Source organism: Pocillopora verrucosa, chromosome 8, assembly GCF_036669915.1.
Source record: "Pocillopora verrucosa isolate sample1 chromosome 8, ASM3666991v2, whole genome shotgun sequence".
Taxonomy (NCBI): Eukaryota; Metazoa; Cnidaria; class Anthozoa; order Scleractinia; family Pocilloporidae; genus Pocillopora; species Pocillopora verrucosa.
In genome coordinates this window covers 17,973,575-18,094,610 of record NC_089319.1, presented here as the reverse complement: position 1 = coordinate 18,094,610, position 121,036 = coordinate 17,973,575, and the positions used below count along the sequence as shown (strand labels likewise).

General features: G+C 38.4%; 9 protein-coding genes, 1 long non-coding RNA gene, 1 other non-coding gene and 1 pseudogene across 18 annotated transcripts; 7 read left to right on the top strand and 5 right to left on the bottom strand.

Moving 5' to 3' along the window:
* Positions 1-319: 319 nt before the first annotated feature.
* LOC131795448 (uncharacterized) lies at positions 320-12,692 on the top strand. 4 transcript variants are annotated; one of them, XM_066170591.1, is made up of 13 exons: positions 320-427; positions 1,853-2,189; positions 3,023-3,760; positions 4,483-4,701; positions 5,706-5,821; positions 5,917-6,077; positions 6,224-6,561; positions 7,065-7,306; positions 7,776-7,925; positions 8,295-8,462; positions 9,237-9,375; positions 10,023-10,359; positions 11,470-12,692. In XM_066170591.1, exons 1-13 carry the CDS (start codon positions 371-373, stop codon positions 11,480-11,482), a joined length of 3,015 nt encoding a protein of 1,004 aa, XP_066026688.1. In that variant the 5' UTR covers positions 320-370; the 3' UTR covers positions 11,483-12,692. The 4 variants fall into 4 exon arrangements, with proteins under 4 accessions (XP_066026688.1, XP_066026686.1, XP_066026687.1 ...); XM_066170589.1 differs by having other exon boundaries at positions 322-427; positions 1,829-2,189; positions 10,026-10,359; XM_066170590.1 differs by having other exon boundaries at positions 322-427; positions 1,829-2,189; positions 11,476-12,692.
* Positions 12,693-15,443: 2,751 nt separating this feature from the next.
* On the top strand, positions 15,444-17,979 carry LOC131795423 (neuroglobin-like). Its single transcript, XM_059112990.2, has 3 exons — positions 15,444-15,688; positions 16,961-17,165; positions 17,700-17,979. The coding sequence occupies exons 1-3, from the start codon at positions 15,444-15,446 to the stop codon at positions 17,844-17,846; spliced, it is 597 nt and encodes a 198-aa protein (XP_058968973.2). The 3' UTR covers positions 17,847-17,979.
* On the bottom strand, positions 17,898-29,952 carry LOC131795468 (uncharacterized). Its single transcript, XM_059113044.2, has 19 exons — positions 29,643-29,952; positions 29,146-29,239; positions 27,890-27,997; positions 27,531-27,624; positions 26,885-27,010; positions 26,327-26,452; positions 26,086-26,132; positions 25,493-25,569; positions 25,007-25,076; positions 24,402-24,516; positions 23,878-23,928; positions 23,563-23,629; positions 22,428-22,537; positions 21,632-21,727; positions 21,342-21,533; positions 20,848-21,035; positions 20,042-20,076; positions 19,215-19,278; positions 17,898-18,780 (listed from the first exon to the last, which is right to left on the bottom strand). The coding sequence occupies exons 1-19, from the start codon at positions 29,756-29,758 to the stop codon at positions 18,643-18,645; spliced, it is 1,914 nt and encodes a 637-aa protein (XP_058969027.2). The 5' UTR covers positions 29,759-29,952; the 3' UTR covers positions 17,898-18,642.
* A 2,018-nt stretch (positions 29,953-31,970) lies between these two features.
* Positions 31,971-40,116, bottom strand: LOC131795451 (ATP-dependent DNA helicase Q1-like). Its single transcript, XM_059113024.2, is given in 9 exon segments — positions 31,971-32,789; positions 33,407-33,762; positions 34,292-34,444; positions 35,020-35,227; positions 36,443-36,591; positions 37,987-38,068; positions 39,076-39,317; positions 39,415-39,787; positions 39,789-40,116. Coding segments are annotated over 9 exon segments (2,052 nt in total). The 5' UTR covers positions 40,029-40,116; the 3' UTR covers positions 31,971-32,540.
* Positions 40,117-42,570: 2,454 nt separating this feature from the next.
* On the top strand, positions 42,571-43,855 carry LOC131795515 (uncharacterized). Its single transcript, XR_010718575.1, has 3 exons — positions 42,571-42,738; positions 42,894-43,057; positions 43,596-43,855. It is a non-coding gene; the product is annotated as an uncharacterized lncRNA (long non-coding RNA).
* A 3,878-nt stretch (positions 43,856-47,733) lies between these two features.
* LOC131795489 (cysteine-rich motor neuron 1 protein) lies at positions 47,734-60,753 on the top strand. Of its 3 annotated transcripts, none has more exons than XM_059113072.2 (10): positions 47,734-48,006; positions 50,964-51,076; positions 54,535-54,921; positions 55,713-55,928; positions 56,723-56,792; positions 57,434-57,501; positions 57,708-57,911; positions 58,263-58,332; positions 59,330-59,394; positions 60,040-60,753. In XM_059113072.2, the coding sequence occupies exons 3-10, from the start codon at positions 54,561-54,563 to the stop codon at positions 60,063-60,065; spliced, it is 1,080 nt and encodes a 359-aa protein (XP_058969055.2). In that variant the 5' UTR covers positions 47,734-48,006; positions 50,964-51,076; positions 54,535-54,560; the 3' UTR covers positions 60,066-60,753. The 3 variants fall into 3 exon arrangements, with proteins under 3 accessions (XP_058969055.2, XP_058969054.2, XP_058969056.2); XM_059113071.2 differs by having other exon boundaries at positions 47,736-48,006; positions 54,549-54,921; XM_059113073.2 differs by lacking the exons at positions 47,734-48,006; positions 50,964-51,076 and adding an exon at positions 52,080-52,365 and having other exon boundaries at positions 54,549-54,921.
* A 4,278-nt stretch (positions 60,754-65,031) lies between these two features.
* Positions 65,032-72,846, top strand: LOC131795498 (uncharacterized). Its single transcript, XM_059113085.2, has 5 exons — positions 65,032-65,476; positions 67,802-68,596; positions 68,939-69,217; positions 69,918-70,205; positions 71,144-72,846. The coding sequence occupies exons 1-4, from the start codon at positions 65,134-65,136 to the stop codon at positions 70,202-70,204; spliced, it is 1,704 nt and encodes a 567-aa protein (XP_058969068.1). The 5' UTR covers positions 65,032-65,133; the 3' UTR covers position 70,205; positions 71,144-72,846.
* Positions 72,847-75,055: 2,209 nt separating this feature from the next.
* LOC131795458 (hatching enzyme 1.2-like) lies at positions 75,056-84,606 on the bottom strand. Of its 3 annotated transcripts, none has more exons than XM_066171583.1 (12): positions 84,501-84,606; positions 82,899-82,985; positions 82,117-82,203; positions 81,533-81,619; positions 80,610-80,696; positions 79,636-79,770; positions 78,351-78,477; positions 78,083-78,258; positions 77,549-77,770; positions 77,216-77,369; positions 76,306-76,456; positions 75,056-75,402 (listed from the first exon to the last, which is right to left on the bottom strand). In XM_066171583.1, the coding sequence occupies exons 1-12, from the start codon at positions 84,574-84,576 to the stop codon at positions 75,325-75,327; spliced, it is 1,467 nt and encodes a 488-aa protein (XP_066027680.1). In that variant the 5' UTR covers positions 84,577-84,606; the 3' UTR covers positions 75,056-75,324. The 3 variants fall into 3 exon arrangements, with proteins under 3 accessions (XP_066027680.1, XP_066027681.1, XP_066027682.1); XM_066171584.1 differs by having other exon boundaries at positions 82,899-82,982; positions 84,501-84,604; XM_066171585.1 differs by lacking the exon at positions 82,899-82,985 and having other exon boundaries at positions 84,501-84,599.
* Positions 84,607-86,718: 2,112 nt separating this feature from the next.
* LOC131795508 (uncharacterized) lies at positions 86,719-89,810 on the top strand. Its single transcript, XM_059113095.2, has 5 exons — positions 86,719-86,842; positions 86,963-87,129; positions 87,212-87,255; positions 88,103-88,184; positions 88,998-89,810. The coding sequence occupies exons 1-5, from the start codon at positions 86,728-86,730 to the stop codon at positions 89,157-89,159; spliced, it is 570 nt and encodes a 189-aa protein (XP_058969078.2). The 5' UTR covers positions 86,719-86,727; the 3' UTR covers positions 89,160-89,810.
* Positions 89,811-89,958: 148 nt separating this feature from the next.
* LOC131795507 (ras-related and estrogen-regulated growth inhibitor-like) lies at positions 89,959-95,519 on the bottom strand. Its single transcript, XM_059113094.2, has 4 exons — positions 95,281-95,519; positions 91,739-91,795; positions 90,958-91,031; positions 89,959-90,526 (listed from the first exon to the last, which is right to left on the bottom strand). The coding sequence occupies exons 1-4, from the start codon at positions 95,372-95,374 to the stop codon at positions 90,092-90,094; spliced, it is 660 nt and encodes a 219-aa protein (XP_058969077.1). The 5' UTR covers positions 95,375-95,519; the 3' UTR covers positions 89,959-90,091.
* Positions 95,520-96,395: 876 nt separating this feature from the next.
* Trnal-aag (transfer RNA leucine (anticodon AAG)) lies at positions 96,396-96,477 on the bottom strand. Its single transcript has one exon. It is a non-coding gene; the product is annotated as a tRNA-Leu (tRNA).
* Positions 96,478-99,293: 2,816 nt separating this feature from the next.
* Positions 99,294-115,996, top strand: LOC131795483 (retinal homeobox protein Rx1-like; annotated as a pseudogene).
* Positions 115,997-121,036: the final 5,040 nt, after the last annotated feature.

Here is a 121,036-nt window from a genome sequence, read left to right as displayed (position 1 = left end):
TTCTACAGGTCAACCCCTTCCTTTCCCCTTCCCCCCTTGAAAATGAATGGTGAACCGTCTTTCCTACCCCGAAATCATCTGTTAGAATTTTACTCATCCTCATCTCATCGTTGATTATTGGTTGCTCATCCTCGATCAAAATAGATCAAGCTTTCCTCCTCTTCCATTTAACTTCCCCTTACCCCACCCCTTGAATAAATTCGTCACATTTAGGGGAAAAACCTCGAATATACTGGCATTAAATTTGAGAAGAGTTTGTTTAACTAAAAAAAGGTACTAAAGTTACGCAACACCTGAATTTTTTTAAAAGATAAAGGGGGTCAAATTTCCTGATTTGTAAAGACACATTACTCGTCGTACAGTCTGTACAATGGAGTACGAGGTTCTTTTTTTCGCTTTCATATTTATAGGAATCAACACAGGCAGTGTAAGTACCCCTAACATTTCTGTATTGTAAATGTTGTTTGATGTCTATATTAGGACCGTTTGTGACACTAGTCTTGTCATGACTTGCATGATTTATTTTTCTAACGGGCGCTTTCAACGGCAGAATCGCTATAACTATTCTCGATATGTGATCCGTTATTGTAAACTTAATTGTCCACAAGCTCCAATTATTTCGTTTGGATTAGGAAACTGATTCGACCACCAACAAACTCAATTTTTCAGTCAGTATGAAAATCAAAGGAAGTAATTTACATGCTTTGTATGTACAATCGATTGGTTCCGACAAGCTTAATGTTGAAATGGAGTCCTCGCTGTCACGTCAACAGGATTTATATTTTGCCTGTTTAGTACGTGTGAAAATGACCACAGTGGTTAACGAAATTGACAAGAAATGAGCTGTTTCATGGAGACTTGCGATTGAGAAAAACTACAGCGGTGTGCCGCCAGGTCACGCGATGTGTAGATATTTCGTGTCAGTGCAAACTGTTTACGCTGGATCAGTATAACTGATTGCTGTTGCTGTGTCCAAAACTTAAACAGTTGCTTCCTAAATTGACTCATTTTCAATGGCGTTTTGGAGTTTTGCATTTGCCCGCAAGAATAAAATTTTCATTCAGAGAGATGAATAGGCACTTTGTTCTCTTTAAAAATAGAAACCGAAAGTGGAAGGGTCGTTGTTACATAAAAGCTTCCTGTGTTTGTAATCAGCATCACGAGTTAGTGACGATTACCACCAAATATGATCTTCGCCATCTTTAAGCAAACGTGTATTCCATGAAGTCGAAAGCATGAATACTGTAGTAATCGCAAGATAAAAACAGTTATCAACCAAACATACCATCAAAGCTAGAAACCAAATTGAAAGCGAAATCTTCGATACCAGAGGAAAACGGAAGGGCAAATATCACGATATTGTTGCCGATTACGTGTAATGTTGTTTTGACTAGACGTTCAATACTTGATACCTCTGGTAAAAAATGTCATTTACTTAAGCTAAAAAATAAAATTAATTCAAAATTAAACTATTTTTATTTTACCAAAAAGCTGTTATTACTTAGTGTAACAATTTGCTCAGGATCGTACCTCCTGAGTGCTATTGTTCGAAGTTTTAGAAATAACTTTTTAATGAATAAGAATCGATAAAAAAATCCAAATAACCAACTGAATTCAAAACAGAAGTTTTCTTTCATGATCTTTGAAGCCAGCTAATTAGGCGTAAACAAGAAGCTCTCCACCTTCCCCCCTCCATTCCCTCTTCATCTCCCTCTCCCCTCTCCCTTCCCCATTTAGGGCTTTTCGTTCCTGTTTTTTTCGGGAAAAGACAGTTTAATCTTAAAAAAACTGATTTCTTTGTTGTTGTTCCCCTTCTGTCTTCTTACAGTCGCTCAGCGGTAGTTATCTCAAGTTGTCCGGTCCATCCTGCAAGAAATGCCCTGCAGGATCTTTTACATTCTGCTCTCTAAATGAAGAGTCACGATGTGTAAAGTGCGCGGAAGGAACATACAACGATAAGCCTTCTCGCCGAGGAACATGCAAGCGCTGCACCAGATGTGGTCACAATGAATACGAGTTCCATCCCTGTAATTCAACGTCGAATACTGTTTGTGTGAAATGCAGCCAATGTCCTCCAGGCTTCGGTGTGTTCAGGCCTTGTGAAAAGACGAGAGACACTGATTGTGTCAAGTGTCCAATTTCTGAGAGCTTCCTCAGCAGTTATGGTAAAGTTGAATGCGGAATTAAAGGTAATAGTTGAGTTCTTTCCAAAATAAAAACGACTTTTCCTTTTTCTGCAATCAAGTGTTCCATTAACGGTGCACAAAAGACCTAGAATAAGTGCCCTCTTCAGCCTGTTGTGTGATGTAACGAGCGGGGTTGACCACAGGGCCGTTATGTTGTGTATGCCTACGGGAGGTGCCCCCAGGGGTATTGATTATTGGGAATCGTCGTTATTTAAACCTTTAACTGCCAGATCAAATTTGTAATTCTCCTTAGTGTCAACAATGCAATTTTCGTAATTTACGTTGAGAGAATTTAGTATTGGATCAACTAATTATCCCCAAATTGATAGTTTTCATTATTCTCTTCACTTATCTGGTTGTTATTGTATTGATATTGTAAGGAGAAATTCTGTCTTGATCACTCATGGAGTTCAAGGGTTAAAACTACCTGTGACAAATTCCAGTTTACTCCAACTATAATTTCAGTGGTTTCGGGGAGGGAGAACTCTTTTGGGGGGATCACATGGTTTTTAGGGGAAATGGAGGGGGTATTGGTCGACGCACAGCAGAGCAAAAAGGAGGGGGGGGGGACTATGGAAAGTTGACGGAAGAATCACAATATACTACGGAGCCTCAAGAAGGGAAAATGATTCCATGATTCTTCAGACACTCGTGAACATTTGGAAGACTGAAATGTTTTTTTTCGGTTGCAAAGCGCTCTGATACTTCTTAGGTATTTGAATTTCAGACAATGAGAAGTTTGAGTGACGCAAAGTGAGACATGTTACCCCACGCTAATTGTGTTGTTACACCACACCAATTGTGTTTCATCGTGCTTTTCATTTTTCATTTTGCAGTCGATTCTGTTCGCGACAATATCAAGGAGAAAAAAAAGCCTGAGGACCGATTCTTTGTTCTAAGAGAGGAGGTTAATCCTTGGGAAAATGGCAGAAAGAACCCAAAGTCTCAGCACCAACTTGCATTTGTTGAGAAACATGTCAACGCTAACATCTTTGTATCTGTAATGCCTTCTGTTGATCCAACGCCTTCAAATGTTTTCTTCTCTACGAAGCCCAGTAGTGCAGTAGACCAAGGAACAGTTTTGGTTAGTTCTGCTTTTTATGGCTCACCATCGTCATCACGGAGCGTCGAGAAATCAATCACTTCTCCCTCTCTCTCTACGAAGCCCAGTAGTGCAGTAGACCAAGGAACAGTTTTGGTTAGTTCTGCTTTTTATGGCTCACCATCGTCATCACGGAGCGTCGAGAAATCAATCACTTCTCCCGCGGGAGAAATCATCAGCCCTACACCCCGACCGGATATTCCTTCCAAACGTCCACCTCCATCCCGCCCGACAGAAAAATCCGTTTCCTCCTTTAAAACACCGACAAATTTTGAAATGCAGGGAGATGATCAGAACTATCCAAGTCGTACACTACAAAAAATTCGTCCAAAAAGAACAGATGCAACGACAACGCGTGTAGCATCGCCTTTTTCACCTTCTGAGAGCGTCAAGGCCATGTTCATCAATCATGGAATGGATGACGAAAACAGCACAGAATCCTATCAGAATCATACCACCAGGTGGAGGCGATGTAAGGCTTAACTGACTCTCTCTTCCTCAATTTTGCGTGTCAGTAGCCAGCTAATGTGACCACCCTTGGCAACACAACCTTAGCTCCCTTTACTCCCCTGACATATCCAGGGGGAGGGTCCAGGGATCACGATCTCCTCTCTATCAGATCTGTTTGAGTATTTTTACTACTTGTACGACAACAAAATTCTTGCAACGGCAGGATTGCATGTTACTATTCAGCATAAAGAATAATTAAAAAATGACCTAAAAGATCAAATCAAATGATCCAAAAGAGTTTTCTCTCCCTATTTTGTCTGTTGGACCCTATTGCGAGTAAGAAAAATTATATTGTGTTTCCTGAATCAAAGTTTGGATTCCCCCTGACAATAGTTTCTGGATCCGCCCCAGGGTGGTAGGGTGGTCTTGGGTCCGCGAGGGAGGCACTGAGATGGAGGGGTGGGGAGGGGGGTTGTTGATTTTCAGAATCTCACGTTTCTTTGGATGTTCATGGGAGAAGTGAAAAGCTGGTGGAAAATAATTCATAAATTTTTTAGGAAACCAGATACACTGAGATAAGAAAAAACGGCAAGTGTTAAGAACCTCTGCGCACTTTTCTTTGCATACAGTGACGCTTAACGTTCAGTTCGCTACCTCGACCATGTGTCACTGTAATTTTTAACGGGATATTTAAAACATCTCTGATATATTAGCCATTTTTTACGGGAACTGATACTTTCACAGGGAAATCGTTGGGATCGAACATCCAACCTCTAACGAAAGAAAATAAAGCCAAAGAAACATATCATGAACCTAGCCAGGATGTGTCCCAACATGAACCTAGCCAGGATGTGTCCCATCATTCTCGACACTGGCTGTGGATAGTAGTGGCCTTGATTTCTGTTGCTGTTTTGGCGACGGGTTTGGTAATCAACCGATGGAGGCATCCAAAGAAAAACAAAGGTGAAGAGTTTCGATGTCTTGCAGCTGAAGAATTTATTTATATTAGGTTATTTGGTAAGCATGGTATGGGGTACGTCACTTTTGACGTGCGCATGAGCACTTGAGAGCAATAGATAAAAGTACATCCGAATTTAAAGTGTAAATTTATAATTTCTAATGATAATGAAAGCAAAGACCTGGCATTCCTCCCAATGTTTCTAAGAAACCAATGCAGGACCCCCTTACTCCCGAGATTTCTACTCGCGCCCTTTCTAGTGCTCCGGGATATGTTAAAGACGTAGAGCATATTCAGTAGAAGTACGAATGTGTTCAATTATGGAAAGGTATATCCAGTAGAAGTACGAATGTGATCAAGTACGGAAAGGTATATCCAGTAGAACATGATATCCAGTAGAAGTACGAATGTGATCAAGTATGGAAAGGTATATCCAGTAGAGCATAATATTCAGTAGAAGTACGAATGTATTCAAGTATGGAAAGGTATATGCAGTAGAGCATAATATTCAGTAGAAGTACGAATGTATTCAAGTATGGAAAGGTATATGCAGTAGAACATGATATCCAGTAGAAGTGCGAATGTGTTCAAGTATGGAAAGGTATATCCAGTAGAGCATAATATTCAGTAGAAGTACGAATATGTTCAAGTATGGAAAGGTATATCCAGTAGAGCATAATATTCAGTAGAAGTACGAATATGTTCAAGTATGGAAAGGTAAATCCGGTAGAGCTTGATATCCAGCAGAGGTACGAATGTGTTCAAGTACAGAAAGGTCATCCCTTACTTAACAACATCGTAAACATATTGTTAAACCTTTTGTTGGAAAGCAGAATGAAAGCACCTGAGCAACTATACGTAAGCAGTTATTTGCCTCAAGCTTAGAAAAAATTGTTGAGTAATGCCCTCGATTTCGTCTCGAAGATTATTCAACAATATTCCGCCAAAAATGCAGCCATTAAGCCATTAAGGTATTCAAATAATTTCCGCAATGTCTTGTTACTTACAGGGTGTAGCCTCGCTTGTCCTCGTCCAAACTGCATACGCCCTCCACGCTGTGTGGCATCGTCGGACTGTTGTAATAGGACTTCTATATCAAGCGCTACAGGAGCTTACACAGAACAGGTATAGTAATGGTGGGTTCGTCCACAATATTGACCTTCCTTGAACACTTTGTTGCTATTTCAGAGAGTGATTTTTACTGCATATTTAACTGATAGACTGAAAGCCCCACAAGATCAAAGCATACTCAGGAGGATGAAACAGGAGATTCTCTACCAAATCTCAACAACCCAGCTCAGCACACTTTGCCTCCCTTTAAAAGTAGTCTTGTGGTCGCAGGTGTTCATCATATCTCTCAATCTGATGGATCTGACACAAGGTGGGTGGGAAAACGAGTTGTGTAAGTTCAGATTATTTAAAATTTTTCTCTTTATCGAAGTTGTCTTTTCACTGAGGTCGATTTAGGGACGTCCAAATCATAGTTTCCATCATATTTTCTATGATAATCGACCCTGTTTTCTATAGGTCCCCTGGATACATAACGGAAGCGGAGGCCACGTTCGACAGCTCTGGTGGACAGCTTTTCGCACCGGACTCTGATGTCTTTATCACTGTAGGGAGTGGAGCAGTTCAAGAGGGCACCAAACAGCGTTTTTTCTTCCGCGTGCCCAAGGATGACTCCACTTTGTTGCAGGACATTCCGGATATGCCCGAAGGAACACTTATTTCCCCCGTTGTCGAATGTGGACCTCACAACGTTACCTTGCTCAAGCCGGTGGAAATCACTGTTCCGCATGATCTGTGCTTGGACGAGGTCAGGAAGGATTCGATAAGGGTTTACAGATGTGAGCCATCTTGTAAAGGTAACTGTAAATCGCTATGCAAAGCACTTTTAAAAAAAATCGCTTTTACGCACAGATGGGAGTGGTACAGGTGAGTTATATAGCCCGGAACCAATTAGAGTGCTGAATTTGAGCTGAACTGACCAAACAATATGGACATTGTGGCCGACTTGATTTGTCGCACAATCTTATCACCCCAAGAATGTAAACAGTTTATTCGAGCTTGGGGTAGGAAGGCTTTTTTCCGGGTTTTAAGTATACCCACAGGTATATATTCTCGTATTTATGGTGGCTACATCAGTTACTTAGAGACGAGTCCTTATTTATCATCTAGGTAGGTAGAGAGGGGGGGTAGGCTAGTGGAATTTTGGTTGTGTCAAGATACAAATTACCTAATCCTCCCATAGGCCCCTGTAATATTCGTATGACTCCCCCCCCCTTTCACTGGCAGTTAATCCCCCCTCCCCCCCCCTCATAGATAATGTCTGGCACCTGAGGACGCTGTCAAATTAATTATGTTAAAGGGCCGCTACGATGGGAGAAAATTCCCTCAGCGTCAGAAAAAAACTGCCAATCCAAAGCATGGTTTACAGTGAAAAAGAACTCTATCCACATCAAGACTAGAAAATTTTCCATTTGGAGCGTGTTCGCCTGTGGCGGAACAAAGAGGAAGAGAGCGACTGTTTACTTCAGCAGACATAACCCGAAAAGTGATCACATTTACCTACGCTTCTACATTTACAGTGATAATGAGGATTCAAAGAAGGTATGTCGCAAAACGAGTAGTCAGCTAAAATGGTCAAGTATAGCATAATGAGCTCAAATAAGCTTAGAGGAAAGATTTAGGGAAGAGGTGCAGGAGTGCGGATCACCTCCCTCCCCCTCCCCCTCCCCCTTCCCTTTTAAATTCAATAGCTGGGGCCTACATCTGCCATATTTTTTGAGCCTGGGTGTTTTCAGACGATTCTTTGTTGCCAGCCTGTTCCAGGCGTTCAGCTAGTAAACTTGAGAGAAATGCTAAATGGTAGCTGTAAACGGTGCGATACAAGCGGAGGAGTAAAAAAACGAGGGAGGCTTGAGTCGAGTCGCATAAAGGAGGGAGGTCTGGGTCGGGTCGACTTTGTACTGCTTATTGCACTGTTATTATATTTGGATTGAAGATTTGAGTTTTGATTTGTTTTACAATATCGTAAGTGGCGCTCTTTATGCTTCGATTTATATTCTTATTTAACAAGCGAGTGAAAGCACAGGAAAAAGAGTCTTTTCCCGACTCGAGATCATCAAAGGAGAAACCGTTTAAGATGTGCGACGACGAAAAGGATGTGATCGTGAAGCTCACTGATCTTGAAGACGGTTGGGAACTGGATAAGACTCCCAGTGTACAGGTATTGAGCAGATTTAACATGCAGTTCTAACAGATCTTATGGTATAACCGCTGGACACTGCAGATATTACATGACGTCATCTTAGATTTTCTTTAAACTCATTTTCCCTTCCCCTCCCCCCACCCCCAACAAATGCCTTATGCTACGTTAACGTGTCTTGTTTCGTATCATGTCAACTCATTCTCACCAAAAATTGCTTCGGAATGTTTCCCCATGATCTCAGTTATAAAGTTATGCGCGGAGTTGACCAAGGTCTTGGAGAATGAGAAAGAATTTATGATAACAAAGAAACACTTGGATGGTTCACTTCTCTTTCCATAAGTTAAGTAGTTTCCTCGCAAGGTAATACGTTTTAACCTTTCTTTGTAGATATACACCGCATATCGCAATGGATTCCGTGCCAAAGACGCCTGTGATTTTGCAGTTAGACCAGCACGTCCAGGAGTGAAAGAATTTTCCTGCAACCTTAAATTTAATCAAGAAGACAGCCCAACAGAGTATTCAATTTATCTTTACCCGGGGTATTCACCGCGACAGGTGAAGTACACTATTGTACAGAAGTCGTAAAACACTCGCGTGGCAGTAATTCAGCATTCCTGTTCCTGTTATAACGTTAATTTGCGCTCAAGTCATGCAAAATTAGTTACCTAGTCTTAAACCATTTTACCTCTCCCGTGTTTGTATATCATTGCTACTACAAACCAACAAAATTCGTTCTCCATTCGTTTCCCACTCGTTTGACTATCAGTCGAGGCTTACATCTGATGAATCGCAAAACAGTCGCACCCTTATGGTATGTCAGCATAATTGCTAAGGAGTGCGTTGTATCTCGCTATAGTCACCCCGCACCAGAAGGTTATCGAAGTATTGCTAAACATTTCGGATTTAACTGGTCGTAATTGGCTAATTGTTAAACATATAAAGCCTGTTTAACGCTTTCTAGCAAACGAACGTTGACACGACCATTACAAATAAATATGTCGTTTCATTCAGTTCTGTCAAGTGCACTTTACAGATTAACCAAGTGATTTAAGCACCAAACACCATGCCTTCGTTTTTAAATGAGTGACAAATTGGAGGTGAAAAAATAGAATAAAATTTACGTTTTGCCTCTGATAGTGACCTGAACAATTATACTAAACTAAACATCTCCCGTAGGATAAGTGAATATTGTTAAACATTCGTGAAGTAAACCTACAGTAATCGAACGGGAGTCGCGTACGTAGCAATTGTAGGATGGTTTAGGACTTAATTATGAGTCAATATGTCATTGAGGCTATTCTTATTTATTTTGTGTTATTCAATCAATAGACAAGTCGAAAGATTTTTGTTCAAAATTCTGAAAGTGGCACATCTTCCAACGGTTGTGAGTTTGCGGGTGCAGTTTCTATCACAATGCCATCAGAGGAGAACGAAATCAATGAAAGCCAAGAAACGATAACCTCAATGGGTTAGTGACATCAGTTGGTTATCATAAGGGCTAAAGCTCGAAACGTCAGCTTTAGAAACTCTTTAGGGCAGCCAATTTACAATAACAACTCAGTTGATAGAACCATCTATCTATCTTCCTATATCCCCCCCATACCTCCCCCCCCCCCCACCACGTAGTACCACGGTTTACCATTTTAAACTGTAAAAAACCTGAAAGTTTTTCTGTCTCAGGCCCACATATACATTTTAAGCCAAAATGGTCTCTATGGAAGGATAAAACATGCTTCTCTCGCGTTTCTATATGTTTTGAGAATCATTTTTTGACAAAATTCACGACGCAGGATTGGACATTCTGAATATTCCTGGGATCTACCAAAACGGGAACTCGAGTAACTTAAGAAAAATTTGATAGCGATTATCCTTGCCGAGATTAAAGTTGGTTGAGCGAAAGGCGCGAATTTTCCAGAACAATCACAGAGCCAGCGGATTACCTTCGATGCTCAACTGAAAATTACTTTAAAGTATTGGAGTTAAATTGAGAGAAATACAATCCCGTGGTAGGATTGACGCGACTTGGGTGAATAAATGGAGAAAACTTGTCTGCGTATCTACGAAAGAGATTAACATAAAAGCAGTGTTGTTGTCTGACGAATGTTTTTTTTTAAGCAGATTCCTTGGTCAATCAAACAGAATCTTTCAGCTGCGATATATCCTCGCTGGGCAGTGACAGACAACCAGCAACAGAAGACCATTTCCACTGCATACGCGAGGAAATCGGTGCTAAATGGAAGGACGTTCTGCGAAAACTGGGTCTCAAGGAGTCGGAAATCGAAAATATTTGCGTGAATCATATGCGTGAACCATATGGGGTGGAAGAGAGTTTTTACCAAGGTCTACTGAGGTGGAAAAGACGTTTCGGCGAGGAAGCTACTACCAAAAAACTGTGTGACGTTCTTCTTGAGGCACGCTGCACGGAAGCTTTGAAAAAGTTAAGAGAACTAAGGTATGGTCGTTGAAATATCATTGTATTAATATTATCATATTTATTCCAGACTCGGTTACATCTGAAATAAAATCAAGAATTTTTAAGTTCACTGTCGTGAGTACTCTGGAATTGTATTGGTATTTCAGTACCGTACATTAAGTCGTTCCGTGGTTGGTTTAGCGACCCTGCACCATCTATTATTCCAACTATTTATATGTTCAAAACTATTGGTGGCGACTTTATTACTCGTGTTTTCCTGCGTTTGAAGCCAGTCGCCTCACTTGAATTGAAGGGAATACTACATTTATCCTCGTATTTTTAGCTTCCTTTAGTCAGCTAATTTCTGCCATTACTTACCTCCAACCACGGCAGTAAGATGTAGAAGAACTCGCGTGTAACACCACGAACTTTTCTCCCTCGTCTCGCGTATTTCTAGTTTAGGTTGTCATTGGTGCCTTTCAATATTTTTCATAGTTGACTGACAGTGGAGACTGCTTTGCTTTGGCTTTACGACAATTAACAAGGAGTTTAAGAAAACCACGACGGCAACGGCAACGGCAACGGCAACGGGAACGTCACTAAACAAAAAGTTTAATGGGAAGAACAACGACTACGCACGTTGTAAATTTTGTAAATTTCTTTGCGTCCTCTGCAAAACAACGTCTAGAGAACGTGAATGACAATGGCTACTTTTTTAAAATTTATATTTCTAATTTAACACTGTGTTCCATATTAAGTTTCGAGATAGCTTTGACAGCGAGAAACAAACTAAATGATTTCAGAGTATCACGAGATTCGTAGGTAAAATATAAGTCATTTTTTAACCGACGTTGTCCACGGCGTCGCCGTCGTCGTTTCTTAAACCCTGTAATTACAACAGTAGTCTACAAGCGGTTTCTCGTTTTCGGCGAAGTCCGTCGCGTGAGTTAAAAGCCGAAATCAGTGGAAAAAAATGATTTTGCAAGAGTAAGGTGTAAGGACTAAGGGAGAGTGGCATGAAAAATAAAATTGCCTCTTTCTCTAGTCCTGTGGTTTAAAGTAATACCACCATGGTCATATGAACTTTGTAAAGCAACGGAGTGCATGTTTTGCTGTGTAAATTTTAAACCAACTTTCTGTCCTCTTAAGTTGCAGAGTGTGACGCTGCTAATCCAGATCAAGAAAGGGCGGCAATTATTTGAACCAGATTACCACAATTACATGTTGGCTTGTTAGAATTAATTATTGAATTATTGAATTATTGAATCGAATTAATCTGAACTTAAAACAGTGTTTTAAGTTCAGATTAATTCGAATCTTATCCCATCGGATCATAAAATTGTTTTCGCTATGCCCGTGTTTTGTGCTTGGATTTTTTAGAAATATTTTCGTTTTCAGTTAGTTCTGCTAGATTTCTTACATATGGAATTCACATTTCTCCCTTTACACCCTAACATCAGTATGCACATTCTCCTTAATGTTCTCTATACATTTCCAAATGTGCTGGCAAAGAGAATTTGTTCAACAATCAAGAGGTTCTTTAGTTGGTGATCATTTCCTTTATTCTCATGACCTTAATGTTTGATTCATGAGTGATATTGAAAGGAGAAATTAGATGCTAGTCACTCTCAGGGATTATAGGGTTAACTGACATCTCAACTGACACCCCTTAGGAACTTGTATTCAGCTACTCGGCTAGAAAGTGGTATTTTGATGTAGCTAGACTGTTCTTTACAATTTTTATATTACTTGTATTGTTTTCGTTATTCTGGATCTGAAGTATGACGGTAAGAATTTTAAGGAAGAATGTTTCTGTAAATGGTAAATAAATTGAAGGAAGTTACTTAGTAGGCAAGAAAATGTCCCTTTTAGTTGAACAGGAACTTTTAAGAATTCACTTTGTCGCTCATTGAATGAACTACCTCCTAACATAAGGGACTCTAACACCTTGTCAGTCTTTCGCGAGAAATTGTTCACTTATTTTTAAGTTCAGTGCTAATTTTTTATCGTACTTATCTAATTTTATTATGAGTTTAGAGCAATTGGTCTTCGACACTCATTTTCTTAACTTGGTAAATAATTAACTGTAACTTTCATTATGGCGGCTTATATTAAGGAATCTTGTGTTCTGTTTTAAGCTGTCCTTAAATTGAAAGGATTGGTTTGTTCATTGTAATAATTTGGAATCTGTGTTAGAGATTAGAGATTAAAGAAAAGTTACACGCAGCCCAACACGATTGGCTGCCATAGGTTGATGGACGTTTACTAAAATCCTCTAACACCTAGTAATACTTTCACCTATAAATACTGTTGTGTTCTCACGCAATTGATTGTGACTTAGCTAGTTCTCCTAGAAGTCTTTATAAAAATAAAGGGAGTGTTATGGAGATGAGTTTTTTCCCTCAACAATAAATTGCCCTCGTCGCGCAATTTCTGCAACTTCTGAAAACACGCATGATATCAACTCTTAATTTTATTTGGTTTTATGCGATTACCAATACACTCACTAAAAAAACTATATATTTTGATAGAAACAGAATCAAAACTCACGCCATATGTAAATAACATATTTTGATCATTAGCACAGTGTAGGACACGTTTTTCTATCAAAAAAAAAATAGTGAAAACGTGGTTATAAAAAAATGGTAATAGAAATATATCAACGGGAGCCCACGTCACAAATATTTTTTTCCTGTGGGGCCCTGCGTAAAATAAATTACAGAAATGATAAAAATGACGCCTACATAGTGATAATTGAAAATTTTAATTTTAATTGAAGTTGAAAATTGAAGCCATAGGCGTGGTCAAGTATTGTGGGCTCACTGCGACCACTATTTAATAAGCATAGATAACATTTAATGAGTACTTCTAAAATGTCTACTTAAAGTCGAAATGTCAGCAGTGCAGATGAGATGTTCCAATCATTGGCACCTAAATAAATAAACCGGTTTTGTCCCCAGGAGTGACATATCAGGTGCCTACAGATGTTATTTCTACCTAAAGAGTTGCACAGTAATTAAGAATGTTTTTAAAACTATGAAATTGAAAACACCACAAAAAATAAAAACCGTTTAAAGCAATAAATATAAAACAATATCAGTCTAAGAAATCTCCTTTTCATCAAGTTATCTGGCCCAGTCAAGCTGATCGAGCGCCTCGTTAGCAGATGAATCTTTTGGCATATTGAGTACGATTTTGGAAGCTTAATTTTGTATCATCTGGAATTTCTTCAGAGGAGTCAAATAGTTTTAATCTCCCCATGTGACAACCGCATAGTCTAACAAAGGTGTTGTAGTGTGTTAGTGCGTTAGTGTGTTAGTGTGTCAGTGTGATAGTCTGACCACCTACATTTAGATTTTGAAACATTTAATGTCTGTTTTTGCTCATACAGCCACTGTGATAGTCTGACTTGGTCTTCAGTTAGCACAGTGTGCCATCCAAAAGCTGAGGGACAGTGTAGGGCTGTATCATCAGCAAACAAGGTAACAGTGCCATTCTCATTGACGTTGCGCAGATCATTCGTGTAGATGGTTGACGGTGAAGTCCATAAAAATTTTGAGGTACAACTTATGACCCTTTTCTAGAAGAAGACGAAGATTGTCAAAAGAGTGTTTTTCGATACCGAGAAGAAAGGTAAGATTCGAACCAGGGGCCCTTTCCTCGAAAATCCCGGTAACTAAACATAGCCGAAGCCATATTTAAAAGTCAAACTTGAAAGAACAGAGAAGCAGCTTTTGGCAGCCTAACCAGGTTCACAGATTTCACGTTTAAATTTGTCTTCGCATAAGTTTCATAACTGCGGTTGTTTCATAATTTCCTTTGTAATTTTGCACGGGAAATTAGCGGCCTGATAAAATTGATCTTCTTGCGCATGCCTGGCCGTTGACCACCGCTGTGTCGCTGAGGATTAAGGTATGAATCGGACCCAGTTCTGATGTTGTGCTTTACCCTTTGTCAGTTCTATCTTGGATTGGGTGGGAAATACTTGGAGATATATTGAAAATATCAGCCGATAAAGCCAACCTAAAAATCCAAAGAAGAGAGTAGACAGAGACAATATGAAGTATTCCCTTCCCTTCACGTCAGTGCCACAGAGTCAAGAAAACAAATCAAAAGAGAAGAAAAGAAAAGAGGAAAATTGCTCCAACTGCTGTAGCTGTTGGTCTAGAAATGCTACCGTATTTATGAAAAAAAAATTTTGGTTATTCTGTATCTACCATGATCTCCCAATGAAGATTTTAAGGCTATTGTTTCACAGACTCATAAAATATCTTTCTCTAGCATTTCAGTGTAACTCCCTTAATGATCGTGAAGATGCATATCTTTTAATAAAAGGAACCGACTATAATTCATGGATGACCGCAAATCTCATTGGTTATTACCAAGACAATTGGAGTTAATGTTTTTTTTTACTCGCAACTTTCAGCTTTTAGCGCATCTATGGAAAGAAAAGAATTGTACAATAGCGTACCATTAGAATGGTGCACAGCTCGTCTTTATAAAAATTCACCGCTAAAAACAATGGATATGTTTAAAACAATTCATTTTAAAACACCTAGGGTTTATAATTCTCGACTATCATAAAGTAACCAGTTATCAGAACTTTGAAACGCTATATTGAGGAATTTATTTGATATAATTTAATGGGAAGGTAAGTTTACATGGAGAGGCAAAAAATACGCAAAATGTGTGCTTGCGAGCAAACGCTACACTTACTGAAAACTAATTAAGTCTCTATCTTTCCAAATGCAAATCAAACTAATCACTGAATTAACGACAATTTCCTTTAAACAGGAAAAACTATCGGAGAAAATCGACATTCAATGTTTGTGGGAGTTGAGAAAATGGAGTTAGCTCTTCATGATTTTTCTCGTCTTTTAGGTTCTACGAATTATTTCGTCTCCGTTTCAATCGAGAGAGAACACGATAAGAGAGTTAATTCCAGCCTTTCGTAAATGTGATCAAAAGTTTCATTCCTCTTTTAATGAGGACTCGCTATGATTAATATTATGACAGCCATAATTCTTATCCATTTCGCATAATTTTTTTTCTTTTTTTGACACAATTTTTCTAAGATTTAAAATATTGTTCGTGCTAAGAGCTTTGATAGCAAAGTCATCTAAATGAACTCGACCCCAGACCTCTATCAAACAATTGCCAGACTCCATCTAGGAAAGGCGCGTAAACAATCAGTCTCTTTTACCCTTAGAGAGCAGAAGATAACTCAAGAAGCTATGGAGAGCGCAACCGGCAGCAATCTGACTCCCTCGTCAAAAGCACTCAGTGAAGATGATAAAGTTCTTGTCAGGGACACGTGGAGGGAAGCGACAAAGCCAGAAAGAGAGGCCGGACAAAAATTGTTCAAAAGGCGAGTATTGTGCGCCGACCGGCTTTGATGCAGATATAGGACACGGTCAGTCGGTTGAGGCATTTTGAAAAATCAGAGCCACATGTTTCAAGCTTATTATCTCCAATCCACGTCAATCTTTTTTTTATCTTTTAACGGTGCGTCCTACTCTCTGCTTCTCTCTTTCCAATTCAATGCTGTTCCATCTAAACAAACTGATATTTCTTATTATCCTTCAAGTGAAAAGTAATTTTTGAATGATCACCAAAGAATCAGATTGTTGTGACGGATCGAATTTTCAGTGTCACGTTATATGTAAATTACGAATGGATTCAATACCTGTAAGCAATTTAACGCCTGACTGACTGGCTTTGAATCGCCACTTACAATGCTTATTGCCCTGTGCGAGAAGCTAGGAAGATGCTTTCACGTGAAATTCATAGAAAACTTTCGCACTGATCGACATTCTTCTCCACAAACAAAGTTCATTCTCAGGCTTCCGACTGCTCCCTTAAGAACTTAAGCAATCAGGCGTTATTAATTGATAACGTTTATGTGACGCCTTATCCCGAGGAGAACTTCCCATTTTGGCCTAAATGCCTGTGTACCGTCAATATAAGGTATGGTTTCCGGGGTCTTGAATTTTAAACAAGGTGTACAGTTTCACGCCTTCAACAAGTTGTTAATTGATTCTCGCAGTGTACTGTCCACATGTGCGGTACTTGCACTCGTGTAAAGTGAATTTCATCAACTAACTTATAAACCAGACAAACGCTGTTCAGATTTCCACGTTTGAAAATGAAAATAATGGAAAACAGAAAGAAACAGTTTTTATAGTAAACAAATAAGATATAGCCTCTCGAAAACACTTGACCTTCGACAGATGAACGTTTACAGATTGCGCAGATAATGCTCTATAGTTCTGTTTTCCAGACGTTTCTTTATCGGTTTTAAAACAAGTTGATGATTTTCGGAGGTCAAAAAAAGGAGCTGCAACATGTTAACAGCAAGTAATGACTTAGCACTCCGGAGTGTTTACAAAACCGCTCAAACCTCTTCTGTTCGCCCGTGTTTATCAATGCTGAGCTTTACTTTCCCCTTTGTTTCCATCGCCGTGAATGTTCCTCACTCCTCCGGTTTTGCTAAGCCTTCGATTTTCTTGACAGCTTAGGGAGACGTTGTGCCCTTAGATTTAAATTTTTTAAAAACACTACATTATACTTTAGACATCTGGCTACGCTTCTCACAGCCAGTGCTTAGGTTGCTTTTGTTAACTTCTTTTGCAATTTTTAGGATATTTCAAATCGCTCCCGAAGCCCAGGACTATTTCTCCAGCTCCGACTTAGAGAGCGACGAATTCCAAGGTCATATCACGTCAGTTATCAGTACCTTAGATAAAGCTTTACAAAATCTAGACGACCTAACCCCTTTACTACCTACTCTGGAGAGACTAGGAACAATTCATGCCAACATGGGAATAAAAAGACAGCAGCTTAACGTAAGTATCGCAGGCTCCTATATCGTGATGAGCTGCCAGTGAAAACCTGTCTTCAATATAAATTAATTACAAATGGACAGGAAACGCATTTTTTAGCTTTATGTACAAAACATGAAAGAAAGGTAAAGAAAACAAGTCTAAGCGCATGCAAAACGTGTAGTGAGGTTAGTGAGGTCTCGTGGATAAAAAGTTTTATTTTAGGTATACTAATGGCAGTTTTAAAGCGGAGAATATTACTAAGGCAAGGGAGCGTATTTTTAAGGAATTGGAACATATCTTAACTGCGCTATACGAAAATTATTCATAAGCAACACGGACTTTTCCTTTTTAAATATAAAGAGGAAATGTGTTCTACGGTATGTAAAAAAAATACAATGAAAGAATACTGAGCTTATCTTTAAGAGTCGGGACCGAAGGGAAAAGTATTTGTGACGAAAAAGATACGAGTTGGAACTGACGCTTTCGGGAACCTATCTTTAGATTGTTGCTTATGTATTTTGGTTCATAATGTTAAATTTTACTTGTTATTGACAGGTAGTGAAACAAGCATTGCTGTTCACACTTTCCCAAGAATTACGAGAGCTCTTCACTGATGAATGCCGCAAAGCCTGGGAGATGACATTCGACATTTTGGCGGATGCCATGGCGACAGGAATGGTTGCTAATAGTAACGATGACTAGTCAGAATTTGCGAGAACTTTCTCGCAACTGAAGTCAACGAACTGTAAAAAGCGAAAAAGTTTGGAAACCACACTTATTGAGGAAAGTTAGTGAGGTAACATGTCAGGTTAAAGCAGCTCTGAAACTCATTCTAGCAACGACCCATTGAAAGCAATACATAAAAATTTCTTTCATGTAAATAAAAGGTTTTTCAGTTATAAACCATTCAATTATAATTATGTTATCACGACCAGAGGATCATTTTTGAGTGTCATAAAGCCAAGCCCAAAGTTATCACAGCCAGCCGATTAGAACAAAGGAAGTGGTAGGCTCTTCAGAGAAGACCAGAACTCGAAGTAAAAAAAAAGAAGCGCGGGAAGAACGCAAGTGATTGAGTCGCGGCAAGTTTTAGTTTGATTCTGTTCGGTTGGGGATTTAGCGAGCGTACGTTTTCTAAACCACAAACAAATCAAAACCAATGAATTCCGGATCACCTTCGAGACTCAGTTGAAAATGGTTTGAAAATGACCCAACGTTTTCAATTTTGTCAAGACTTCTTAGCGAGTAAAAACAGCTTGCGACCTCCTCTGAAATTTTTAAAGCTATGTCACACGCAGGAAGTCCACATTTCTCCTCAGGGGACAACAAAGATCGACAGAATAAGGCTTACAATGCACTGTAGCTGCTCTTAAATGTACGTAGTTTATTATGCGCGCCAAACAATCACATGTTGTACTCATCGTCAACAAACTTGTGAGGATCCACTTCAATCTTGACTTCTCTAGAGTAAATCCATGTAACACTAAGCCAATAATCCCTACGTAAAGTCAAGTCTCTTCTCCTTACATTCAAATGACGTCATTTCCAAATCCGGTGACATCAAGAGGTCAGGTGACGTCATGGTCTTTGGAGATGATTCAAAAGTTGACGGGGAATGTTGAAAAAGGGGTTTAACCTGCAAAATTAAATGGAAATATTTTTCTCAAGTTTGATCGCAGTATTCCCGAAGCTCAACTGAATTGTCCTGAAACTCGATCCGACCTGATCCTTAAGTTTTCGATAGAGAAGGAGAAATGATCGAGTCAATTTGGGGGAATTTGAAGAAACTGTTAACTTTCAGATAAATGGTGACAAACGAAGATGTCTGCCAGTCCTCTGCAGGCCATCAGTTTATCACATCTCCCTGATGACTGTATAATTTGCACTCTTGAGTATAGAGAGAGGACCACAACAAAGTCACTTCGACCAGGACTCGAGCCCAGATCGTTCGGTTCGAAATCCAGCGCGTAAACTAATGAACCACTACGTTCCCCACGCATTTGACTTTTTCTTTACGTGTATCAATGAAAATACAGCTGAAGGACGAAAAAGATGCAAATGTACTCATACCTGAGAGCGTCTGAGAGGGGTAGGAGTATTGAATTGCTTGAAGGCGTGTTGATTTGTGGCAGAGCTAAAGATCGTTGAATACAACAAAATGCAAAGTTATTAATGGTTTATTGCATCCATTTTGAAATCACTGGTGATTCTTGTAATCCGATTAGCTCTCATTGGTGCGATTTATTCACGAATCGCACCATTTTTTGCTCTAAATCGCACCTTTTTCCCAGCCAATGAGGAAAATTTACTAAAATGCAACCAGTTGCTTGTTTAAAGAAACCAAACAAGGTGAAAGTACGTCGTACAAATCTAGTGGCTCTTTGATTGAGTGTCGTTAACCAAACACAAAGTAATCACGAAGATCAGTCACAACAAAGGAGAGCATTACAGTGCTCTCTCTAAGTAGCCAGTTCGAACTCAAAGTCAAAACAAGCAAGCTGCCTGAAGCGCAGTGTTTCACGTGACCAGCCCATGGTTGGTTTTAGTTTTGCCTCTGATTGGTTGAGAGGGCGGCGTAAGTTTTCTGGCCCAATCACAGATCGAAGTAAAGCACAACCAGTACAATCTTGGATTACTTTCGACACTTGCTTGAAAATTGCTCTGTAGCATGAAGCGACAAGGGGTATTGCTACTCCCTAGTATGGGATATCAGAAAATAGGATGTTAACCCCCTCCCAGCATTTCATCAGGTTTTCCTGATAATATGTTCCTACCCCTATACGCTCCTGGGTAGAGAGAGAGGCACCATGAAAAAAAAAAATGCCTTCACGTGGGTGCACGCCCTTTGAAAAGAGGTTGCACCATATGATATCATTACTTTAAATTGTTTCACTTACCTTCGCACCAGACTGTTGGGAGACTGGACCTTTGCCTTCAAAATAAAGAATACAGACAAAAGATGAAGACGTTTCCAATATGGAACCTAAACTTACCAAGGTAATGGTAATCTACTTCATGAATAGAATAGAATATAATAGCTTTATTTGGATGGTTACATCGCAGTCGCAGACTAAATTGCGTCAAAATACAATTCAAATGAAGGTAAAAAGTTTGATAATAATGATTTTCAATAATGCTAGGATCTATGATTTACGTATAATATAAAATACTATAGGCTTAAATGTTGTAAATACATTTACAAGTTGCTTGCCATATCGAAAATGAAGGTATTTTCCAAACTGTCTGTGCGAGTCGCAATACGTTTGAAACGCGTGGCCTCCTTAAAATGCATTTCGAGATGTTCCTATCCGGCAATAACTGATGTAGTTTGTGGTGAATAAAAACTGATCACAAGATAGGAATACCGGCAAAGCTAAAAAAAGTGCTGTTAAAAAACGAAAAAGTAGAACAAACAGTATATAGCTAAAGCGGTACACGTCTTTTAAAATTACGCGTGCTGGATGTGCCGGCAGTTTTTTTGCTTCCATTGACAGTAGTTATATTTCAAGTTTTTTTGTAAGAATATGTTTCCTGGATAATTTGTGAATGTTTTAGGAAGCGTTAATCATTAATCATATCTTGGAATTTTAAAAAGTAATAACAATGCACCCTTCCAATTAATTTCATCCAACTGACTATTCACATCAAGGATATCTTTTCGCTGCGTTCCATAATTCCTTCAGTTTTACCGCTGTTTACTCACCACAGTCCCCACAGGGGTTCGCTGTCCCGCGAAGCGCGGACTTCTCCTTACAGGACTCCCCAGACTGCCTTGGAAAACCACGTGACGTCTTCTAAGCACATCTTTTCCATTATTAGATCTTCTGCGGGATACCTTATTGTAACGATTATGACGTTTGTGCTGACCCACGGGCTTCCTAACACCGCTCACTAGGGGAACAAGATGGGGATATTGTAAGTTATTTAAAGAAAAGTTGATTGTAATGCGGAATTCCTGGTTGGAGAGGCTACATCAATGTGACGTTTCTCTTCTGCCTGGACAGAGCTGAAAAACGTATGCAACCTTCAGCGTTGGTTGTCTACTTGAGGTTAAAAAAAAACCCTTGTTGTGGGTTTAATGTCACCACTTTTATATTTTTCAAAAGCACTGCTAAGTATAGCTTTGCAACAGATTTGCCATGAATTTACAAGCTATTTCGTGACATGCGCAGTTTCTCGAGTGCCAATAACACAAACCTTTTCCATGCTGTGTCTTCAAGGCTCCTGCTGCTGAACAGCATAACGAGGGCGTGAGCACACTTGGACTTTGCCCGCTGACAACTGAAAATGTGGTCATCTCGATGTCGTTAGTAGTAAATTTGGCCTCTGATTCATCGTTCGAAGAAAAAAATCCAACAAAGCGCTGGAAAAGGGACGGTTCAGCCGGTGCTACACGAATAGTGAAAACAGCAACAAACATGAAAATATGCTACATGTATATTTAGAAACAACCGTTCTCCCTATCTTTAAAAGCCTTTTTATTCTACCTTGAGGGGATTGATTGCTGAAGGTTCGTTGTCTTTTCCTGTTGTCGTCCTCATTCTGATTGTTCAAACTTCTCTTGTTACCTCTTGTTGTATTTGCTACCAAGACAAGGAATAAGAGCGAATAAATACCCCCGCGCAAGTAACAACACGCATTTGCTCGTTACACGCGCGTAATGTTGCAAATGATTCCTTGGTCTGGTACTAAACAACCAGAGGCATAGAATAGAAGACTTGCATCTAAATCGATCTTCCAGTCCAAATTTTACAACACAAACATGTATGTAGTAATGGCGTGCTACTCCTTAAACTGAGAGGAGTGGTAAAAGAAGAAAAATTAGCAGGAAAACAAGTCGTTGACATTTTGCAAAACACGAACTGTACTTGATTACAGTAGTTACAGTTGGAAGATTGCGTGTAATCTTAACGCATTCGTATGCGAGAGATTTGCGTGTCTCGCGCGTGGAATTTGCTTTAGTGAGCGTGAGCTGTATTATTTGTCGTAAACCCTGGAGAATGGTAGGATGGCAACTAGATTAAGCCATGATACAAGAACAGTTCTGCTTTGGTACGCAAAGATGCTTGTTGGTGTTCTTAAAACGACAGTTTCAGCCGAGGCTCTTAGGGTCCTTTCAGGAAAAACTCTTAAACCAGGTATAAAAATCGAAATCCTTCATGAGGAAGGACGCATTCTTCTTGGTGCTAGGTACAAGTTATAACGGGGCCATTAGCGAATAAGATCACTTGAAACTCTTAAATCAGCTCCAAAAGTATACAACGAGTACAATTAACACAGTACCTTTGCAACCAGCCTCTTCCTCATCAAGTATAGCTTGAATTGAGTCAATTTCCCATCTCTGAATTGGCTTCACTTTCCAAATTGCGGCAACCAGCTTTTCACGAGTGATCCTGTTGAGGTGGTAAAACTGGATTCAGATTAATGTACCCTAAACACCTCATACGTAGCTAATTAATCCTTTAACTCCCATGGGTGACCAAGACAGAATTTCTCCTTACAATATCAATACAATGTCAACCAGTTAAATGACAAAAATAAATAAAAATGTCCATTTGGGGACAATTAGTCGATCCGATACTAAATTCTCTGAACTAACATCATAAGAAATGTATGGCTGACAGTAAGGAGAATTACAAATTTGATCTGGGAGTTAAAGGGTTAACTAATTACAGCCTTACATCAACATGCATATTCTCCATACTATTAGCTCAACAAATTCTACAGTACCCACAGGGAGAATTTGTTTGACAATCAGGAGCTTCTTTAGTGGGTATTCCCATACCTTACATGTTTGATTCAGGAGTGGTACTGTATGGATTAAAGGGTAAACAATAAATGAAGATCTAGTCAGCAAAATGTGAGACAGCTCATTCAAGCAAACAATTATTACTGGTAACAGCTCTTTTTCATGCAAGAGAAAATAAATGTTTACAAACTTGACTAAAGACTGTTCTCTTTTGTTAACACTCCTCATCTTAGCATTCAACTCTGGTGTCTTTTTATTGGTCTGGGAGACACAGTTGCCTAATAGTAAGTGAGCTGGCGTCTGGGTTGAGAGGTCTGGGTTTGAGACCTGGCTGGGTCATTGCGTCGTTTTCTTGTTCTCAGTGCCTCTCCACTCAGGAGTATAAATGGGTAATGGCAAATTGTTGGGGAAGTCTAATGAATTGCTGAGAAGTAACCGTGTGATGAACTGGCTTCCTACCCAGGAGGGAGCAGAAAACCAGGATAAGTGTCAGCTGGATGGGCCATGTGGCTTGAATACAGACTTTACTATACTATCCCCTATGACAGCCTCCTCTTTATCATGGCTTCTCTCCTTCGTTTTTAAGGTGGCTTTTGTAATAAGATTCAGCTGCATTATGTCCAATAAGAGAGAATTTGTTCACTGTTTCATAGATTTTAATTGACTTACAAACTTGCTGAAGGACGCAGTAATATCGGCAGAACTTGTGCTATTTCCGTCAATGGAAGAATCTCAACTGCAATTTCAAATAATGAAGACGTACATGTAAGTCTCACATTCTGCATTCTCCAGAGTGGTCCATAAAATTGGTGAATAAGACATACATATATGGATTCTCTGTGACATATTGCACACTACCAATGATAGATCACAAAGAAAAGAAAAAGAAAAGGAGCTACTTCAATGTACAACTAAAAGATGTAATCCGTAAATAAACTGCCGCACCAATAACAACATTATCAAAAATAAAACAAAATAGCAAACCTGACAAGACGTCCAGAAGTGCAAGGGCAACTTGGAAGATAATGGACATGCCTGAAATAAAATATGACTACTAGTAATCAATTCAGCTGAGCTAAATGCATCCAAAGAAACTGCCAAATGGGCAAGCTGTTAATTTTTACAACTTTTGTTATGTACATATTGTGGTTTGATTCTGTTTCTGGTTTAATTTTTTTTTCTTTACTTGGAAAATTGGAACACTAGATAAAATCAACCCATATGCAATGATTGTATTCAATGGAGGCACAGTGTTAACAATCCTCTCTTTTTAAGAATGACTAGAATTTGCTTTCTCACTACAATATCACCTCGCAGTCACAAATTAAGGTCATGAGAATAAAGAAAATGATCATCAACTAAAGAAGCTCTGGATTGTGGAACAAATTCTCCTAATCAGCACATTAGGAAATGTTCAGAGAACAGTATGGAGAATATGCATACTGATGTTAGGAAGTAAAGGGTTACTCAGAAAGTAAACCTCGTTTATCACAACCACAGCATCATACCTTCCAAGAGAAGCAAATCCCAAATGGTGAGCACAGCATCCCAGCATGGGAGAGATGTAAACAACGCCATGAACCATGGTGTCAGGTACATGAGAGGCGACACACCATGCATCTCCTAGAATTCAGATTTGAGCATCACTATTTGCCACTAGAAAAGGTCTTAATTGTGTACTAAACTGTTTTCCCAAAGAAGGCTTTGAATTTCAAAACCTGTATATTTTCATAATTATACTAAATCTCACAAAAGATGGTCTTGTATCAATAACTTAATGTATTAGGCCATTGTAGCTACATATAATAAGTATCTTACAAATGACATTGATGATTAATTTTTGACATGCCCCTCCATTCTTAAAATTTCAATTGACATGTAATCACTTTCATTGTCAGCCCTGGGGGTTGCTGATCTGTCTGCCTTAGAAATCCTTAAGATGTACTCAAATGGAGGGGCCTATTGCTAAGCTGTTAGGAATCAATTGTGAACCTTCTATTCAAAACTTCTGTAAGAGAACACCATCAGGTCAGTTTTATCACCCTAACCCTAAGAAGGTGTAAATGGAAGTGTACAACTAGACAACTGGAAAAAAATTGTAAAAAGACTCTACCAGGTGTTTGTATAGCTTGGTTCGTCTCTGTTGCATTAGTCTCTCAAAAACTGATGCATGTCTTTGTATCCTAAAGATATGACATAGAAGCAATAAATTTCAGACTGCTACATTGTATGACATCTAGTTAATATGCAGTGTGTATCTACAGGGAAGCTAGTTATGCCACACAATCAACTTTTTTGCATTGTTTTGTTACGTGTTTTATTGGTGTTACTCTTCAGGTGAAAAGAGTGAGGCTTAATAGTGTTACAGGTAAATAAAATCAGTCATTGGGAATGCAAGTCGAATAAAAGAAAGTAACTTGTAAGGAAACTTGTTTGCAAAAAAGGAAAAGAAGGTTTTATCATCATCTGATGAATCTGATGAGTTGGTTGAATCACAGAGTGGAGGAAAGCAAAGTTCATCAAAAAAAGGACACAGTCAGGACAAAACAGTCAATTGCAAAACTAAGCGTTCTCTTGGTGTTACTGTCAAGGAACTTACTTTCCAAGTGAATCATTAAAATAGCCGGCTAAGTACTTTGGTCTCTCAAACATAGAAACCAAACACCAAAAGGAATCCTGAAAGATATTGTATAAAGATACTTTTAAAAAAATCAAGTATATCACTGTATTGCAAAAAACAGTTGAGTGTTTCAGTAAATTAATGATAGTTCAAAATCATATACAAAAATGCTGTTTATTCAATTCCAAAAAAATTTAAATTCTGAAAAATAATTAAATTTTTTCTTAATCATAAAATTAAAAAAATGAATTTCTGTCATTTTTCTTTCAAATTGCCTTCATTTTAAGGAAAAGTTGTTCAGTGACAAATGCATTGAAGAGTACATGTTCCATCCAGATGTTGGTTGTGGAGTGGATTATTCTATTTTACATACTAGATTACTGGAGTCCTGTAGTGTGAGGGTTTTAATTGGTTTATGGGAAATTTATTTAGAAAATATGATTCAAAATGACTTTTATTCCACCCCTTATTGGCTTAATCTAGCAATCCTTAATATCCTGTTTGTACTTGTTAAATAATTATTTTAAAGAGACTAGTTATTGAGAGAAGAGTCAAACATCAAATAAACCTACCTCCTCATCCATGTTCATAAGAAACATTCCTGCAATGTAGGACATGCCTGTGAAAATTATCAATAGGAAAAAAAAAAAGAAAATGTTTCTTAGAAACTAAGATTAGAAGGTAAAACAAGCACCAGCTAGCTAATGGCATTTTCTAAAAGGGGAAAATAGGCTGAGGTTTACCTCGGCAATATGACAAGTACCAGTAGTAGATAGCATTTGCCCAAAAAGCGGAAAACAGGCTGAGGTTTACCTTGGCAATATGACACTTGAGGATTATACATTGCATACACTGCCAGAACTCTAAAGAGAGTTGCTCTTCCCTCTTTTCCTTCACTTGTCCCTTCTATGAACATCTTATGACTTGGGAAAGATCTGTCTAAATAATGAATATTACAGTCACTGTTAGGCACGTTGGATCCATTTAAGAATAAATTGTAGCACATCAATATAATTCAGACTGGTAAGAAATTAAAGCCTATAGGCACTTACTATTGGAATCAAACTTTTCAGCAATCATCAGTTTATTTTCACTTTCCTTGTAATTACAACTACAGTTACATGAACCTTGATTTATTTGTTTGAGAAGGGAAAAGTGGAAGTGATAAAGCACAGTACGTGTGGGATGGAATTTTGGGATTGCTTTGGGCACTTAATGAGGCAAACAAAAGCACACAGATTGGTATGAGTATTTTTAATTCACACCCTGTCAAAGAAATCAAAGTTCATTTCCAATTTTTGGAGAGGTGCAATTAAACTTTGAAAGGTATACTGCACAAGGGAAATATTACAAACTATTACATTCACCAACCTATATCCAACATGATTTGTCTGAAAACTGATATCTGCTTATGAAGATTCCTCTTCCACTGTCTTGTCATGATGACAGTGTTAGGGCTATCTATGAGATTTTCCTTGTTGCTGTCGACCAGTGACCCTACAACACAAATGAGAATTACAATGTACATGTAAATGGCATTGACTCCATGAAAAATAGCTTGTACAGGAAAAAGGCCTTGCCACTCCAATGAAAAAGAGGTATAATAAGTGTAATAACTATCTATCTAGCGACTGGAATACAAACTAAAGCCTTGACTTTTGTATATCCTAAAAATAATATATTCTTTTGTCTCCATGCTATATCAGCTCTTATTGTTTCCTTTCAAGCTAAACTGTTTCAAAATCATTGAAGCTACCATCAAGGCAAAGACAGCTGATTATCACAATTAGTAAGAGCAAAAAGTTGTCACTATTTTAGAATACTAAGATTGTTAACTTGGAATTGAAGCATCAACTCAACTTTAAAAATTAATACAAATCAAGAAGAAGCCTTTTAAAGAGGCAATTCACAGTTAATGATTCCATAGCATTGACTCTAGAGGATAGAAATCACTTCTGACTGCATTATACATGTACATGTAGTTAATTACAACTGGAATATCAGATTGGAATCTCACCAACAATTTGCCCTAGTCTTGAAATACAGTTTGTCCCTCCATATTCACTGACTCCCAAGTCGACAAGAAGTTGGCGTATCTCCGCTAAGCAGGCCTAAGAAATTATAGAACTTTAAAAATTAGTTTGGTAAAAAGTTAAACACCAAAGATACAAAATGTCATGTATAGTTTGCTGAGAAAGAACAAACTTTGCATGTTTAAGAACTTAGAGAATTAATATGGGTTACAAATGCTCAACTTGGAAACTTAAATTTTTCTTGATGCACAGGAACCGTAACATTTTCACAGCACCATTAGTTACACTATCATTACTGTTATGCCAATAAAAAAAAACTGATATTAACTGTACTTATGATTACCTGGTAATCAAATAAAGAGATAGCCTTGATAGCTTGGCTTCCAACCATTTTGTTCCAAATCTTTCCTCTCATGTCATCAGGTACACCTTGCTTAATGAAGCGCCGAACCTGTGTAATGCACATGTATGCTCCATGACATTATTATGATCATGTAGGACTCCCTTGATCAAAGAACCATACTGCGGCTATAGTTACAGTGTGTACAAGGTACCTCTACTAAGGACTAACTGTCCTTGGTTTAACTAGAACTACAGATAGATTGAAGAACCAAATCATAAGCTCAGAGGTCAGATTAATGAACACGTTGATTTTGATTTAATGTATCTGTCAACCGTTGGTTGATCATCTCTCAACTGTTGATCAATAGTTGTGTGACAGTTGACCAGATGTCAACCAACAGCTGGAAGATTATCAACTAACACTCTCACAAATTGTTGTTTTGCAATAAGCTGAATTACCCATGCATTTTGATTGGTTCTTACTTAACCCTTTACTCCCTAACATCAGCATCGATATTCTCCATACTATTCACTATACATTTCCCAAGGTGCTGACAAAGAGAATTTGTTTAATAATCAAGATCTGCTTTAGTTGGTGATCATTTCTTCTATTCTCATGACCTTAATGTTTGATTCAAGGGTGATATTGTAAGGAGAAATTAGATGCTAGTCACTCTTGAGGATTAAAGGTTAAAATCTATTGGAGGACAGATGCACAGACCACATGACCATTAAACCTTTAACTCCCATGAGTGACCAAGACAGAATTTCTCCTCGCAATATCAATACAATATCAACCAGATAAGTGATGAGAATAAAGAAAAATATCAATTTGGGGATAATTAGTTGATCCAATACTAAATTTTCTGAACTAACATTATACAGTAAGACTTGTATGGTTGACAGTAAGGAGAATAAGGTTTAACATTTTTTTGCTTCTTTATCACATTAAAACAAGTAGATTCTATGTTGCCATGATAGATCACAGAAGGTGTCATTATGCAATAAGTATACATTTGTATCAGTGACACACTAGGCTGTGACTTGCATGCAACTTCTTTGTTCTTGCCACATTTTGACATCATCTGTAATCTATTACTTAACAGATGCATAGCAACAAAGAACCTATTCAAAGTTGACATTGCTATTTTCTGCTTGTTGGTCAACATCTGAACTGAGACAGCAACCAAGAGTCAGTTGCAAAAATGTTTATAATGCTTTTATCATGTCTATTTTGACACAAAAATTTTTGCTTACCCGTTTAGGAGAAAAGAGCTGATTTTCCTCCCAGTTTGAGAGCATCTTTGTCCAAAATTGTCTAACTTTGGAACTTTCAGCATCTGAATGTTGTCTAGTTTACAAAATGGAAAAACATTTTTGGTCGAAAGTAAAGGAACTTTGTCTAAAACATAGATAAAAACATGTGTCGGGACTACAGCACCGAAGAGTGGTCTCAATTCTTCAGCTGTAGATTATAATGACAACCAGCTTGTGATCAGAGGATACATGTATATAATCAGCGGTCTTTCATGATCAATCTTTACAACTAAACTCGTCAATACATGAATGCAAAGCAACCATATATACGACAGACTAATAACGCATTGTTTCATTTTATATCAAGCGTTTGTATAAACAAAGCAGTCCCGTCTGGTATGGCTACTCTACAGCAAACTTGTTAAGTTCACGAAATTTAAAGTTAGAGACCTACATTGAAGGCGCTACAATAACGTGAGAAATGACCACGATCTCACCTGTATTCGTGGGTTCTACAGTCATCAACTGCAAATTCAGAACTTGTATCATACACTGCAAAGCCGTAGCGATCGTAACAAGTTACTTGCGAAACACGCTTGTCATCACTCGCCATGTTTGTTTCCTTTTCGGCGCGAAGGTAATTATTTGGCTGTTCACGTCTTTTCGTAGCTTTTAACTATTCAGTATTTATGTTTACACAACTGGGAAACAGAGAATTTCTTCTTTAGTGAGACATGAAAGCTAAACTCGTTCCATAAAGGGTGGTTTTAAAGCTTCGTTTCCTCTGAGTTCAGCACTAACTCTTTCAAAAACAACCGCCTTTTGTTCGTTGGGGGATTGGGTCGAGGAATTTAGATACCAGTGCTAACTCGGCCAACTCCCAAGAGCGTGGAGGTCGCGCAAGAGGTCGCAAACGGTGTCCTAAATGAGTTTTTTGGTTTAGTTAAGGGATATCAGCTGCTCACGTTCTCTAGAGACTAAAACCAACAAATTGACCAGTTTCAACCAAATTTGATATGCACGGAATTTATATTTTAAATACGCTCAATTTCACCACAAAATGGAAAGGTGTGGGAGAGGTTTCATTACTTTGTTGCGTCATGAAGTGTTTGTGGCGTAATAGTAATACTATAAACTTCCTCGTTCACTCAACCTTAGTTCTTATAATGCTTTCCCCATTTAACACAACAAACCGGGCCACTTTCCAAAACCCAAGACATGTGCCAGGGTAAGAAACGTAATCAGAAATTTATTTGACGAGATGAACTAAGAACAGTTAGGCTTAATTTTCAACAATACCAAAATGCACCTTTGTTTTCATTTAGCTATGCAGGCTATTGTCCCCAAGCCAAGTTCTGGCATTACGGCGACACATTTGGTAACACCACAGCGAAGTGTTTCCAGGACAGAAGGACAGCTAAGCTGAACAGTAGTAAGGCGACACAACCAGGAACATACGGTGATGGCAGACCTGAATTTCCAACTGTTTACTCCAACACGCCCAACTTGGTCCTCGCTGCTCGAACGAGAACGAGAGAGAGATGGCGCAATGCCAAGAAATACTCTCTGTTTAATGAACACGAAAGAGGACGAGAAGTCAAGGAATTTGACCAGGTATTTACTTCGGATAACTTGAGCGCATCTAGAGTGAGCGTCGCGCTTTAGCAACAAACACAACAGAAGAGGAGCGCTTCATCGCGCGTTAACGCTTTACGCGCGCCAAACTGAGTGCACGATACTTACACCAATGTGCCTCAAAGTGTGATGGATTATCAATGCTTTTTGTCATAAGGCACGTAGGACAACATTAACAAACCGCGAGGCTTGCTCGCTAATACGGTTACAGTGCAAAGTTCTTCCAGTGCAGTAAGGCACATAAGGCCCCTTGAAAGGTCGAGCTTAGTTCAAATATAGGTTGACTGAGCCGATAAGATCACACCCTTTTTTAATTTGGAACTGTAAAATCGAAGCAGGAAGACTACTCGTAAAATTTAGCGGAAAAAAAAATACATGAAATGTGGCATTAGCAAAATTAAGTAGGCGTCTCTAATATGAACGATACGCTGATCCTTTCAATTAAAGTGATTTTACTCTAAGGTCAGGTTCCTGAAGTTACCTGTAAATAAGTTCTCCAACTCAATACAGGAGCCATAATGGTATCTGATAGTTTGTTTGTTTGTTCTATTTTCGATCAAGCTTGCTCAGAGTCATCGAGAATATTACATGGATGGAATTGGTACAGTTCTAAGAGTGGAGCGTTTTGTAATCCCTCGAAAAGAGCAGTCAGCAATAACCAGGTAATATTCAATCGTAGGGACCAGTCAGTAATTTCTGCAAGGGGGAGGGGGCGGGGGAGGTTGGAGAATTATTTTAGGGGGGAGCTCATGGTTTCAGGGAGAACGGAGGGGGGATTAGACACAACCAAAATCCACCTCCCCACCTCCCGCCTCTCCCAGCGATAAATCAGGACTGGTTACTACAAAACTTTCATTGGAGAATTAAAGTTTGTTTGACAATTTTTTCCTTTCATATTGAAAAGTGCGGACAGCAGTAGCTTACTCAGACAAAGAGTTTCAATTAGATGTCCATTATGTGGAAAACTTGTAGAAGAGAACGGCTGTAGCTGTACGACCAATCACGGACTACCTTATAAAATGAGCCCTCTTATAGCTTGCACCTGGAGGGACCGGGGCCTCAGAGATTTGTACTTCGAGAAGAGATAAGATCAGGATCCTACATGGGTATGGACCTGCTACGATATGAAAACTGTTAGAACTGTTTAATTTTGAATCAAGAGATTTTAACTCGTTAAGGATTTTGTTTCTTTACTCCATAAAGTAATTTTTTTATTCCTTACTAATTTATCTCCCAGCTATTTATAGAAAAGCTGTCATTATCTAATTAAAGCGAAAAAATTAATGGCCGGATTACCTTTACAAGTCGTCTCTCTTACAACGTTGCAAATCGTGCAATTATTGCGAGATTCTAAAATAAACAACGAGTCTCTTTAACAGCACATTTAATCTTGGAATCAAAGTCGTCTTCAAGATAAGTGGTGTTCAGTTGCTGTACTTCGTGCGGGGCTCTGCTTGGAAGAGTGTCAACGATGTAGACTCTTGGTATGCCGTCCCCTTGTAACGCTCCCTAGCCATTTCACTTGTTACTTGGCAATGAACTCATTGAGAGCCCTGCAAAGTTGATGTGATCTCTGATGGATTCAATTTTGAGCGAGAGGACGTACCAGTGAATTGACCCGATAAAATAAGTCCTGTGGAACCGAGGGATTAAGTTTAACCTTGACAGCAAACAGTCATTCAATTTCAACTAGTGATACCTGCTCCCATGTCGACAGAACACTTGAGGAAGGTGGAATACTGGGATGAACTGTCAAGATTTTAATCCAGACAAATTATTTCATCATCGTCATCCGACTCAACCAGGCTAGCTCGTGTGGAAAGCTTTGCGCGTTTAATACTACTAACAAAGTCATCACCATTGCAGTAATCTGCGATGTCCGAAGAGTTGTGGGTTGTCTTTGTGAAGCTCTTAGCGTTAGGATCAGTGGCGTTTTTCTTACTAACTGTTCCATTTCTTCCATCCAGATTTGAGGAATTCAGAGCACGTTTGCGCGTCTTCTTTTTAATCTGTGAGTTCCAGGAAGAAAGAAAAAGTAAAATGTAAACTTGTTGCTGTATTAATTTGTCATTGTTTCCAACCCGGATTCAGGCGCGCTTCTTACCATCATAATCGTGTTGCAGAAGTGACGCACTGGACGGTTAATACAAAGTTTGAAAATATCTGTTACGTTAGAACACTGTTTATTCGTCCGGTGGGACCGTCCTTGCGATTAGATACACTAATCGCTTTAAAAATTCCTCGCCAAATCTTTCTGTCTAGTGAGTTAATTTCACCAAACATTTTTCCTTGACAGAATCTTCCTCAGTCTCCTTAAGCTTCGGAGCCGTTTTTTAGGATAACTCTCAGCGAAATAGACTGCGTACAGTCCCTGCCTTTTGGTCAAGTCCGTCGCGTTAAATCAATTTTTTATTGATGTTTGTTTCACTCGCGCGATGGATTGCTCGTAGTCTTTTAGCGAAACGTTACGCGACATCTCAAAGAGCGACTGCTAAGGAGACCACTTTACCCTTACCAAGTCTCCTCTTTCAAGAACAGTCACGCTAGTTTTGGAAAAGGGAAAAATTTCAATACAAGCTAAAAATTGTCGTATTTTTCCATCTGTTTTAACAAGATAACCACTAACCTTTTTCTGAGGGGAATTCGTCCTGAAGTTCATGAATATCCGTTTGGTTCCTGATTGTACGACTCTCGCCTTGGACCCAGGTAGCACGTAGCTAATAGTTGAATATGGAGTGAAATGAAAGTCTTCTCGCAGCACGCCCTCCAGTAGCAAATGAATTATCACTCGTTCACAGTCTTCCCGCGAAAGATCTGGGGCCTTGACTTCACGCACGCGCAGACTTGCCTGTCCTTTCCCGTTCCAAGCGTCTACGAGTTTCACAGGAGTGACTCGTTCCGAAAGAGAGACTGCTTGCTGGAGAATTTTGAGGATATCTTGACAGTGGTTTGTGATGTCGCGGGCTTCAATTGAAGATGAACCTGGACAGAAAAAGAGAGTTTTTTCAGAAGCTGTGTTTCATCGCGCAAAAAGAGTCTGTGGAACAATGACGTGCAGCAGTAACGCTGCAGCTGTTTACAACAAACTACAGGAAACTGACACCGAGGTAAAACTGTTCGTCGTCACAGATGGCAACAACTACGAACATCTTAAAAGCAACGTTTTCAAGACGTAAAACGCTCTTAGTCAACCGCGCTCCTGTTTTTGTCCACGAAAACTCTCCTCTCATGGAGCAATTTCCAATTGAGTATCAAAATTAATCCGGGGTTGCTTTCCTTTCGCATTACTTCGCTTTGTGATTGGTCTATAAAAACCAGATTTAAATTCTACCAATCATTTAAAATCGAAGGCGATACAGACTTGGCCAGTCGCGTTTTCTCGCCTTTTACGTAGCTTTTTGGTTTTACTCTGAGTTCTCATTGGCTTCTTTTGATATTTTCCTTTGTTCTAGTTGGCTGACGTTAAAATGAGTCAACGATAACGTATCTTGACGTAATCAAGTTCTTTTACCATCTGTTTGGTCCCCAGTCTTCTTGCAGTTGTCGCACATTTCGTGACAATCAACTGGGTTCCAGGACTCGCCGAAATGACGTCCAATAAGAGAGCGCCTGCAAACTTTTTGTTCTTGACAGTAGGCCAACATTCCATAGAGATTCTCCAAACCTGTGCAAAGAAAATAACGCAGTGTCGTGTGTTGCTTTCCTTTTTTAATTATTTTAAACCAACCGGACAGATTTAGAAAAGATTGCTAAAGTTAATTCCAGTTGTGCGAAGAAAATTTCCTTTTTTAATTATTTTAAACCAACCGGACAGATTTAGAAAAGATTGCTAAAGTTAATTCCAGTTGGCGCAGACTATTTTTACAGTACTTGGTCATTGAATAAATGTACTGAATTATCGAAGGCATTCGGCTTTGAATAAAGCTTTCGGAAATCATGGTAAGGAAGAGAAAATCGTAGTTTGAACGATTGAAATCAAGAGAATCAGCAAAATTCCGACAGGAGCACAAAGATGAGCTGTAAATTTCTGCGTTCGTCACTTGTAAGTCATTCTTTCCTTTTTGCGATCCTATGACCATCTTCACACCTTAAAAATTTTGGCACATCCTTTTCCCTTTTCTGTTTCTCCCTCCTTGCTCCTCTCCTTGATTTCAAATCCTTAATTGCAAGTAACGACAAGTTCCCAAAGTGATCACCCATGATCTAAATTAACTGATTTATAATGAATCACAAACTTGCCTGTTTGCTCTGTGAAGACCATTGTGCTTTGTTGAAACATGTCAAAGGGACGGTAGAACAAAATACAGTGAGACTCTCTGTCGTCCCGCCCTGCCCGTCCACTTTCTTGATAAAAGTTCTCCATGGATTTGCTAAGGGAGTGATGTATAACAAAGCGGACATCAGGCTTATCAATTCCCATTCCAAAGGCAACTGTAGCTACCACAACCTGAGCAAATAAAACAACAACATCACTTGATGTAATTCTTTCTCTTAAGATAATAGAAAAAATTCATTGTCCCTCCTAAATATGGCGGATGGCATGTGAGACTTTCAATAGAGAGGTCTGCTTTCAAAGCCTGGCCAGGCCATTTTGCTGTTTTCTTTTCTCTCCACCCAGGAGAATGAAGGAGTACCTACAAGCTATAAGAGAACAGACTACAAGCAGTCATCATTTTTTGGCCAAGTTCACTGTACAAGGGAAAAAAAAAATCAGTGAAAAGGAAAAAATGATGTCAGCCTAGAGTTCCCCATTAACCCTTTGATCATTAACCCTTTAACTCCCAAAAGTGATTAACGTGTAACTTCTCCTTATCATATCCATACATTATACAACAAAACGTTCATGAGAATTCTCAAACTTATCAGGTTGAAGTTGTTGTCTTGACCCAACAGCAAATTCTCCAAACTAATTCACAAGGAAATGTCTAGCAGCTAGAAGTGAGAACTGACAATTGGGTCTTGGAAGTCAAAAGGTTAATATTTATTTCTGGTTTTTTAAAATCATGCAACATATATTGCCAAAAAGGAGGGACTACTTTTAGTTTAGTTGGCTGAGAGAAAATCACTCCACGGGGATAACCTGCAAAAGACACTCATACCATCCAGGAGGAGAAAATGTACTTGAAGTCACTTCATGCTACAGAAACAGTGATAAAGTTTCAGCAATTAGGAGCCATTTGGCTTCCAAATAACTTTAAGCCTTTATGGTAATCACTGTACAAATCTAAGGATCATTGTGTTGTTTCACCTTGACTTCCAGGAGTGATTAACAAGCAACTTTTCATTAAATTCATTTTGCCAATACAGTATCATGCTTGCAAGTATGAGAATACATGACAACAGACTTATAAACTGGAGAGGGTTCATCTTGGTTCCAGTTTACAACAGCAAAGAGGAGAATTAGGATTCTGATCTTAAGAGTTAAAAGGTAATATGAAGGGCTAACACTCGAAACGTCAGCTTTCTTACTCTTTATGGTGGCTAATTTATGTTTTCAACCCAGTTGTTAACACTAAATTACCTGCTATACTCTCCCAACAATGTAGCACCACAGTTTCTTTAGAAACTTACCCCTTTATTCATTTAAAATTAGAATGGTTGACACTCCTAACATTAAAATTTATTAGAAACAAATTGATAATTTGATAATAGTGATACCTACTTGTATTGCATTGCTTGTCCACGCCCTGTGCACTTGACTACGAGACTGGCTGTCAAGATCACCATGGTAACATGCAGCCTTTATACCATGCGACTTCAAACTGGAGGCTATTGTTACAGAGTCCTTTCGGGAGAAACAATACACAATACCTATGTAGGACAAATTAAAAAAGAATGTCAGATGTGACAGATCTTGATCTTTTTTTCCTTATACATTACACTGCAACAAATAGATCACTGCGGTAAGGTGGTTCACAGCTGAAATATTTGCTTATGAAATAAACCCTCAAAAAACAAAATGATTGAATTGATAACTTTGCAATGAAGGTGCAACACTCCAAGCAAACAAGCTATCAAGGCAAATTAGTTGCATCCCATTAGATTAACCCTTTAACTCCCATAAGTGACCAAGACAAAATTTCTCCTTACAATATCAAAACAATATCAACCAGATAAGTGATGAGAATAAAGAAAATTATCAATTTGGGGATAATTGGTTGATCCAATACTAAATTCTCTGTATTAACATTGTAAGAACCGTATGGTTGACAGTAAGGAGAATTAAAAATTTGATCTGGGAGTTAAAGGGTTAACTTAAGTACACTCTGTACTTTTTCCCTTTTGATTCCCTTAAAAAGATCAAGAGTTTTTTTAGTTGGTGATCATTTCATTTATTCTCATGACCTTCGTGTTTGATTCAGGGGTGTTAATGTAGGGAGAAATTAGACACTGGTTACTCTTAGTGGTCAAAGGTTTATAGATCATGGTGAAGCACCAGAAAATTATACTACAATACATATAGAAGCATGACTGAGGATGAAGAAGCAAATTATGTTCTGCCTCAATACATTTCTAATACGAGCTGCTTAAAGACTTTTGCCAAATACTTGAAACAATTTCAAAATAGCAGTCTTGCCCCTGACTGTCATGAAAAACCTCATAAAGTATGGTGCTGTCTAAAGGCAGGGTACTAGGGAAAATAGATGAAAAGTGCATGATTTTCTTCACTATTTTCCCTTCCCATTACATCACCTCCACAGCTCATGCTACCTTTCATTGCTAGTTCCCTTAACCCTTTAAATCCCAATATCTCATCAGTAATTCTCCTTACTGTCTGCCAAATGATTCTCATTCTATTAGTTTGGAGAATTTGATATCTGATTAACAAGTAATTCCAAAATTGATATTTTTCTTAATTCTCATCACTTATCTGCATGATATTGTATAGATATATATAGTAAGGAGAAATTCTGTCTTGGTCACTCACAGGAGTTAAAGGGTTAAAACTACCTGTGACAAATTCCAGTTTACTCCAACTATAATTTCAGTGGTTTCAATAAAAGCCTGTTACAGGTGATCCTCTGCCACCTATAACACCTCTCACTGCTGTCTGTTAAGGCTGTGAGCAGGCCTGTGTCTGGGTTTTGCCTTACGACTCCTTTTTCAGGTACAGCCCCACCTAATTACATCATCAGCAGCTGTTTAGGCTAAAATTTATTATAAACCCCAGATTTAAACTTGAGTTATCAAGACCAAAACAAATACCTGATTGCCCTGGAAATTTCTGTGTCAGTAGTTTCTTAATTTCCTCCATACACTCATCATGCTTTGAGGGTTTTTGCAGCACCTTTAAAATAGTATTGAATCTGTTTAATGTTTACCAATTTTCTGATCACAAAACTTCTAAAGGGATACAATACAAAGGATAAGTGAAGTAGAACATAAATAAATGACATAATACTGGAAAAAACCTTCATAAATACTCTGCAAACAAAGATAGGATATTGCATTTCCTCAGGTAGCCTTCACAAGAGATGGGATGTGTGCACAGCATGAAAAGCTTAGGGATTTGTTCAAATTGGAAACTAGTGATATCTTTTCAGTTTTTAATTCAGGTACTATTGTCTGCTTATGAAGTAAATACTTAGGTAGGATTGGTACTTCTTTGCTCTTCAAAATCTAAAGATTTTCCACAACTTTTTTTCAGGATTATCAACCTCCAATTGAGTTGGTTTCAAAATGAGTTCAATCAAAAAGTTCCTGACTCCAGCTTCATTGAGCAAATTTCAATTTCTCTTTGCTGTAATTGGTTCAGAACACTCAGTCTCAGTCTCAGCCAATCAGATTTAAAACTAAAACCAATTGCAGCTGATCTTGTGGCAGCTTGCTTGATTTTACTGTGAACTCGCATCAGGAGCTCCTTATATTTTCCTTCAATCCTTTAACTCCCAAGATCTCATTAGTAATTCTCCTTACTGTCTGCCCTATAGTTCTTGTGATGTTTGTTTGGAGAATTTGGTATTGGATCAACCAATAATCTCCTAATGAAGATTTTTCTTTTTTCTCATTACTTGTCTGCTTGGTATTGTGTTGATAATTATTATAAAGAGAAATTCTGTCTAGGTCACCCATGGGTGTTAAAGGATTAATCTGATTAGCTATTCTGATTTTTTTGATTCAGTAATACAACACTCTGTTGCAAATAGCATACTCAGTTGTTTTCTGGTTTTTCCATAGTCAATACCAACTCTGTTTACTAACACAATACATGATGCAGTCATTTTAATAAAATTGAATAAAATGTCTAAAATTAATAACTCAGCTTAAATTAGAAAGTAATAAGATGATTTTAACCTCATAGAATAAGTTGGGTCTATTGAAGGAGGCTTTGAAGAATACACAGTTTTGCTGAAGGCCAAGAATCTTCTTAACATCATCAACAACTTTTGATGTTGCTGTTGCTGTGAGACCCAGAATTGGAACCCCAGGGAACTGACGCTTCAGAATCCCTAGGATTTTATAATCAGGACGGAAATCATGGCCCCACTGACTTGTGCAATGTACTTCATCGATCACAATTCGCGATAGTCTGCCACCTTAAAAAAAAATAAGGAGTTTCTTTAGAACTACATATTCCAGCTCAGACTTTATTAACATTGCAATTCATTAACTTTGATATGTGAATTTGTGCACCTTCATATGTTTTCTCTAGTTTAGCCATAAACCTCTTGCTTTTGGCAATCTTTTCTGGTGTTACATACAACAATTTCAAACCGGATTTCTTGTCTACCATAGCATGTTGTACTGCATTGACCTCCTCTTTGGAGCAAGTAGAGTTCAAGAACGTACTATCAATTTTCAGTTCCTTTAGAGCCATGAGCTGATCCTCCATCAAAGAAATCAGCGGTGAAACAACCAGAGTGATCCCCTTCGAAATCACAGCTGGCAACTGAAAGCATAAGCTTTTCCCTCCACCGGTGGGCATTATTAAAATACAATCCGAACCCGACATTGTTGCGTTTATACATTCCAACTGTAGAGGACGGAAAGATTTGATCTTAAAAGTGATTTTTTCGAGCAGCTTCCACATTTTCCGACCAAGAGAAATTCTTTGCTGACCATTCTATATTATTTTCTTTTTTCTGTGAACAACTAGGTTCGCGAGGGACCAGCTGACTGCAAATTTGCGATTGAATTAACTCTTTTTGAGACTGGAGAAATTGTTGCCTCTCTAGCAAAGTTTCGATTTGTGTCTCAATTTGCTTGAGTTCTTGGTCAATTTCGTCCAGTTCTCTGGATAGTTCCATAACTAGTGATAAAACGAAAAACTACACCAGAACAAGGACAGAAACGAATGATTACTATCAAGTTCACCATATGTGCTCGTCCGCCATGTTAGATTTTTACTAATCCGCTGAATGTCAACCCATTTTCACCTAGGGCTCAACTTTTCGTGGACGTCACTTTCAATCCGATTATCACCGGTTGTTCGGAGGTCAGATGACACAATCCACTGGATAAATCTCTATCTGGTGGATAACGCTTTATGTTTTGCCATCATTCATGCGCTGGACAGCAAACTATCCGTTGGATAGCATTATCCGTCCTTTATACAACTGGGCCCAGATGGAGAAAACGCTTGGGCTGGCCTTGATGACCCTTCATGACACTCTGCCATCATTCAAGGCAGATTGTGATCACTTTCACCACGCAAACCGGAGACAAGCCTCACACATCAGAGGAGAACGGACATGCGAAACCGATTGCCTAGTGAGATTTCTGGGGAGTGATTACCCCGTCATTTGCTCTCCCAAACACTCATGCCCCCACATCAAAGTGAGAAAACATCTGTCGTAGCGTGAGAAATCAAGTAAGATTTTTCATCTTCTTGAAACATCAAATTTATTTGACGGTAAAAAAAGAGTTCGATAAATCTTTAATACGAAAAACATAAAAACATTGGTACGCTAAAGGAGTGTGCTAAAGTTGGTCATTGCTCTTGCTAGTTTAGACGCAATCGAGCCCTAACTGACCGCAGTAAACTATATACTCCTACAGAGGGATTTAGTGGTTGCAGTACTTCCGGTTACGCGATCTACCGCCGCCTAGAAACCTTTTACGGTCGTCGGTTAAGCTTACGAGCAGGGTCTTCGTGTTTGGGTTTCGCCGTACGCCCCTCAGTTCCGGGCTTAGTCACCGATCATATCATCGGCGGCCGCTTATGGAAAAAGTTAGTAAAACTCCTTCTTTCGTAAATATGCCCTCCGCTTAATTAAGCTCAAGATCATTATTCCTTCAAAGAAAGTTGCAAAACCAACTCTGTCATCAGATGTCTACCAAAAGAATTAATGATGCATCTAATATCTTTCCCCAAGCTAATATCAAACAACTGAGTGTGCGAACTCGCGTCTGTAATAGGCAGGAATTATATGTAGATAGAACTCCTCTGCGGTTAGAAAAGAAAGAAAAAAAAAACTAAAACACGACTGCGTGAATGACCTGTTACACAACGCCCCACCTACACCTGTTGTCAAAGTAAAATCGAACCTAGACCATAACTAATTATTAAGAAACGACTCTTTTTGAACATTTTTTTCCGTGCAAGGTAACTTGTTGAAATCGTCTAGTCAGTGATATTGGTTTCTTTAATCAGTATATTTAGTAAAAGAGCACTGCTGGGTGATATTAGAATTCAATAATTCCATACTGCGGAACAAGTTCGTGCATTACAAGTCAAGCTAATTCTTGCCCAATATGCTCGATAAATGAGAAGAGAACAAAGAGAAATTGTCATAGTGGATTGAACGATTAAAAAAGCTGATCATTGAGTCATGGAATAAACTCTGTGTTGCCACTAAGCCGTTATGGTCGACTAGACCTGAATAACCCCGGCCGGCGGATCTTGTATCGATCCTGTATTTATAGATTTTGCAAAAGGGCTTTCATTTTCACTGCAGGAGATGATTCATCTGCAAAACGATCATTAGCCAGCCATGACGTGAGCAGAAAAAAACTTGGTACTTGGTGGTATTATTTTTGATGTTCGTTATCTTGACCGCAGACTAGCTTTACGACATCCGGCAAACCGTGAAAATCAATTCTACCCGCAAAGTTCGTCATTTACAGTCCTTGACATCCTTAGTCATTCTTAACCATTATCGTTACTTCTTGGTCTATTCTTAGTGCGTTTGTGTCCATCTACGCCTGTAGACTATTTATCTTAAAGGTTTCTTCTATACAAAAAGGTCTTATGAGTTAATTCCTATATGAAATTCCACCTGCTTTGGACAAACTTAAAACCCCCTGCCTTCAATCAACGACGCTGTAGTAACACAATACTCACACTAATCAACTTTTTGAAGAAAGCAGATTTGCTTTGTTTTTTCCTTTTTCTATTTCCTCTTACGCAAAACAGTTTTTTTTACTCTGGACTCTCTTGGCAGCACAATTTCCTTCTTCGTCTGCCCTCGAGAGGCTGATTCGTTAGAAAAATTTTCGTTTGCTAATTTGTCCTCAACAATATTTTCCTTTCAGCTGTCGGAAGTTATAGCCATGTTTGGACAATATTGCAGTTCTATGCAATAATTGACCTTTTGCAGAGAGGGAACAGGGGCGGTCGAAGTTATTTTAAACACAGTGGAATTAATGCTCACTTTTCCTGTAGAATTGTACCACTCAGAATTGTTGTGACAAGTAAAATTGATTGGACGGAAGTCAAAATAATACTTATGTGGTCTTTACCGGTATGATCAGAAAATGCTTACATCATCATGCATGCGGAATCCACCTGTAAAAAAAGGTATAAAAAGCTGCTCCGAGCCAGACGTTGCATTATTTCAGTCGAAATCGGTGTGACCTGACACGAGCTGTACCGAAGTTGTCACAGTGACACAAAATGAAAGGAGTCATAATGTTAGTAACCTTTGTCGCCATTTTTTTCGTGCTGTTGGGAGTTGCATCGGGAGAGCGTGAAAATACATGGCTGTTACACTCTAAGGATGGTCTTACAAGAAGAAGGTGAGAATTCACTACGGTTGTGTAAGTCTCTCGTACACTTCTTGTACCAAACAGAGATTCAAAGATTCCGAATATTTAAGAGTTCAGTCTGAAAACTGAGGTTAATAGGCACCAGTATTTCAAATAACCGAGTGGTTTTACGGTTTGTGCTGCAGTTTGGCAGATGTGATATTGCAGAGGCCGTTTCTCAGGCGCGCAGAGAGATCAGCTGGAAGATTTAAACGTTGGTGGTGGTGTAGCCAAGACCCTCCACTTCCAGGTTGTGATAGAAAGATGAAACAAAAAAATGGTTCACGTGGAATTAATTTGAAACAATCAAGTAAGTCAGTCAAATTTCATCCTTGACTTAATGGCTAATTTGTTACTCTCTGAATCTATAATTAAGGGCAAATATGGACCTACCCAAAACGTGCCAGGAATCATTTGTGGGGGATTGCTGATTATTTTTGTAGGTGTTAAAATCTTTCTAGATTGAGATGAAATATAATTACAAATAATTTAAATCGCTGTTGAAAAAACGCAGCCCACGACTAACCCGATTAATAAATATTTCGTTGAGGTATGAAATCACGCATGCTGAACCACTGGGAAAGTGGACTTTGCGGACAAAATTTAAGGAATAAAATAAGAAATGACTGCATATTTGACATTCTAAAGAACAACTCATACTTTGAAAGGATATTGAGTCATTTTTAAAGAGAATGAAAAAAAGAAAAATCAAGAATTCTATATATTTGACCGAGTTCAAGTATTTTCATTTTTTTTTTTTGGGTAAGAATTTATAAACAAGGTTTGCATTTTTAAAATGTTTTGGAAAGTATAACTTAAAATGTGATTTCTTTTTTCTCTTGACACAGAATCGCAGCTGCTGGACTGATTCGAAGTAATTTTCACAACTTCAGTCGATTCCATAAACATTAACACGCCACAAATGAAGCCAATTTGTAAAAGTATATGAACCGTGTTATCGTTTTACAAATTTTAGCCGGATATTTTATTTATGCTGTCAAATGATATTTATTGGGCATATTGGGTAAATGTAGATATACGTATGAAGATAGATGTTCAATTTGTAACTATCAGCCGCTTACAAGACAAGCAGTACGGCTTAGGCTTCAGAGGCAATAAAAATTGTTGAATCAAAAAGTAGTTGTCATTAGTTGCTGTGATTTCCGGCCTCTTCGCTCAGAATTTTTATTCTGAAGGAGGAAATGGTTTATTCCTCATTGACAAAGCCGCCTAAGGCCTTTTTCTTGAAATTCCTGATAACTCCAAGGGCCTGGGGTCAAATTTTAAAACTTAAATCTTAAGAAGAGCGGAGTGACCCTTAGCTTTAAAACCAATTCATTCCGTCACAGTTCCAAATATTTCATCGTTTGAATTTTTTGCAAATGTCGATATCTCGATTTTGAAGGAAAAACACAGCAAACAAAAGACACCTCTCCATGATCGGTAGCCACCGGAATTTTCCAGAAACGAGCTGCCTTGGTCTGTCCTACTGGGAAAACATTCTTTTGAGCTCTCTTACGTAATACGTAATGAGCTTTATTATCATCTTTATTATTGTTTTCTGAAACCAGGTAGCGATACAACAAATAAAAAACAAAAACCAAAATGTTGCTGGAAATATTTAAGCCGCTTACCTCTGGAGAACTTCCTCCGCAAATTTCGTGAGTGCGTCGGAATTCTGAGAAATCCATTTCAATTCAAATTTGGCTCTGCTGGTGGAAGATTATTAAATATATTTTCTCCATCTTCAGGGTGTAATGTTTACTAAATTTTTGAAATAATTTTGATCAAAAACGAGCGCCGGAAGGTGGTTCACGCCAAACTACCTTAAAGTTTCTGAATTAAACTTAGAAATGATCAGAGATCCAGGTAGCTGTGTCATTTACAGACATATTTACGAACGAACGCGACATTTCCGTCATTCTGCCCTTCCGAGAACCCACCTCCGTTTTATAAGGGAATTAACAACTACAATTTTTTCGGCTGCTTATATCTATTTCCTGTTGATCGGTAGCCACCGGAATTTTCCAGAAACGAGCTGCCTTGGTCTGTCCTACTGGGAAAACATTCTTTTGAGCTCTCTTACGTAATACGTAATGAGCTTTATTATCATCTTTATTATTTTTTTCTGAAACCAGGTAGCGATACAACAAATAAAAAACAAAAACCAAAATGTTGCTGGAAATATTTAAGCCGCTTACCTCTGGAGAACTTCCTCCGCAAATTTCGTGAGTGCGTCGGAATTCTGAGAAATCCATTTCAATTCAAATTTGGCTCTGCTGGTGGAAGATTATTAAATATATTTTCTCCATCTTCAGGGTGTAATGTTTACTAAATTTTTGAAATAATTTTGATCAAAAACGAGCGCCGGAAGGTGGTTCACGCCAAACTACCTTAAAGTTTCTGAATTAAACTTAGAAATGATCAGAGATCCAGGTAGCTGTGTCATTTACAGACATATTTACGAACGAACGCGACATTTCCGTCATTCTGCCCTTCCGAGAACCCACCTCCGTTTTATAAGGGAATTAACAACTACAATTTTTTCGGCTGCTTATATCTATTTCCTGTTGATCGGTAGCCACCGGAATTTTCCAGAAACGAGCTGCCTTGGTCTGTCCTACTGGGAAAACATTCTTTTGAGCTCTCTTACGTAATACGTAATGAGCTTTATTATCATCTTTATTATTTTTTTCTGAAACCAGGTAGCGATACAACAAATAAAAAACAAAAACCAAAATGTTGCTGGAAATATTTAAGCCGCTTACCTCTGGAGAACTTCCTCCGCAAATTTCGTGAGTGCGTCGGAATTCTGAGAAATCCATTTCAATTCAAATTTGGCTCTGCTGGTGGAAGATTATTAAATATATTTTCTCCATCTTCAGGGTGTAATGTTTACTAAATTTTTGAAATAATTTTGATCAAAAACGAGCGCCGGAAGGTGGTTCACGCCAAACTACCTTAAAGTTTCTGAATTAAACTTAGAAATGATCAGAGATCCAGGTAGCTGTGTCATTTACAGACATATTTACGAACGAACGCGACATTTCCGTCATTCTGCCCTTCCGAGAACCCACCTCCGTTTTATAAGGGAATTAACAACTACAATTTTTTCGGCTGCTTATATCTATTTCCTGTTTACGGCATCAGACGTAAAATGGCATTTTACTCTGCTACCGTCAACTCAATTCAAGAATTTTAAAGAAATTCTATAAAACTTCTAGAATGTGGGCGTTTTCGAAGGTCTCAATAATCAACCGTTGCCTTAAAACGGAAAAATATTTCAGCGCAATAATTGAAAAATTTTAACCGTTAGTCATAAAAAAAGTTAACCGTAAACCTTTTCCTTTTTAAAACATTGGAAAGAATTAACTGTTAGTCATTAACTTGCCAATATTTTAATCGCTAGCAGTGAAAGTTATCACTTCATAGAGACCCTCGTATTCGCGTCATTCCATCCCCAAAAGTTAATTTTTGCTAATATCACTTCCGCTTACCTTGACTGCGCGCATAATCAAGTATTGCTAAATATTGCCTTACAAACAAAGGGACGGCTTTTTCCGATGGGTGTCATGACAACAAAACCAAAATGCAAACAAAAACAGCCCATCAGAGGAGAGGAAAGTGTCGCTAGGAGCCGATGAAAACTCATATAAGTAAACGATCACGGGCGCGGGAAAACGCGGATAGTCATGATTGGTTTCTGGCAGTGGTTATGAGGGTCGCACGAGTTTTCTGAACCAATCACGGAGTGCAGTAAAGCGAACCCTATAAAACCCAATTGGTTTAAAGAAATTTTATTCTCAATCTGACACTCTTTGAAAATAACTTCTGTAGTAGCATATGAACATCATACGTGGAATTTGAAGTGATTATAGGGTAGTTAACCCTTTAACTTTTGTGAGTGACCAAGACAGAATTTCTCCTTAATATATTTATACAATATTATGAAGACAAATGATGAGAATAAAGAAAAATATCAATTATGGGCCGGGATTACAAATTGATCCGATACCAAATTCTCCAAGCTAGTTAATGAGAATCATTTTGGCAGACAGTAAGGAGAATTACTGTGTTGCGTTCTTCGGCAAAACCGGCTTCACTCTCACAGTGGCTCTCTCCATCCAGGTTAGGACTAGAATTGGCGAATTGTCAGGGAAGCCTGTTAAAATGCTGGGGGCTAACCTTGCGATGGACTAGCACCCCAGCCAGGGGGAAGTAGTAAAACTCCTAGTCGCTTCATACTATATGGAAACCGGGTGGGCGAGCCACTAGGCACGAGAACAGACTTTAACTCTACCTTTTAACAATAGCGAACGCTTCATAGCTGTCGGCAAAACCAAAAGCACTCGTCCAATGGATGATAAGTACAATGATCAATTATTTCACGAAATATTGTGAAAGCTGCCCGTCTGCAAATTCTCAGCAGTGTGTATGGGACGAGCCTTCATTGACTTCATTGTAGCAGTCATTGTAGTGTTCGGTGTTACCCGCAGAATCTCGGAAGGTATTGTCTGTGATCCCGTGAAAAATTCCATTTAGGTTTTAAACGCCACTCCTTTTTAAAAGATGCGAGTGTCATTGCGATAATTCCTCGGTAATCTATAGCTCCTTGACTTCATTTCACGTGAGGCACATAACTAAGCTTATCAGAGAGGTTTTGGAATTCTATAAGATGATTTTTATCTCAACAAACTCAAAATAAATACAACGGATAACTGTCAATAAAATGCGCATGCTGTTCTAAAAGTCGGTAAAAGCTTTTTAAACACCTCAATCTGCAAGATGTTTTTCACGGGTCATTTCCCTCGACCTTTGCGGGGGAAATTCTGCCTTACTGGACTTGCCATGAGAACAATGCACAACTCATAAAGAGTTCTTTTATATGAGATACGGAATGTTTTAAAGTGAACGCCTTGAATACCGCAGAAACTCGAATGAAAGAGTCGCTTAATTATTCAGTGAATATATCTCCCCACAATCACCAACAAATACGATAAAATTCCGGAGTCCTCCCCCTCAAATGAAACCAGACATTTTATCTATTACTTGTCTTCTAATCAGATCCTTTCATCCTGTGAGAATTATATTACACCGCATGATATGTTTTGATCAATTGAAAACGGTCTGGATCACAAATAACAGGAGAAATCTGTAATATTCCTTTAAACTGGATCGTTGTGAATCGACGAGAAGAGGATCTTCTATCTTTTAGAAGGGGCCAAGAGAAGTCCTAGCAAAGACGTGGACCGCAAGCAGGTCAGTTATAATTCTTGCCCTATTATTTTTAGCTAAAGCTGGATACGTGTCTTAAGAGTTTTCGTGAGGATGTTGTACGTTTCTGTCTTCGTGTTGAGTGTCCGAAGCCGGCCAACTTTGATTTAACGACAACGCAGTTCTAACGACTTTGCAGACTAAAAATAATTGTTTTCAAATGATTGTAACATCTAAAACTTGGCACAATCCTGTCAAGGCCGGGGGGGGGGGGGGGGGGGGTGAACACGGGATATGCTATGTGGCTCCCTCGAGGACGAATTGAGGGAAAACGTCGTTCTGCAACCCGGTTGAGGGCAAGCTTTTGATGAACACTGGCTATAAAATTTCGTTAGGGGAGTTGTTTCTCTCTCTCTAAGTGATCTTTTCATTAAATTATCTAACTTTACCTGAATTTAGGGATCCAAGTCATCTTTAATGAGTTTTTGACCAGATCCCTGTGGGGTTAGAAATGCTCAGTTCGTCCCCCCCCCGTTCCGTTTTGCGGTCCTTCACAATTATTTATTTTTCGTCCCAAGTAAGACCCTAATTGTCGATCATAAGCACAACAAAGGATAAGAAACTCTTTGGTACACGCATTAGTGTCATAAAACTAAATTTATGTATTTGATTATGACTTTATTAATCGTTTTCCCCGAGCAGAAATTTCAATCCGAGTTTTGTAAGAACATGCGAACGTAACTGCCTCTTTTATTGATTCAGGAATTTAAAAACCCTAAAAATGCTTGTAAGCAAGTGTAATTTCCGGATTTTAAGAACTTGAGCTAAATATTTCACATACTGCTTACTTGTTGGCGGTAATGGCATAGAAACTAGGGAGCTAATTGCGCTTTATATTTCTGAAGTTCCAGAAGATCTAAAAGTCTCGTCATTTTTTGCAAATAGTATTAAAGTACTGAATTAAAAAGCAGATTTTTCATCGCAGATTACCAATCTGACTATGGGGATTGAAAAAAGCAATGAATTCCTATTTCACTCGATTCAGCCGATGAGTGTTTTGTTATATATTGTCGGCATCAACGTCTTTCTAGACTTTTCTCGTCGTGGCGAATGGAACAAATCGCTGATCTTTTGGGGGAGAATGAAAAGCTAGAACCCGTTGTCCTTCCTAACGTCGCTGCTTTCGACTCAAATTTAATTTAATAATGTTTTAAGTTTTTCTTTTGATCTGAGAAACAATAGAACTGTCCTTGCTGGTCGCAAGGTGCATGAATACTTTTCCTTGTTGAGTCACGTCAGTCAAATCACTGATTTTTTTGGGGGGAGAATGGAAAAAAACCATTGTCCCTCCTAATATTGCCGCTTTCGACTCAAATTTAATAAAGTTTCCTTGTGTTTTTCTTTTTTAAGATTTTCTTTTGATCTGAGAATTAATAGAACTATCCTCGCTGGTCGCAAGGTGCATGAACACCCCCACCCCTAAAGTGTCGGGGGGGGGGGGTGAGGGATGGGGTGGAGATTTTTAAGATAGCATGCTATCTGTGTTGCCAGGCTACAGCTACCTTAAATCATTGTAAAATTATGTTGATTCTGAGCTTTCTTTACCGAATGATCTATTCGAACGTTCGCACATTGATTAAAAATTCGAACTCGTTTAATTAAAAGCTATAAGTATCTCCATTAGACTGAGAAAAATTCGTTTGATGATATTACCGATCCAGTTAACCAAACTGATCACTGGGAAACTCATGAATGAACGCCATCTTTGAACGCCATCTATGTCGGTGCATACTTTGCTAAAGAAGCTGTATTGAGTCACTATTCAACAAATTGGGAGAGATATGATTAATTATGCGTTTAGGAGTTGGTTTCCGTTCAAACTGGGTATTCTATGAAGTATGTCTTTTGGTCGTGCGTATTTTTTGTACTCTGATTTTTTTGTCAAATGATAACAAAATAGCCACTGAGTAAGGCTCCACAATCTTTAAAAACAAAAAATCGCAGGGTCAAGAACATATTGACCTGGAGTTGAACATAGATTACGACAACAATTATGATGATAGAAAAGAACATTCCTTTTATCGGTGAGAGAAGCGCTCTCATTACATCACGTGAGGTTCGATTCGCATGAGCGCTTAGAGTGCTGCTCTGTACACGACTACAGATTATGGCAGAGTTCAGTATGGGAAATAACCAGATTTATTATGAACAGATTGAGAAATTCACAGACTATGTCAGATGAAGAAAACAATAATGATAGGAAGTTTTCCAGCCTGGTGAGAGAGGGTGTGTGCGTGGGGGGGGGGGGGGGGGAGGGGGTTTACCAAAGTTAAGGTTTGGGATCAATATCAGTATCTGGGCAACTGCCCACCTACCCCTCCCCTAACTCAACAACAGTCAATTGACAACAAGTTAAGGTTAATGTTGGTCTAGGGGAGGGGTAGGTGGGCAGTTGCCCAGATACTGATATTGATCCAAGGTTTGTACGAAATGCTCCACCCTGGGGTCCAGACCCTTATCACACTTTTCCATATCGTGTTCAACAGGGAATCAACTTATCCTGGGAGTTAAAAATCCCCACACTTGAGGTCGTGACAAAGAATGGGCCAGGGAAGAGGGTTGCCAGGTTACCAGGTTGCAAGTGACCCTTCCTTTGTTGTCTCTCTCGAGAAAGGAATAATTTCTAGTGCTGAAATACTCGGGTAGACCTCCCTTTTCTTGGTAAAGAATCGTGCTTGCGCCTTAACTTTCATCCACATAATTATCTCAATAAAAAAGACATCACATCCTATTTTACGCTTATGACTGTCACTCTTCTATGTGCATGTAAATGAGCCTTCTTAGTCTCTCTCTTGAGGGAAAATTCTCTAGTTTTAAGTAATTATGTTGTCGAGGCCAGGAAAACTAAGGTATACCCCATGAAGTGCTGTTACCGTGACAAAACATTGTCAATTATTGACCGCTTGTAATCAATTTCATTAATTAACTTTATTACTTTTCAGGTCAGTTTTTGCATGTGTTTTACCAGTGCACAGGCAGTTGTTCAGTCTGCTAACTAGCTTGAAGGGTTACACGAAGGTCAGAGGTCAATGTTCATTGGAAACCTGTGACAGAAGTAAGTTCTTACTATTAGGTTTGAGCTGTAGATTCATTGCCTATTTCTTATAAAATCTATGTTATAAATGCTTGAATGTTTCTTAATTAAACTCCATATAATCGTGTATTTCAGATCATATAATTTCTACGCATTAACTTGTCTTATTGCTTATTTAATTGACAGTTTCCTGGCGTGAATATATCGGTATTTTGTCAATTTTGTAACGGCACGAATACAAAATGATAACATGTACGCCATTTGAGAAAGAGAGCTATGTCGAGCCAAGCGAAGTCGGACAACATTTTTAGCGTACATGCAATAATTTTGGTAAACAGTTACCCAAGACATAGAAACCTTCCATCGTGTTTTTCTGTTTCAACTTGCAACGTTCGTCCCCCAAAGAAGCTCTGGTTTACGATTAAAATATATATTTACGAAAGGTGGTTTAATTTCCGGAAGAGGTATTCAGAACTGCTTCTATTTCCAACACCCGAATCTTTGAAGAACAATATTTTTTGTTTTTGAATTTTTTTGCTACATGTCCTCGACAAGATAACTATAAACTTGAAACTTGAAACAAAACATCTGAGCTTTTATTTCCTCATTAACAAATAATTGGGATACAACTTGAACACGGATAGACTAGACCTTAAGACAAAGCCTTCTGTCATGTTAGGTAAAGTTAAAGTGAATTAATTTTCAGAAATAAGGGTACAGCCTTTATATCTCGTCGACGAGACGCATCTTTAAAGAGGAAAAACGTTACTCTATGAAGGCCACACACACACACATGGATACTTCCACATTGTTATATAATGTTGTTTATCATATAACGAACTTAGAACTGATAAGATCTCATGGTGTTCACCATTTGCTTGTTTCAGTCGGATTATAACATGCCATCTGGAGAAACATGCTTAACAATCAAAATTTCAAATTTTCACGTTTTCAATGATTCCTTCCTGTCATTAAGAGAGAACTAACTGTCAATAAGAAAATACCTATATTTATGCCTATATTTACGTATGTGGTAGGTGGTGACAAACAAGGTTACAATTTGAAAGGAGTTTTCTTCTAGAGCATACTTTGTGTTCCAGACGTGTGGAAGATAGATTTTTAGAATACTCTCTCCTTAAAAAAAAGCCGATTTAACCTCTTGACCAATTCAATATAATGTTACAGCCGTGGTAAAACATACAAAACATAACTCAGACACATCTCCAAAGAAAGGAGGAGGCGAATCTGGTCAGCGATTTTAGTTCACGAAAAAGTCCCATGAAGAAAATCTAAACGTGTTCGTTGATCAGGTGAGGCCGTCTGTAATCAAGTGGGTTCAATTCAGCTCTGCGTAACATAGAAAAAGCGTTTCGTTTGAGTATTTTTTGTTGTTGTTCTTTTTTAACCACTTAATCATCGCATAATCGGATAGAAATGGATGATAAGAGGATATATTTTGCGTCGATAGATTACAACTAGCAAATTTCTAAAGCGTCAGCAAGAAAATGAGAAAAGAAATCTACAATCTGCACCAGCTCTGTGGGGTGTACAGACTTCAACATCTTGGCATGAAAATGAATTGAGCCATTCAGCATTTTGTTCGGTTAGTGTCCTTCCGATTAAGTTTCGAAGGGAGAGGATATACCACAGAACTTACATCTATCGCCGTAAAAGTGTCCATAGATAATGAGCAAATTTCTGAATGCAAACGAAAGCTTCGTTGGTCGAACTATTGTTTTGCTGTTACTGACAGATTCTTGAATAGTTTCTTTCATAAAAAAAAGGCTGAGAATTGAATTTCCAACACTTGAAGTTTCATTTCATTATTTGGGGAGATCTGTTTACAATATATTTGTTATTTTGGTTCCATTTCTCTTCTTCTTTTACTTAGGACTTTAGAGATATAAGAATGCATTCTCAATGTTTAAAGTGTTTCTATATTTCCCTTGGTGGAATGAAAAACGGCGAACTTTGATAATCGTTCGCATATTTCTTGCTTCAAAAAAACTTCCTCCCAAAAATTTATAGTATAAAAAAAATTACGTGTTAAAATCTGGCATAGCTGTTTTTGTAGGTCGGTGAATTCGTTGGGTTCTTTCATTTAGAAAATGTGTTCTTGTAAACGATTATTTGTCCTTTGAGTTTTAATTAAAAAAGAATCTGATAGCTTGCTTGATTTGATGCATTCTGAGTGGCATGTGGTTTGATATCGAGCGTTTTTTTCCTTTGGCGGAATAATATGGGGCTTTTATTTCAAAGATACAAGTTCTTATTTTTCCTTAAAGCAACTAATGAAGAAAGGTGCTGTTCTCTGATATTCATTCAATCTTGGCTAGCTTTTGGTATTAATTTTTTTCTGATCGTGCAGTGGAAGGTAGAGTACTTTTCTGCTCACTGCAGAGAGCATGAGCGGTCTGATCGACGGATTTGTCAAAAAGTACCAGTTTAAGGATGCGAAAGATTTCAATGCAATGCAACGAAGAAAAGTACAGTTTAAAGATGCGAAAGATTTCAATGTAATGTAACGAAGAAAAGTACAGTTTAAAGATGCGAAAGATTTCAATGTAATGCAACTAAGAAATGTCACGGTTTTGTTTAATTAAGCATTAAGTGCAATCCAGATGGCATGCATAGTAATCATTTTAATGTCATGGGAACATGCTGGGCTATGCTTTTACTTCCAGCTACTAGCACATCAGTGCGTTTGTGGGCTACCACAGTCTTGAAGGAAAAAAAAACACTTTTGTCTGTAAACTGAGCTTATGATATCCTAAACGGCTATTTGGCGTTCCAGTCGATTTTTCCCTCAAGATGTCTATACAGGAGATCCTCAACTACTGAGTCGAATGAGCCTTTTAATTTTCGTTTGAAATCTCTAGAAGCTTCACATCGTAACCGTACCTTACACATACTTGTGTCGTGCACATAATTTGCTCGTCTTGCTTACTTCCTCAAAATGCAACGTCAATGACTTCGGGAGATGTTCGTCTGTAGCAGGACTTAATAACAATGGCGATTTTTGAAATATTTGCTGTAAATGATCATAAAGGAGAAGAGTTGGTTTGGGAAAATAGCGAAAAATTTTAACTAAACTAGACTCGTATTTACTTTCACTCCGGCTTTCTGTTGGAAAGAAACGATGAGATTTGCGTTTGTGCTTCTCTCAATTAACATCAGCTGGCTCAGTTGATATAGCTTGTTTCTCGATGAAAGGTTCACTCATAAATGTTCGTTCACAAAGAGATCCCTCATAAGGTTCGCGGACCAACCCGTTCCAAAAACGCTCGACATCTTTTAGTGTGGGTCTACCGCGAACGCTGTGTGCATATTTATACACAGTATCTGTGCAGATTTTGCACCGAAAAAACTACTTTCTTCCGCCATTACACCATGCCATGTGCTCATCAGTCAAAACGTCGCACATGTGTGTTCAGGACTTGACTGCGATTTGCGGCTTTCACCATTTTAATACTGAATAGTTTATCCTTCTTAGATCCTCGTTGCCATGGAAAAATTATATTCATTCGCATCGGCATTGTTGGTGGTATTTCTGTGGTGCACTACAGCACAGAGTCCGCTTCCAGTTCTCTCAGACTGTAGTCCTTGCTGGTGTGACAGCGCAGGAAACTGTCCCGACCCTCGGGAAGTATGCCCCGAGATACTTAACTGCAATACAGGGGTGGTGAAAGATAAATGTGGCTGTTGTTACGTTTGTTTAAAGTCAATCGGAGAAATGTGCAAAAGAGAGCCATACCAAAAGGATGAGGAAAGATGCGACCGGGGACTGCAATGTCTACCGGGTGAAGACACGTGGAAATGCGAAGATTTTAAACCAGAGAACCTTAAAATCAGCAGATGTGAAAAGAGTAAGGCGATCGCCTTCATTATCTTGTGGTTTTATACTCTATGCAAAACCAGTGAAGGTGTTGAGATACAATTTTTGAAGCACCGAAGTTTGCGGCACTCGTTGCACACTTCCACCTTAAATCATGCGAATTTTAATTTGAACGACTTTTTTCCGGGACAGATTCTGTCGTATGGAAAAGGTCGATAAAAAAATTAGTACAGGTGATCACATGATTTAGAGTGGAATTTTGTAAAGATAAGTGAGAGTGAGTTTTTCAGACCAAACCAAAATGGACAAGGCTGTAGGGCGAAGGCAGTTTGAAGTAAGAAAAATCTAGAAGTGCTTGTTCATACCAAATTACCTGAGGAATCATGAGCCAAAAAATTAAACCAATTAAATTTTGATAGCATTCATTCAACTAATTGGTTGAAAAAGATTACTACGTTTGTCAAACTTAAACTTTCATAATATTATTATTTAAAAGTCATTCAACTATCGACTTGGAAAGAGCACATTTTTAATTTAATCGCACTGGCGTTCCAAATTTGCAGTCGTGTTATAAATTTGCACCCATGTTACATGAAAACTGCACCCTTCTCTAATCATTCAAGGACTGAGTAGTTTTTTCATTTACGGATATTATTATCCAAAATAATACGCAGACTGAGAATCGATTTCTCGCAGCGTTCTGTCCCCACATCTTGTTAAAGTGAGAGTCCCCACATCTTGTTAAAGCGAGAGTCGCTTGATGTTTCGTTAAGACTTTGTACCCATTAAACACTGTCATATTTTTTTGATAATTGATATCAGTGGGCAAAGACCGATGTTATGACCTGGTCACAAGGAAATCCTATCGAACTGGAGAAATTTGGATCCGAGGAGATTTCACTTGCACAGCGTGTGAATGTGAAAGTAGCGGTCAGTTATACTGCTGGTCGATAAAGTGTAACGTTCCACTCTGCAAAGACCCTGTTCGAGTCGAGGGAAGATGCTGTGAGTTCTGCTTGGACAGCGACGCCAAAAAGGGTAATTAAAAATAACATTATGTAATTTGCAAGAGAACATCAGTTTATATTCTCTTGGTTATTTGTGATAAGACTACCAAAATGAACTTTATACTTATACCACCACAGGTGAGAGATCTTTAGTTTGTGTTGGAAGGCAAGAGATCATGATCATCAGCTGTAAGAACAGAAGGAATCGTTGGGGAAAGATAGCTTACAACAAGTCTTCGTTACACGCATCCCGAGAAGAGAAAGCAATCAGGGGAAATTCGGGATGCGGGGGGGGGGGGGGGGGATGGGGGTACAATAACCGCCCATGCTTTTGAACCCCAAGTGTTTCACGATAACCAAGGCGTGATTGATTTTACTTTTGCATCTGATTGGTCGAGAGGGTGCATGCGGGTTTTATAGACCAATAACAGAGCTAAGTAAAAAAAATAATTAATGGCAGTCTTGGATTTCTCTCGACACTCAATTCACCAATATTTGCTCTGAGACTTCAAATTGCTCAAATCCTGACATGTTGACCTTCTGGAGCCATGTCCTGCAACTTAGGAATAGTTTAAAAAATTGTAGATCACGCACCACCAACATTCACACCCAAGTCAAGGATCTCGGTTCATAGAGACACTCTATTCAAGATACTGAAAGATGAAATGTCATACTCTGTTGAAGATTCAAGACCCTTGAAAATATATACCATTGGACGGTACAAGTATCACTCCGCCCGATACTTTTCTTAGCTAAGCTGGTTGCTATTTACTTTTTTGCCATTTGTTAATAGTAGCTAAATGACCTGAGGATTTTTCTTCTTAGTGTGCCATTTCAATGGGAAGACGTTCTTTCAGAGTGAAATCATTGTGTTACAAGACCGCAAGACAATTTGGTAAGTAGAGAATTCCTAAAATTCACATCCATAAGGCTTGCTGCGGGTTTGCGGCTTTTTAAGCTTCTTTACTTCACTCAGTGATCCACAACAGAAAGAAATCATCCAGATCTAGGTAAAATGAAACGCAATGTCAATATGCCGAATAATTTATTGAGCCAGAACGCGTCAAAGGTCTGCACAATTTCACGAAACGCCACTGAGTTGTAAGAACTTGAGGGATTATCAATATGCTACTTACAAGGTCAGGTAACATGAGTACATGTGCGTATCTCCGATTTCTATAGCGCAAAGTGACTTGAAGTGTGTTAAATTCACTCCTTCCAAATGAGAGGCTTGTCCATTACAGGTTGTTCCTTAGCTCTCTGTCGAGTTCTCCTGACAGTTTCTCTGGTACTAATTCGTACTCCTAGGTGGAGAGTGAGGTGTCGTGCCTAAAAAACCAATCCACAATGACCCAATCAAGAATCTCGCTTGAACCTCATGATCCGGAGTCCATGTCACTTCAAAAACATTGTCTTTCTTTTTTCGTGCGATAAAAAACCTCGACTCACGCAATATTAACATACCTTGTCGAGTGAACCGCATAAAAACTACGCGCCACGTCAAAAGTATTCGGCAAATTCTCGTTTTTGTTTCAGCCAGTGTCAAAACTCTCGAGGTTGGGTATGTGAAGAGAGCATCAAACGAAATATGCAACCACTTAACGGTAAGTTGCGCTGGGAGATTTCAATCCCACCAAACTACAACCAATTTTGTGTAAAAAATAATTCTGCCCTCACTTTATGCAATTTTGCGTTTAAAAATATTCTGCCCTCTAATCGATTAAGCCAACCCACGTCACGTTACACCACGCTACGGCAACAGCATTTTTTCCCCTAAAGTTTCCTCATAAAAGTTATTCATATCACACAGAGTCACCGCAGTGTGTTGATCCACTGTCCAGAAGAGTCTTCAAGAAGGGTGAAATGTGGAGATTAAGTGAATGTGCTCACTGCGTTTGTGGAGAATCCAACACAGGCAGCTGTTCCGTAGTGCGCTGTCCTACACCAAGGTGTAATGACCCTTTTAAGATAAAAGGGATATGCTGTCCAGCGTGTCCACAGGACTACCAAGAAGGTTGGCTACACTGTGCGTCATACTTTCTCATGTAAAACTGTGATTAGAGATAGATCAGTAAAAAACGTTTTTCCATTTACCTCACGCGTCTTGTCACACAATAAGGTTCTATTCTGTGATTAAAGTTCTCTGCATTCGTGACCAGTCTTAAAACTGGTGCTTTTATTTCAATTGCAGCGCTGATTTGGGCGCTAATTTTCTCCCTAAATGGCCCGAGCATCCTGCTCGTTTTAGTCAGCAGTTAACACATAGGTGATAGGAGATAGAAATAATGCTTACTGATGGACCGACGTACGCCCGCTACAATAGTCAACACGTGATATGATTTATTGCTTTCTTGTTATCACCTAGTTTGTCACTTTGAGGGAAAAAAATACTTCCGTGGTGAACTTATAGTTCTACCTGACAGATGCACGTCGTGGTAAGTTGGTCTCTGACTGAAACGTACTCTTTATGCCACAGAATATTGCTAGACATTGTGATAAAAGTGACGTAAGTCAGCTAAGGGTTATCAGTCGTTCCGCACTACGGTCGAATCGCACTCAGTCTCTTCGTGCCCAGCGTGGTCGATTCGTACTAAGTCAGTTGAGTCGTTTCGTACCCATACTAATACTAATACGGTATGTATGTCCATGTAAGGTATGTTAAAAGTAAGAATAGAATAAACAAAAAAACGACAGAAAACATTATCATTGATAACCAAAACGAGGAGAAAAAACCACACACAAACTATTATCGATAAGAAAGTCGCATGCATAAACAATAGACTGTTTCGAGATGAATATGAAATCGATTTTCGCAGTAATGAACATTACTTGAGCAGTGGTGAAAATAAGGCCTGAAAAATTAAAATTTAGGCCTACACGGGATATGAACCCATGACCTCTGCGATACCGGTGCAGTGCTCTACCAACTAAGCTAACAAGCCAATTGGGAGCTGGTTATTATGTTTATTCCAAATAAACCCGTGAAGTGATAAATAAACGACTGTGAATAACTGAAAATCATCTATGAATAATTGATTCATCTATGAATATGAAAGCGGTCTTCGCAGTAGTGAAAATAAGGCTGTTCCATTTAAAATATCACACCTACGCCTTTCACTAGGCAACAATTCAGTTGCCCCTTTTCTTAAGGAGGTCGTATGAAAACACAGCAGAATTTTGCGTGTATCACTCGCTTGACTCTTACCTCACTCGTTCGCGTGTGGGGTTTTTCGAAGAACTGCATGTATATTGGGACGATTAAGAATAGAGTAATGGTTTGGGTACGAATCAACTCAGACTGAGCCCTAATCGACTGAATTTGGGTGCGACACGACTGGGTATGAAACGACTGTGGGTACGAAACGACTGGATACCATGCTACTGGGGTCAATAGTCTCGATATATGATTTCACTTACCTTCATTTTAAACAGTACATGCGTAAACTCCCAGTGGCAGTGCTCATCTTGGAGGTGTTCGTTTACGAAGGTGATAAAAGGTACGTAGGTCACTGGTTTATGTTTCGCACCATGCACATCTCATCTCCTATTCATTTGCATACGATCGAACTTATATCTACAGCTGTTGTAGAAACCGATCTCCTAGCCCCAGTCCGCGCGGCTATTCATGTAAGTTTGACCTTCGCGCGGATCATGCAAATAAAAGGCGCAAGCTCGAGTTGAAATGTAATCGCAGGTAACGTTCTTATGCCAGCCGTATTCCAAAATCGTCGGGTAAATCGCCCTTTCGTCTTATGTTATTAGTATTTCGTACTACGTTATTCGTATATCCTATTTTATTCCAATCTTCCATTCTTAATGCATTATGTTCATAATACTTTACTTATAAACCCCCTGGCAATGCCTGTAAATAGAAGAGTTCGGTTGAGTCTTCACCCCCGTTCAGGAAATTAAACTCCTCTTAAATTTATTGCTGGTGCGTTGGTTATAGCTGTAGAGCCCCAAAACTATCATGGAAAACTGAAGAAAAAAAATTGTGATGGTAATAGTTGAATGAAAATGCTTTTTAAGGAGAATGACACTACTTTGGGTTTGCAAAAAGTTAGGGTCAACCGAAATCTATTTAGTATGATGATGTCTTTCGGCGACGCTAACTATCCTCAAATGTTGTCTTTCTTTTGCAGAACCCTTAGCCATGAGACGAGACTAGGCCTCCGGAATTCAGCTATAGCTTTTCAGCGCCCCTGGAAAGGTTCATTTCAGTTATATGATCCATTCCAGATGAAAGGACGTCGACAGGCAATGCCGTGAGATAATTCAAAATTGCGATGCTCCGCTAGCTTTGCGGTGCATTCCCTTTTTAACCGGAAATAATGCATAAGTTCTCGCCGGAACCATATTAATATCGCTGAGAGGACGTATGCAAAAATATCTCAATTTGCTTTACATTTGATTTGCAATTCAAATTAAATTTGAAACTTTTCTGACAATCAAGGAAACATTTTTCCCCTCTGGGAATAAAATATAGATTTAGAGCTTTAGGCTCTTTTAATTCACGGTATGGTATTTCCTTAAAAAGAGGAAAAGAAAACTTTGTTTTTAGATGAAGCCATAATGAGAAGCTCCCTAGTTCACATTTTTGCACAAAAATTTTAATTGATGACCAGGAAAGTCGTGATCATGTCTGGATCGAGAAGGGGTGTACATTGTGACATTGGTAGGAAGTTTGTTGCAAACTTACAAAGTCTTAAAGCTATGAGTCAATTCAATTTGTTTATATTTTATTCTATAGTCTTCTTAGAAAAAAATAAGAAAACAACTGAGACAATTAATTAGGCAAATGAATAATACTTACGCCAAAGGTAAATAAAGTTTAGCTTTTGTTCCACAAACTCAAACTTCCCTGTGTGGCTTAATGCTCCATTAATAGAGGTTGACCTGAGTTTTGTAGTGGATTATTCAGGTTGATGTTGCCGACAGAAGCTGTAGCTGAATTTTATTTCGAGGCGCTTTTCGATCGACTGTCGTAGAGCTAGAGGGAAATTACAGCCGATCTAAAGGCAACTGACTAACTAAACGAAACCCACTAAAAGCACGGGAAAACGCGGATGACTAAGTCGCAAATTGGCATCTGACTGGTCCAGAGGATGGCTTAGTTTTAATCAAGCGACGCGCAATGCTATTTGTACACAGAGTTAAATGAAAAGCAATCTGAGAAAACCATATAACCGGACTGAATTTAAAGCAAAGATCTCAAATTCAATAAACTTTTGAGTGTACGAGTTACAAGCTTTTGAGGACAAACATTCGTGATAGTAATCCCAACGTTAAGGTCAAACTGAAGACAACAGCAAGGACACCAACTAAAAGCGCGGGAGAACGTGGGTGACTCAAGTCTCAAGTTGGCATCTGATTGGTCAAGAGAATGGTGCGAATTTTGACCAAGTGATGCGCATTGCTTTGTGAGCAGAGTTGAATGAAAAGCAATCTGTGCAATGCTTCAGATCTGAATTTTCAGCAGTATCTCAAACTCAGGAAAATTTACAAGCTTTTTGAGACAAACATTTCGTGAAGAGGTTTGTACCAGTTCATCGAGAGGTGTAAGGTCGTGCTAAGTCTGCAAATTATGTCCTGTCGTGGAGCTTGTGGTCTTTGGAGAAAACGCGGCTCACCGTATTGAATTGTAATCCTCGCAGTCGCAAAAAACTATTTTCATTTATTTAAGTCCATTTGTCTAAGGTGAAACCTTTTTAAGGCAAGAAGCCATTTCAAGTATTTCAAATTAAAGCTTTCCGAGAAACGTGCATATTTTCAAATATGCCAATAATCAAATTGCATGCTTTGTTGAACAGAATGAGGAAAACACGTACTACTAAAGGCTGCTCGGAAGGATTTCATGGACGAATTGTGATGTGACGAAAGTCCTCACCGGGAAAATTTATTTGATTGTTTTCAAAAGTCTCCCTCCACCGCGCCAAGATTTGCAAGAATTCAGGAAATGAGGTACTTCATTGTCGTTAGTGTTACTACTATACAATAATAAGGAACCTGAATCTTGTAAATCTGGAGATATGTTTTTGCAAAGTAATGCCACATCTAACTACCTTTCAAATTCTCGCGAAAGTAACTTTCAGCGAAAAGAAATTATCTGTCGCAGTACTTTCCATATAAGACCAAACGACGGTACACCGTGGCACCATTAACGTAGCATAATAGAGAAGGCAAAGAAAGATGTCATTCGTTTAGTCACTGGTAGGGTACCGAGGAAAATCTGAGTCTGCCTAGAGAGATTGAACCCCAGACGTTATCATTATTCGTAATCTTATGCCCTAACACTGAGCTAATGAGTAATGTCCTCAGTAGTTCTGTCAGGCTAGGACATTACAAGGTTCACTGATATGTCACATCTGCCCAGCAGGCTGCCTGGATCAGCAATGTTGTGAATGGCACAGCTCAAGAAACATGGTAAAATACAGAAAGGTGTCATTTGTTTAGTTACAAGTGTGGCACAAGACATATAAGATCTCTATGATACTGATCTAGTCAACATTTTTAATCTCTACAGTGCAAATAAACTTTGTAAGCAAGTTACATTTCCTGCAGGAATTTATTTTTGGTGCAACTTGAGTTTTGGAAGAATTTATCACTTGATGCATTGTAAACTTAGCTGTTGCAGTACAATGATTCAATTAAGAGAGATTCATAAGAATTAATAAAATATAGAGCCCACTGATCAGAAGCCACTGTTTCCAACCAGTTGGAGTTCATATTTTGTCTGCAACACAGCTTTCAACCTTTGAGGTGACATCAGATTGAACAAAACATCATCAATCAACAAGTCTGTTGGTGTAACTTCATGACATTCACGTGGTTATCTCAATGAATAACTCAACTTTTTACAATCCCTATCACATAAGCTTTGCTTGCTAGGAAGAGCAATAAATAATATGAAGTTGACATGAAGAAAGAAATCTAATTCTGAAAACAAGATTGTAAGCCAGGACCTTCTGATACTCTACCAGCTGAAATAAGGGGCTGAGAAGATATACTAGGTTTGTATGAGACATGAATCCTATTCAATCCAAGGAGTATCAAGATATATAGAATATTGGAAATTTTCTGAACTGTTCAACTGAGATGTCTGACAATGGCATAAAAGATTAAATCTGATTTCTAACTGTATGAATCAATTTTGCTCTGTGATCAAGAGCAGGGAATGTAAAAAAAAATTGATTTCCTCAAGCTGTCATTTAACTGTCTTTTACAATTAAATACACGAAAAGAAAAAACATCTCTATGAAGCAAATTACTGTATGCCGTCAATATACAACTTAGATTCTAGATGTAAGCCTACGTGAATGAACAAAAACAAGAACAAGAACCCGTAGTCGAGAACATTCAGCAAAAAAGTTGGATATGGATATGGATTGGCAATGTGTTTCTTATCCCACAAATGGTATTGCCAAGATGGACCCCTGAACTGGATAATGGAAAGCGCACCTCTTTGAAGGACACGCCTTATCTTTGCAACATGTTCGAAACCTTTTCCCAACAGCGGATCTTCAATAGCTTTTGTAATCTCAAACGGGTACTTTTCAAACCTTCCCTGGAGAGTTCAGGTTTTTCCATCGAATCATCCGTGCCGGGCGAATCCTCTGTTCCTTCCGACCCCACTGGAGTGACCATTTCGTTCGGTCCCTGCTGAAATAACTGAAATATTTACCAGGGCCACGGCTCCGGAGTTGTAGCGGCCTTTGTGATGGCTCCAGGTCATTCTATCATCACCTTAAATTGACTCAAATTGATTGATTGATTTGCTTCCTCATTGCCTCTCGATAAGGCCTGCAGTTGTACTGAGATGGTGGGATTCTTCAGAATATTGTTTCATGATGGAGAACTTTACCGCATTTATCTTCAGTTTCAAGAACCGAGCTAAGGAAACTGGGATTCCCTTTTCCGAAAGGCTCTTGAAATAATATTCTGCCTCGTTTGAAGTGCGAGTTCTTGGCCTTCCTGTATCACTGAGTCGCGTTGTTCAGTTCTCGCGCCAGTCGATGATCTGCAACACGTTTTTCATGGTTGCATGGCAACCAAAATCTATTCACTGGAAAACAAACCGCAGAAGGATTTCCGGTCGAAGTCAGCTTTTATGCTTTGGTGGCTGAATTGGAGTTTTTTTCCATTCTATGACAAGCTTGGCAGTATGAAAATTCCCTGAAATGCACATAGTCTTTCTTGCCTCTAACTTCTGTATGAAGCCTTATTAAAACTGAAGATTGATGAGTTTTGAATCATGCTTCCGACAGAACTTGACCCTTTTACCCTTCTCGTGAAGGTATGCCGACAACACTCGGTTGTAGAAGTTTCCAAACATGATCAGCTCACGTAATATCGAACCGGAGAACCACAGTTTTCTGATATTGTGATCTAATTTTATCGCTCTGGTTTCAGTGAGTGTCACGTACCTTGTTTGAGGAACTATCACGATTGATCACGATTGCCCTCACAACACGGAAATACGACACATTTTTAAAATTACTCACGATACGGATTTAGGAAATGAGAAATAAATGCCAATTAATAACGTGAAAGTAGAAAAATCTGCGATGAAAAAATTTTATTCAAGGCAAAAGCGAAATATCCCGACCTTAACTTTTATTTACGTCCTATTTTCTTGTCGAGCAATTAAATTAGCAAGTGAGTAGATTCCAATTCACTGAACACGAAATATCTCCTTCATAATTTACACATGAAAAAGCAAGTGAGACATTTTTTACATTTGGAAAACGAAAGACAAAACCATTCGTAGTTTGTACCCTAAGGGAAACATAAACTGGGATAATGAAATTCACCTTAGGTAATTTAAATACTTTTTCTAAACAGCATGGGAGGAGGACCAGTCCCAATTAAAATCTCCAATTTTAAAATTGAAAATATTATTTATAATTTTGCACCACGGGAAGCGGAAAGGAGGCACGCGCAAAAAGAGAATAATTGAGTTGTTTGGTTAATTGCATTTTATACACGTTGGTTTGCGAGATGACATCCAGTCTATGTAGATAACTTTAGATCACACAGGAAGTGAACGAACAATATTTGCACGTCTTAGCGCGGTCTATTGTCTAAAGGGCTTGAAATGAGGAAGAAATGTGCTCACGTGATTTGAGGAATTGTGGGAAGTGATTTGCGCTGAGTCCTTGCATTTGTTGTACGCTTTCTTCGTAAGAGTACTCGCAAAATGGTGTAAATTGTGTAGCGAAAAGTTCCACTGACTAGCAATGGATTGTACAGAGGAAGAAGACACTCCTCGGCTTAGTCCGATGCCGAGGGATATTCTGGCTCTGCCTGCGCGAGAGGTTCTTTCATATACGAAAATTCGTGATCCCTTGTCACTTCAGCTGAACATGGTGGGCGCCTTGAAAAATTGGAAAGACGTGGCCGATTTGCTTGGGTATTCTGCTGAGAGAATCCTCGGTTATTTCGCTCACAATTCTCGACCTGGATTACTGTTATTGGAAGACTGGATATACAAAAAGAATGGTGTTCTTGAGACACTTGTGAATATCTTGAGCGAACTGGAGTTTTATTCTTGTCTGGGAGTAATTCGCGAATGTGTGGAAGGTACAGAGATTTTGTCATGTTTTCTTTGTTTTTTAAGAACTTCCTTTCACTTATTTGCATCAGCAAATGTTTATTTTATCATTTTGTTGTTGGGAAATGAGTGAAAAGTTTAATTTAAAACGGTTGGTTTGATCTGACGTGAATCTTTACCTTTCTCTGCGGATTTACGTCAATCACGATTTCCAAGATTAGAATTGTGTGGGTGAAATCAACTCGGTTGAATACGAATCACGCTATTCTTAAATTAATGATAAATCTAAGATCTATCTCTGTTTCATTTCAAATAAAGCTTTTTGGTTTATTAATTTTCGTTGAAGTGGAACTGGCGGAGTTTGAATTAAATTGGGTTTAATTTGTGGAGAAGGGGAAGGTTAAATTCTCGGTAAGGAAGGCTGTAATTAGAGCCTTCCTTCTTCCTACACAGTTAAGTTTTTAATAGGATGAAATTGCAAAGCGTGGAATATTTAGGTGCTGTAAAAGGGTCAATTTCTAGTAATAATGCTGAAAAGTTTAAAAGCTTCTGTGGAGGACTAAATGTACGCAAGTATTAATCTTATTGCGGTTGATGACCTAATAAACTAGCTACCTCAATACATTGCCAACGTTAATTTATGCCATTATCATTACTTCACTTATTCTTTGCTCTTTCGTCTTTTTACTTCTTTGTTGGGAAAGTCAGTTTATTACAATGCTATCGATTATATTTTAATAGGTCTTTTTAACATGTAATAATCTGGTGAACTTGTCAAGTTTCAGGTGAAAGACAGTTAAGAGGTTTCATTATTTTTTTATTTTGTCACAATGAGTAACAGTGATGTTAAGAAATCCTATTTGGCTTTTGAACATTCTTGTTTTTTGTGTGTATTGTTTTTATTCACTTTTCTAATAGCTTTGTTAAAAGCAAGGATGCATCATGTGGGTGACTAGATTTTTTGGAACCTAATATCGGGTGCATGACAAGTTATTAGAATGAAGATCTTGAAATTCATAAGGTTGCTTTTATCTTCCGCTCCTTGGTAATTTGAATATTTTTCTCGTGTGATTAGATTCATGTGAATTCTTTTACTTCCTCTTTCACTCTAGAAGATGCTGCCAGCTACATTTTATGGTTTCTTTTCCATGCCTTGTTTTTTTTTTCTTTATCAAGAAATTCATTATTTTTCTCTTGCAAGTTTAATATAGTAGTTACATCCTGCTGTGCTTAAAATTCACTCCAATGCCAGGTGCAAAATCAAGAGTTCTCTTGATTGTAGTTCACCTAGCCTGAGTCATGATAAACATCACCAGTGCAATATTGATATGAACTCTTAAATCTAGACAAATGTACAGATCTGGTATTTGTGCAATATTAGATTGTTTCTAATGGAGCCTGAGAATTAATTGTAAGAGCAAGGTCACTACTTACTACTTGTCACCTATTAGTAGTGTGCCCAAAGACAAAAAGAAGATCTATTCAATGATCTTTTAGCTTGTAATTACAACTGAATTGTTTATCACAAAAAATCTTTGAAAAAAGTCAACAATTGACATAGAAAGAGGATTATTATAGTTGTTTACGTTACAAAGAATATACAGTGTGAAAGATTAAAGATGTTGATGGGGTTCAATGTGGATTTCAGTTCACTAATGCATGATCTGTTGACATGATTAGAGATCATTTGTTTTGTGCTGGAAGGAGAGAAAAGACTAGAAAAAGTAGTGAGCCTGAACTAATCAAGTCCAAGTTGAGATTTATGCAGTGTTTTTGGTCTTAATTCAAACTGAGATGAATAGTGGTATAAAATGTTATTTTAGATTGCAGAAAATGTTCTTTTCTGTTCCTAATTTATTTGGGTATATTAAAATTTTTATCTCTGGTGATCAATTTAATATTTTAGACTGACTAGTATTGACTGTGAAAATAGTTAAGCTGGGGCATTTAACCCTTTTACTCCCATGAGTGACCAAGAAAGAATTTCTCCTTATAATATCAATTCAATATAAAGCATAGAAGTGATGAGAATAAAGAAAAATATTAATTCAGGGATTATTAGTTGATCCAATACCAAATTCTCTTAATTGACATCATAAGAATTCCATGGTAGATAGCAAGTAGAATTACTAATAAACTTTTGGAAGTTGAAGGGTTAAGATTTTGGATAGATGTTCATTATTTTATTGTACTCTCTGTGGCATCTCTAGTTGCTGATTGAGGGGATCAGCTGTAAACCCTGTGAAGTAACCAACAGAGATTGTATTTTTTTGGGCTGCTGGCTCTTGTGTACAACCCTGTGTTCTTTAGATGAAAATCTCTCAAGAACCTCATTATTTTCATGATCATTTCAGATTATCAAAGAAAGTCTGGAACAGTTAGCAGGCAGAATGGAGTTGATAATGATGATGATGGGATGGGTGATGTACAGGGAATCCAACCTGAATATGGAGGTTGTTGTGTAAGTGAGGACAGTTCAGTTGTTTCATCAACAGACTTAGAATTTACAAACCACACTTTGTTTACGTCACCTGAGTTCTCAACAAGTCCTCTACCATCTGCAGTTGCAAATTTAAAGGATAAGACTTCTGGGGGTATAAGTGTGCATGACAAAGACCTGCAAGGGAAGAGTCTTAGTAGCACTAACTTATGTGTGCCAAGCAGAGTTGCCGAAGAAGGGGGCACCACTACAGGAAGGCCTGGACTTTTTAGGTATAGCTCTTGGTCACCAGATGCACATCTTGAGAATGAAGACCTGCTTAAGTCTAACCAAGGTGGAAAGGACTATATGCGTTCAAATTCCCATGAACCAAAGAGTAAATTGAAGGATAGGAAGAAATCTTTTCGGAAAAAAATTGCCAATATGTTTTCTACAAAGAGACACAAGAGATCATCTGAACCATCTAACAATGAAGGAAACTCCTCATTGGTAAGCTCTGGTGAATCCAACTCAGACACATCCATGGTGACGTCATTCACAGCATCAGACTCTTACAGGGAATCTGTCCAAAATCCAAAAGAAAATCTCTCTCCCCTTAAAGTAGAAGAGGCAAGGAGGTTGTCCAATTCAGACAGTGTGAGCTCAGGAGAATCTGCAGCTTCCCCAACATCCCTAGGATATGAGTCAGGATACACGTCATCCCCAGAAGGTATGTAACTTTGACTTTTCACATTGGTCTAATGTATGTAATTTTACTTTTGGGTGTTTTGTACATGGCTACTACAATAATTTAATCTTTTGAAGTTTTAGGAGGTAATGATTAGCCAAAAATCTTTCAGTCTAGTCTAGAATTCACCACAATATATGATTTAAGAAACAGGTGAAAGAGATACCATTGTGATGGACACAATTATTTAAATGTTCGGATTGATAATTCAATGAATTGGTTACAGGTGAATCACAGTTACCATTGTGTAAGTCCAAATTGAAATCACCAAACCATGTTAACCAAAGAAACACCAACTGACTTTTTTTTTTTTAAATGATCTAGCTCCGATAGGTTCTGGAAAAACCATCTCCATCATTCACTGTTCGCACCTGGAAGGAAAAGCCTTTCAAGAGGAGGTTTCTAAATTGTACTATCATTTTAGCAAAAACTTGGGATACAAGTGCCATTTGGACAAGCTGGAGCTTGTTGAAGTTGCTGAAAATATGTTCCGCTGGGCTATGAAAAGTGTCCAGCAGAGTAATTTTGTATTCATCTGTGTTTCTCCAGAACTGAAGAAAATTTTTGATTTGCCCTCCAAAGAAATCAGTGACAGTCTTGAAGGTTTGCATTTGAATTATTTTTAGATTTTTAATTTAAATAAATAAAATAGCAATGTTCTTTTGTTTGTTTTGCATTATAAAACACTATTGTATGATTCATGTATGTAGTAGCAAGTAATTCTCCACGCAGAGAGAAAGGTAACTTGTATGTATGGTCATTGTAGGAACTTCTCTTCTCTAAATTCCCTATTACAAGTGTATCTTATTCACCCTTTCCTTCCATCAAGGTTTTGTCTTACTTGATACTGTTTTTTGAGAAGAGATGTTGTTAGTGCATTTTGTATTTTTAGTCACTTAACCCTTAAGACCCACTAGTGACCTGGACAGAATTTCTCATTACATTATTAGTATGATGTCAAGTAGACAAGTAATGAGAATAAAGAAAAATGTCAATTAGGGGATTATTAGTTGATCCAATTCCAAATTCTTCAAACTAACATCATTTAAATTACACAGCGGATAGTAAGGAAAATTACTAAAGAAATCTTGGGAGTTAAAGGGTTAAGTTTTAATATCAGGGCATTTACATGAACAATGCCTTGTATTAGATTGCTAAATAATAAATGTTGCAAGGGGCACATGCTGGTGTGTAATAATTTATTCAAGATGAAAGAAGTGCATTTCTTTTGTTGCCTGGAAGCAGTTACTGACAGGTGTCTCTCCTTCAACATATTATTTCTTACTGGTGATCTTATTTTTAGATGATGAGGCATGTATGGTTCGACTTGAATCTGACTTAATACTGGCTGAGCTTGCCACGAATGCAAGCAACCGAAAAGGAAAGTACATGACAATCTTGCTGAAAGGATCATCCAAAAGAGATGTTCCAAGCTTCCTGAGCTTATATTTGAAGTACCAGTGGCCAGATGAAGAACGGAGGATCAGATGCATAATAGAAGGAAAACCCGAGATTGTTCCCGTACCTGTTAGCAGTGTCAAGACTGATCCAGCCCCTAAGGTGGTTGAGCCAGCCAAAATTCCAAGTTAAGGTTGGTTGTGCATTAAACTCAACTAAACATTAAATAAAAATGCTCTTTATACCGTAGCTTGGGGTCGGAGATCAGTGAACTGTAAGGTTCTGAACTGATACTTGTTTCTCCAATCAAATTTTACCTGTGAAATAATATTATTGTTCTTGAAAATTTATCCAAATGTTAAGGTACTTATACAAAATAGAGGTGAGTATTATCTTAACCGTTTTACCCCAAAGGGTGACTAGCATCTAATTTCTCCTTACAATATCACCTCCAAATCACACACTAAAGTCATGAGAAAAAAGAAAATGATCAACAACTGTAAAGAAGCTCTAGACAGTTAAACAAAATCTCCTTGTTAACACCTTAAGAAATACATAGATAACAAGTATAACAGTATGAAGAATATGGATGCTGATATTAGGGTGTAAAGGGTCAAAAATTCATCTCTTGTTGACGTCATTTTAAGCACAAGGAGATAACATTTCATCTTTAGGCAAACATTAAGAGGGTAATCCTCAAATTTTGGAGAAACAGCAGGGCTTTAGAATGCAATAAAGAGTGACTATTTACAGCTTTTCCTTTTCTGTTGGATGAAAGGGCCATAGGCAAGTTTTATTATTAGTCTTTAGTTTTCTCTCCATGGCTGAAATAGCAAGGGAAAAAGCCTCTCACCTGCTATTTCTTATTGTAAATAGACAAATAATAGATGAATAAAATCTTTTGTGGATAATATCAGTAAAAAAAAAAATAAAAATAAAAAATAAAAAAAAATAAAAATATTGAATGGGATTAAGGTTGAGCTGTTTTCAATAAGGGGTTACATTTTTACACTGGGGTTTCTTAGCTTACTCTGGACTAGAGTTTTTAAATGTATCAAGTGAAGAGATCCTATCACTGATAGTGTGAAGTTTCACCTCATCTGAAATTGTACTATTTCCTTTGTTTTTCAGGGACAAGGAAACATATGCTATTGCTGTACCTGTTAGAGTCTCGCTTACATTCATCATTTGGCAAACAGAAAAAGCCAAAGAAGTCACCAATTTTTTTTAATTGCAGATTGAGGATTGACTTACTTCATACTTTGTGAAAGTATGCAAAATTATGCATATTCTGTAAAAATACTGTACTGTACTTGTAGAAAAGGGTTAGAAACCCAGCATTGTATAGATGTGTTCACTTTATAAATCCAGCATGGTATCGTCAGTGATATCAAAGTATATCAAAACCTTGCTTATGACCTTTATTCCAGGTGCCTATTTTAGAACTCCAGGGTTGAATTAAGAATGAAGCAAATGACATATACTCTTTTTACTGTATGACAGGCTATTGCATATACAGATCTTTGGGTGATTTTAATTAGTGCTCTTCACCAAAATATTTTTGTACTAAAATTGTAGGGAGAATTTAAGAAGTGATCATTCATGAAAGTGAAAAAGTTTCAATACATCCTCCTGTACATGGTATGATAGTAAGATTGTATGATGGATTCCATATACAGGTATATTTTGATGAGTCCAAGCAGTGTGAATTTTTAGTTGGATCAAAAGATCAACAATTTGAACTGTTTTTATCCAGAAGATGCAATATCTTTATTGCCAAATGGAATACTTTTATGAAGGTACTGTACAAGTGTTTGTAGAGAATGAAAGAATGACCAATTGTGTAGACAGATGCGAAGAAGCATACTCCTGCTTTTGCTTACTCATCTCGTAGAAAACAGTGGTGTGGAAGAGAACATGGAATGTATAAAATATGTTCCCACTTCCATAAAATGTTATGCTATATTTTGAAGTACATGTACATGTAGGCAATGTAGCTACAGTTGTATTGTGGATGCTGTAAAAGCACACATGTGCAAAGACGACCGTGTTAATCGTGTGTTTTGACCATATTATTTTATAGACTATGTTAATCGTGCAAAATCAGACTGAATAGATTCTTCAGCAGGTTCCAAATTTAAGGGTTTTTCAATTGCTTGTATACATTGATTGACTCAAAAAATTGGCTGATATCAGAAAGTAGCTATTAGGTAAGTAATAGTTACCACTCTTTGTAATGATTATTTTCCTCAGGCGCATTGCATCTCTTGCAATAATCCAATGAGTCCCATACAGATATATTTTCATGTGCACGATTTACTTTTTGTTCTTGAAATGCCCCACTGGGCTTGGATTATTTAATTTGACTACTAAATGGTCTCTCATGTGGTCAAATTCAAGCCTGCGTGCGTTTTCAATGTGCTGTTTGTATGTGTCACTACGGTGCTAATGAATGTTTCATGAGGAAGCGTTTTTTGTACATGAACACTTGCCAGCCTCTATTTCATGTTTTACATGTAGGGTAGAGATGTACTTAGATGTACTTACACTAATTCTGTAAGGAGCAGTGGTCTTAATATACCCAATAATGACCATGTCGTCGATATTTGACAGTACATAGTAAATATTGTGATTAGACTCAGCACATGAAACCCCCAGGGTGAATGCCTAGTACAGATCTTTTAGACTGTTTCTATTCCCAGTTATAGACAACTGGACAAAATAATGTATTCATCTCTTATGGTTTGAGAAATTGTTTATGTGTAAATATTAATTCAATTCATTTTAATTGTTTTTCCTCGATATTACAATTAAATCCTGGTTTTAAGCTCCCACCTGTTTTCAGTTTGGTATTGTCTCAATATGTACCGTATTTCTTCGCCTATAAGCCGAGCGATTTTTCAGTATTTGACACAAAAGTTTGAAGATTTTTTCACAAGAAACGGGGTTCGGCTTATAGCCAAGGGTTTGGGATTCAAAACAATTACAAATTTAATGTTAATGCGAAATGACCGTAAATTTCGTGATTGCAGCGCTCTTTACGTGATTTGCTTTTAAATTGACATGATAACAACGTATTTCTGACCACCAATCAGATTCTTTGCTTCCCACGCATTGAAAGACGATCTCACTCAACTCGGCAAAAACTCTCCTCATCGCACTTTACTAATGAAGTATTTGGTCTCTCTGCTGTGAAAGTCACTCCATCGCTTGCTCGTCTAGTTCGGGACACTTGCGAGTGAAACGGCCTATTTTTGCACGTTTTGCAGACATCTTAAGCTTGCCAGAAAGAATAGTCGCCTAGTCTCGTCTCCAGCGTCGCACTATGGACTCGCTAAGTCCGTAATCTCGAGCCATTTCCGAGCTGTTTTCTACAGCTTCAGCTTCCGCGATAACTTTTATCCTGAAAGCTATAGTATACGAAAAGCGGCGTGCTTCTGGCATGATGAGAAAAATAACAGTGACGAAAGAGATACTCGATTGAAACGTTTGTCAGGCTACAGTAACTGTTGTGTTTCTGCAGTCGCGTAGTAGTATTTACATCTTCACTGATTCGCCTTTTTTTCTTTTGGGTTTATTCTCATTCGTTAGCTTTTGTGTTCATTGAGCCATTTCCCAATTTTTTCCGTGAGATTCGCACACTCAAATGGTCGGTTATAGTCAAGAATTTCGCTCTCGGCTTATAGCCGATGGTTTTGCTTTTTCTTTTGGATAACACGAGTCTGTTGGAAAGTCCTATAACTTTTAGGGTCTCGGCTCATAGCCGAGGTCGGCTTATAGGTGAAGAAATACGGTAACATTCGGTCACGGTATGCGTTACTATTCAGAACATTTGACGTTATCCACTCAAGTGATAATGTTAAATTACCCTGTTATGTGAGCCCGATTTGCAGTCGTATGCTCTAACCCTCTGATCTTCTGGGCAGAGACTGGGTTTCGTAAATTAGCCCGTTACACAAGAAAGACAGAGTTTCTTTTTCAATGCTCATTTATTTTTACTACACGAAGAGCTTCGGGTATGATCTTTTATAGCAGATCATTAAGCCCTTTTTCATCTCTATGTTTTCACTAAACTACACGCTTAATTGACGCTAGACGGGTCCGGTCCATTGTTTTACAGTATTCCACATCTACGTGTCATTCTGTCGGGCAGTATGTTGGTCAAGAAAGTTTTTCCGTCACCGCTGTTTCAAGTACTTTCCAGCTCTTGACTACAACTTGCTTTTAATAAAGAGCATTGCATCACAAATGATTTGTGACGCAATGCTCTTGATTAAAAGCGAATCTTGAGAGTGACAAGCAATTGGTCGCATAACGCAATCCGTAAAAAATGTTAGAGCAGAAGTGATCTATCGTCCTTCGTGATGTCCTTAAGAGAGGGAGATAAATAGAAAACTAAGAGAAACTGAAATCGTCCACTATGGTTTAAGTCAAAGTTAAAGTTAAAGATAAATCAAACCGTTTAAGCTTAACGCGCCCTCCCTTAACCTGAACAGGCTAAAAGTCCGAGATTTCAATTTCTTAGAATGTGTTGGTGTATCGAAAGAATTGTTGTTGATACGTTCTCTACTTGATAAAGAAATCTAGTTAGTTAAAGGGGGCATCTGTATGCATAAGAACTTGTCTAGCATAAAAATTTTCCTCAAGTTTGCCAAAGTCAGGGGGAAAGATGGGCAAGGAACATTGTTGTTTGGTGAGTACTGAAAGTTTAAGATTTTTCGTCTCCTTCATTGTCCATGTTTTGCTCTTTGAACAGAAATCGCTTTAAAATAGTTCCGTGGCAGAGATGTCGGTCATATAAAACTACAACACTTTTTTCTTGACAAACAAACAAAAAATCACCAATCCATGTAAAATTTTCATGCTACACACGGGTATGGGTTGTCTGACAAGGTTTAAGTTGTGAGCGGCCTCGTCACCAATGGGTGCTTATAGGGCGTTTCCTCTGAGTTGTGGTGCAAAAGCTTAAAAGCTTAATATAGTCCATAAATAAGAGGAATTTCATCTATTCAAGGTAAACAAATATGTCTGGCAAACTGTAAGTTAAATCTTTGTTCACTCTATGTGCCTAATCAGTCACTACGAACCAAAGGAATATCTGATCAGTTCAGAAAGAGGTACTAGTATTTTTTTTTGAAAGAGCAAACTTTAAATTTAGAGACTTGAGAGGCACATTCTACATAAAAGTTTCTACGTAGTTTCTCCCTTCCCGGTTAAGAAGTTGTGAGGGTTAATTGTCTGGTGTCCATAGAGTCAGTTGAAAATTTCACCCGTTTATGTGGAATAGTTTTGTTTCATCGTGTGACGGTTCTTCACTGGCGGCCAAGTGTCTTCTCGTCTCCCGGGTCCAAATCGATGTTTCCCCCATACGAGGTCCCATCCACTTCCAGCTACAGAATGAAAATACATTAGGAGTCATCCTTAGATGAAAAAAAGGTGTTAAAATTGACTCTCAGATAAGTATTCTGTCGAGAAAGAAGTGATATTAATCGGGGCGAGGGTATCGCGGATACAAGGCCGTTATAACCCAACGCTGAAGGGATTTGGGTGGATTAATAGACGGAGAGAGAAAGAATGTTGGTGACATGAAAAACGTGCAGAAATAAGCCAGCTAGCCTACCTTTGAGACAAACATTAACTTTGAATAACATAATCCAAGCTACAACTGTCAATACAAGGCATATTGCAAACAAGGAATAAGTACGACCTCGAGTTTGTAAATAGGTATAGAAACTAGATCTCCTTAAGTCATTTCTGAACGAGGACGTAAGACAGCGGTTCAGAACCGGTGTAAAGTTTTTGTTTGCTCTCAGACGGGCTAGTATGCGGGGCAATATTTGTAGAAGTAGGATTTTGCGGTGACCGGAATAAAACAGTTACAATCAGATTAGGAATAAAAGAATAGGGTTAGAAAACAGTTAAACTACCACGGTTGCCTACGTCCACAAGTATGGCTGACATTCTGCTGTCTCCGAACATACCGTAAATATGACCAAAACGTTTCGTCACGTGTAAACAGCAGGCTAACAACAAAAATTGTCAGGCTAAAGTGGTTGTCCAAGGAAATTGTTTATAATGTGTTGACCAACTTATCAAGTTTATTGAAAGGGGAATTAATTGAAGAAAGAAGAGCTTGAGAGAATGGGGAAATGGATCCCCTGAAAAGGCCATAATCCAAATGTCGTTCCTCTCAGGTTGATTTACAGCAAAGTGTCCATTTTTTGCCTAAAGTGAGGGAAATTGCCCGCTGTTCTCACATTTCTGCTTCCTGTCATTCTGAATCAGCTACTTACGTTTCCTAGAGTATATCCTGCCAAGCTAAAGAACCTTTTTTTCTTCTTCTTCCTTGTGTCACTCGGGCATCTTTGACCCTCCTCCACTAGGCGTACCTTCACTTTCGTTATTTCTCCCACATCTTCAAATGGCATATTGTACTCTTCGTTACTGAAAAAGGAAGAATTACATCCATAGATTACTCCTTTTTCTTTCTTAGTCGAAGAGAGAGGGTATGGCCCTTTTTTGCACTGACCTCTGGATCAAAAGGGTCGGGAAAGATTAGTCACTGTAGAGCTACCAATTACCTCTCAGATATTTTAAATCCTAGAAAAGTTGACAGATACCTTATTGTGCCTCTCTGCATTCAAGAGCGTAAATGGTTATCAGCAAAAACGTTGAAAGAAACCTACGTTTTTTTTCCAAGAGCCGATAATGTTTACTTAGCTCCTTACAGGAGAATTGTAATCCAGAAACCATATAATTTTTAGTACTCTCATTACTTAAAAAGGGTATGTTAAGATATTTACTGGTTAGCGAGCAATGCCGGCATGAAGTCAGCTCGAATGATGGAACCCACCACGCGTAGGTTACCAATAGCCATTGCTTTGGTTATCGCTGAAATAATTTTTTTGAAATGAAGATCAATTTTCTGTATAGCTCATGTTACAAGGAACGGAAAAACGCTCAAGGATGAAAAAAAGAAGGAAAAAAAAAAAGATCACGACCGGTTCAAAATGACGCTGCTCGTACTTCAATTCTTAGCACATTTAAATCATTTTTCGGAAGGCCAAATCACTCTTTGGAATCTCAAAACACTGTCAGTGCCATGGTTTCATGTATTCTTTGTAGCGGTGGAGATTAAAAGGACATGGTTTCTGGAGCATACCTCTCCTTTAAAAAGAGGAGATGAATAACATTGTTTCTTACGCTCCCCGTTCCTTTTCATCCTGGATTCGCCCTCCAGATGTGAGAGCCCTAAAGCTTGTCACCCCTTTGGTGCCAATCAGTTGTAAACAAAGTTCTGCATCAGTTCCAGATCCCCAGCCAGTTCCGGTTTTCAGCTGAAATTTGTGATCTTTGACTGTGAAAGCAACAATTTTTTTGTTACAAGTAACTATACTCAAGCTCGCCTCGAAAATGATTAGCAGATTTCAAACTAGACCGTGGTGCAAGTGTTAGATATCAGGTAAAGTCTACACAAAAAATTCAAAATGGAACCAAGTGTGGTTACCACACTTGTCATGACTAAGTTTCACTCACATTTTTTCCCCCCGTTGCAGTAAAGTTTATCGATTTTTTTCAAATCGTTGGCATCGAAGTGCGAAGTCGACCCAAGTTTACGGTTTGGATTAGACTTCGCCTCCATAGTGTGTTTTCCGTTTTTGCTAAAGGTGTTTGTATCGTACTGCATGACGCTGTTAAGGTCGTAAGAGACGTCTAGGTTATTCTGACGTCGTTTTTTGAACTCCGTATCATATATACCTGTATAAAAAACAAGTGTGAACATCGACGAATTCGGAAAACAAGCATAGATGATTTCATTGATTTTACATAGCTCCTACGAGGACTTTGGTGGGGGCAAAGGTTTGGGGGCTTGATAAAAGTTCAATGTTACATTGAGAGGATAGAAAGTTTAGCTATCGCGAAATATCACAGGAAGATATAGCGCCATACCAGATGTGCAGGAGTTAGAGAGGATTCATTTCCTTTATGTAACACGCAGTTAGGTTGTACCTTTCCTCTTTGACTGTCAACATTTCCTATTTTATCATAACAAGGACATTTATATCCTACCTGCCTGAAGATTGTCTTTGTAAACGGTAATATAATTGTCGCGATCTTCTCTGGTAAATTCGTGATAGAATCCTAAAAGGTGCATCCACTCGTGACTTACAATCCCCATGTACTCACAACCTGTTCCCAAATTCAACTTTTGAGGCTTGGTGCGGTACCCTATGTCAGTGTAACAGCTGAAAAAGTAATTACGATATGCATGTTAGGTTTGGAGATGCCACTGAAGTCGGCGACGACAGATAATTTAAAGATGACATTTTTAGGTTACCCGTCATTGTTATTTGTGTAAATTTGTACGTGGCCGTTATCTGCTGTCTCTTGAAAACGGAGACATGTGTCTCGTTCCAACTGACTGGTTACGTCTCCCACCCATTTCCTTACGGCAGCGGGTGGAGCTTAAGATGGAAACAAGAATTTTGGTTAGTTTTATTTTCTTTTATAAGCTGTTGTTTGACGGATCAATAATGTCTAAAATTATGTTTTGAAGCTTAAATGTATCACACGAATTCCAAATCAAGAATGGGCAATAATAGCATTATTTTCTCAATCAGCATAGCAACACTTACTATAGGTAATAACATGATTTCACGTGCAATTTGTCGTTATAAGCACGTGTAAATATTTCAAAGACAACAAAATTGCACGAACCCGTTAGGCGGGTGCAGTTTGTAGTCTTGGAAAAATTTATAAGTGCTTACTTACAACAAATTGCACAATAAATCATGTTGTTACGTGTTCACGATTTACATGGAGAAAGCATTAAAGAAAGTCAAGACTGACGGAATTTTGACAGCGCCCGCGCGCCATTTGTAATTTGCACTCGAGTTAAAAATTTGCATTCGTGTTAAAAATTTGCATACGTGTTACAACTTTGCACTCGTGTTACATGAAAAATGCATTCGTTTTCATCCGATCAGATGCACGTAATTTTTCTTATTTATATTATTAAGCCTATTAAGTATGAAGACCCCTGATTCAGTTCGGTGAATCCGTCAATGATTATCAGTTTTATATCAAAAGATAAAGATTGCTTTTTTCAGTTGTTGTTTAAAGAAAATGCAGGTTAGGGTCAGAGTCACCTTCATTTTTGCGATGTTATGGCAACTGATCAAGAGAGCTCATTTACAGCCTGATTCAAACCTTCTTACAAGTTTTATTTACCGTAATTTCTAGACATATTTCCGTCGTAGGCGGGGGTTAATGTTACACTCCATTTAACTTGACGTTTTTCTGAACCATAAAACGATTAGAAATACAACATTTAGTGTTCATGTAGATCTGTGTTGACATGGCTCAGGGCTGGAGAACGACGGTATAAGAGAACAAAGGAGACAGGGGAGGCGAGAAAGTGGACTAAACATGAAATGGATCGACTTATAATCAATTGTGTTTTCAAATTAACTCTGCACTCACAGACAGCTCTTAGCGATCAGGTGGAAACCACTGTGTTAATGCATGTGGTCTACATTGAGCTACATTTAGCTGTACGTTAATGTTTCGGATTATATATCTTATATATCTATCTGTAATTAGGAATTAATAATTTGTCTTACAGCCACGGTAACTGTAGGTGATCTTGACGATGCGTTTTCCACTTGCGTCTGTGGTAGCTTTCCAGAGATAATTTGAACTCATTACTGCCCCTCTTTTATTCCGGATTTTCTTGTTTCCGTCAAAGGGAAGAAAAGCTGAGCAAAAGAAGAATTCCAAAAGATTTGTTATGTTAGCTCTTTGTAACCCGAAAGGATTAACACGTAACTTCCTCAAACGTTGTGAATGCACTATCCAGCCAATTTATCGGCTTGAGAGTACCATTCTGATACAACACTTGCTGGCAGATCAAGTCCTTAAAACATCAAAGCCACACGTCGTACATTTCATATTCAAAGGCATGCCAAATCTTGATTGCACACACGAAAATAATTTTGACATCTCTTGACTCTCGTTAGAGCGATGTGACTGGGGACGATATAACTTTGGGGCGAAATAACCGGGACGCTACTGAGTCGCACCTAGTAATTAGTGCTTTTTCCCTGTCAAGATCCTATTCAAAACTTCAATTGAAATTACTCAAAGGAAGAGCGACATAAATCGGCCACAAAACTTAAGAACACATTTTGTCTGGGAGAAATGACCCGTACTTACTCTTCAGGCATAAACTTGGCCAAAGAACGCTTTCGCTTCATCCTTATACTTACTGCGTTTTCAATCTTTATTTGTAGCTGCAAGATATTGTACACCATCGGGTGGTGGATCTTCAACCGTTTCATCGCTTTACAGAGCTTTATGGGAGGATCAGGTAAATTTTAACTTAAGAACACATTTTGTCTGACCGGAATGACTCGGGCTTGCACTTCGGATATTAACTTTACAAAAGAACGCTTCGTTTTCCTTTAAGAATTTTAACCTCAATAGCCATCACGAATCTTTAGCATGGTTACAGTTATAACCCTCCCCCGTTCCTGCCAGATGCAGGGAAATGAAAACATATTGTAGCTAATTATGAGATCGCCATCCTTATACTTACTGCGTTTTGAATCTTCATTTATTGCCGCAGGATAATGTACACCATCGGGTGGTGAATCTTCAACCGTTTCATCGTTTTCATTCGATTCTGATGAAGAACGTTAGTTGACATAAACATAGGGGTAAGGCAACTGTCATAACTTATCGCTTTGGGGAGAGGGGTCGGAGGATTTTGGTGCATGACATGGTTTTCAGGGGGAGAGGAGGGGGGCAGTTTTGGGCAAAAGATTACAAATCTCATCAAGTTTTACGTAATGTAAAACTTGATGAGGTCGCCATCCTTATTTTCTGCGATTTGAATCTTTATTTGTAGCCGCAGGATATTGTACACCATCGGGTGGTGGATCTTCAACCGTTTAATCGTTTTACAGAGCTTTATGTGAGGATCAGGCAAATTTTAACTTTGGAATACATTTTGTCTGACCGGAATGACACGGGCTTGCACTAGGGATATTGACTTTACAAGCGAACGCTTGGTTTTCCTTTAAGAATTTTTAACCTGAATAGCTATCGCCAATCTTTAGCTTGGTTACAAATGTAACCCTCTCCCAGTTCCTACCAGATGGAGAGAAATGAAAACTATTGTAACTATTATGAGATCACCATCCTTAGACTTACTGCGTTTTGAATCTTAATTTATTGCCGCAGGTGTCATCCTGTCATTAGAATCATCCCATTCTGGTAAAGAACGTTGGGTGACATAAACTTAGGGGTAGGGCAACAGTCATAACTTATCGCCTTTGGGGAGGGGGTTGGAGGATTTTGGTTTATCACATGGTTTTCAGGGGGAGAGGACGGGGGTAGTTTTCGGCAAGAGAGTACAAATCTCGTGGTTACAGTTATAACCCTCCCTGTTTTCCTGCCAGAGGGAGAGAAATGAAAACATATTGTAACTAATTATGAAATCAACATTACTATACTTACTGCGTTTTGAATCTTCATTTATTGCCGCAGGATAATGTACACCATCGGGTGGTGGACCTTCGACCGTTTCATCGTTTTCATCCGATTCTGATGAAGAACGTTGGGTGACATAAACATAGGGGTAAGGCAACTGTCATAACTTATCGCCTCGGGGGAGGGGGTCGGAGGATTTTGGTGTATGACATGGTTTTCAGGGGGAGAGGAGGGGGGCAGTTGTCGCCAAAAGAGTACAAAGGGGGGACTATAGAAAATTGATTCCTGTCAATACAGGGGTGGGGGGGGGGGGTTCGGAGGATTTTGCTTTATCACATAGTTTTCATGGGGAGAGGAAGGGGATCAGTTTTTGGCAAAAGAATACAATGGGGAGTTTATGCTCATTTTCCGAACAGCTGCTAGTATTTGAGCCTAGGTCTTTATCCGCCAATAAGCAGTCTCCATCTTAGATTCTTAGTTTAAGTTATTTTCTTACGTTCTGTAAAATTGGCCGGCATGAGTGGACAGTGCATAAAAATGTCGAATATAAGGCTGTGTAATGAAGCATTATACAGTGTGTATACGGAACAATATACTGATGTATATACTACCTCGTTCGACGTAAGTCGTGTCTGGGAATGTTTCACTCTCGCCATCAACAGCCGGCTTATCATCATTCACGATTAGGTCTGGAACAGCTGCGAAATCACAAGAACAATCAAGTTATGTTCAATATTCTATGCTAATGTTATTTTTATATTGATTTTTCACGGAGAACCCCTCCCCTCCTCCTGATCTTCCCTAACGCAAAAGCTCACACCTCTTCAAAAGATTAGTCAGACCTATGAGCAAGCTGATTAGGTGAAAAAAATTGATGGAAAAAAAGATGCATCAAGTCTGCGCTTAGCATCCATGTAGGTTCGTCGGATAATAAGAACATATGTTTCATGTGATGGAGAGCAGGAGCGGGGAGGCCAGGGGGGGGAGAAGAGGAGCATATTCATTTACTTTTATTTGAAGCTTGGACTTAATCGCATCCATTGAGTGTAAAAAGGACGACTATCTAAAGTGGTTTCTTAATGCTCAAAATCTTGTCTGATGTTTGCAGCAACCATATTACCATAAAATAAGGCTTTTCTTTTAAACATTTTCGGGAAAGGAATTTATTTTCGTTTGAGTGAATCGTGGCATCAACAACCCGTAACAGAGGTAACGCGCATATTTCTTGCTACTTCTCTCTCTCTCCCTTTAGGTGTTAAATCCCTTTTATTAAAAAATGTAAAGTTTAAATGCCCCACCCAGTGGACACATCATCTTGTCAAATACAACAAGAATAGCCTCTGAAAAGGAAATGAGGGAGTTGAAGCCTCTATTGAAAATCATTCACAATTACCGCGTTTTGAGTCCGTGTTGGTTACCACTGGATAAATTTCCTCATTACCGTTAGGAGGAAGATCATCGACAGTTCCATCCATTTCTACTGAAGAAGTAAGAAGCGGTCGAAGTAATTGTTTAAATAGATCATCCGTGAAGATTTGATGATTGTGAAAATAGATAACTATGAAGCACAAACTGCCAAATGATTAGCAAACTGTTTTTGACGGTCTGATGAACGTCGTTCTCTAAAATACATGTTGTGCTATCAAAAAAATTGAATGTGAGCTCTCCTTGCTGACATAATTTGGCATCTGAGCTTAAGAAATGAATCATTTTAACTAAACTACAACAGTCTGTTAGTCTATCTGGCTTAACTCTCTGAGTTATAACCAAGGAAGGAAGGAAGTACTGTCCCTGGAACTCGAGGGACATGCGGAGTCAATCATTCAAGAGAAAATGATAGAGACTTGGGATGAAAAGGAGGCCTGGATTAACTGACGAATATTCAAGGGCGATCATTATGTAAGAAGCTAATTGACATTGTTACTCAGCATCGTTCACACGATTCTCTATCCCATCCTTACGGGGGTCATTTGAAGTATCTAAAATCGTAAGTTAAATTACGTTAGACAGCTTGGTGTCCCAGTGATGGGGATCATCATTACCTTGATAACTGCGACAGTTATTATATTATAATTTCTAATAATCATTCGTTGCGTCATTATCAATGTCATTATCATAACCCTTATCGTTTTCATTCAGTCATTTCTATTGTTGTTTTCTTTTTCATTGATGTCGTCATCATCATCATTTTTGTTTTCTTTTTTTTTACCTTATTAGTGCTCGCATTCATTGTGAAATTAAATTATTTTGACGCCCAGTGCTCGATTTCATGGAAGAAATTTCTGTTACGTAAAAACAGCGACGTGGCCGTATTATTGATGTTATGGCAGGTCTTTCTCTTGTCTTTTTTTGTCTTTTTTTTGTCTCTTTTATCTGATTTCTTTTTTTCTTGCAATTGAAGAAAGAGATCAATCAGTTTTAATTGGTTAGTTTTCACTCTTGTCACCAACAAGTCGCTAATCAGCGTAATATGACTGAAGACAAAATTTCAAAGATCTCCTCAAAGTCACACTAAATGAGGGACCCACATCTGGTCTTGAATGACCTCTAACCACCGAATGAAAATTCGTGAATGGAAATGAGTGACTTCTTGTTTTTCTTTACTTCTTCAAGTTTCAGTTCAGTGAATTAAGAGAACATCTTTATTTTGAATATATTCTGTTTTTGTTCACTGACTTTTCCGACAGGTAAATAAGGGGCTAACTCAGCTATGTCTTGAATGGAACTTTCAATACATTTTCAGAATGAAAAAACATCCATGTCAAAATCTAACTCATATCTAAAATGTGCAAGGCACAGAATCAAAAAACATTAAACTTTTGAAACTCAATAAATATTGAAGCTGCTAAAGAACACTTATGATCAGATTCATAATCTCTTAGGACTAAATAAACATGCGCGCGATCTCTCGACAAAACTCGTGTTACAGTCCATGTGGCATTTCTACTTAAAAAATAAAGAGAGAAGAGTAAAAAGACTGTAATGAGTGCCTTACCATATGATCCCCAGGGCAAAGCCAGCGCCGATGCCACAATCGTCAACAAGAAGATTTCTTTTAGTAGAAACACCATGTTTCCTCTCTGACCTGATCTTAGCTGAGGTAGATCCAGAAGAATTGCAGTTTTGACAGTGATCGATCCCTTAAATAATCCAGTCTAGGTGTGATCCTATAGCGGTTTGATTATAACTTGCTATTAATTGAATAATATCTGCAGTGTAATTACATGCGACAGGTTTTTTTCAAAGATTACTTTCTAATTTTACAAATATCAATATTTTTATGATCTCAAGTTTGTTTCTGAGGAATAATTTCCCACAGCTAGAGATAATTAGATGACCGCAATTATTAGAACCGAAATTGCTTCAATTTGCCGTTGCAATACAGGAAACGACTTTACATTTATCAAAGACTTAATAATTTGAGTCTGTTTTAAAAGTTAAACAGATTTCTAATCACATACCTCGATCAATCATACTTAAAATCAATTACCTCAAGTTTTTTGTTTTTTCTGAATTCATCAGTCGAGATCTTTAAGCAGGTTTTTCGCCTAGATTGGTACGTATTTATACGTAAAGTCACCAGTCATAATATTTCAATCTGCCGCTGTGACACATATCATGATTTAAAATCCCCGTGTGATACGTCATTTAAGCACTCTGCAGCAAGCTTCATTTCTGGAATCATTATCGACTTGCACCAAAGCGTTTTCTTTTTCGTGAGCGGCTTTAATTGTGTCATTATTTTTTTTTAATATAGCGATGACACCTTAGTTGCTTTAATTGCGTAGAAATTGTATGATCACCGTGATGCTGTAATTACGAACGAACGGATCGTTTTTAGAGAATGACTCCTATAGCTTAAAAGTATTTAGACGATCACTGGTCTGTGTGTATCCGTACTGATACAAAATTTTGGTAAAATATTGTGGATGAGATGACACGATTAGTATTCCAGAGTTTGAGCTTGCCCTAAAAGCTAGCTTTGGTTTCAATCATGTGTTTAATTACCTTTCCAATCATTTATCACCAAACAAAACAATCCCCAATAAAAATTATTTTAGCAATCTATTTATCACGAGATATTTGTCCTTACAAGTCTTGTTTGGTTAAGTGTTTCAGGAAAGGAAGGGAAACGGTAATCAAGTTTGCACGTTCCAATATATTCTTGTTCTGTATATTATGGCCTGAAAGAAGATAACAACACGGCATTGGATAGACGTCCACGCTGCAATATGTATCATATTTGGAATCATTTTAAATTGCCTTTAAAATCGTTTACTTCTTATTATCGCCCTTATGGGTGGCACTGCTGTTTTTTAATATGGGCACGAAATCCTAATCATTATCTTATCGTGTAATAATTGTAGGGATCACGTGAAATCTTTTAATGATATCCATCTTATTTTTGCACTAATTATACCTCAAGCGTTCGTTTGATGAAAACCTGTCATGAAATATAATAATGATAAATTTACAAACTATTTTAATGCGCTATAGCTACTTCATTATCTATTGCAGCTTTAGATCTTTTTGAATAAGGGGATTTTTTAATTAAATTCTTAAGCTGTAGAAATGGCAAACAAGAAAAAAGTTAGATTAGATTTTTATTTTCTGTAAGTAAATAGCTTAAATATCATTTTAATGATGGGTGTGAAACTAGATGTCTTTTCATCCAAGAACTTCAGAAATTTCATTAAAAAAATGTTGCAAAGTTGGTTATCATAGTTGTGAAAGCTCCTTCAGATATAAATAATGATTTCTATCTTTAGTTTTCATTCATGATTCTTGTACGCCGACACATTCGAAGTTTTTACATTTCTTTCGCCCCCACTAGTAAGCCCATGAGCGCTAAAACATTGTTTTTACAGGAGTCTATAGAAAAAGAGAAATCGAATCAACTAAAAAAGAGCAACGTCCGAATTGGCAAAAAGAGAGATCGAACGCCCATCGTTTGTCAGTTTAGAACGAGGAAGGTGAAAATCAAATATATATGTCGTGCTTTCACTGGTTTTACAAAGAAATTCCGATAATTTTGCCTTTTTCTGTCACGTATCCTGTAAACACGGTATTCAAACTCAGTAAACATCCCTTGGATGGATCAACTAAAATATTCGAATACGCACTGCATAGCTAGGTCACCTCGCACTACCCTGGAAACGAGCTCCACGCTCTTCGCCCGCAATTCTACAGCGGAGTACTGGTGGAAACTATTCGAATTCAAAATGGCGGACGAAGAGAGAAGAAAGGGCGAAAAGAAAGGAACAAAATCCAAGGGGAAGCCAAAATTCCGCTGGAAGAAGCCGGCAAATTTACTTAACATTGGGAACAAAGAGAAGGGTAGGCGTTTTTAGATTAGATTTGGGAACTTAAAGGAGCTAGTCATCTCTAATTTGTCTTGAAGAAACCTAGCTTACATAAACTGAATTTTTGTCTTTATTTAACATACTGTATATATAGGCCACGCATTTGCTGAGAAACGGAAGAAGATGGCTCTTAAGGAATACAAAAAGCTACTAAGGAAAACAAGGGAGCAACATGAGAATCGTCAGTCAGCAGACAACAGAGATAATCCTCCACGTTTGCAACGTCCAACACGTGTCGCAGATGTGAATACAACTGGAAAGGTTTGCCTCTCCCGAACTTACAAATTTTTAGTGATATATCAGAAGAGTGATTGGCCCTAAACTTCTGGTCTTTTAAATACAGAACGAAACAGAAAGTCAGGGATTGCGAAGACCAAAATCTCAACAGTAAGTCAATGTAGTTATCATTTCCCGATCGGAAGTAAAATCAACCCAAAAATAGTGAATTGTTCCCAGCCCATAATTCTGTGTTTTTCAAACGTTTTAATGGTAGATGCGAGCGAGAGAGCGAGCAGTCAATAGTGGAACCTTCTCTGCTCGCCCAAACCTTGCCTTTTCTTCCTTTATTATTTGGGATGCTTATTCAGGGTTCTCATTATGAGATGTAACAACAGGAGGACATTTTTAAAGTAACAGGAGAAAACTTTTCATATCTGAATTTAAAACAGCTCTAGCCATTGGAATTTTGGTTTAACTATTTTACAAAAGGTATATTGTGGTATTTAAAGAAAGCACAGGAATGATGGACTTACATGCACAGTTTTATGGAGCAGTGTGTAATAAGCCTTGGTTGACCTGCTAATTTGTGCCAATAGTGATTAACCCTTTCCACCCTAACATCAGTTTGCATATTCTCCATACTGTTCTCTGTACATTTCCCTGTACATTTCCATGGGTGCTGACAAGGAGAATTTATTGAACAATCAAGTTGCTTCTTTGGCTGTTGATCATTTTCTTTATTCTCATGACCTTAATGTGTGATACAGAGGTGATATTGTAAGGAGAAATTACTTGTAGATGCTAGTCACTCCTAAGGGTTAAGGCTGTTCATTGCCATGTTCACCCTTCAAGCACCTGTTTTATACACTGCGTTGCCGTGGAAAGTGTCATAAAATAAAAATAAAACTTATAGATAATATAGATCATTAATTAGAGGTGTATATTCATTAAACAAACCCTAATGAAGAGAAGTTTGTGACTTTTTATGCTCCTTGTTTCTTTGTGCTCCTGCAAGGAAGCGGAAACAAGTCAACAAATTCATGGCAGCTGAAAGTGATTTTAAGAAAAGAAAAATGGAGAAGGAACAGATGATTAAGGTTTGTTGAATTGACCAATGTTTAAAAATGTGTTTAAGCTAGATGTAGTTGATATGGTAATCATAATCTTAAATATTTTTTCTAGTTCAATTAACACCTGTTTTCTTCATTAGAGAGATGGTATTCTGATTGAATACACTTACAGGATGTGAAAGTTTATGTGGGATGACACAGTCAGTCAACCTCTTTATGTGCACTGTGACTCGTGTTTAGGAAAATGAAGCGCCTGTACATTAAGGGCCTGTGCTGCATCTTGCTACACATGCACAATGCTGTGCCACAATAACCTGACACAAGGGTGAAACATGATACAATGTCTGGATTTTAAAAAGTTGAAATAAGGGAGTAGAAATAGCTGCAATACTTCACAGGATGTTTGAAAGCAAACAAAAATCAAGTGAGAAAAACTGATGGCATAAGAGACAAGGCAACCTTACATGTACAAGGGACCTTATTTTCCTTTGAATCCTCTGAATATTCCCAAACACCCAATAATACTGGTCCTACCTCTTCCTCCAGCTGTATGAATATTTACTTTCTGATTTATTTGTTCCTACATGTATGCCACTGAAGCATGTTTGAACCAGGGCTCTCCAGATTTATTATTCTGCTACATGTACCTGAACCTCTTTTACTTCTTTTGTCCTTTCAGTATCTATCTCCACTGTTTCACAGTCAAGAGGAATGAACTAAAAAATCAGATCTTTCTTTACAATTGAAAAACCCATCATCATCATTTCTTTTGTCAATAATACTTTGCCATGGCATTTCTCACTAAGTTTAGTGTGCTGATTATTTTCTTTCAATGTGTAGGAAAGGGAAACAATGATACAAAAACACAGAGAGGAGGTTCAGGAAAAGATGAAAAAGCGCAGAGAAACCTTTGGTCGGTTGAATCGACGAACAAGGAAAGGCCAGCCAATTATGGCCAACCAAATTGAACATCTTCTTGATAAGATTCAATCTCAGACTTAAAAAGTAGCAATGCAATAACTCATATGGGGAAAATCACAGATGAATGCTGCTCTAAAGAAGTATTGATAACCAGATTGAAGGAAATATATTGAACCAATGGTATTGAGATTGGCAACTGTTTGGACATTAACTGTACAGAGCTGATCCTTAGCAGCAAATGTGGTTTATGGATAAATATGTTTTGAAGCTATATTCTCTCTGGCAAATGGGTGTTATGCCTTTGATTGTACTTTGTGAGCTGTTACAGGAAGGTTTACATGTGCTTCATGGATCTTTCATGTGAAGTAAAAAAATTGGAAAATTTATCAGCGGCTCAATATGGATGCCTCTTTGAAGTTCTCACACATTTAAATTGATACTGTTGTCTTACAATAGTAGCAGTGTGGTTTAAAGCTATCAGTCAGAAAAGTCCCTCAGCCTAGAAATTGCCAACAATGGCAACACAATTATCCAGCTCAGGATTATTGACAGATATTTGTGTTTCAGTGTTCACTCATTCAAAAATCTTGTATTTTACATGGTATTTTAAGGCTTGTGAGCCACTTATAAAGTGCAGCATAAAAGCTGCTTGTGATATGTGGAAAAAATACAAGAAATTGCTTAATGGGATGGCGTCAAGCCTTAACCTTACAGAAGTGATTAACATCTTAATTTGTTTAAATATTGATACATTATCCAGCTAGCTGGATGTGTGAATGATAACTTCAAATTCTCAGAACTGATTTGTAAGTACAGTAATTTGGCATTATCAACTGAGTCAGTTGGTAGCCAACTCAGTGGATAGTACCAAATTACCTTGTTATAATCCCCTGTATAACACCACTGTTTCTTTAAAATCTTACCTCCTTTATTGATTTGTAATTAAGTCTGGCAATTGTAAGGGCGAATTACAAAACAGATCCTGGGAGGTTAAAGGTCAAATCGAGATATTGCTATGTAATGAGTGCACCTGAAGGAGACAGTAGCAAGTTTTTACTGCTGTTTCTTCGGAAAACTTTTCCAAGAGCATTTCGTAAGGGGCGAGGTGAAAGTGACACCTTTCTTTCTTTTTTCCTCTTGGCGACCTCTTTATAGAGCTCGTGAAATGCCTCAGAGATCTTCGTATGTCCTTCGGATGCCGAACCTTCAAAGAACGAGCATTGTAATTTTTCTGCAAGTGAGGCGGCTTCTTTTTCGGGTACTTGTCGTTTGTGTTCGAGATCCGATTTATTGCCGAAGATGATGACGACCGTTTTCTGCTTAAAAGGATCAATGAGATTATGGAGGTGTTGTATTTCCTCGAAGCTTTTCCGATCGGTTATTGAGTAGACGAGGATCAAACCGTCGGCCCAGATCGCTCGACTTCCCACAGTTTGTTCGTTTCTTGACTGAAAAAGAAAAACGGCGAAGATTACAAAGGTACATGTTAGGGCGTCCTGGTTAAAAGTCTGAAACAACTCGTGACTTCCAACGCCAAAAAAAAAAGCGTTCGTTTTTCTAATGCGTTTTTTTAAAAGTGGAGAGCACTTTTTGTGTCAGCTTGAGCCTAGAGCTGTTGTGAAACCAAAAGTAACGTAATCGCAACAGCTAATTGGAGCTAAGGAAACATCACGAGAGGCCGAGGGGAACTCTGGGTTGAAGCAAGCAGGTTGCTTCAGTTGAAGCGTAGGACCATGCCGCGAATTGGTTTTTGTTTTGCATCTGATTGGCTGAGGGAGTTGAGCGAGCTTTTTAGACCAATCTCAGAGCAAAATAAAGAAAACCCTATGCAATTTTGGATTGTCGTGCGTAAAGAATAATGGCTTTGACCTAAACCAACCTCTGGACCTGGGTCTATAATCTCCAAGTTAACCTGCTCTTCGTCAATAGTCGAATTGAACTGATACGTAGAGTCTGCATTTTGCAAGAAAAAAGAAAGAAATGTAACAGCTTTTAGAAGATATAGATTATAAGTCCTCAAGGGCTTTGTAACAGAGAAGACGGTTTATGTAAAGATTTATGAAGAAGGAAACTAGACGATCGACGTCTATTACTGTGGTAAGCTTCCATTAGTTACATGACCCTAAAACGTCTTTTCTTAATAATGAGAGCTCGACTCAACGGGTGTACATCTGCGACTTGTATGACATCGTTAGGGTTTGAACTCTCAGGACCGCTGGTAGGGACATATCGCCTGTTCAACCTCAAACTGGAGCAGGTCAGCTGAGTCACAGGAGGAGGTCTGAGACAGATCCACTTATACTAAGAAGTTTATGGGCGCAGCATCACGATACTTTCACTCTTGTTACGAAGAGCAGAATTACCGTTTGAACTGTGAAATGTTCGCTTAGACAATTCAATTACAGCAAATTGGAATGGAGTAATCCAAGAAGGGACGATAACGGGTAACAACCGTTTACACCCTAGCATCAGTATGTAGATTCTCTATACTGCTCTTTGTACATTTCCTAATGTACTGACAGAAGAATTTGTGAAACAATCAAGAGCTTTGTTAGTTGGTGATCATTTGCCTTATTCTTGTGACCTTAATGCTTGATTTCGGGGTATTATTGTAAGGAGAAATGAGATGTAAATCACTCTTAGGGATGTGGCAAACTTACCCTGGGATGAGTCATACTCGCCGATAAAACGTTTCGTGAGGAATCTTACTGCGATTGCTGTCGAAGAAAACAATCACAACAAAACAGGGTTTGATGTACTTGAGAAAGTGTAAATAGTTACTTAAACCGCATTTACATCAGCGAGTATTCCATAGCTGGTATACTTTTCAAAGTAAAATTTTAATCCTTGTGCGTGCTAAAGCAAAAACAACTTGTGATAGCTACTTGGCCGTGAAAACTTGTAGGAGCATATACCTTAAACCCTTATCACGCTTTCTTGGCGAATTCCCTTTTAAAGTTACTCACACTGGTATAATGAATCTTTGAAAAGTTCTCTTTTTTTCCTGACAAGTGTCCTTGTTCAAAGTCTGGCATGGAAGACAGGAGGAGGTAAGATTGACACTTGTCTCCTCTATACAGTCAGGGAAATCTCTCTTGTGTAAATGCGGCTTTAATAATTAGGGTGTTATAATCCAAAGCTAAGTAAAGCAAAATTTTTTAATGGTCCAGATTTCCGTCGATAGAATTAAAGCTACTTATTGTCAGTTTGCCGCGTGCTTCCACTTAATTAGATTGAACTGATTCAGTTAACGTACAGATACGGTCAAGTTCCCTTGGTTTTTGGGTTCAGTTCATGATCTGATCAGGGTCGATCCACCAAAGGTCACTGGCGGACTATGCTTTATGAATACACTTATACTAGGGGCAGGAACCAGTCAAAATAAACGGCAGAAAACGCTCTCAGTTGGGAGAAAACGTTCTAAGTAACTTTTATAAATCAGCAAAAGAAAAAAAACAACAACAACAACAACGACATCAAAAATGTAGTAAACAAAGCGAAACGAAACAAAAACACAGCCAAACACCAAAAGGAACAAAAAGAAACAAGAACACTTGCATGTGAAACCAAACGGCTAAGATGCCACAGCTACTGATTACTGTGCTGATCCAATAAAAGTCACAACCGGCTTAGCTCGAGGAATTTTCATTACCTGTCTGGTTGACACTGTGTTAATGTTGTAAGAACAATTTAAGCACTGATCACACAAAGGGTCAAAGGGCTACTGAAGACGTTCGCTGGGGTACCTTGAAGCTGGCCATCCTTACGATGATGTTAAACCATCGAATAAAGTGTATGAACTACTTCACAGATAAAGCAAGAAGACAAACAGCCATGATTTGAAAAGAAAGATAAAAAACAAAACCAAAAACAAAATCCTCCATTACATTCACATTTTACCGAGTTACGGGAAGCTTAGAATGTTGTGTACGTGTTTGATGAAGTGTCCACAGCTTTTTCAATTTTTAATTTTTTTCATATGACTTTTCAGCAGTTTGATGTTAATGACATCCTGCTATAAAATTAAACGAAGAACTGAACTGTTTCTTTACGTATTCACCCTCTGTTTGTTTTGAATAGCCCTATTTTGATTTCTAAAACCCTCATCCAGATCACATTTTAAAAGAGTCCAAAGGGAAAACTTTTCCTGTGAAAATTTCTTTAATTTTCATAATTGAGATCACTTTTACCCTCGTTTTCAATAAAAGGCTTGGACATTTTGGAAATGACTTATCAGTTCACCAATTTGCCAAGATGACAGAGATATGCTAAATCATTTACTTCAAGGCACAGGATTAAATGTTTTGCTAGAGTAAGCTCCCCTCTAATTAGCGCACTGATTAACAAAAATTGCTAAGTACGAACGAAAATCATATTTTACATTCCTATTTTATCAGAAGCAAGCTTTAGGAGACCCGTCATTGATTACGTAGCAAGAAAGGTTCGAAGTTCGATGAATGAACCCTACTCTTTTCACTCTGCTCTTTATGGCGACGGCCTTGTAATCTTTGAGCCTAATTTGTCCTAAGTGCTTTGTCAGTAATTCACTTTTAAAAGCATGATCAACTAATTTATTCAACTCTTTTCTTTTGCTTATTTCGCTAGAGATAAACAGCCATTGTTTCCTCTTTTCAATTTGCTGTGTTTTAAACCTTTAAAAAACGCTTGTGCAAATTTTGACTGTGCTTCACATGCTCTGTGTATTTATCAAATTAAGAAAATTATATTTTCAATTTAAGCGAAATGTAAAAAATCAACTTCCGACATGTTATTGAAATATTCATGGTTGGAAACCCTTTTCACCTTTTAGTTCTCCTTAGATTTAATACCGTTTTTGCCTTTTTCAATCATGTTTCAATAATAACTTCAATTTTCTCGCACAAAGTGATAGAAGGACAATCGAATGTGGAACGTAATTTTCACGCAATTGTGAAATCCATACCTCATCTTCTCACTGTAACTATCCATGGCTCTAATGGAATATGGTAAAAATGGTTTGTTTGCAGAAGGCTGGGTAAAACTAATGAGTTTTTTCCACAGTGTAAACTCGTACATCTTATGTCTATCAAATATGTCATTACACAATTTAAAACTTAGAGGTTGATTAAACAAACTCTTTTCTTTCGAAGTAATGCAGATCTGAATCATCAAAGACTAGCTCAATTTGACCCGAAAACGTGATTCTGTCAAACTCTATCCTGATATAGGAATCTTGATATCTATAACTCGAAACTTTTGCTGGAAATATTTTCAAGTTTTATTATTTTCATCTTAGTTTTATGTGTGAGCCACGGTTGAAAACATTTAATTGTTAGTTTGAACCTCAAACTCTGAATCCCTATTAATCTCAATTTTCTGTCCCGTTTAAATAAGTACATTAGATCACTGATTGAAAGACGACAATTATAATTATTTGTTTCCTGTTCCGTTGATTTAGATTGTTCACTCAATCAATTTCAATTTTGGGCAGATGATGTAAACATCGATGTCGCTAAAGTCTTAAGGATTACTCAGATAATACGCTATGAACATCTGTATTTCAAAATGTGCGCGTACATTCGTATATTAATTTATAAACTTTTCCATCGAAAACAACCTGTTTCAGAAGCACTAACGTTGTAGGTACTCGTTAGCTCTTTTTTTTCAAGTTGCGTAACTTGATTAGACCGCATTGTAACACCTTTTTTCTGTAACACCATTGCAGTTTAGTCCGCTGTAGTTTTAATACATATTAGAAGAGATGTACACGTGATTTTCCCAGTGAAAAATTTCCTCAGCAAGTTAACCTTGTAGGCCTTACAACTCTTCCCAACATATGTTGCAGAGGTGATGGAACCATAACAGTCTATATACGTGTTTGTCAAAGTTTTGAGGCTACAGATTTTACCCCTAATCTTATAAATGCACACCATCCAGGTTCGCCTCATACTTTCAGTAGATGGTTATGTCCTGTGGACGGCTACACAGCTCTGAATAACTGTATCTTCGAGTTTAAACTCGAATTTGAGGAGGAGCATCTCAAACTCCTTGGTATCCTAACGAACTTGAGTTTTGGCCGGTTCAGGCGCTCATTTTGATCACTCGTTCCAAGAGAAGACGCAATTTGAGGAAAGGGTACCCGTTCTTTTCAGGTTGATGCATTCTACTAAAAGCGATAAATTCTGTATGCTTTAAATTGTCTCAAAGTTAGAGAGCAACCTACCAGATTTACCCACGTTCCTTGCCCCCAACAACGCAAACTTGGCGTCCGTCTGTTTATAGGAGTCTCTGCGTGTTAGCATTTTAGTTGATGTCATAGCTGAAGAAAATTATGATACCTCTGGAGGTGTTCACCCACAAAAGTAACACTGGTTTTTGTACGGAGTTTTGACTTAGTACAACGATCACAATGAAACTCTCCTGCTGGTTTGTAACTACATGAAGAAATTCTTAAAATGTCTGGCCTCGCGGAATTAATTGTTGCTTTGAGAGGCGTGTGAAATCAATCAACCCATAGCCACTGTTATTCAAATTTGAACCTGTTAGTTTGCCTAAGTTACGATTGTTTTAAGTACTGCAATCAAGGATTCTTTAAAGTCGAGACCAATATAAAATATATAGAAAGAGGAGAGAAATTGCTTTTGGAAGCGGACATTCTGCGAGAAGTTTGGATGGGAAATGGTTGAGGTTTAGGGTTCTACGTAACGACAGCAAAATGTATGTAATGCAGTGTTTAACAAGGTATTTTGATAAAAAAAGCCATTCCGTAAACATGATCCTATAATTTGTTAAGCCAACAAAGCGTGTTTACAATTGTAAAATTGACTCGCTAATGCACTTTTGATCTTGGAGTATGGTAGTTGTATTGGTGGAGGGGTGGGGAAGGGAATTTATGGCTTTTCAACTTGTATGAGTCCTAACTAGGTTGATTAAATTTTATAATCAAATTTTTAGTCAGGCAAGCTGAAGAGTAACACAACCTTTGAACACGGAACAATTCGCTGTGTCAATGAAACTCATGGAACGGAATCTAACGCAAAGGGAACTAGAAATAATAATGAAATAGACTGTGAATTTGCAGTTTCTTGGTAAAATCTTGTTCACGTGTCGAATATCTAAATTGTTTACCAACTGATCACGACATAAACGGTTAATGCCTCTGCCACCACGGCGAAGTACACCAAGGGAGAAGGTAGCAGGGCACATCGTGTTGCTGCGAAATGTTTTGTTAGAATTTTGTGACATTTTACCGAACTTACTGTAGGAAAAGCCATATTAGGAAGAAAAGAAAAATCAGAAATAACAGAAAAAAAGGAAAGCGGAAAGAAGAAAAATTAGTGGCAGCGGTGGGATTCGAACCCACGCCTCCGAAGAGACTGGTGCCTTAAACCAGCGCCTTAGACCGCTCGGCCACGCTACCTGCCGTCCATGGGTAGAGGTAAATTAAATAATAGATTTATTTGGTTTGGCATAATAAGTATTTTGAGTTGTCAGTTAAGCTTTAGCAGGATGGCCTCTGATACAGAGAACATAACATAATATTTCTTAATTAACAAGCATGAATAAGCTGCAAATAAATTAAGAATACAATCAGAAAGACGAAGATAAATACGGTATGCAAGTAATGCAACTGATCAATTTGAATAATTAAAACTGAATTTTTTCAGGTTCGGCGAAGCGTGTCCTAAATCTCTTCAATAACCCTTTACTCCCTAACATCAATATCCATTTTTTCCGTACTAGTCTCTGTAAAAATTTTTGTAGTACTGTCGAGGACACTCTGTCTAACTATTGCGAGCTTCTTTAATTTAGTAGGCGACGTCTTAATTTAGCAGTGATACTGTGCGGAGAAATCAGACGCTCGTCTCTCCTAAGAGTTAAAGAAGCTTCGTTGGAATTTTTACGACCTTGCCTGTAGGCTTATCCGCGGATATCACGTAGGCAGCGGAAATATCTTTCCAGTATTTCTTCAAACTCTTTCCTGATTCAACAAAAATGTTCCCGAATATCCTGAAAAACTCGGTCTTGATATATCTTGAATTTTTCTGGCGTAAACTCATGGATTTTGCTGCCGTAAGGCACGGTTCAAAATTTGCTTGTTGAATTCAAATGGGTATGAAAGGGATTTTCTACATCCGTTGTTGTGGCTGATCAGGCCACTGGAGGTTTGTCGATATTATTGTGCATCCACCATTTTGGAAAGCAGCTTTTGCTTTTAACCGATATAGATAGGAAATTATTATGTAAGGGGGGACTGACGCGATAAGCTGGATCGGTTTTGTCATAGAATTGAATAGCATCCCAAGGAACACAGCACTCAGTCAAAAAGCCATTACTCACGGAAGAATCTTGATATTTTCATATGAATTTCTCGACAGATCAAATACAACTCACTAATCGTAACTATCCGTATGCAGGAATGGGCTAATACAGCTGACCGCCCGCGGACCCTCAGACGATTGTGCTAATGTCATTTTTGGCTTAATCGGAGCAAACGGGAACTATTTTTCAAAACAACATTGCCAGAATACAATAAGATTTTTGTACTTTTTAAAGTATTAAATTTAAAGGATTTCTTTAATGCTCAAAATGATGTCAATGCTCATTCTGTAGATTTGGGAGCTAACGGAAGTATTTCGTCTTCCCTCTTGTCTAGTCACTAGATCTCTCTCTTTCCAAGTGATCAACAACCAATACAGGCGTTTGGTTAGGCAGCGTCTATCTCGAGTCAGATTTTTTTTCTATCTATTGTATTATGATATGGTATTATCATTTGTTTGAAATGTAGTGGAATGATTTGGGAGCTTTGAAAAAAAGGACTGAGCCCAAAATATGAAAGCATTAGTTGCCAGCAGCATACTTTGTCCCTCATGGCAGATTATTTAACCTTGTCTTAACTACTCGGACTGCGCGCCTCTCTTTCCTTGTCGTGCTATTAGAGAAGAGAAGGATACAGTCAATAGGAGGCTTTACTTTCTCTTCCCTAGATCTCAGACTGCGTGGGCCGGTAAACCGCAAGAGTCTTCCACGTGTGCTCACACGATGACATTAAAATAGAACAGAAGTGAAATAAGACACTTCCTGGTGACAATCAAAACGGACAATGATGATACTCACGTCGTAAAGCTTGGCGGAATAACAAAAGGATATTTGCGACAGATGTGATCTGATCTTCTTAAGACGCTCTGTGGGAGATACAGGGGGGGTGCACATTGTGTACCTGGGGTCGTCAGGGTAAGGGATTTACGCGTTTCGAGAGAGCTAGAACAAACCATGGGAAAAAAAGGACAAAAGGAAAGAAACACGTGTATTTTGATATAGCATGCCGTCGTATTAGGTCCTCTTTTGGACATTCCTTTCTCATTTCAATACTTAAAATGAAGGGCTCGCTTGGGAGATCATAAATGTGTTCCCCCGAAACGCAGCATGCGCCCCGACCGTCATAGTGAATGGATCTTAAAGGCTTATATCCTATTTCAAATTCCGTTGAAATATTTTTCCAGACCAGAGAATAAGCCCTTGAGAATATTGACCAGGGTTTACCAAAGAGAAGAAATTGATAGCTGTCAATAACTTCACCTTGTCTTTCCTCCTCGACATTAAGACTTTAACATGTCAAACGACGAGAAAAAAAAACTTTCTTGTATGAAAATGGTTTTCAACATTAAATGTAGCGAGGTTAACAAGCCAGGGAAACAAAACAGTGGAGACCTTGTAAACGGATAATTAATTTAATTACGAGATATTACGACACTTGTTAAGGCAGAAGTGGGGATGACTTATTAATGAAAGCGTTTAACAACAAAATGGGCCACCTTGTTTTGAGCACGAATCCCATACCACTATGTCCTCTTGCGAACATGTAGTCAGTGTATATCCAGATGGCTTTTGCCTTCGAGCGAGAGGTGTCGACCGGAAGAGTCGGTAGGCCTTTGTGTTTCCAAGCAGTCATACGCTTGTTTTTCAAACAAAGACTTAAGCAAATCTCCTTTGCTTTTCGCCACTCGAAAATAACCAAACCCCTTTGAGCTTTTCAACTCAAAGAAAGTAGTTAAAAAATTCCCTTTGAATTTCCTGAGCTTCCTTGAGCTAATTAACGCTCATTGTTTCTCCAGTGATCAGCGTCACTTAAACTATTCTTGTTTTTCCATGGGGATGGCCAATGAGATTGAATGATGAAGAAATCTTACGATCATTCTTATCTAAAGATCTTTATTACTGACGTTAGAAGGATTGAGAAAAGGCTCGGACTTAAAGCTTACACTTAATACAGTGCGTTGATTGGCTGAGAAGGTCTTTGCGGCTGTCACGCGTGTCACAAAAATACTCCGCGCTTGTGATGACGGTTGAATCAGACTCGATCACTTCGCCGCAGTTACGGGTCTGTCTTAGCAGTCGGTCAGTAATGGAAAAGTTCGCTGAGTTTGTCTCGTCCATCGGCCAAAGCGCGCGCTCGCCATCCTACATGCAACCGAATGCCCCGATTCCTCGGGCAACGGCAGCGCCAAACTCTCCTCCAGCTAACTACGTGAGTTGTGATATGGCCCGGCAACACGGTACACTCTCCATGAGCACTCAGTCCCAAGCTGGTAAAGTCAAAATTTTGTTTCAGTTTTTAATGTCGAAGTAAAAAGTTTCCGGAAATTGGCGCACATTATGCGAAGCTGTTGTGATTGATCTAATAGGTGGTGAATTGCCTTGCGTTCTGTAATTGTAATTGAATTTTACCTCTAATAATGTTTTGACACTTGTGTTTCAATTACTTCAACAGGGAAATTTTCGCCTCCCGTCGGAGGTTCTACCCAACTTTCTCCCAGTCCTCAGTCTTGTATGGAGATGGAAAACGAAAATAACGAGTCTTCTTCCAAACGTAAAAAGCGTCGAAATAGAACCACGTTTACTTCATTTCAACTCGAAGAGATGGAGCGGATTTTTCAGAAAACGCACTACCCCGATGTTTACACGCGCGAACAACTGGCACTGCGCTGCGATTTGACGGAAGCTAGAGTTCAGGTAAATATGATTTTTGTTGCACAATGATGCGCATGTAGAAGGTGTACTGCTTCCCGAATTCGACGAGTCTTTTGTCTTCGATGAAGTACGGCTTAATTTCTTACATGAATTGGATGGGCACTTTACGCAACCTGTTATACTAATTCAATTAAAGAGTGTTGTTGTTGTTACGTCCATGCGATAACGAAACGAGATTACAAATGTTATTGATAGACTGGATCTTTCCGTACGGTTTCAAGGTACTTGTTTGCCTGGTAGCTGTAAATTGCAAATTCGTTTGCACTTCAAGTTGTTACACAGAATTGAAAGTCGAAAGGGCACTCGACTAATCCAACAGACCCACTCGTGATTCTAGCTTCATCCAGTACGTGCTCTGTGAAGTGAACTTACCACGCAGGAGTAAAATGAAAAATTAAATATGTGGTCGTTAAGCCGAACTTAAGTTCTTCTTTCAGACTAAATTTCTAATGCGTTACCTTTTCCGGCAGTGCACCTTAAGTTAAACGCATTTCACGTGCTCACACCCATGGGAATTTTCACTGATTTTAAAGTTGCTTGAACCTTTGTCAGTGTAGAGGGAGTTTGTGGGGTAACGGTGCCAACATCCGCTTGTGGTACACTTTAAGTACAGATCGGGAAGATTTTCCTTTAATATCGACAAAGACATAACGTTTTAGGCAGTTTTTTCGAGACGCGGTATCCTGAAACGAAAGATTTGAGCGTCTGTGGTTGAGCGGTGCACTTTGAGAGACGTAACAGAACGACTATCGAAAGCGTGCAACTGAGAGATGTTGTCTTTCTTGATATATCGCAGTCCTCACCGCGAGAAAGATATTCAACGAGCGTTCTTGTTCATCGTTTTTCTCTAAGACTAATCCTCAAATGCTGTTTGAACATTTAATGGGACAGGAGCTATATGAGCCCAGCTGATCTGTCTTTGCGAGGTTGTAGAATTAGTAGCGCTACCGAAACGCGTGCTGCTTTCCTCTCATAAAGGAAATGACAGTTTGGTAACTGCTAGACATTCTTTACCGCATTCCTTCCTTGAACTTGAATTTTCATTGTGAGAGCATGCAGGGGTTAATATTCCTCTTTAAACGAAAGCTTTAATTTGTGCCTCAAACAGTCTTCACTGATCACACTGATCCAGTTTGGCAGCCTTTGTGGATGTTCCATGACGAGATGAAATCATTCTACCAGTTTTTTTTTTTTTTTTTTTTTTAACCTTGCTCAAAGTTGGACCTGTCGCCCATCATTTTTGTGCTTTAATACTATTTACATCCTTTTTATAACCAAACTGAAACCTAAGTATAAAGTCAGACATACATTTTAGGAGTACAGAATGTCAAAAGTAACAGTGTTGAAGTCTAAGTCGTTCCAGAATAATCTCGTGGAAATTCCTATTACTCTGCCAAAAATTTTGCTTCTAAGATATTCGCCCTAAAAGTTAAAGGAACTGAATTTGGTAAGTAAAGTACGAGATGGGTGTGAATTGGGGTCCGTGGTTTGCATTCGCTTTGCTGTGCAGATCTCACACTCAGACTCTGTGATTGTAGTTCTTTCATCAATCATTAGTAAATAACATCACCCGTTTAACTGCTCACCGTTGGTCCAAATGAGACCAACGCAAGATCCTAAACAGAGTTTTCAGATCTGAGCTAAATTTGAGCGCGAATAAGCACTTACACAAATTGCAATTCGTTACGCTAGAGGTTATTAAAACAATAAACACATTAGCCTGTTGCAATCACCCGCTATAAAAGCAATCAAGGAATCAAGTTTTAGAAAGCATCACGATTTATCAGACATAAAAAATCGTCTGGAAGCGGGTATTCTCTGGGTCTAAAATTTCTTAAGTTAGAACTTTCCTCATTCAGTTTGGTGATTGTGGAATTTTTATAAGCACTGATCGATTTATAGGATCTAAGGAAGGGCGTGAGCAAACACTGTTGTTTTGTTGCGTAATTGCAAGGTTCGCTAGCGGAAGATTTTGTAAATGCAGGGTTTTTTTATGCACATGTGAAGTCCATCGCTTAAAATCATGCCATTTGGATTTGAAGTCGGTTTTGCTGAAGCGGTACAAGGATATAACGTCCGATACCCATATTCGATGCTCAAAAATCTTACCCAGTAAATCGCTTATCTAACTCTTGATCGTAAGTGTTTTCCCTATCAATACTTCGATATGTATCGCAAGTTGCGAATGATGACTCAGCTGTCAGATTTAAAACTCAGAGAAAAACTTATCTCTTTCTTCAATTTGGAGATATAAGAGGCGGAAAATTAGTATTTGAAAATTGACAATGATTCGTACTGAACGTCGCGCTGATCATTTTAAGCTCTCTGTAATCTTGCCCTTGCCTTCGGAATATCGTGCACCTTATTTTCGCCAAAAATGTGGCGGTAACATCAAAGGAAACCCGATAAATCTTGGCTGGCGTTACACAGGACAGCCTGTCTAATGTCTGTTTGCTTTATTCTTCATGAGCAAATTGTAAACTTGTTAGCTTGCACCGCTAATGATTCTGTATGTTTTCCTAATTAAATGATTTGTCCAGGGCAATTTTCACTTCTATTCCGGGCAAATAAAAATACGCATTTGAAATGAAGAGGTCGCGTAGAAATCTTTGGTAACATGACGTTCTCGTCTTATCGAGAGAGCTCAAGCAAATCTGACAGCCGAATATTATAGCTGCTATTGAGACGTTATTTGCTGATCCTATTAACTATGACTAAATATTTAAATTTTCTTATATGGTCAAGGTTAGAGTTGTAAAGCAAACTCGCTTGTATCACCTAAACGCGCGTGTTTTTAGCGTTGTTTTTATTGACGCATTCGGAAAACTGATACCGGAAGTTGGGATGCATGTTGTCTGACTCTGTGATATTGCCGAGCCACGCAATACGTTTTTCTTGTCTGCTTATAGCTGCACATCACATCAGCGCCTCTGTTCAATTCTACTTTTGGAGCACTTTACTCTGACATTGTCTCTGTATAATTTAATCGAATTAACAAAATTATTTTAGGTGCACACTTAATTATTTGTTTTGGTGCGGATGCACCCTCGCACAGCTCGAATGTTCTTGTACTTTCACGTTTTGCCCCCTCTCTGACAAACTCGTGCTGGACTCATCTAACAAATTCAAGGTTCTTAAAGTTCCCAGATCCTGTGGCTTAAGCTGGAAGTCGTTCTCGGAAGTTTTCAGTCGTCGCCTTGAAATAGCTTTCTAGCTATCTTTAGCTTTCTTTTAGATTTGAGATGGTAGCCTATCTTTCAACATACAGCCAATTCCTGAGACTTCATCTTTTACGACATCGTGTTGTAAACTCTAATGCTGCATTTCAAACGTTTTAAGAGGGCTCACTTAAAAGAAGGCACAAGCAACCCAAATTTTTCTATTCAAATTTTATGCAGCGAAATAAAAATTGTAAAAAATTTTTTACCAAGTTTTGGCTATCCTTAAAGACAGTTTTACGGGATATATGTGTAAAAAAATTGTAGAAAAAATAGAATGACTGAAAGAGAAAGTACCAGGACAGTAATTAATTGTTGAGCTATGCTCTCGAAATCTTGAAGAGGCTAATAAGTTTATGATTATTCAAACCAAAAAAAAAAGCATCACTTACACCTACTGTATTTCAAAACTATTTTCGTTTGATATCTTAGGCTTACACTTGAAAGAGAACACCTTCCTTAAAGGGTTGGTCAGTGTCGTTTTTCAGACTCTGAAGAAGCTAAATGACGTAAGGGCATTTGGAACTAACAAGGCTCAACTCACACTGCAACCACTTAACTGATGGTTGATAAATTGTCGTAAATAGATTCCGTCGGCAAAATTAAAGAACCAAGAAAGGTTAATCCACGCGCAATGTGTTCAACAAGGCTCTTGAAAGTTGCACGCACAGTTTTCGTGAGAGAAGTCTGGACATCACGTCGGGTGGAATAAAAATAGTTACTTAAAAATTGAACTTTGCTAACTTGTGATCCAGCTGGTCCCACTGAAAGTCAAACTTAGTTTGGGAGCAGTCTACTCTCTACTCTTTCAAGACGAAATTAAGCGTAGTTATGTAGAGACGTACTGCGCTTGTAGTATTTATCGGAAAAATGATATCCCTCTGATTTCCACTTTCTTAACAGCACGCGTAATAACCAGATTTTGGTAGACTTTGAAAGAAGTTTGTTGTAGCAGTTGATCTTGGGTAGGCCTTGTCTCAATTTCTGTTTTAGTCATGACAGAGGAATCAGTGTTGTAAAGCTGCACTGCACTTGGAAAAGGAGAATATGTCAGAAAAGTTATTAGTATTTTAATAAACACTTCCCCTCTTTGAATAAATCAATGATAAGAGATAAGGTTGGGGTCGAGAGCAAACAGCGATTTGTCCGTCTGCGGTCGCCTTTGTGCATGTTTTCTTGCCTGATTTTATAACATACTGCTCAAAAGAAGAATTGTAGGTGAATCAAAGATAACGAATGTAAAGTGTAGAAATTAGGCTTGGTTTTTACTTTTCTCATGGTACAGTTTACCTTCAAGTTGTTTAGTTCGCTCAGTAGTATTTCCCAATTTGACCCCATTTGGCAACATATGTCGCCCATATGAGAAAGTCTTGTATATGATGTCTGTTTGCCTTGTCTTCATCAGCGTCGTTTTTGTTGTGTTTTTAGGAAAATTGAGATTTAGATAGACTTAGAAGAACTCAATTCAATGTTTTTGTTTTGGTGCTTTCATCTGTCGGGTCTTGATTTTTGCTTTTGAGTGTTAGTTTGTGTAAAATTTTGCATTAGCTTTATAATAGCAACGTTCTAAGATCTATTCCTTTTCTACCGACAACTTTTTGTTCCTTAGTGTTTGTAAGCGGCCTCGAAGTTTGGCAATTTTCTCAATTTAAACTATTTCAATGCTTTAAGTGATTGCATGCAAAGCTTCAGAGCAGAAGAAGCTTTTATTAGGCCATGAAAGAGCTGCATGAAGGAGAAGGTTTCTTCTCTTTTTCTGGTTCAGTAGTGAAGTTTTTTCTTTGTGGTGATTGCAGTTGCTAGATCGAGTATACTTCTAATGATTTAAGGCCAGAGGGTTGTGCTTTTAAAATAGAAATTAATCCCCCCAGAAAAAAGTCACCCTCCTGTTCATTGTGCTTTCAAACGCCCTGATTTTACTCATTTGTCTCGTTGGAATTGATTGTATGGTGCTAAATGATTATTTGAGAAAATTGGCACTTTTCAAAGCGCCTCTTGTAGATGCAAAGAAGTTTCTCGCGCGCATTTCACCATGAAAATTTTCGAGGTAAGATACTAGAATACTCACTATGCTTGCTTTCACTCTAATTGAAAAGTGAGCTATCCATTTATGCTGCATCAGTGTAAGGATGATATTGAAGATTTAACAAACACTTTCTTCTGGGTTTTACCTTTAGTTGAGTTCAATTCAGTGGCCGTCTACTCAAGCCTGTGCATTAATAGCTTTAATGTTGTATCTCTGCCTTTTGCAAAACTGGTATGAGAGTAATGTGATTTTGAAAACTGGTTTGTCTTAAAGAGTACGTTAGTTCAGGTAGCTAAACGAAAAAAGGGATTCAAGAGTAGAATCGTTAGTTTCGATGTTAGCTTGTCACATTTCCAGCCTCGTTGACTTAAGCGAGCTTATTAAGTAATTGTAAGCGGAATATTAGATTTACTTTTTACGTAACTACTTCTCGTATTTCTTTTTACTACTATCCTAGATCAGTTGTGTAATGCAAGGAACGGTTTGCGAAATGAAATCATCGTGCCAAACTTTGTTGCAGAATACTGCTAGTCGAACACGAGGATGGAAACTTCTTCAGTATTTCAATAGGTTGCGAAATCGTCTTTCTTTTTTACTGGATTTGTTTCGTTTGACCATAACTTTTGCAGTGAACAAGTTGCAAACTCGCTATATCATCCAAAAATATGGCAGGCGTCCTTTAAGGTGACTGCTGACCGAAGATTGGCTTAATTTTGCACTTTCTTAGGATTTTCGCCACATGATCGGTAGAAGATGAACTTTAATCAAAAATATTTTAATCGAGCTCAGTTCTCCACTCTTTCCTTGTCGCTTTTCTATTTTTAAATAACTGAATGTCTTCTTAGGTCGTTTAATCAAGGCTGGAATGCTAGCAACGGGAAAGTCGTTCGTTAACAGTGCAACTTCTTTGTTTCTCGAGGTAAAGAAATCTTTGAATATGACGTGAGGTTTGTGTAACCAGGAATGTTCATTGAAGCTGCGTTACATGACGTTTTCCTTACCATAGTGATGGTATTTGAATGGAGAAATTCTTAAAAGATGATATCCAGGAAGAATAAAATAAAAATCTGCTTAGAATTTTAGCGGCAGTTTTTCTGGCATACTCGAAAACCTAGTATTAATATGAAAAAAAAACCCGGATTATTTGCTGTCTTAGCGTGATTAAGAATATGCCAGCAGAATTTTCAAGGCTTAATACTTTCTCACAGCAGTAGTGTCTACAGTAATTGACACCCGTTTCACTAAAAATTTCACTACCAACAGCGAGTGAAATGTGTATGAAAGAAGACATATTTTAAAGAAGTACAAATATTCACGTAGCTCGCGCAAAGTTCAGTTTCACAGCAACTACGGTGCAGCACGGATATGATGCGGAGCTGAAAAATTTGTTTGCGTTTCTGAAAAAAAAGATCTACGATTAGATCGCAGAACGACATTTTTTCTGAGGAAAAGTTGCTAAAGTTCTTAGTACGATTTATATTAAATACTGAAAGAAAGCTGTGTACTAAGTCGTTATAGTTGGCCAGAGTTTGCTTATAGAAAACATGGTTAAGGAGGATATTTTCCGCAATAAATATATTGATTAAAGTGACCGCAAAGTTTAAATTTTTAAGTAAAGCGGGTTAAGCCCTTTTAAGTCAAATGGAATGCCAATGTTCTTGTTATCACAAGTAAAGTTGGTGTTTGCTCGAGTTGGCGACCAGCCCCAGGTCAGAAAAGGTTACTAGGAATAAAGGCGGAATGAGATTACTGATTGAATGCGATAAAACGTCCGCTATAAGTTTAAGAAGATTATCGCGTAACGTGAATAACGTCTATCATATCAACGCACATTCTGTTGCCTATAAATCGATGAAACAGCAGAGCCTTATTGCAAACCGCAGATATGTAGTTGATAGAAGAGTTATTAGTATTGCAGCTTTAAACAAATACGTGCCAACCATTGTTAAGAATTTCTGGGGTGCAAGTCGTGCGAGACGCGAAGGGTGGTGTTCTCTTTTTTTGTTCTGTCTCAAGTTTAAAACTCGTGGGTATGTTAACAGCAGTATTGGTGTACTACTAAATATAGTTGAGCAGGAAACCAAAGACCGTTTAGCCCTTGAAAGATATATATAAAAAACACATCTTAATCCACGCGGCAGTATAATGGGCGACATACACTTCTTGTTGTAGCGGTTAGGTCGGTGAACTGTGGAATTTTCTCTTTCGTGGCTTAAGCCCGTCACCGAAACATCTCCTCTTGACTTTCTGTGTGGGGATTTATTTTGCACGGATTTTTCTCTAAGGAAATGTTCCACAATTTTACTTAGTCAAGTAATAACAAAAGAATATAGCCATCGAAATTGGTGCAGTCTTTTTAATTTGCTTCCTATGTACAGAATAACTTTATTTCAAGAGACGTACTGAGACTAGGGCTAGAAACCAAAACTGTTCTCCTCGTCATTCAAGGGACCGAAATTCTTGGAATTCTATTAGAAGACGTGTACGGGACGTTGAGTACTTTTCGTGAAGAAATGATCAAACACGCTATAGAGATACTCAAAGAGACGTGAAAATTCAAGCCCTTTACATTGAAATCATTCCCTTTAGTCCTCTGGCATTCAAGTTGCCTCTACAATTCTGCTTGTCCATGTTAAATGATTGTTTAAAAGGGAACACCCCTCATCAAATTTGATGTTTTAAGTATCTCTTTACGATACGGTGTATGTTAATCTTTTACATACTTTTCTGACAAGCTAGAGAATGAATACAACTATCATTCTTTTCATAAAATGTTTTTGCATGGAGAATGAATTGCTCAATGCATACAATCTGAAAGGCCAAATATATCACTTCAGTCGGAACCTCGACCCCTGTAAACGCCGGATTTTGGTCACATACTGCTTTTTACCTTCTTTTTAGGTATTGTTGCAGCCAATTTGATTTTTGTAAAGTCTGTTTTCCATTTGTTTTTTTTCCCGAGTCTTGGAAAAGATAGCTCTCTTCTTGGCTGTGTCAGTCTCTCACAAAATCAGAAAAATAGAGGTGTAGCGCTATTTGGATCAATAGTTTCCAAGATTGAAATCTTCAGAAAATTAGTTCTAACACCCAGCTTGGATGGTACCATATAGAGGAACTTAACAAGTATCTGTCGAAAAGATAAGGAAACTACTTTCATTTCAATCGTTCAAAAACTAACATATGCAAACTTTTTCATTCCTTTTATCGATTTTAGCGAACTGGTCGCGGACGCGTTCTTTTTAAGAGAGGGCACATTCCATTCCGCACAAAGTTAGCCAATTGATTTTTTGTTTTCTTGTTTTTGACAATCAGTAGCGCTTTTGTTTACTTTAAATCTTAAAAGGTAAACTTTTGGCGCTTAAAGCCTACTATTGTCTTAAAGCCTACTATTTGTCCATAAAGCCTACTATGGAAATAGGCAAAATGTACATCGTTATCGCAGTAATCTTTTCTCTGAAGTTTCATAGGAATGCCAGACGCCTATTATTGTATAGTAGTTCAGTATTATTCTCCATATGACGGAGTTTCTAGAGTAATTAATGTCAACATTCCGTCATTGATGCCGGACACTTATGAATAGTATCTTTAATTGTGCATGGAAATGAAATCGAACTCGCGGAAAGGAAGATCCCATTTCTTCCACAGACGCGCGCAACTGTATCGCCCGTTTCAAATTACTGGTGATCGTGCTCGGCGCAGTTTTGTGATAGTTATAATAGTTTTAAAATCATCGCATAATTTGCATCGATCTTTGATTTTGCACAGCCTTAAAGGCCAATTTAACGAGTCGAATGGACATGAAGGGTGTGTAGTGAAAGGTTGTTGGAGTGTTTTACTTGTGATCACTGACAAAGATTAACTTTAAAACAAGTTCAGGAATTTCTGCCTTGAGCAAGGATCTTAGTTCTTAAGGCACGCGCTCGCGACTCTTTCGCCAACACATTCCTCATAGCGTACATAGTTATGATGAAATTTTTAATGAAATCACTTTGTTTCGCCCGTTCTATTTTATCGTTAACAAGTGTGCAATTTCAAATGATAAAAAGCTGGAGAGCAGATACGCGTAACCTCAGGGTTACAGCTGCAATCAATGTTCATTTTGAGACTCGAAAATAGGGCAGGAAGTGATCTGTTTATCATTGGCAAATGCTTCATCAATTCCTTTTTTTTTTGCTACAACGGCCCAAGAGATTTCCAATCAAAATGTGTTCATTACGACTAAGAAACTCTATTTAAATTCAAAGTCTCAGACAATTTTCAAAGCGCTCGCTTGTACGTCGGCCAAACGATTTGCCGATCTTCTAACTCGATTCTCCCGCAGTGTGTTGACGTTATGGAAAAGAGATCCAGATAGGCAATTTTAAAATAAATTTAATTACGATCAACTCTTCGCTGGTCTATTTGTTCAATAATGATTAGGGCAAACCCACGAAGATCTACAGGTCTGTATCTCTTAAGATAAACTCGCGTTTTGCTTAAAGAGACTTTTGTTGGTATACACCTAAATTCCTAAAGAAATCCGAAAATTACCAGTGTTAAAATTGTAGTGTTTATTCCCTTATGTGTTATCCAATTCAGCGTTTCCTTTTTTGTGGAAAATATTTTAAGTGTTAATCAATTTAAGACATTTATTGTGTATTTCAAAGTCGTTCTTTTTGCACCAAAAAAATGTATTTGAATTACCCGAAGACAAATTCCACATTTAATCTGGATTAGTTGTGCAAGTTGGCACAAAGGAAACACTGGATCACTTCGAAATCAGTGGGATTTTGCAGCCGCAGATATTTGTTGTCATATGTCCGATGTCGGTTATCCAGCTTTATGGTTTTTGTGGCAGATTTTTGAAGTAAACAAGTTCGAGTAAAAAAAGAGGTAATCTCATTTTTAAATCTTCAGAATTTTGCTAAGCTAACACGACAGCACAGTTTTAACATAGTGATAATTCTCTTATAATCTTGCAATTTCTTTGAACTGAAACCATTGTTCTTGTCTGCAAAAGCCATTAATTAACCAAGCCACAAAGTAAGAACAATTTGTCGAGCTTGAAAAAATTATTCAAGGATAATCCTGCTGGATATTCCTTGCCGCTCAACTTTTATCACTTTGATGCTGTGTTAGCTTGACCTAGCAAGCCCTTGTGGGTTCTTGAAGGTCTTCAAGAACAATAAATCTTAACGAGTCTCTCACTTTTTAATTAGTATTATTCGCTGTAAACCTTCACGTTAGTAAATTGATTATGTCGATAAGGATTGTTGCGTTTAAATGTGACAGCTTGCTTTCGTCTCCTTTTAAGTTGGACTAAATTTCACAAGCGTGCTCCCGTTCAATTTGAAACTGTTGACTGAAAACCAGGCGGTGCGTACACCCTAAGGCGGTGCGTACATCTAAGATGATATGATATGCCCTCATTAGAATCTTTGATCGACTGGTCGTCCAGGCTACATCAAATCGACGAGATATTGAAGTGATAATTGTAAAGAGCACAACGTGAACAGACAGGAAAAGGTAGTCGTAGACTTTGCACTCAAAAAGTTTGAAAAGGAATCTCTCTTTTGTTTTTTTGAATTAGCGTTGGTAATAGCACAAACAGACGACAATAGCTTAGTTCCCCGTTAAGTTAATACCGTTCATATTTACACTTGGCGCCATAATCTATCTTGATAACGATAGTTGAGAAGCACTTAAAATTGATCCTTGCTTTAATCTTTGTTTACCCGTTCTGCTTTTGTTAACTCGAAGTCTTTGGTTTCGTCATATAGGATGATTTGTAGCAACAGACAAAACTTGTCGTAAAAGTTACTTAAGATGACTTTAAGAATGGCTTCGGAGGTGGAAAAGCTGGGGAAAATCAAATGAATATTCTGAGAGCGCGCATGCGATTGACTCTGTAAAAGCTAAGTATGTCGAATTAAAGCGGACTTGAAGCATAACTGGATATATTAATGTTTGTCGCGTTGGAGATGGACCCCAGGTCAATTTTATGAGACTGTGGTACAGTAATCCTTAGAAATCCTCCTCCGTTAGCAGAGATGTCAAGATTAGGAGACTATCTCATTGTAAACTGACGTTTACAGCTCATGTTTGAGATGTTAAAGCAGTAAATAGTCGCTTAAAATAACACACCTCAGACCTGTGATAGGAACTTAGCAGCAAAGGTCAAATGTAGTATTTGCGCGGCTCACTGAAAAAAAGCAAATTTTTTCTGCGTTTTTTCTTCAACAAAAAGTTCGTTTCGGTTTTCAAACTTAGATTAGTTTCAGAGGTCTTTTAGGTGAAAAATTGTCCCAAGTGGGTGTTTTGAAATGTGCACTAACGGATGTACATCGCCCCAAGCAGTGTGAGAGGAAATTATGTTTGAAACACATGTAAACGCGAAGTTTAAAAAGACAGGCGTACGTTGATTGCGGTAACCATCCGCCACACGGTGTGTCATCTTGGCGGATTTCAGGGCAAGCTGAGATGAAACCGCGTCATCTTTTGTGTCTACGTGTATTGTGTTTTTAAGTGATTCCTCTGTGGGCCAAAGTGCTATTTTGAGAAAACTGTCAAAACTCTTGTCTTGTGTGTGAAGATTCGCTGCTTTCGGTCAGTGAAAAACAATGTTTGTTAGTGTTTGCGGTGCTTTAGTGGGATGTTGATGTGTTTTCTTGCCTGCTGTGTTTTATCGCGTGATATTTCCCGTTTCGTGATTAGTCAATTTTCGTTTCTGCTTTGTACAACTTGTCACGGAAATGGCGGGCTCTGTTAGAGGACGTGGCTGTTGTATTATTACCGTTAGCAGTCCCGGTGAGATGCAGAGTACCTCAAAAGGATTTAGTTTTGGTGTTAGATTCTCAACAATGTCGGGATCCTTTCTAAAGTAATATCTAAGGAATTAAAGGAATTAAGGCACTGTATCACATTGACAACTCCTTCTGCAAACTTTGGGACTACGATCTCTGATACAAGAACAGGCAGTTAGGAAAATGAGAACGCTAAAATGCAATGAAACAAAAACTCTAGGGGTAGTAGTATGATGTTTCAAGCCGTCGCCGTGCACTAAGGCACCCAATTAGAACTTAATTAAAACATACTCTAACATGCGCTGAGGAAATCTTATCGTAAGATCTATCCTCTACTCCATCCGAATTTATGCTGGCTTGGTTTTTTCCCCAGAAAATTTTACTAACATGGACTCGGACTTTTTAAAGTGAATTAGTCAAAGAAGTGCCTTTTTGTGAGGTCAAATTTTTCCATCTTACGAAATGTGGTGGAGGTTTTTTCATTGACACCATGGAAGGCGATAGCTTCTGAAATAGGCAACTAGCATAACAAACCGTATCAACGTATTCCTGAAAATGCTAAAGAATATATGTGCTGTTTTTGATGTAAAGGCTTGTTTACAAAATGTCTGGAGCCTTTTTGTCTAGACATTGCAATCACCCTTCGTGCTCCTGAAGGCAGGAAACCCGCAGGTAAACAGATATATCTATTCACAACAAGACGCAAATTTCCGGTGTATGGTGTACAAAGGTTTGCGCTAACTCTTTCAGGTATGATTAAATTGTTGTGTGTTGATGTATACCTCAAAGGGCGTGTCACGAGACACACCATCTGTTCTTTAGTTCCGCGTGAGTGAATACACAGTCGTGGAAGTTGCAAAAGGAAACGAAAATCGACGATTGCTTTGCCATTGTTTGCACATGAAAATGATTTGTGGCCTTGTTGTATTTTTTACTGCTTTTTCAGAACAAATTATGTCTATTCTGGCACTTTAAACGCCTTTTTTCGTTATGCGTTTACCATGCAACCTCCTGTATTTCAGAGGATTTATGTCTATATTTAGGGTCAAAAACGTGTGAAGATACGAGAGAACATATGACTGAATGATGGGGGCAAAAGCCTTACTCTTCTTATCACTTAATGAATTTCTGGACACTTGTAGTTCCACAAGCCAATAGCCTCTTTCGTCTGTGACAAATTGGCAAAGGCTTCTGTTCTGTTGTATTCTCTACAGGAGGCCTTGACGTGTCAAAATGACGTTGACTTCCTTTTAACAGAAATTTCATTGTAAATAAATTAACAATCAGGGTTAAGTAGTTTTTCTATGTTTGCTCCTATTTTTGTCTTGTAAATAATATTCCCATGGAATGATATCAACAACAAATACACTGAATTTTCCATTCTCTGCTTCCTTATCGAAGAATGTGAAACTTGGTTGCTTTAGGGTGTGAAAAATGCAAGTTAGAAACGTTTTGAATTTTTGTTCCAGTAACAAAGGTGCAGCCCATTAATGTTCTAGTCCTCTGTTTTCATTAGAACAACCAGGAGAGGATTTTTCAATGTCCTCTCGTGAAGCGAGTCGGTTTTTTTAGCACCTATATTTATGTCCTCAGGTCTATTCGCGATCAATTCCTTTATTCCTATGTTTGCGTTAGGGGTGATACGGTGGAGGGAAATTAGATGCTAACGCTCCTAGGGATTAAAACCTATTCTTTACAATTGGACGTGTAGCCTTTTGTATGGGAGTGCCCCCCTCCCGCCCAGTCTCTCCTAAGTTACCAGTTCAAATTGGAAACAAATGGAGTTGCCTTCGATTTGCGTGTTAATTTTTTATTTCATTTTCTTGTCGGTGTTAAAGGGGATTTGCTGAATTCAAGAGATGTCCTTTTTCTTTGTAGAGTTTTTGTTTGCACCCGTTGACAGCATGAAAATTTCTCACGACATCCTCCAACAGATGGCTCAAGCCGTGATCCTTTTGTAGAATTATCAGTCAGACTAAGTTCGCATCATATTGTCACCAAACAATTACCTGCCATCGAAATTGACGTGAATTTGATATCAATGCACTGGTAAATTTTAGGTGTTCTTGGGCAAGAACGTAGGCTGCATAGAAAACTCTAGTCTTCTCTTATCCTACCTAGAAATGAGGAGGCTTTAGCATAGAGCACAGTCAAAGAGGGCTGGGTTTTCTACCCTGCAGGGTAATTGTGTGGTGTTCTTAGACAGGATACTTAATTCTTGTAGTGTCTGCCTTACCCAGGAGCATTACTTAATAGCAGTGAACCTTCAGGGTAACCTGACGAAATGTGCTAGGGGCTGTGAAATAGCAATTCGCGTAGTTGTATTATGCCTCCAAATCCGCTCCAGTCCCTCAGCCAAAGCTATTCCCCTCCAGTTTCTGTTTGAAGAGAATGTGTCTTTGCAAACTACGCTATGATAAGGAACAGGAAAATTCATGTCTGTTACTTGGTCTGGAATGGTAGATTTTCAGTCAAGTGTTACTTAAATGATGTATATTTTTTAAAGTTTTAACTCACCGTTGAAATTCTCTTAAACATTTATCTTTAGGTTTGGTTCCAGAATCGTAGAGCCAAATGGCGTAAGCGTGAACGCTTTGCCCCAGTCCCCGTCCCAGTACGGTCACTCACCATGGGACCCATTAACGATCGACATCCTCAGGCCCCAGCTTGGTCTCGTCCATCTAACAGCTGTATGAACCCGACAGGGCATGGGGCGGGTCCAATGCCTCATCACATGTCTGTACCAAGTTATGCGCCTGTTGTTCACGTGCATCATCAGTTACCACCAAACAGGCATTCTCCGCGGTCGCCTTCACCGGAGTCTCCTCCCCACTGCGCTAAAGTGGGTGCCATGACAACGTCAACTTCGCGGAATGAAAAGATCCCCAATTGCACATCCCAACGTCACCATTTCACAAAACACGGCCCTATCAAGCAACTACCACCTTGCGCACATGCTCCACAGCAACGCGCAAGTCACTCTCCTGGTGACGGTTGCCATGGCTCGCCCGGCTATATGACGTCACAATCTTATTGCGAGGAACGCGAGCCCGCGTTACAGAGTCCTCAGCGTCACAGCTCGAGTATTGCCGCTTTAAGGATGAAAGCCAAAGAACATGCTGTAGGAGTGGATATGGGAAGAACACTGAATGGAAGAGCAGAAGTATGAATCAATTCGCGGTTTTTCCGCAATAGAAACTGCTCATTGCTTATATTTATTCATTCTGATTCGAAGAAGCTCACCTCAGACTGATTGTCTTGGGTTGGCTATGCGATGCTAGTACGATAATTCTATACATAACATTTTGCTAGAAGTTAGCTCAGAGCGGGTTAGATATTGCAAAAACCAAAAGCATGAGTACAACAGTATAAACAGTTTATGTCTGATTTAAGCCTTAGATCTTCGTTTATAGTAAACAATCCTTCTTCCAGATTTTCTATAAAAATCTTTTTTCCTTTTTACCATGCCTTTCAGACCTCTATTGATGTCAGCGTATCTAGCATGGCATACCACCCTTAGATTGTGCTTCTTTCTCATCGCTTTTAGTTTGTCTCCATTTTCCATTTTGTTTAGAATCGGAATATTAATTTTAGCTGATTAATTTTCAGAACTCTCTCATTCCCTATGTCACTGCATTGTCATAGACACCGTTGTCATAGAGACGTACCGTGATGGCCACTTGTCCTGGTCGTCTGCAGTGATGAACGCTGGGTATGAAGTTTGCTGAAAAGACACGGGAGTTTTAAAAAATATATAATTTTTTTAATCTTAACCATGTCCTTTCACTCTGACGGGAATCATTCACTGGAAAAAATATTTGTAAAAGAAGAGAAAATATTCTGTTGAATTAGAATTTGTTGGCAAAAGTGGGGATAAAGATAAGAAACAACGTATCGGACTGTGTGGAGCGATGTCAGTGTCTTACTTACTGCGACCCTAACTCTCTCTTAACTCAACAAAAATCAACTGAAAGCAAGTTAGGGTTAATGTGTGTTAGGGGAGGGGAAGGTGCGAAGTTGTTCAGATTACTGAAATTGATTCAACTCTTTCAGGGCGTACATTTTGGAAGTGTGTCATTTCTTGGCTGCCGTTATTGTTTTGACAATCTACAAGGGGTATATCCTTGGGGTGAAAAGTGCCATAACTGTGTGTTAATGGTTAGAAGCAATCACACAACGTGCGTGCGTTCCAAATGTCGTTCAGCAGCAAATTGGCTGGCTTGTTTCCAGTTTAACGTAGCGAATCTCCTCTTAACAAATCTATTCATTCCGCTGTTAACAAAAAGCTTGTTCCATTAGTGGACGTTTCCTTTAAAATAATGGGCTTGTTGTGTTGGTTTGGGTGGTAGAGTATTAGTTTAGAGAAAAAAAGAGAGGAACAAAGCTGTTTGAGTAGAGGGAGAGAAGGGCGGGTATTTGGTGAATTGCTTTGAGATGTTCTCATAAAAAGTCGATTTCCTCGGTTTTCACGCTATGATACAATTTATAACTGTCCTTCCTTCTGGATTAAGACTTGGCATTTGCTTGTTCAAAGTATGTTCTAAATACGCGATAAAATGGGTCATGTAATTTAGCTTAACTTGTTCATGTCTGGCCTTGCTCGTAGCATTCTGAACGGAATTAGAGATTATTATTGTATCAATTGCTTTCTTGATGTACCAAATGTGGCTGATATTAGGTGGTAAATTTATGTTTTTAAGCCTAGAAGTATAAAGAGACGAATTGTTTAAGATATGATGAAGATAGTATAAAATTTGCTTTTTTAAACGTGGGGTCTAATCTCCATTGTTAGTTTGTGGCAAAGAAGACGCTCTTAAGTTTAATATAATCAAAGGTTAGGGTAACCATCAAGGTGCCTCCACTTCCATCAAAATGATTAGTATGATTCTCGTAATCTGATGCAACGCTCTACATTTTTGCAACCTACAATTTAGCCGAAGTGGAAATGGAATGGGTCTCGTGTTTTGGAAATTTCTTCTTACCATTCAGTACTATACTTTGAATGGTAGTTTGTTTTGATTATGGCTGGTTTGGCGATGCAGCCTTTTTTACGTTCACTGATCGGATTGTTTTCTTGTAATAGTCCTGTGATAAAGTTGTTGTTTATTAAGATGTGCAATAAGTATTTTAAGGACCCTTGCATCAGTGTGTTAACCCTTAGTATCAGTTTCATATTATCAATAGTCATTCTGTTCATTTCTTTGGATGACAAGGAGAATTGAAGTAACAGTCAAAGAACCTTAGGTTGGCGATCATTTTTTGTATTCTCTTGCTCTCAATAAATGATTCGGTAGTATTTATTTAAGGAGAAATTATATGCCGATCACTATAGGTGTCAAGGGTTAATCCAATAGGAATATCTCTATATCTTTCGTTGGTTTTAAGTTTGACTGTTTGTTTTTACAGAAAAACAGGCAACTCTCTTCTTGACTGAAGTCTGCAATGCGCAATTCTCGTCTCGTTAGAGAAGATATTAGTTCTGCATTTTAACATCTCATTCAGAAGCTACACCTTTGGCTTAATTTCTTGGTATATCTGGAGAAACTCTAAAAAAAAATGTTGTTGCGTAAGGATTAAAAGGCAGATCTTGTTAACTTGATTGCAAAGAAGTGTTGTAAGAAAATTTTATGCTTAACGCGAGTAATTAAGCTTGGCATTGTGAATTATATTTCAAGTTATGTTCATGAAATTGTATACATAAAGAAACGGTTATTTTGATAATGTGTCCTGCTATATTTTACATATGAGTGTTGTAATTAAAAAATCTGTTTCTGGAAGACATTGTAAATGTCGTTGATATTTGATTCAAATCCAAACAGACCAGCATCACTCCCTATCTTAAAAATGATTGAACTTGATATACTCACCGACAGATAAGAATCTGTGAACTGGAGATGGAAAACGTGTCAAAAGCCGTGAGGGATTTGTATGAGTTACTATTAGAGTAGTGTAGGATTTTCAATTGAGTGTCGAAAGCAATCCACCATTCCTTTGGTTTGCTTTACTTCGCCTCAAAGTAATTTTACCTCCTGTGAGTGGCTCAGAAAACTCGCGTTACTCTCTCAACCAATCAGATGCGAAACTAAAACCGCATTTTACCGCGCTTTAGGCGGCTGCTTGTTTTTGCTTTACGTTCTCATTGGTTATGTTCCTTCTAATAGTGGCTGTTGAGATAAAATGTTTGTTTAGTTTAACGAAAATCAATCGAAAAGCGCTCGAACAGGAACAAGAATTGCGATTCAGTTGGATAATGAAGTTTTCTTACGTATTCGGACTTTGTCCTCGTTGTCTGGTAGAGAAACATAAATCGCTCGTGAATGATTTGAAAAGCCGAAAGGAACGTAACTGGACCGCGTCATAATTGTGATTAGTGAGAGTGAGTGCAGCGAAAAAAGTTTGCTCGAATGTCGAGCTCTTTTTGATAATTTCGTGCCGTGAAGAAGTATATAGGTTTTATAATGAGGAAAATTCCAAAGAAGTAGCAAAAGCGATTAACCCAGACTTACTTTTCGATGGGGGGTGGAGCCTCGTCTTGGTTGGAGGGTTTCAAATTTTAGAGGGTGGAAAATTACGTAAACCTTATGATCAGTTAAAAGCCAAGTTTGTTTGTAGTCCCTCAATAGCTGGTCTGCACCGCATTATGGGTGAAAGAGTATTAGATTTTAGACATGCTCAATCCGATTGAAAATGGGAAATCGGGAAATAAGTCAGCAGAGAAGACGATTGTTTATTCAACGGTTTGGCACCGCACCACATTGTTCGTTGTGACAGTACTTTATTGAGTTCTAAATTACAGTTCCAAATCATTCAGCGCATTAAAATGGACCACTGGCTGTATTAGTATGAACGGTTAGAGAATACGCGCCCTTTGTTGGTGACAGAAACTACTCGTTCCGTTGTTGAATGGAGTCAATGTATGGAAAGTTGTGGCCGAGAACAAAGGATTTGAAAAGTTTAAAATTTGATCTGACTGTATTATTGTGATGGCGAATCCATCATAATCAGTTTACAAACTGCCAATTTGCCGCACAAATACCAAGTGTAAACGTAATTACGTTTAATTAATCTAATTCCCAGGGCTTTGTTTACACCTGAAGAGTTTCGTACAAACTCCAAAGGACACATTTTAATAATGTACAAATTGCCCTGAAAATCGTCTCCTGTTATTAAGTGAGGGAGATGTAAGATTGGGCTAAGAAATCTTTTTTCGTACGAGTGAGGTATTTAATGCGTGGGCGCAGTCTCAAAACTTAATGTGGACTTCGTAGACAAAAGACAGCAATTTTTTTCCTCTACAGCCAATAAAATTTTGCGGCGCCATGTTTACAAAATATCTGACACCTGGCATGGTATTGTATTTTTATGTTTACAGTTGCCACTTTCAGATATCGAAGTATTCATAAACACCACAACCTTTCCAGCGGCTAAAAGCCTCTAAAAACGTCCAAAGCTTAACAAAACGTTTCTCGATTTTGATAGATTAAAGCTATAACGGTTTCACTAGTGCCATTGTTAGATTGTTAAGCGGATAGGTTACATCTCCACAATTAGCCAACATCTCTTGAGGGCGTTGGAATTGAATTTTTGAAATATTTTGTTTTTCATTTTGTGCAGAGTAATTAAGACTAAGCTGGTAAGATTAAAATCGCCGGAATACACATAGTTTTGGTTCAAATGTTGGTGGTATTGGTGTTGTTCATTACATAAAGCGTCATTTCAAATTTTCGGGTACCACGGCGTTCATTTACACCTACTTCATTGTATGGAAATTTTATGCGGTCAAAAACTACGAGGAATTTGAATTTTTTAGTCTCTTGAGAAGGATGTCATGTTTTTTGCCATGCCAGCAGAGTATGTGTTCATTACAAAGACTCGCGGCGCCTACAATTCCCGCGCAAATGGTAAAGCGATACTTAACTGCGGTTTGAGACCATTGAAATCGATCGCCATATCAGTCTGCTTCCTACAGTGAACTAAACGTGCCACAAGAAGGTACCAGAGGAGAAAGCAGAAAGCCAAGGTAAGCAGATTTAAACGTATATTCGTCGTTTCCGCATCATCCCGATCAGCTTTCGTAGGCGGAGGAAAAATTCATTGTTCATTCACAGAATGAGCTGCCTGAAAGTTGCTGGTTTACACGCTCGCCCGTCACGTTTTGCTTGGAGGTATAAGCTAGGTTAACTATGTTTTGGTCAATTCGCCATCAAATTGTTTTATGAGCAAATCGTGTTCGGGAGAAACAAACTACATGCTTTTCACGCGGAAGGGGAAATGCACAGTAATTTTGAGTGTCGCGATAGGCAAACGAAAAACGTACGTTCGGTGTCTTTTTCTTTTTCTGACCGTTCAAATCAGAAAAGTAGACTGTTCGTAATTTGCCAATTGAAGCGTTGCAAACGGTAGCACAGATTTTCTTGAATTGCAATTTTTTTCCCTTATACTTCGGTCATTAATTTAAAAACTTGAGTCGGTGAATTAGATAATAAGGCTTGTATGTGGCATTTGCCATAAAAGAGCGGCTCAATGATTATGTCCGCCGAAAGCCCGGCCTCCACAATAGCCCCCGTGATATGAGTGGACCGGGCTTGATACCCAACTCGCTGCTTGTGTTTTCATTAAGCGAAGTCTAACCTTAAAAGTCACGGGTGGGAGGAAGGCGACGAAGCTCACGGCCTTTGTTGTCAGTAAGCTGGGCGATATCGTCTATGGCAACTGAAATTCATTCGCGTCGAAATTCGACGGAAACCGTCAACGGAACCGTCGACCGTAACCGTATCCATTTAAACTGTGAAATTAATCCGTCTGCGACATCATAGACTGTGCCTGTGAATTTTACGACAACTCGTGATGTTCATAGGACAAGGCCAGGCGGTTCCAGGTCCATTTAAAGTGACAACAGCAATTATAAAGAACTTGTTCGGG

What these genes read in the sequence shown, in the direction of transcription:
- LOC131795448 (XM_059113021.2), top strand. Translation starts at nt 371, where the DNA reads ATGGAGTACGAGGTTCTTTTTTTCGCTTTCATATTTATAGGAATCAAC. An exon ending in GCATCCAAAGAAAAACAAAG is followed by an intron (nt 4,702 to 5,705) that starts GTGAAGAGTTTC and finishes TGTTACTTACAG; the next exon opens with GGTGTAGCCTCGCTTGTCCT. An exon ending in ATGTGAGCCATCTTGTAAAG is followed by an intron (nt 6,562 to 7,064) that starts GTAACTGTAAAT and finishes ATTATGTTAAAG; the next exon opens with GGCCGCTACGATGGGAGAAA.
- LOC131795423 (XM_059112990.2), top strand. Translation starts at nt 15,444, where the DNA reads ATGAACTCGACCCCAGACCTCTATCAAACAATTGCCAGACTCCATCTA. An exon ending in GGACAAAAATTGTTCAAAAG is followed by an intron (nt 15,689 to 16,960) that starts GCGAGTATTGTG and finishes TGCAATTTTTAG; the next exon opens with GATATTTCAAATCGCTCCCG. An exon ending in TAAAAAGACAGCAGCTTAAC is followed by an intron (nt 17,166 to 17,699) that starts GTAAGTATCGCA and finishes TGTTATTGACAG; the next exon opens with GTAGTGAAACAAGCATTGCT.
- LOC131795468 (XM_059113044.2), bottom strand. Translation starts at nt 29,758, where the DNA reads ATGGCGAGTGATGACAAGCGTGTTTCGCAAGTAACTTGTTACGATCGC. An exon ending in AGCTCTTTTCTCCTAAACGG is followed by an intron (nt 27,998 to 29,145) that starts GTAAGCAAAAAT and finishes TGCATTACACAG; the next exon opens with GTTCGGCGCTTCATTAAGCA. An exon ending in GAAGACACAGCATGGAAAAG is followed by an intron (nt 21,036 to 21,341) that starts GTTTGTGTTATT and finishes TTGTTCCCCTAG; the next exon opens with TGAGCGGTGTTAGGAAGCCC.
- LOC131795489 (XM_059113072.2), top strand. Translation starts at nt 54,561, where the DNA reads ATGGAAAAATTATATTCATTCGCATCGGCATTGTTGGTGGTATTTCTG. An exon ending in AATCAGCAGATGTGAAAAGA is followed by an intron (nt 54,922 to 55,712) that starts GTAAGGCGATCG and finishes AATTGATATCAG; the next exon opens with TGGGCAAAGACCGATGTTAT. An exon ending in AAATATGCAACCACTTAACG is followed by an intron (nt 57,502 to 57,707) that starts GTAAGTTGCGCT and finishes CATATCACACAG; the next exon opens with AGTCACCGCAGTGTGTTGAT.
- LOC131795498 (XM_059113085.2), top strand. Translation starts at nt 65,134, where the DNA reads ATGGATTGTACAGAGGAAGAAGACACTCCTCGGCTTAGTCCGATGCCG. An exon ending in AATTCGCGAATGTGTGGAAG is followed by an intron (nt 65,477 to 67,801) that starts GTACAGAGATTT and finishes TGATCATTTCAG; the next exon opens with ATTATCAAAGAAAGTCTGGA. An exon ending in AATCAGTGACAGTCTTGAAG is followed by an intron (nt 69,218 to 69,917) that starts GTTTGCATTTGA and finishes TCTTATTTTTAG; the next exon opens with ATGATGAGGCATGTATGGTT.
- LOC131795458 (XM_066171583.1), bottom strand. Translation starts at nt 84,576, where the DNA reads ATGGTGTTTCTACTAAAAGAAATCTTCTTGTTGACGATTGTGGCATCG. An exon ending in CACGACTTACGTCGAACGAG is followed by an intron (nt 81,620 to 82,116) that starts GTAGTATATACA and finishes GTTCTTCATCAG; the next exon opens with AATCGGATGAAAACGATGAA. An exon ending in CAGGATATACTCTAGGAAAC is followed by an intron (nt 75,403 to 76,305) that starts GTAAGTAGCTGA and finishes TTCATTCTGTAG; the next exon opens with CTGGAAGTGGATGGGACCTC.
- LOC131795508 (XM_059113095.2), top strand. Translation starts at nt 86,728, where the DNA reads ATGGCGGACGAAGAGAGAAGAAAGGGCGAAAAGAAAGGAACAAAATCC. An exon ending in CATTGGGAACAAAGAGAAGG is followed by an intron (nt 86,843 to 86,962) that starts GTAGGCGTTTTT and finishes CTGTATATATAG; the next exon opens with GCCACGCATTTGCTGAGAAA. An exon ending in CGAAGACCAAAATCTCAACA is followed by an intron (nt 87,256 to 88,102) that starts GTAAGTCAATGT and finishes TGCTCCTGCAAG; the next exon opens with GAAGCGGAAACAAGTCAACA.
- LOC131795507 (XM_059113094.2), bottom strand. Translation starts at nt 95,374, where the DNA reads ATGACATCAACTAAAATGCTAACACGCAGAGACTCCTATAAACAGACG. An exon ending in AAGGAACGTGGGTAAATCTG is followed by an intron (nt 91,796 to 95,280) that starts GTAGGTTGCTCT and finishes TTTCTTCGACAG; the next exon opens with CAATCGCAGTAAGATTCCTC. An exon ending in CGAGTATGACTCATCCCAGG is followed by an intron (nt 91,032 to 91,738) that starts GTAAGTTTGCCA and finishes TGCAAAATGCAG; the next exon opens with ACTCTACGTATCAGTTCAAT.